The sequence below is a fragment of the Mus caroli genome, unplaced genomic scaffold (genome assembly GCF_978045245.1).
Source record: "Mus caroli unplaced genomic scaffold, Mus_caroli_1 scaffold_18, whole genome shotgun sequence".
Taxonomy (NCBI): Eukaryota; Metazoa; Chordata; class Mammalia; order Rodentia; family Muridae; genus Mus; species Mus caroli.
Window position 1 is genome coordinate 53,953,928 of NW_028227273.1, and position 144,179 is coordinate 54,098,106.

The 144,179-nt window shown below is 38.2% G+C and overlaps 3 protein-coding genes and 1 pseudogene across 4 annotated transcripts; 1 reads left to right on the forward strand and 3 right to left on the reverse strand.

Moving 5' to 3' along the window:
* Positions 1-8,577: 8,577 nt before the first annotated feature.
* On the forward strand, positions 8,578-43,340 carry LOC110283639 (cysteine-rich secretory protein 2). Of its 2 annotated transcripts, XM_021149045.1 has the most exons (11): positions 8,578-8,672; positions 9,398-9,480; positions 12,137-12,186; positions 13,360-13,437; positions 17,818-17,934; positions 18,991-19,078; positions 20,745-20,887; positions 21,319-21,416; positions 38,485-38,573; positions 42,082-42,147; positions 43,321-43,340. In XM_021149045.1, the coding sequence occupies exons 4-11, from the start codon at positions 13,369-13,371 to the stop codon at positions 43,323-43,325; spliced, it is 675 nt and encodes a 224-aa protein (XP_021004704.1). In that variant the 5' UTR covers positions 8,578-8,672; positions 9,398-9,480; positions 12,137-12,186; positions 13,360-13,368; the 3' UTR covers positions 43,326-43,340. The 2 variants fall into 2 exon arrangements, with proteins under 2 accessions (XP_021004704.1, XP_021004703.1); XM_021149044.2 differs by lacking the exons at positions 42,082-42,147; positions 43,321-43,340 and adding an exon at positions 40,580-41,173.
* Positions 43,341-57,788: 14,448 nt separating this feature from the next.
* LOC147000413 (exocrine gland-secreted peptide 1-like) lies at positions 57,789-69,116 on the reverse strand. The gene is made up of 3 exons (XM_085832659.1): positions 69,074-69,116; positions 67,594-67,664; positions 57,789-58,172 (listed from the first exon to the last, which is right to left on the reverse strand). The coding sequence occupies exons 2-3, from the start codon at positions 67,660-67,662 to the stop codon at positions 57,789-57,791; spliced, it is 453 nt and encodes a 150-aa protein (XP_085688785.1). The 5' UTR covers positions 67,663-67,664; positions 69,074-69,116.
* A 43,430-nt stretch (positions 69,117-112,546) lies between these two features.
* On the reverse strand, positions 112,547-113,206 carry LOC147000414 (high mobility group protein B1 pseudogene; annotated as a pseudogene).
* Positions 113,207-127,399: 14,193 nt separating this feature from the next.
* On the reverse strand, positions 127,400-131,639 carry LOC110288474 (exocrine gland-secreted peptide 1-like). The gene is made up of 3 exons (XM_021154812.1): positions 131,588-131,639; positions 130,183-130,259; positions 127,400-127,795 (listed from the first exon to the last, which is right to left on the reverse strand). Exons 1-3 carry the CDS (start codon positions 131,637-131,639, stop codon positions 127,400-127,402), a joined length of 525 nt encoding a protein of 174 aa, XP_021010471.1.
* Positions 131,640-144,179: the final 12,540 nt, after the last annotated feature.

The following is a 144,179-nucleotide window of genomic DNA, read 5'->3' on the forward strand; positions in this document are numbered from 1 at the left end:
ACTCTAGGGCAGACCTCATGCCCAAGAATAGTTGACCAACATAAACCAGACTACTTGGTGGTTTCTATTTTTATGAGCTTTTTGTTCTGTTTTTGTTTTGGTATTTTTATTTTACTTGTTTGTTGTTTTGATTTTTCATTTCCCTCTTTTTCTTTACTTTTGAAGAGAAAGGGAAAGATAGAGAAATATAGAGCAATACAGAGAGATGAGAGAGAACATGGCATTGAGGGAGGATAGGGAGGCAGGGAGAATCTAAGAGGAGTTGGGGGAGGGAAATGTAATTAAAATATATCGTATGATTTTTTTTTTTTTAAAGAACTTTAAAGAAAGGATACTGGAAAAACAACCAACCAACCAACCAAACATCTAACTGACCTGCTAGCTTCTGGGGACAAGATTCTGTCTCCTTTGCATGTTGCATGTCTAATATCAATACTGTATTTAACAGTATTAAAATGATCAGTATCATTAAGGAGAGCTGAACTGGGAAGGAATTGAAGAAGGGATTAGGAGCAGTCCAAATGGTAAGAATGAGGGAGGAGGGGTAGCTTAACTTTAATTAATTCAGCATTTCTGTATATGTGTATGTATATATGTTTATACAGTATGTACATATACTGCTATATGACCCATAATTTAATAAATCATAAATAAAATACTGTAGCATCTTAGCAGTAACTGGGATATTGTAGACTCTGTCACTGTTCCAACGACAAGGGCTTGCCATCACTATTTTCATGCCTGGAGCAAACTGATGACTAAGCCCAAATCAGGATGCTTGGAAGGACATGAAATCTGGGTGCAAGCAAAGAGGACAGGGTGAGTCAGGAAACACTAACTGCCTTTTTCAAAAGTCTCTCTCTGAAGTTGTAAAGAAAGCAAGCTGGAGGCCTGGGGTGTTCTTCAGTGCCACATCTTCTGAAACACAGGCTAGTTCTCTTCTGATGCTTTTTAAATAGTGAGGTAAAGTTGCCAAGTATTATAAATTAAGTAGCCAGGTTCCCAGCTAGGTAAAGACTAGCCTTCACCTGCTGTGTGGCTTTAGAAAAATGAAAGAATTACTTTGTCTCAATGGATGGAAACTGTATTAACAGCCACTGCTGGAAGATTAATTTTCTTTTGTATATTTGTATCAATAAATTATGTTGGAATTAGCATGACCACAGCCTTAGAACCCTCTCTTACTCTGCCTTCAGTGTCTAGAGTTTTCATTTTGTGTGACTGTAGGTTTGTAGAAGAGTTGAAACGACACCAGATAATTTCATGTCACCTTTCATTCAGCTTCTCCCACTAATCTCTAACAAGGCATTATAATTACACTAGTATAATTATATAAGAACAGGATTACACTCAGATAACACTTCTAGTAAACTCTAGATTTTTTCTACCACCTTTTTGTTCTTTTTTCTGCTCCAGAGTGAAAACCATAGTTTCATTTTTTTATCAATTCTTTGAGGATTTGATACAATGTATTTTATTGTATTTAATCAACCCACCTCCCACCCCTAATTTAATCCTCCTTGATATTCTTTTACTTTCTTTCCCCACCCACCTTTGGGTTCTCTTCTTTATCTGTGATTTATGTTCTGCCTGTTTTTCTGGGGGTGGGGCTGTCCAGTGGCTTGTGATCAGATTAGGAGGATCACAAACTCACAGAGGCGTCTGAGACTCCTCTCATGAAAACAGTTCTTCAGTCTCTGCTTGCCTTTGATCACACGAAACATTAAAATCCTAGACCTTCTGTAGGATATGCTCCCTGACCCCGAGTTGGGGCTTACCTTACATTTTCTCACAATTAGTGTAGGTTTATCGGTGTTTGGTTTGGGTGTCCCTGAGGCAAAGTGCCTTTTTCATCACATGACATCAGAAGGGACCTCACAACATTTGCATGGTCCTGCTGACATTTACTCAAATTACTTTGTTAAAGTAGAAAGTTTTGTTTTAAAAATAGTCTGACTTTACAACCCTTCTCAGAAAGGGTTATGTCTCAACAAATACATTCTTGAATAATAATGTACAAAGAATACTCACTATCTTAAATTAAACTAAAGAATAAGGGGGGAGGAAGAACTAGAGAATGAGAAGGTGGTGGAAGGCAGGCATGGACACTTGCTCCTGGCTTCCAGAGATAACCATTTGATTAGAAGCCTGGCCGTTGGCTCATGGGAGTACTCAGCTTATGTCGAAGGGACGTCATGTACTGCAGAGGTGGCCTTATACAAGCTGCTTTTCAAAGATAAGGGTGGAACTGAAGTGCTTCCTGGAAAACATCAGGTCTTTACTTTTGTTCCTTCTAAAAATTAGTTTCACTTTTTTACAACCGCATTTCTCAATGTGTCTCTGTTTGCAGAGCCTAGGCTTTGGAATGGTTTAGGTATTTGGTGACTTTGTTACCAGCTAATACTTGCCAGGCTCTTTGCTTTTGCTCATCCTGAAAGCAGTTGTGCAATCAGCTTCTGAAGTGTTGCTGTAGTCTAATGCCAGCTCAATGATTCCAGTACCTAACTTCAAAAGCAAATCATTCTCATTTTAAAACTTCAGTTTTTCTCTGGATAATTGAATTTGGCACTTTTCTATCAAGTGTTTCAGGTACTAGATCACAGAAACACCAATAATTGTGTGTGGCAATAGGTTGATGTTCATATTTCTGCTGTCCTGCTATATATTTACATACAAATATGTTTTCACATACATATGCCTTGTTTGAAAATATAAATCTAAAGCATTTTTCTATATCCATCAATTTTACTATTTTTTTCCCAGTCTGATCTTGACTCATAAGCTCTGATCATCCTGACTCAGCCTCTTCAGTAGCTCGGGTCACAGGCTTATATTATGACATCTAGCATTACATGTATATATGAATCAAACCCAGAAGGTATGGTAGGCAGTCACTTTCCCATTGTGCTGTATCACCCACGCAAGGCTTTATATGTTAACAAATTAGCCATACAGTTTAGAATTACAGACTTACCAAATTTAATTTTGAAAGATGATAAAATTGTACCTTAATGTGAATAAACACTATGTATTGATATTTTAGTAGAAAGCTGCCAAATGTGATAGGGACATAGATTAATTGATACAGGACTTGACTAGTATGCACAAAGACATGATTTTAAGCCCAGAATGATTAAACCTTATACCATGCCATCACCCAGTAATAATCCCAGCATATGGAAGTAGAGGCAGGAAGATCAATTCATCATCATCTTCAGCTGCTTACTGAGTTCAAACCAGCCTGATGTGCTCAATGGGCTTTCTCAGACAATGAGAAAAATTGAAAATGTTACTGTTTTATTCACTATATCAAGGGAACAGATCCAACCTAGTAGTCTCTCAACAGATGAATAGATAATGAAACTGGTATATGAACAAAGTGGAATACTATTCAGCTCTAAAAAAGGAAATAGACAGATTTTCAGGGGAAAGGGATAGGTTTAGAATGTATATTATTAAGTGAAGCTGTGCAATCTCAGAAAAATTTCCATGTACAGGTTTGAGACTATAACAATGTGTGCAAACAAATGTGCATGTGAGCAGTGTAACTTGTGGAAAGGAGAGGAAAGGACAACTGTTAGCTGCTAAGAGAAGACTAAATGAGAATGACAAACCCTTCAATTATGAGGGAGAGGAGAAGGGGTTTGCAGCCTCACAGGAGGAACAACATTCTGAACTAATCAGTACCCCCAGAGCTCCCTGGGACTAAACCTTCAATCAAAGAAAACACATAGTGGGACTCATGGCTCTAGCTGCATATGTAGCAGAGAATGACCTAGTAGGTCATCAATGGGAGGAGAGGCCCTTGGTCCTGTGAAAGTTCTCTGCCCCAGTATAGGGGAATGCCAGGGCCAGGAAGCAGAAGTGGGTGGCTTGGGGAGCAGGGGAGGGGGGAGGGGGATAAGGGATTTTTGGAAGGGAAACTAGGAAAGGGGATAACATTTGAAATACAAATAAAGAAAATATCTAAAAAAAAAAAACCTAAGAAAACATCTAAGAAAAAAAAAAAGAAAGCAAATTGTCTTGTTTTAACTGTCATGGAATTCCCCAGCCTGGTGAAATATAAATATATAAAATGTATATTTGGCAGTAAATGCATAAAATCCAATGTGAAGCTTCAGAATGGCTCACTGAATTTTGTAGAGATTCATAGATTTTGGATCTGGTTAAATTCATTGCATAATCATTTTTTGAAAGTTCTCACATGCACACACACAAAGATCCCCCACAAATAGCAAACAACTTTATATGTCACCGTAGATTTTTATGGGGAGATTATGAGTCAATGGATAAAAGTCACATTTTGAAGCTTTATGCATTCAAACCTAAAGGAAAGGCTACTTTGTTCAGTATAGAACAGGGTTGCATCCAGACAGCATAGCACAACTTCATGTGATAAGTGAACTTGGATGAATCCTAGTTTCTGTCCATGCAATTTTCTTCTAATAGTTGGAAATAACATTATTCTATAAAGTCAAAATTATTTACAGCAAACACGGCAATATTGGTATAATTCAAGTCTTGACGATATACTAGATACAGTCACTTTAATTATTAGTTTTACTTTTGTCATATTTATTTATTTACAGCCAAGACTATTTTGAAGAAATTTTAAATTTGCTTTCAGGTTGTGATCCACATTGCCTATTCTTTATTCACTTGGATTCTGTCTTGGTCAGGTGAATTCTTTGACCCACAGTGTGTAGAATTTAAGGAGTCTCTCTGCAAATGTTGTAGTGACATAACATTGCATGCTTTAGTGGAACTTCTCTTCCTGTTTTTGGCATTTGTTTGATTGTGTGAAATTTTTTTTCTGTATCCTTCCAAAAAATCCTACCTCTTCCTCAGAGAGGACATAGAGTCTGTAGTTAGTGACTGATGCTCTGATGTGATATCATCTTCCCTGCACCATTCTTTGACTTGCTATTTACCCACAGGATTGCTGAGAGATTCCCAGGTACTGACAGAAAGATCCATGAGCAGTTGTCTCTCCTGATACATTTGGAGAGATGCCCAGACTCAGTGCAGCACTTCTTACACTGAGAAGACTACCAGGGATTAGAGGACCTGACATTGAACTCAGAATGTTTTTCGTAAGTCAGAACCACGAGATTATATCCACACAGACATTATTTCTGGAGTAAAAAAGAAATTGCAATCATCCATCCTTTCTAGATCTTACACTCTTTCCATTTTCTAGAGTTCAAGACTGTGTAAATATAGGTTTCTAGCTCTATAATGGTGTCACGTGTGAATTTCGCCTTGTGAACAGACTTTAAATTCAATTAGAAAATACTTGATTTCTTCCTTGATGCTCATGCTGCTATTACACCAGTGGGCATATCTTGAGTTCAGTGGACACAGAAGGTTGGGAATGAATCTAGAAATAGTTGGAGAAGGGAGTGAATATGATCAAACTACAGTGAATGAACTCACAAAGAACTAACACAAGTTAAAAATAAATTGAAGATAAGCAACAGGTTTCTAAGTATAAACAACTTGGCAATTCCTATTCATGCTTGTGTTTCCTTTTGATCACTTGGGTCTCATTAGGCAGCCCAGACTTTGAACTCTAGATGATGATTCCACTTTTACCTGCCCAGACCTGGAATGCCAGGTGTGTATTAACATGAAAGGCTGCTGCTAGCTTTTTTAAGGAGATCCTTCTAAATTGTCACTGGATTATTATTATAGCTAAAGAAATCTTTCATTCATCATGGCTTAAGTTTGATGAAATGCATCTCTTTATTTTGTTCTGATCTAATTCAACTTCTCAATGCAGTGGTATTTGACTTTGCTTCTTTTGACTTCAATCTCCAGCTTTAAGGATCAGGACACAACATTCCACTATGATTAACTGATCCATCCAGTTAGGCACTTTGAGGCCTCTGATGAACAGCTTAAATTCTTGTGTTCTGATTTAGAAATGACTGCAGTTGAAAAGAGAGACTCTCTCCACACCCCTGTACAGTGCCCGCAGGCAGGAAGGAACATGCTAATAAACACATTCCAAGTAATTAAAATATATTATTATAGACACAACTTCATTGACTTTTTTGGCCTGGGTTGGATGATTAATTTAAACATACCAGTTAATTACTAAAAACTGACTATAGTAAACTGCATTAAGCAAACCAGATGAATGTTTCAACACAGGGTCATTGGTCTATGACTCACTTTTCTTGCCAGAGCCTATGTGGCAGATGAAAAGCAGCTTTGAGAAGCAGGGATTAGTGGAGAAGAGTTTAGCCTAATACCAGGTACAAGAAAAAAAGGCAAAGAGGAGAGATGCAGGGAGAGAGAAAGGGAAGGAAAAGAAAAACAAAAGTAAAAGAAAAACATGATATGAAACACAAACAAACAAACAAACAAACCCGAAAAAAGAGCCAAACAAAAACATAAGAAACTCATATAAATGCAGAGACACACACAGGAATCCCATAAAAAACAGAAATTTGGAAGCCATAATATACAGTCAAAAGACCTATAAGGTAAAGAAATGCTCAGCTACAGACAAAGCCACAATCTTTTATCTATCTATCTATCTATCTATCTATCTATCTATCTATCTATCTATCTATCTATCTTTATATGAGTACACTGCAGCTGTCTTCAGGCACACACCAGAAGAGGGCATCAGATCACATTACAGATGGTTGTGAGCCACCATGTAGTTGCTGGGAATTGAACTGAGGACCTCTGGAAGAGCAGTCAGTGCTCTTAACTGCTGAGCCATCTCTCCAGACCCAAAAATACAATCTTAAAAAATCTTTTATTTGTTACTTATTAAGCACTTAATATAGTAAAGGCCTCTAGCACGTCATGGATATCTTTTTGCAGTCTTTTAAACTTGGTTTCTGACCTTAGATTCTAAAGTTCAGATGCAAGGAAATGTTCACATTCCTGTGTCTTATGATTTTCTTTCAGTCAAAGCTCTTGACTTTTCAGGTCAGTAACAGATCTTGGTCTATTAAACAGACCCAGGTCCTTTTCTATACTTCCCTTGGGAACATGTCCTTGTAATTCATAGACAATTAGCTGTTCATTTCTAAGGTCTATTACTTGTCTTCAAAACACACTTTATACTATTATTAATAATTAATAACATGTCCATACCTTAGAACATACAAAAGTAGCAGTTCTCAACCTGTTGGTTGTGACTTCTTGAATGACCATTTTACAGGAGTCACCTATCAGAGGTCCTGCATACCAGATATTTACATTATGATTCATAACAGTAACAAAATTAAAGTTATGAAGTAGTAATGAAACAATTTTATGCTTGGGGGGGTCACCACAGCCTGTGATACTATTGTACAGTAGTATTACAGAAAACCACTGCTGTAAGGGCAGACACCATATTTTATTTGTTCTCATGACTTCCTAATACGTCACAGCATCTGCTTTGTAGTATGGGTTCAGTTGAAGTTTGATAACATTAAAGCCATAGTGAAGGAAGAACGAAAATGGAATCAAACTTGGGAGACAACACAATACCACATAATTATTATATCACCAGATCACAGGTTGAGAATATTTGTTTATATGTTAAAGAACCCTTTTGTTGGGTCTCAAATAGTAAAAAACCTCTAATAATCAAATGGCAGAGGGAAACATGTATACTGTGAGCAGCTGTAAACACACTAGCCAAGAAAAAAAATACATAAAAGGTTTCTTTGCCTAACTGTGCTCAGCGATGATTATGGTTTTGTGAAGTGGTCTGGGTGATTTGACACTGCTTGAAATAAGCTGTTTTCATCTTGCATTATGATTAGACTTTTATCACTATTGTCACATAACTATCATATTGATCTAGACGTCAACATTCCTCTATGGGTGAGGGAGCTTAATTGGAGATCTTCTAACTCTTCTTTTCAGCAATGAGCTAACCCTCCCGCTTTCTATCTACTAAATCTATCATTTATAGTCCAGTTGTGAAGACCACACAGTGTCCATTAATGAAGGAAAGCTAGTTTTTTGACCTGAGTATAGATATCTCTGGTCAGGAAATTCAGGTATTAAAAAGCTGACCCAGATATCGTTCTTGAATTTTCTGACCACCAAACTTATGTGAAACAAAGATAACCAGGGAGAGTTTATAAACAAACAAACAAACAAACAAACAAACAAACAAACAGAAAATCAGAATGCTAACTCTTTGGGACTGCATGCATTTTTGGCCACGATTCAGTTGGGACTGCCACGATTCTGAAAATGTAAGAAAGCCTTTAAGTAAGACTTTTCTGATTTTCGTTTTCAATTATGAAGCTCATTCACTCAGACATTCTGGATAGGGAGCGCTTGCTTCTCCATCCACGTCCCTGGGCTTTCAAACTCCTGAAATACTTCCTATCCTCTCTTCTTGGTTCTCTGTTGAGTAAACAGATACTGACTCCCGCACCCCTCACAAATGGCGAAAACAAATGATAACTTTACATTTTAAAGGGATAAATATAATAGAAGTTCTCCCGTGGCATCCTACATAGCGGTGACTGAGGGAGGGGTGGAGAGATTCTATGTAGAGGAACATTTACTTTGACAGAATAAAGCCTCGTGACACCGCCCCCACGTGGCGGCTGGAGGCGGTTATCGTTGCTCGCACAGGGGAGGGGCAGCAAGAGCCCTTTCTGGCTCCTTCCTGACAGCATGAAGACCTGTGCTGTGGAACCAGCGTAAATATTAGGGCGGGCTGGGAGAGTGGATGTGACCAGGGTGGAGAAAATGAGTGAAGTTAGTGCAGAGAAAGATGTGTGAGCTTAGGAACCATGAGCAGATCCCGGAACAACTGTTAGTTCACTTTTCCTAGCAAGAAATCACTAGAGATTCCCCTTGACCTTAAGAAATTGTCCTGTGTGTTTGATTTCTACTGAGTCACGGAAGAAGCTTGAAACCATTTCAAAGTCTGACTTGTCTGCAGTCAAATGAAAAATGTCAGTCTTTTATTGGGTGGGTGTGCACTTACAGGACTTCATCAATTAGATCTAGGGTCATTAGTTCTTCCAAACATCCTGTCATCGACTTCCAGAATAGAAAATGTGAAGTTATAGTGATCAAACACCAATGCACGTAGTCAACATTGTTGGAGTTAAAGACAATAGCTTTTGAAACACGTCTGAAGCACGAAGTGCTAGATCAAAGAGGGCATTTCACTACATGCTGAGGTTTTTTTTTAGAGTGGCAGCCAAACAGCGATTACTGAATTTGTTAACAAGCAGACTTTTTAGTTTACAGTGAAGGAAATGCTGAAGTACAATTAGTGCCCCAAAGCAGGTTATAGTGACATCAAAGATTGAAGAATTAAGAGGACATTAACTAACAGGTTGTAAGTCTGTGATAAAGTGTAGACAATATAAGGCTATCTTTACATCGTCGTCCAAAATTGTTTTCCATCTTCCAGGACAAAGAAGGGAAACACCATAGCCCTCACACTTTAGAAGAGGCATGCCCTCCTGATCCTAAAACATCGGAAGGAAGGACAAGGTATTGTTCTATTTATATGTAGTAAGGAGAGCATAATGGCCACTTTCTCATCTAAGTATAAATGTAGATTTCAAGAATAAAGATGAAAATGAGGGAATGGGTAAGATATTTTTCCTTGAACATATTTTCAGCAAAGGTGTCCTTTCTTGGACTCAACAAAGATGACGGCAGTTTGGATTGGAACAGTATGAGTGTGTCTTTGAATAAGGATGCCCTTGATTCATTTTCCTTAAGTTAAGGTGGACCACGCCTTCAGCACTTGATTCTTTTCTAGACTATACTGTCTTTTTCCCCACTGTGACACAATGAAGATTAAAAAAAAAAAAGGTTTAAAACGATTTGGAAATTAAGTTTCAACCAAATCACATTTTTTTTAAATGGAAATATCTGATGGGGTTAGCCAAATTTAAGTACTGCAATTGATAATAAAAATACCATTATTGAATATGTATGGTTATGTACATTATAGTGTATGTGTTAGGAGTTTTACAAAATGTTGTCTTTGTAAATTCTATACAAAATGAATATTCAAAGTAAAACTATAGAAATTCATTTTTTGTCTAAGAGAACATAGTGGCTATGGTAGATTTCCTGAGATTGATCATTTCAAAGACTGTATCTTAACAGTAAACTACAGATAGGAAGTAAAAGTCATAAAAAGTTGATTCAGGAATGCATTCAGCTATAAAATATGTTTTATTTATTTTCTGAGGAATTAAATAGTCATGGGTAGTCAATACAGAAACCCAAGGTTCCAAAGACATCGTCTAGAATCTAGACTCTAGATTGTAATATGCTTAAGAACTTTTTTCAAGTTTAAAAGTTTTATTATTTAAAATATTAATACTTTGTCTAGATGTTATTTGTTTGCTCTATTTTCTTTTTTTATTATGTATTTTCCTCAATTACATTTCCAATGCTATCCCAAAAGTCCCCCATACACCCTCCCCCCACACTTCCCTACCCACCCATTCCCATAATTTTGGCCATGGCATTCTCCTGTATTGGGGCATATAAAGTTTGCAAGTCCAGTGGGCCTCTCTTTCCAGTGATGGCCGACTAGGCCATCTTTCGATACAGGTGCAGCTAGAGACAAGAGCTCCGGGGTACTGGTTAGTTCATCATGTTGTTCCCCCTATAGGGTTGCAGATCCCTTTAACTCCTTGGGTACTTTCTCTAGCTTCTCCATTGGGAGCCCTGTGATCCATCCAATAGCTGACTGTGAGCATCCACTTCTGTGTTTGCTAGGCCCCGGCATAGTCTCACAAGAGACAGCTATATCTGGGTCCTTTCAGCAAAATCCAATGGTGTCAGCGTTTGGAAGCTGATTATGGAATGGATCCCTGGATATGGCAGTCTCTAGATGGTCCATCCTTTCATCACAGCTCCAAACTTTGTCTCTGTAACTCCTTCCATGGGTGTTTTGTTCCCAATTCTAAGAAGGGGCATAGTGTCCACACTTTGGTCTTCATTCTTCTTGAATTTCATGCGTTTAGCAAATTGTATCTTATATCTTGGGTATCCTAAGTTTTGGGCTAATATCCACTTATCAGTAAATACATATTGTGTGAGTTCCTTTGTGATTGTGTTACCTCACTCAAGATGATGCCCTCCAGGTCCATCCATTTGGCTAGGAATTTCATAAATTCATTCTTTTTAATAGCTGAATAGTACTCCATTGTGTAAATTTACCATAATTTCTGTATCCATTCCTCTGTTGAGGGGCATCTGGGTTCTTTCCAGCTTCTGGCTATTATAAATAAGGCTGCTATGAACATAGTGGAGCATGTGTCCTTCTTACCGGTTGGGACATCTTCTGGATATATGCCCAGGAGAGGTATTGCTGGATCCTCTGGTAGTACTATGTCCAATTTTCTGAGGAACCGCCAGACTGATTTCCAGAGTGGTTGTACAAGCTTGCAATCCCACCAACAATGGAGGAGTGTTCCTCTTTCTCCACATCCTCGTCTGCATCTGCTGTCACCTGAATTTTTGATCTTAGCCATTCTGACTGGTGTGAGGTGGAATCTCAGGGTTGTTTTGATTTGCATTTCCCTGATGATTAAGGATGTTGAACATTTTTTCAGGTGCTTCTCAGCCATTCGGTATTCCTCAGGTGAGAATTCTTTGTTAAGTTCTGAGCCTCATTTTTTAATGGGGTTATTTGATTTTCTGGAGTCTACCTTCTTGAGTTCTTTATATATGTTTCTAAAACATTATAATTGTTACAAATTTATTATTTTATTTTATGTAACAATATTTTATTGAAATAAAGAACAGTATTTAAATAAAATCCAGCTAATTCTTTTCTATCCTACTCACTGGTATGCAGTTCTTTCACTAAGGAACACCTCACAAAAGTTCAGGAAATTCTGGACTCCTTATAAATATTGTTTTCTTTCCAAGTCCCTACACCCACATATTTGTAAGCATTTCAGCAGCATGGAGGCATTATCTGGTAAGAAAGCAAAGGCCATAGTTTAGATAGGAACCAAATAATAAAGAACTGGTAGTGAAATTTGAGCCTGTTGGTGTGAAAAATACCATACCATTTCAAGGTAGATTTGATTGGGACTGACTTCAAGATGCAGAATATGTCCAGAGACAGTTGTGATGTATAATCTGTCATCTCTCTCCACCTTCTTTCTTGACACAGATAAGGCAGATATTCCAACTGTCAAATCAACAGTAAGCGACCATTCTAATGTGAGTATTTCATCCTGCCATGTTGCCATGAGTAAAAAGCTACTCTTAAAACATCTACCTGTGCTTAGAAAGCTGAGAAATTGTTCTTTGAATATTAACGAAGCTCTTTTTGCAATGCTATTAGAGAAACAATAATATCAATTTTATGTAAATGAACTTTTTACATATGTAAACATATAGCTTATTCTCATGTTTTTGTTATGTCCACAGTAGAGCTGTGTTTATTGGAAAAATGAAAACATGTTAATGATGTGTATCATTTAATATATGAGATTACCTGAGAAGTATTAAAAATGGAGTGGGTTCATGAAGCCCGATTAATGACTCCTCTTTCAAAAGTGAAACTGTTTTGTTGTTGTTTTTAACTATGCACAATGGATTTGAAGTCATTATTGGTGAGTAATGACAGGGAATCTGAGTATTCCTCAACTGAGCTGCTTTTAGTTTTATGCTAAGGACCCACAGGGTATTATCCAATTTAAAAGAAGTAATATGGGGAAGAACAGGAAGGATATTTAAAACACAATAAATATTAAACAGCCTTTGGACTAAGTCATGGCTTAGCCAGAACTGAGTTGAGAAGGCTTTTAATTCACTGACTATATTGTTGCTTGTCTATACCAGGACTTTTGACAATAATACAAGGATGAGAAAAAAAAATGATTTCTAATTTCTCTCTTATAGAAATAACCTCTTCTAAGGTGTTTGGTATTTTGTATTTACATAATCTCAACTCTGAAATCTTGACTAAATTCTGGTCCAGATAAATGAATAGTTCTTGCTCTCATTGAGAATAAGAAGTTGAGCTATGGGACACAGTGATAAATGAATCCTCTTTTTCACAATCAGATAAATGATCTTTTTTTTTTTCACATTTTGGCTAAAGAAAGGCCAATGGATGTTTGCAGGAAGGTGCTAGGAATTCCCAAGTCTCTGCATATGCAATTCCAAGGGCAAGCTACAAGTTTCTCAGTTCATGATCCTTTTAGAGACAAGGCTGTTTCATTGTGATTCTATTAACACTGCATAGTACCTCTTTAACTGTTACACTGTGAGTGAACTCTGATGTTACAGGTGCTTTGCAAACTCAGAACCCCCAATTCCCTCCATCCTGCGTTCCTGCTTTACTGACTTCAGTGGAGATGTTTTTGGTTTGTTTGTTTGTTTTGATAGTTTTCGGCCATGGCTTGGTTCCAGGTGATGCTGTTTGTCTTTGCGTTGGTGCTGCGATCGCCACTCACAGAAGGAAAGGTAAATCTAAAGCTGAAACATCTTCTTACAGCCGCCTGTCAGTTTTGGAAAAGTGCCAGGATACTGTGAGAACAGAAGAATCCAGAGTATCTCGACAGGTGGAAAAATGTCATGGGTGGCTCATAGCACTTCACAGGGAAATAGAGATAAGAGGCTAAGGTTATTTGCTCCATCACTCATGGCTGTGATAGCCAATTGATACATGTGCCTACTGCACACTGTAAAAGACAAAATGTATTTCAAATACAAGGTTAGCAGACAACAAAGATGTGCAGAAATTCAACAACAAAACCCACAAGTATTCTTTTAAACAGTGAGATAACAGTATTTTTGTATACTTGACTAAATAATATATTAAGTTCAGAGCACTGTGGTAAGAATTACCAAAGACTTTACTTGCTGCATACAGTAGAAATGCATTTCCTCTGGCTGTACAGGCTAGAAGTCTCTAATTAAGATCTCTCTGAAGGGACTCATTCCATTCTCTTTATGGTGACGTCTGTCAATTGTTCTCCTTTGCCAGAAGGCTGTGTCACCACAACTTCCTCCTGCTGCTGACACAATCTTCTCTCTATTTCTCCTGAAATCACTTGGCCTGACATTCAGGTTTCACTTTGATACTTTAGGATAATTTTGTGTCAAGATCTTCAACTTGATTATTTCTGTAAAGTCTTTTTCTTTCCCAATAAGACTATATTTACTGGTCCTTAGAATCATAATATGGAAATTTGTCTAGAGGGCAATCACTCAATTTATTACAAATAAATATATTGCAGAAATTAACTTATGACACATTTCAGTAGAGCCATCTCCAGTTAAAGTTGCATGTCACCTCAAAATTATATTTTAAAAAAGGTAACATTTTATATGGATTTAAAGAGCTAATTAATTACGGATCTTCTGCTCAAAGTGCATTTTCTGTGTTATCTCATCCCATTTCCATGTGTTTGGTACAGAAATTTAAGAATATGTAATCTCCACTTTGCATTTTCTTCACTTCAATCACTATATTTATCTCTTGTAGTTCTTGTAGATACTGTATACAAACAATTGAGCTGATTTCTAAATTAAAAAAAAATGGATTCTAAGGTCTTTCTACTGTGTTTATCAATGATCATGGAATTAGCATGTAAAATGTTGTTGCTGTGTGGAAATCCTGAGTTCAGACCCTCTACTTCACATATGCCTTTATGTTTTAATGATCCCAGAACAAGGCTGGTTACCCTTATCAGTGTGTGTAGGGCTCACACATGGCCTTCCCTTCCTGGCCTGGAAGCCTGTGGATATGAGGTATTATGGTCATTGTTGTCTGTTTTCACACTCTGCTCTGACTGCTAGCATTCAACATTAGCTAGAACTCAAGACTCTCATAGTTGTTTAGACTTCATTTGGCATTCATAGCTTTGATTAGTTCATCAAAATAGTCAATTTCTTAGACTGGAGAGAATGTTCTTATCCTTCTGGGGCTTTATTATAACAGTTTTTCATTTTTTCTCCCTTGATTGTTTTTTTTTTTTCCCCTTCTAGACCTTCACAATTCTCTTTTCACTTCCTGATCCAACTCTTGGCCGTCATTCATAAAGTCATTGCAAAGTGAGATGTCATTGGATTTGAGCACCATCAAATGCATATTGATTACCTCACTCAACATAACCTTATGTGCTTCTCAGAAGTCCAATGGACATTGTCCATCTTTTAAAATCCTAACCCAGAATCATCTTTTATGAACTCTTCCTTATCTTCAATAAATTGATCACTCCTCATAATGACTCCACCCACCAGAGCTATATTTTTTTAATGCAATATCAACTCTGTAAGGTAGATCCTGGTTTTTTGTTTTAGAGTTGATACATATTTTACATCCTTACATTCCCAATAAAAGCTCTACTAATACTCCTCTAAAATAAAAAAAAATTACACCTATAAGTAACATTTTCATGTACAAAACACAATGGCATAATAATCAGAAAATAAGTTCTAATCCTAAAAAAAACCCAACATTTGTGAGTTTTGAGATTACTTTGTGACATTTCGAGGAGAACATAGAGCAACATAGGAATGACTGATAATTCTGGGGTGGGTCATTGCTGGTGCTTGACTTGTGAATCCATTATAACTTAGAAATATGCAACTGTGCTAAATCTGTTGGTTCAAGGTAATACCTACTAGTCTCTGTTCTTAGGAACCCAAAGCAGGAGGTAGATACCGACAGAGAGTCAAAAATGGCAATGCTTTGTGGTTAGAAGTATGAGGACAAGTCTTGAGGGACCTCAGGATGGTAGGGGAGAGGTAGATAACAATTCCGAAGTATCAGAAAACCTACTGTGAGTAATGTGTCTATTAAACATTCTTCAAAATCTTGCTCAAACCCATGAATTATTGGAGAATTGTATGAACATAGGCTTAGAATTTGTCTAACAATCAAAAGTTCCATTCTGCTCTTAGAAATAGCTGTCATATGTACCTACTCATCAAGAGAAGCTGAAAATACAAACACTACCAATTTTATTACTAAACTGAGCAAAGTGAGGAATATTCCATTCAATAGATGAATTTGTTGCTTTCAAATTGTGTGGAAAACATTTAGAAAGTATGTATTGAGTCACTTTGGAATATTTGTGGTCTAATGGTTTTGCTATAATGCTGGATGGGACACAGGAATTTGGACTGAATTTGAATGTTCTGTCTCCAAGTGTAGATGTCACAGATAGCAATGTCTCCTATAAAGTCTACGATAATCATTGACTTAACTCACCACAACTTACTTGATCAATTGTGAATGGTTATGCTTACATGGACTACTATGAATAATTTATGAAAATTTTATTTATTTATTTATTTATTTATTTTTATTTATTTTCATACAATTTCTCTTGATTATAACTTCCCCTCCACCAACTCCCAAATTATTCCACCTCCCTACTCTCCCAATTCATATTCTCTATCATTGAAAAAAAAAACCCACCAAAACCCCCCCAAAACCCCCAAAACCCCCAAAACTCCCAAAACAGCAAAACAATCAAATAACAATACAAAAAAAGTCAAAACAAAACAAAAGGTCCACAACACAGTGAAACGAAACAAAATAAATCAAAACAGATAGAGTCTGTGTTGGCCAATTACCTCTTGGCATGCAGCCTGCCCTGGAGTGTGGTTAATATACTGACACTCCCTGCAACCCTATAGGAGGAACAACATGAACTAACCAGTACCCCCAGAGCTCGTGTCTCTAGATGCATATGTAGCAGAAGATGGCCTAGTCGGCCGTCACTGGGAGGAGAGGCCCTTGGTCTTGCAAAGATTCTATGCCCCAGTACAGGGGAATGCCAGGGCCAGGAAGCAGAAGTGGTTGGGTTGAGATGTAGGTGGGGGTGGGGGATTGTATAGGGGACTTTTGTGATAGCATTTGAAATGTAAATGAAGAAAATATCTAATAAAAAAAATAAAAAAAATATAGTGGCACTCCATTTGAAGAAGACTGATTTTTTCTTTGCCAGCAGTTATCATTCACAAATATTTTCTCAGTTAGGGGCAGGACCCCATGTCAAGTTTTCCCTCTCAGTATTGGGATTCTTATCTGATGACCTGTACAGGTCTTGTGTGTTCTGTTACTGTCTCTGTGAGTTGATATGTGTGTTTGTCTGCTGTCTGGAAGACATTCTTTTGTTGGAGTTATCTATCATCTTTGGTTATTAGCATCACTTTGCTCCTTTTTCTGCATAGATCCCTGAACCTTGAGGGCAGGACTTTGATGAGACATCTCACGTAGGACTGAGTGCTCTAAAGTCTGACATGCTGCACACAGGTCCAGTTGTAGGGCTCTATACTAATTCCCATCTACTACAAGAAGAAACTTGTAAGGTCTGAATGATGCATTGATCTGTGGGTTTAGCAATAATCTTGTTAACTACTTTAGCAGTGTTATGTATGAATTCCATCTTATGGAGTAGGCCTTAAATATATTAAAAAGTAGTTTGTTACTTCCATAAAATTGATGCCATATTGCACCAGTGTATCGGGTTTTGTAGATCACTGTTGTAAGTCTAAAGGTTTGTATCTGTCAGATAGTACCTTCTAACACCAGCTCACATAGGATTTAATAAAAATAATAATGATGAAAGTTGAATTAAAATCAAAATCTAGCATTTGTGGTCTCAGAGGAATTTTTATTTTGCATTAAATTACTTACCATTGCCAAGTCTTCTGTCTACTTATTCCTATTAAAATTAAGTGTTAACTTAGAATCATTGACATTGTCAAACTAATTCCTTTTCTATCTGTGTGATATTATGGAAAAACAGTTTTAAAGTGATTTTTGTTGAAGTAATTTCTTAGTTGCCTGAGATATTTAAAAAAATGTTAGAAGTCATTTTCTTTCAGGATCCAGACTTTACTTCTTTGATAACTAACCAAATACAAGTTCAAAGAGAGATCGTAAATAAACACAATGAACTGAGGAGATCAGTTAACCCTACTGGCAGCGACATACTAAAAATGGTAAGAGACTGTAATGGTGTGAGTCATCTGTGGAGGGAGGAGCCAGTTATGGGGGAGGAAATAGATGTAGAGAAGGGAGGAGCAGTTGATGATGGCTTCATATTGTCATATAAAATGTTCCTGTTTTGATTTTTTGCTATTTTATTTAAATTTTATTTGGGAAAGATTGTATTATTTTTGTTTTTAACATGGTTAAATTACTTGTCAGGTTTGGGGTTTAATAAGTTAGAATTAGAAGCTAAGTCTTTGAGCATCCAAAGTGCTTTAGGAAGAAGGACTTCGTCCATTGTCTTTTGTAAGTATGTGTCAAGCCAATGTCTTTCAGTATCTTACTTCTGGAAGAAGATTTATTTTTATCCCCTCCCCCTCTCTCTCTGTTTGTCTGTATGAAGAAGAGAGAGAGGTGGAGGAGACATGTAAGCATGTGCATAAGTGTATAGGTGGAGAGACCAGGGGCATCAGATTCTCCACGGGACTTGGTTATGGACAGCTGTGAGTCAATTGACTGGAGTGCTGAGAACCAAGTATGGGGCCTTTCCAAAAGAGGAGTAGGTTCTCCTAGCCACTAAGCTATCTCTTTATCTTCAATCCTATAGCCTTTTTGATGTAAGGCATTTCCCAGGGCAGTGTTAATAGCCTTTTAGCTTATTCAAGCGTATATCTCCCACATGAAAGCAATAGGAATCAAAAGTCTTTGGAATAGCCCAGATCAGCTTACAATATTAAAATATCCTTAGAATCATTCACATATGTCAACATTTAACATCATTCACACACATCCTGGATGTGGCTTTACAATTAGATATTTGCCCTTATCCCTATTAGATTTCTCTTCATGTGGAAACTGGTACACACTGGAATTAAAACAAAAGGGCTTGGTTTTAATTTTTATCATTAATTAATTAAATAATATATTGATTTTTTTATTAATTAATCTTAATATCAGTGATAATTACAAAATCTTTTACAGAAGTTTTATAGTTTTGCTAACTAATCAAGTTATATGCTTTCATTATGCTTGGGATCATTATGGTTTTCTTTTTCTTTGATATTTAGGAATGGAGCATACAAGCGACAACAAATGCTCAAAAGTGGGCTAATAAGTGTATTTTAGAACACAGTAGTAAAGATGACCGGAAGACCAGTATGTATTTACATGTGGCTGCTGAATAAATGAATAAATTGAACCCTAACAGTCCTTTGTGGGACATTGCATTAAGACTGTTCACATTGAGACAAAAGGATGGACCATCTAGAGACTGCCATATCCAGGGATCCATCGCATAATCAGCCTCCAAACGCTGACACCATTGCATACACTAGCAAGATTTTGCTGAAAGGACCCTGATATAGCTGTCTCTTGTGAGACTAGGCCGGGGCCTAGCAAACACAGAAGTGAATGCTCACAGTCAGCTATTGGATGGATCACAGGGCCCCCAATGGAGGAGCTAGAGAAAGTACCCAAGGAGCTAAAGGGGTCTGCAACCCTATAGGTGGAACAACATTATGAACTAACCAGTAACCCCCAGAGCTCTTGACTCTAGCTGCATATGTATCAAAAGATGGCCTAGTGGGCCATCACTGGAAAGAGAGGCCCATTGGACTTGCAAACTTTATATGCCCCAGTACAGGGGAACGCCAGGGCCAAAAAGGGGGAGTGGGGGGAGGGTATGGGGGACTTTTGGGATGGCATTGGACATGTAAATGAGGAAAATACCTAATAAAAATATAAAAAAATGCAATGAGCTGCACCATGAAAGATAGGTAGACAATGTCACCTGCAAGAAAAAAAAAAAAAAACTGTGCACATAAGTGTTATTCATGCTATCTTGCAAAAGTCTGGCCAGTGTGAGACAGTCTCTCCTGGCTACCTATGTGGAGACAGTTCTCTTCTGCTGCTTGCAGATTAAGATGTAGCACTCTTGGCTCCTCTAGTAACATGTCTGCCTGAATGCTTCCATGCTTCCTACCATTATGACAATGGTCTATTCCTCTAAACTTGTAATCCAACCACAGTTAAATGCTGTCCTTTATAAGAGCTGTCTTGGTAATCACAGTGTCTCTTCAAAGCAATGGGAATCCTAGCTAAGACAGTTAGCATTTTTGATATTTATTGTATGCAGTATAGACATGGCATTTCAAGCTTCCACAGATTAAATGAGGAAGTGGCTATCATTACACTTGTCCTGGCTGTATTTGGTTCTCCAAGGCGAAGGATTAAGACTGCAAAACTATCTTTCATCCTGCCTACAGTTGTCTCTTTAAAATACTGTCTCAAATGTCTTTCTGCCTTCATCATATAATAAAAACAACATGAACTTTTCCTTAGGGTTGTATGTGTGTGTGTGTGTGTGTGTGTGTGTGTTTGTGTGTGTATGTGTGTGTGTATGTGAAAATTAGTGAATGAGAGCAAAGGAGACAATCTTCAAGTTCTGGTCACTATCTTTACTAAGACTACATCACAAAGATGAGAGCATGCAAGGCATAACACATGAATTTGGTACCTAAATGACTGTTTTTGGCAATGCAAATACAGGCTTTAAAAAGAATTGGGTTTTCACAATCTATTGAAATATTTACATGCTTAAGTCTGTTGCTTGTGTCAGATAGCTTTTTTTTTCATCTGATTAATTAAATAACCAATCAATCAATCAATCAATCAATTAATCTAAGTAGCAGCCTGCTTCCACCTCAACCAACAGATACCCACCATAGGTCCCATGACTGAAGTACAGCATTTTGCATTTGTATAGTTAATTTATTTTGCCATTGAAAGTTTTAGTTTTGCTCATAAATACATTCCTTCCCAGATATAAGATGTGGTGAGAATCTCTATATGTCAACTGATCCTACCCTCTGGTCAACTGTAATTCAAAGCTGGTACAATGAAAGTGAAGATTTTGTTTATGGTGTAGGAGCTAAACCCAATTCAGCTGTCGGACATTACACTCAGGTGAGTAGAGCAGACAAAGATGCCGTAGTTACAAACATCCTATCAGGTAATGTAATGACCAACATATGACCTATTCCTAATTTCAGTTTGAGGGGACAGGCTGAGTAGGTACTATATAGTTCTGTTATTGAAGTGATACATTAAGAAATATTACTTTATGCCTAGAATCTGAAGAATTGCTGATAGGAAAGCATATAGTAGATCTTGCCATTATAAATGTATAAAAAGTGAACTCATATATTTAGGTATTTAAAAAGACCCTGAAAATGAAAATATACTACTGTAAATACAAAAGTTAATTATTTTGCAAGGTATAGGTTATAAACTGTAGCACCCACATATTTATGTGCTATACATGTTAATAGTTACTTTTGAGTATTTTACCAATTTTCTAATGAAAATCCATGAATTTATCTCCCATGGACATGTAGCTTATTTGGTATTCATCTTTCAAAGTTGGATGTGGAATTGCTTACTGTCCCAATCAAGAAATCCTGAAATATTTCTATGTTTGCCATTACTGTCCTATGTAAGTATGCACTTCAAAATGAAATGTGTGTAATTTTACCTGCAACCTAATTTATAAAATATCTTATATAAAGCAAACCAGAGTTGCAAAGGTAGCCCCACTAAGGGAGGGACAAATGTCAGGGTTCTCACTTTTAAGGTCTAGACAGCTTTAGTTTGTCAGAGGAGAAGTTCCACAGCTCTGAATGTAAAGATCTAAGATCTCCTTCAACATTTAGGAAATAACGTCCTCACTTTCCATTTTCCTTCCCTATGCTCAGGTTCAGTCATGGACCATTGATGCTGTGGATTTCTTTAAGATTTCATGTTATTTATTTTGCTAATTTCACACTCCAGGACTGCACAAGTTTGATGGTGGACCCACTGGTTTTTAAGCTGTTAGCTTGCATATGGGAGTGACAAACCTTCATTTCAGCTTTTTTTTCCTTATTCAAATATTCATTTCTCTTTGTTTCAAGACATTTTTTATTTTTAAAAATTAATTATTTTATTTATTTACATCTAAAATGTTGCCCCCTCCTAGAGTTCTTCACCTATCTTTCTCCCCTTCACCTCTGAAAGGATGCTCACCCCCTGCCCTCCTCATATCCCTCTTCTCTGGGTCATTAGGAGTCTACAGAATTAGGGGCATCCTTTCCCACTGTGGCCAGACAAGGCAGTCCTCTGCTACACATGTGCCAGGAGGCTCTGAGTCAACTGTATATACTCTTTTGTTGGTGGCATAGTCTCTGGAAACTCCCAGGGGTCTGGGTTAGTTGACCCTGTTGGTCTTCCTATGGGGTTGTAATACCCTTCAGCTTCTTCAATCCTTCTCTTAATCCTTCCATAGGGATTCCTGACCTTAGTCCAATGATTAGCTCTAAGTATCTGCATCTGTCTCAGACCACTGTTGGGAAAGCCTCTCAGAGGATAACTATGCTAGGCTCCTGTCTGCAAGCACAACATAGCATCAATGATAGTGTCAGGGTTTGATGCCCACCCATGGGATAGATCCCAAGTTGGGCCAGTCACTGGAATGCCTGCCCATCCATCTCTGCTCCGTTTTTGTCCTTGCATTTCTATTAGACAGGAACAATTCTGGGTCAAAAATTTTGAAGGTGGATCAGTGACCCAATGCCTCCACTGGGGGCCCTGTCTGTCTACTGTAGGTGGTCTCTTCAGATTCCATCTTACTACTGTTTGGCATTTCAGATAAGGTCACCTCCCCCATTTGAGTTCTGGGTGCTTCTCACATCCTAAGTCTCTGAGACTTTTTAGAAACTCCCCCGACCCCACTTCCAGAAATTGCATATTTTCATTCATTCTCCTGGCACACTTGGCTTCTCTCCTTTCTCCCCCCATACCTGATCCTGCCCCCAATTCCCCTCCACCTCCCCTCTCCCATCCAGATCTCTCCCTCCCATCTGCCTCTTGTGATTATTTTGTTCCCTTTTACAAGTGGAAATGAAGCATCTTCACTTGGGTCTTCTTGCTAAATTTTTTATGGTCTGTGAGTTGTATCATGAGTATTCTGTGAATTTTGGCTAATATCACGTATCAGTGAGAACAATCCATGCATGTGCTTTTGGGTCTTGGTTACCTCACACATGATAGTATTTTCTATTTACATCTCTTCATTTGCAAAATTCATGATGTCTTCATTTTTAATAGTTGAATAGTTTTCCATTGTATAAATGAACCACATTTTCTGTATTCATTCTTCACTTGACACCTTGATTACTTCTAGTTTCTGACTATTATGAACATAGTGGAGAATGTGGTTTGGTGGAACATCTTTTGAGTGTATGTTTAGGATCAGTATAGATGGGTCTTTAAAGAGAACTATTTCCAGTTTTCTCAGGAAACACCAGATTGATTTGCAGAGGGGTAGTACCAGTTTGCAATTCCATCAGCAATGGAAGAGTGTTTCTCTTTCTCCACATCCTTGCCAGCATGGGCTGTCACTCGAGTTTTTGATCTTAGCCATTCTGATTGTTGAACAGAGGAATCTCAGAGTTGTTTTGATTTGTAATTCCCTGATGACTAAAGACATTAAACATTTCTTTCAGTATTTCTTAACCATTTAAGAGATTCTTTGTTGAGAATTCTCTGTTTAGCCCTGTACCCCATTTTTAAAAAACTGGATATTGTATTTATTTACATTTCGAATGTTACCCCTTTTCCCAGTTTTCCCTCTGGAAATCTGCTATTCTCTACCCTTCCCCTGCTTCTATGAGGATGAACTCACACCCACCCACCCACCCACCCACTCCCAACTCCCGGCCCTGGCATTCCCCTACCCTGGGGCATCGTCCCTTCACAGGACCAAGGGCCTCTCCTCACATTGATGTCCAACAAGGCCATCCTCTGTATCTCATTTCTTCATTAGGTTATTTTTTTTGTAGTCTTACTTCTTGAGTCCTTTATATATTTTGAATAAATATCAGTCCTCTATCAGATGTAGAGGGAGTGGAGATCTTTTGCTAATCTTTAGGTTGCTGTTTTGTCCTATTGCATCTTTTGCCTTTCAAAAGCTTTTCTGTTTTATAAAATTCCATTTATCAGTTATTGATCTTAGAGCCTGAGACACTGGTGTTCTGCTCAAGAAAATTTCCCCAGTGCCAATGTATATGAGGCTATTTCCCACTCTCTGTTCTATTAGATAGAGTGAACCTGGTTTTATGTTGAGGTTCTTGATTTACTTGGACTGGAGGTTTGTGAGAGGTGATAAATATGGATCAATTTGCATTCTTCTACATGTAGACATCCAGTTAGACCAGCACTATTTGTTGAAGATGCTTTCTTTTTTGCACTCTATGATTACTTACTTTGTAGTCAAAGATCAAATGTCCATAGGTATGTGGGTTTATTTCTGGGTCTTTAATTCTGTTCTATTAATTGACCTGTTTGTCTCTGTATCAATATCTTTTTTTTTTCTTTAATCACTATTGCTCTGTAGTACCGCTTGAGATCAGGATTGGTGATTCTCCCAGTTCTTTTAATGGTGAGAAAGGTTTTGGCTATCCTGGGATTTTTGTTTTTCCATATGAAGTTGAGAGTTGCTCTTTCCATGTCTGTGAAGAATTGTGCTGGAATTTTGATGGGGATTGCATTGAATCTGTAGATTGCTTTTGGTAAGATGGATATTTTTACTATGTTAATCTTATCAATCCATGAGCATGGGAGATCTTTCCATCTTTTGAACTTTTCTTCATTTTCTTTCTTCAGGGACTTGAAGTTCTTGTCATACACATATGCCCCTAGCTTGGTTAGATACAAAAGGTATTTTATATTATTTGTGGCTATTGTAAAGGGTGTTAAGTCCCTAATTTCTTTCTCAGTCTGTTTATCCTATGAGTAGAAGAAGGCAACTGCTTTGTTTGAGTTAATTTTATATCCCACCACTTTGCTGAAATTGTTTATCAGCTGGAGGACTTCTCTGGGAGGTTTTTTTTTTTTTTTGGTTGTTTATGTATACTATCATATCATCCGCAAATTGTGATTGATACCTTGACTTCTTCCTTTCCAATTTGTAACCTCTTGATCTCCTTTTGTTCTCATTGCTCAAGCTAGAACTTCAAGTACTATATTGAATAGATAAGGAGAGAGTGCAGAGCCTTGTCTTGTCCCTGATTTTAATTGCTTCAAGTTTCTCTTCATTTAATTTGATGTTGGCTTTTGGTTTGCTATAAATTGCTTTTATTATGTTTAGGTATGTGCCTTGAATTCCTGATCTCTCAGAGATTTGTAACATGAAGGGCTGTTGGATTTTGTCAAAGGTTTTTTTCTTCTTTTCTTTCTTTTTTCTTTTTTTCTCAGTATCTAATGAGATGATCATGTGACTTTTTTCTTTGAGTTTGTTTATATGATGAATTACGTCGATGGATTTTTTTTATTTTTATTTTTTTTAATTTATTTTTTATTAGGTATTTTCCTCGTTTACATTTTCAATGCAATACCAAAAGTCCCCCATACCCACACCCCCAATCCCCTACCCACCCACTCCACCTTTTTGGCCCTGGGGTTCCCCTGTACTTTGGCATATAAAGTTTGTAAGTCCAATGGGCCTCTCTTTCCAGTGATGGCCCACTAGGCCATCTTTTGATACATATGCAGCTAGAGACAAGAGCTCCGGGGTACTGGTTAGTTCATAATGTTGTTCCACCTATAGGGTTGCAGTTCCCTTTAGCTCCTTGGGTAATTTCTCTAGCTCCTCCATTGGGGGCCGTGTGATCCATCCAATAGCTGACTGTGTTCATCCACTTCTGTGTTTGCTAGGCCCCGGCTTAGTCTCACAAGAGAGAGCTATATCTGGGTCCTTTCAGCAAAATCTTGCTAGTGTAAGCAATGGTGTCAGCGTTTGGAAGCTGATTATGGGATGGATCCCTGCATATGGCAATCACTAGATGGTCCATCCTCTAGTCACAGCTACGTCGATGGATTTTTGTATGTTGAATCTTTCCTGCATCCTGGTGATGAAGCCTACTTGTTTGTTATGAATGATGTTTTTCATGTGTTCTTGGATTTGGTTTGTGAGAATTTTATTGAGTATTTTTGCATTAATATTCACAAGCGATCTGGTCTGAAGTTTTCTTTCTTTTTCAAGTCTTTTGTAGTTTAGGTATCATAGTAACTGTGGTGTCACAGAATGAATAAGGTAGTGTTTCTTTTGTTTCTATTTTGTTGAATAGTTTGAGGAATCAATATTAGCTCTTCTTTGAAGTTCTAGTAGAATTCTGCACTAAAACCATCTGGCCCTGATTATGGGATGGATCCCTGCATATGGCAATCACTAGATGGTCCATCCTCTAGTCACAGCTACGTCGATGGATTTTTGTATGTTGAATCTTTCCTGCATCCTGGTGATGAAGCCTACTTGTTTGTTATGAATGATGTTTTTCATGTGTTCTTGGATTTGGTTTGTGAGAATTTTATTGAGTATTTTTGCATTAATATTCACAAGCGATCTGGTCTGAAGTTTTCTTTCTTTTTCAAGTCTTTTGTAGTTTAGGTATCATAGTAACTGTGGTGTCACAGAATGAATAAGGTAGTGTTTCTTTTGTTTCTATTTTGTTGAATAGTTTGAGGAATCAATATTAGCTCTTCTTTGAAGTTCTAGTAGAAGTCTGCACTAAAACCATCTGGCCCTGGGCTTTTGGGGGGTGGAGTGGGGTTGGGTTTTAATGACTGCTTCTATTTCCTTATGGGTTATAGGACTGTTTAGTTTACCTGATCGTCATTTAATTTTGGCCTGTGGTATCTGTCTAGAAAAATCATGCATTTCATCTAGATTTTCTTATTTTAATGACTATTGACTTTTGTAATAAGATTTGATGATTTTTTTAATTTCCTCAGTTTCTTTTGTCTCCTTTTTAAATTCTGATCTTGTTAATTTGGGTGCTATCTTTGTACCTTTTTTTTTTTTTTTTTGGTTTTTCGAGACAGGGTTTCTCTGTGTAGTTCTGGCTGTCCTGGAACTCACTCTGTAGACCAGGCTGGCCTTGAACTCAGAAATCCTCCTGCCTCTGCCTCCCAAGTGCTGGGATTAAAGGCGTGTGCCACCATGCCCAGCTGTACCTTTTAATTAGTTTGGCTAAGGGTCTATTTATTGATCTTGTTGATTTTCTCAAAGGACTAGCTCTTGATTTTGTTGATTCTTGTACTGTTCTCTCTCTTTTTTTTTTTAATTGATTGATCTCAAACCTGTTTGGCTATTTTCTGAAATCTACTGCTCTTGGGTGTGTTTACTTCTTTTTTGTTATAGAGCTTTCAGGTATGCTGTCAAGTTTAAGGTCTCTCCAATTTCTTTATTGAAGGCACTTAGCGCTATGCTATGGAGTTTTCTCTTAACACTGCTTTCATTGCACCATAAAGTTGGATATGTTGTGCCTTTGTTTTCATGTAGGGAGTTTTTTGGTTTCCATGAGTATGTGGGCTTTTGTTGTTTTTCTGTTGTCCAGACTTAATTCACAGTGATCTAATAGGATTAATGGGATCATTTCATTCTTCTTTTATTGGTTTAGACTTATTTTTTGTGTGATGATATGATCAGTTTTTGAGTAGGTTTCATGAACTGCTGAGTAGAAGGTATATTCTTTTGTTTTGTGGTGAAATGTTCTGTAGATATCTGTTAAATTCAATTTGGTTCATAAATCCTGTTAATTTCACTGTGCCTCTGTTTAGTTTCTGTATCAATGTCTTGACCATTGGCAAGAGTGGGATGTTTAAATCTTCCAATTATTGTGTGAGTTTCAGTTTGTGTTTTGAGGTTTTGTAAAGTTTCTTTTATGGATGTGGGTGCACTTCCATTTGGAGCATAGATGTTCAGAATTTTGACTTCATCTTGGTGGAGTTTTCCTTTGATTAGTATGAAATGTCCTTTTTTGTCTCTTTTGATTACTTTTAATTGAAAGTCTTTTTGATATTGAATATTACAGTGGCTACTCTAGCTTGTTTCTCGGGACCTCCTTCCTAGAAGACTTTTCCCCATCTTTACTCTTAGTTAGTGCTTGTCTTTCTTGCTGAGGTGTGTTTCTTGTATGCAATAGAATGATGGATCCTGTTTGGTATTCAGTCTGTTAGCCTGTGTCTTTTCATTGGAGAATTGAGTCCATTGATGTTGGGAGATATTAAATGATTGTTAGTCCCTGTTATTTTTGTTATTTGGAGGTGGTATTATGTTTTTGTGATTCTCTTCTCTTTGGGTTTGTGGTGAGATGATTAATTTTTTTGTGTTTACTACATGTAGTTACCCTTCTTGTGTTGGAGTTTCATTTTACTATCCTTTGTAGGGCTGGATTAATAGAAATATAGTTTTACATTTGGCTTTGTTATGAAATAACTTGGTTTCTCCATCTATGGTAATTGAGAGTTTTGCTTGATATTGTAGCGTGGGCTGACATGAGTGGTCTCTTAGAGTTTGCATGACATTTGTCCAGGATCTTCTGGCTTTTATAGTCTCTGGAGAAAAGTCTGGTGTAATTCTGCTAGGTCTGCCTTTATATGCTATTTGGCATTTTCCCCTTACAGCTTTTAATATTCTTTCTTTATTCTGTACATTTAGAGTTTTTATTATTATGTAGTGATAGAATTTTCTTTCCTGGTCCAGTCTATTTGTTGTTCTGTATGCTTCTTATATATGTATGGCCATCTCTTTCTTTAGGTTAGGGAAATTTTCTTCTATGATTTTTTTAAAAGATGTTTTCTGGCCCTTTGAACTGGCAATCTTCACCTTCATCTATTCCTATTAGTCTCAGGTTTTCATTGTGTCCTACGTTTCCTGGATGTTTTGGGTTAGGAACTTTTTACACATTGCATGTTCTTTGACCCATACATCAATTTCTTCTACAGTATCTTGTGTGCTTGAGGTTCTCCTTTCCATCTTTTGTATTCTATTGGTGATGCTTGCAACTTTAATTCCCGTTCTTTCTCCAAGGTTTTAATCTCCAGGGTTGTCTCCATTTGAAAATTCTTTAATGTTTCTATTTCCACTTTTAGGTCTTGGACCATTTGAAAAAAAAAAAAAACAATCCTTCAACTACTTGATTGAATTTTCCTCTACTTCTATAAGGGATTTGTTTTCTCTTTAAGGACTTCTACTTGTTTGCCTGTGTTTTTCTGTATTTCTTTAAGGGGGTTATTTATATCCCCCTCAAAGGCCTCTATCATCTTCACGAGGTGTTATTTTAAGACAGAATCTTGCTTTTCAGGTGTGTTAGAGTATCCAGGTAGAGAACTGGTATCTTATGGTTCCAGTATCCATTGGCTTTTTTTTTCATTGTCTTTTTTTTTCAATTTTTTTATTAGATATTTTCTTCATATACATTTCAAATGCTATCCTGAAAGTCCCCTGTACCCACCCCCCCACCCGCCCTGCTCCCCTACTCACCCACTCCTAATTCTTGGTCTTGACATTTCCCTGGACTGGGGCATATAAAGTTTGCAAGACCAAAGGGCCTCTCTTCCCAATGATGGCCAACTAGGCCATCTTCTGCTAAATATGCAGCTAGAGACACAAGCTCTGAGATATTGGTTAGTTCATATTGTTGTTCCACCTAAAGGGGTGCAGACCCCTAAGCTCCTTGGGTACTTTCTCTAGCTCCTCTATTGGGGGTCCTGTGTTCCATCCAATAGATGACTGTGAGCATCCACTTCTGTATTTGCCAGGCACTGGCATAGCCTCACATGAGACAGCTATATCAGGGTCCTTTCAGCAAAATCTTGCTGGCATATGCAATAGTGTCTGGGTTTGGTGGCTGATTATGGAAAGGATCCCCAGGTGGGGTAGTCTCTGGATGGTCCATCCTTTCATCTTAGATCCAAACTTTGTCTTTGTAACGTCTTCCATGGTTATTTTGCTCCCTATTCTAAGGAGGAATGAAGTATTCACACGTTGTTCTTCCTTCTTCTTGATTTTCTTGTGCTTTGCAAATTGTATCTTGAGTATTCTAAGTTTCTGGGCAAATGTCCACTTATCAGTGAGTGCATATCAAGTGACTTCTTGGTGACTGGGTTACCTTACTCAGGATAATATCCTCCAGATACATCCATTTGCCTAAGAATTTCATAAATTCTTTGTTTTTAATAGCTGAGTAGTACTCCATTGTGTAAATGTACCACATTTTCTGGATCCATTCCTTAGTTGAGGGACATCTGAGTTCTTTACAGCTTCTGGATATTATAAATAAGGCTGCTATGAACATAGTGGAGCAAGTGTCCTTATTACCAGTTAGAACATCTTCTGGGTATATGCCCAGGAGAGGTACTGCTGGATCCTTCGATAGTACTATGCCCAATTTTCTGAGGAACCACCAGACTGATTTCAAGAGTGGTTGTACCAGCTTGCAATCCCACCAGCAGTGGAAGAGTTTTCCCCTTTCTCCACATCCTTGCCAGCATCTACTGTCACATGAATTTTTGACCTTAGCCATTCTGTCTGGTGTGAGGTAGAATCCCAGGGTTGTTTTGATTTGCATTTCCCTGATGATTAAGGGTGTTGAACATTTTTTTTCACATGCTTTGCAGCCCTTGGGTATTCATTCCTCAGTTGAGAATTCTTTGTTTGGCTCTGTACCCCATTTTTAATGGGGTTATTTGAATTTCTGGAGTTCAGCTTCTTGAGCTCTTTGTATATATTGGATATTAGTCCCCTATCAGATTTAGGATTGGTAAAAATCCTTTCCCAATCTGTTGGTGGCCTTTTTGTCTTATTGATAGTATCTTTTGTCTTACAGAAGCTTTGCAATTTTATGAGGTCCCATTTGTCGATTCTTGATCTTACAGCAGAAACCATTGCTGTTCTGCTCAGGAATTTTCCCCCTGTGCCCATATCTTCGAGGCTTTTCCCCACATTCTCCTCTATAAATTTCAGTTTCTCTGGTTTTATGTGGATGTCTTTGATCCACTTAGAGCTTTGTACAAGGAGATAAAAATGGTTTGATTTCCAATCTTCTACATGATTACCACCAGTTGTGCCAGCCCCATTTGTTGAAAATGCTGTCATTTTTCCACTGGATGGTTTTAGCTCTCTTGTGAAAGATCAAGTGACCATAGGTGTATGAGTTCATTTCTGGGTCTTCAATTCTATTCTATTGATCTACCCGTCTGTCGTTGTACCAGTACTATACAGTGTTTATCACAATTGCTCAGTAGTACAGCTTGAGGTCAGGCATGGTGATTTCACCAGAGGTTCTTTTATTGTTGAGAATAGTTTTTGCTATCCTAGGTTTTTTGTTATTCCAGATGAATTTGCAAATTGCCTTTCTAACTCTGTGAAGAATTGAGTTGGAATTTTGATGGGGATTGCATTGAATCTGTAGATTGCTTTCAGCAGGATAGCCATTTTTACTATATTAATCGTGCTAATCCACAAGCATGGGAGATCTTTCCATGTTCTGAGATCTTCAGTTTCTTTTTTTAGAGACTTGAAGTTCTTGTCATATAGGTCTTTCACTTCCTTAGTTAGAGTCACACCAACGTATTTTATATTTTTGTGTCTATTGTGAACAGTATTGTTTCCCTAATTTCTTTCTCAGCCTGTTTATTCTTTGTATAGAGAAAGGCCATTGACTTGTTTGAGTTAATTTTATATCCAGCTGCTTCACCGAAGCTGTTTATCAGACTTAGGAGTTCTCTGGTTGAATTTTTAGGGTCACTTATATATACTATCATATCATCTGCAAAGAGTGAAATTTTGACTTCTTCCTTTCAAATTTGTATCCCCTTGATCTCTTTTTGTTGTTGAATTGCTCTGGCTAGGACTTCAAGTAGTATATTTAATAGGTAGGGAGAGAGTGGGCAGCCTTGTCTAGTCCCTGATTTTAGTGGGATTGCTTCGCATTTTTCTCCATTTAGTTTGTTGTTGGTTACTGGTCTTCTGTATGTTGCTTTTATTATCTTTAGGTACGGGCCTGGAATTACTGATCTTTCATGACTTTTATCATGAAGAGGTGTTGAATTTTGTCAAATTATTTCTCAGCATCTAATGAGATGACCATGTGATTTTTATCTTTGAGTTTGTTTATATACTGGATTATGTTGATGGATTTCTGTATATTAAACCATTCCTGCATACCTGGAATGAAGCCTACTTGGTCATGATGGATGATCCTTTTGATGTGTTCTTGGATTTCGTTTGCGAGGATTTCGAGTATTTTTGCATCGATAATTACAAGGGAAATTGTTCTGAAGTTCTCTTTCTTTGTTGGATCTTTGTGTGGTTTAGGTATCAGAGTAATTGTGGCTTCATAGAATGAATTGGGTAGAGTACCTTCTGTTTCTATTTTATGGAATAGTTTGAGGAGAGTTGGAATTGGGTCTTCTTTGAAGGTCTGGTAGAACTCTGCACTAAACCCATCAGGTCCTGGGCTTTTTTTGGTTGGGAGACTATTGATGACTGCTTCTATTTCTTTAGGGCATGGACTGTTAAGATCATTAATCTGATCCAGATTTAACTTTGGTTCCTGGTATTTGTCTAGGAAGTTGTCCATTTCCCAGATTTCCCAGTTTTGTTGAGTATAGTCTTTTGTAGTAGGATCTAATGATGTTTTAGATTTCCTCACGTTCTGTGGTTATGTCTCCTTTTTCATTTCTGATTTTGTTAATTAGCATACTGTCCCTGTACCCTCTAGTTAGTCTGGCTAAGGGTTTATCTATCTTGTTGATTTTCTCAAAGAACCAGCTCCTGGTTTGGTTGATTCTTTGAATAGTTCTTTTTGTTTCCACTTGGTTTATTTCGCCCCTGAGTTTGATATTTCCCACTGTTTACTCCTCTTGGGTGAATTTTCTTCCTTTCGTTCTAGAGCTTCTACGTGTGCTGTCAGGCTTCTAGTGTATGCTCTCTCTAGTTTCTTTTGGGAGGCACATAGGGCTATGAGTTTTCCTCTTAGTACTGCTTTTATTGTGTCCCATAAGTTTGTTTATGTTGGGCTTCATTTTCATTAAACTCTAAAAAGTCTTTAATTTATTTCTTTATTTCTTCCTTGACCATGGTGTTCAGCTTCTACCTGTATGTGGGGTTTCTACTGTTTATGTATCTGGGATGGATCTCCAGGTTGGGCAGTCTCTGTATGGTCATACCTTCATTCTCTGCTCCACACTTTGTCTATATATCCCCTCCCATGTGTATTTTGTTTCCCCTTCTAAGAAGAACCAAAGTATCCACACTTTGAACTTCCTATTTTTTGAGCTTCATGTAGTCTGTAAATTTTACCTTGGGTATTCTGAGCTTTTGGGTTAATAACCACTTATTAATGAGTGTATACCATTTGTGTTCTTTTGTGATTAGGTTACCTCCCCCCAGGATGATATTTTTTAGTTCCATCCATTTGCCTAAGAATTTCATGAAGTCATTGTATTTAATAGCTGAGTAGTTCTATATAGTGATATTTCTTTATAATACAGCTTGTGGTCAGGGATATTCATCCCCCCTGAAGTTCTTTTATTGTTGGGAATAGTTTTTGCTATCCTGGGTTTTATGTTAATCCAGATGGATTTGCAAATTGCTCTTTCTAACTCTATGAAGAATTGAATTGGAATTTTGATGAGATTGCATTGAATTTGTACATTGCTTTCAGCCAGATGGATGTTTTTACTATATTAATCTTGCCAATCCATGAGCATCATCTTTGAGATCTTCGATTTTTTTCTCCAGAAACTTGAAGTTCTTGTCATAAAAATCATAACCACATGCTTGGATAGAGTCACACCAAAGTATTTTACATTATTTGCGACTATTGTGAAGGGTGTTGTTTCCCTAATTTCTTTCTCAGCCTGTTTTTCCTTTAGGTAGAGGAAAGCCAGTGATTTGTTTGAGTTAATTTTATATCACACCACTTTCCTGAAGTTGTTTATCAGGTTTAGGAGTTCTCTGGTGGACTTTTGGGGGTCACTTAAGTATACTATCATATCATCTGCAAATAGTTGTATTTTGATTACTTCCTTTCCAATTTGTATCTCCTTGACCTCTTTTTGTTGTCTAATTGCTCTTGCTAGAACTTCAAGTACTACATTGAATAGGTAAGGAGAGAGTGTGCAGCATTGTCTAGTCCCTGATTTTAGTGGGGTTGTTTCAAGTTTCTCTCCATTTAGTTTGATGTTTGCTACTGGTTTGCTGTATATTGCTTTTACTATGTTCAGGTATGAGCCTTGCATTCCTGATCTTTCCAACACTTTTATCTTGAACAGGTGTTGGATTTTGTCAAATGCTTTCTCAGCATTTAATGAAATGATCATGTGGTGTTTTTTTTTTTTTTCCTTTGAGTTTGTTTATATAGTGGATTAAGTTCATGGACTTCCATATATTGAGCCATTCCTACGTCCCTAGGATGAAGCCTACTTGATCTTGATTGATGATCATTTTGATGTGTTCTTGGATTTGGTTTGCCAGAATTTTATTGAGTCTTTTTAAACCAATATTCATAAGGGAAATTGGTCTGAAAACTCTTTCTTTGTTGGGTATTTGTGTGGGTTAGGTATCAGAGTAATTGTGTCTTCATAGAAACAATTAGTAGGTAGTGTAGTGTAGGTAGTGTCCCTTTTGTTTTGATTTTGTGGAATAGTTTAAGAGTATTGGTATTAGGTCTTCTTTGATGGTCTGGTAGAACCCTGAACTAAACCCTTCTGATCCTGGACTGTTTTGTTTTGTTTTGTTTTTGGTTGGGAGACTATTAATGACTGCTTCTATTTCTTTAGGGGTTATGGGACTATTTAGATCATTTATCTGATCCTGATTTAAGTTTAGTACCTGATATCTGTCTAGAAAATTGCCCTTTTTATCCAGGTTTTCTAGTTTTGTTGAGTACAGGCTTTTGTTGTAGGATCTAATGATTTTTTGTATTTCCTCAGATTCTGTTGTTATGTCTCCCTTTTCATTTCTGATTTTGTTAATTTGGATATTGTCTCTGTACCCACAGGATAATTTAGCTAAGGGTTCATCTATCTTGTTGATTTTCTCAAAGAATCAGGACCTGGTTTTGTTGGTTCTTTGCTTAGTTCTTTTTGTTTCCACTTGGTTAATTTCAGCCTGGAGGTTAATTACTTTCTGCCATCTACTCCTCTTGGATTTATTTGCTTCTCCTTGTTCTAGAGCTTTCAGAGTGCTGTCAAGCTGCTTGAGTATGGTCTCTCCAGTTTCTTTTTTGGAGGCACTCAGAGCTGTGAGTTTTCCTCTTAGCACTGCTTTCATTGTGTCGCATATGTTTGGGTATGTTGTGGCATCATTTTCATTGAATTATAAGAAGTCTTTACTATTTCTTTCTTGACCAAGTTCTCATTGAGTAGAGTTTTGTTCAGCTTCCACATGCATGTGGTCATAACTTCTGTTAGTTTAACTGTGCCTCTGTTTAGTCTCTGTTTCCATGTTCAGTTCATTGTTGAGAGTGGGGTTTTTCCTTTAACTAGTATACAATTTCTTTCCATACTTTTTTTTTTTTTGACAACTTTGTGCATTAAGTCGATTTTATTCTACCTTAGAATGGCAATTCCAGCTTGTTTCTTAGGACCATTTGCTTGGAAAATTGTTTTCCAGCCTTTAACTCTGAGGTATTGTGTGTCTTTGTTACTGAAGTGTGTTTCCCATATGCAGCAAAATGTTGGGTCCTGTTTCTGTATCCAGTCTGTATATGTCTTTTTATTGGGGAATTGAGCCCATTGATATTAAGAGATGTTAAGGAAAAGTGATTGTTGCTTCCTGTTATTTTTGTTGTTAGAGGTGGAAATATGTTTATGTGACTATCTTCTTTTTGGTTTGTACTAAGAAGATTATTTTCCTGCTTTTCAAGGTTGTAGTTTCTCTCCTTGTTTTGGAGTTTTCCATTTATTATCCTTTGAATGGTGGTTAGATTTGTGGAAAGATATTGTGTAAATTTGCTTTTTTTTTTTTTATCATGGAATATCTTGGTTTCTCCATCTAGGTTAATTGAGATTTTGCTGGGTATAGTAGCCTGCATGGGTATTGTGTTCTCTTGGGGTCTGTATGACATCTGTCCAGGATCTTCTAGTTTTCACAGTCTATGGTAAGAAGTCTGGTGTTATTCTGATAGATCTGCCCTTATGTTACTTGACTTTTTTCCCTTACTGATTTTTAATATTCTTTTTTTTGTTTAGTGCACTTGGTGTTTTGATTATTATGTGATGGGAGGAATTTCTTTTCTGGTCCAATCTATTTGGAGTTTTGTAGGTTTCTTGTATGTTTATGGGCTTCTCTTTCCTTAGTTTAGGAAGTTTTCTTTTATAATTTTGTTGAAGATATTTACTGGCCCTTTAAGTTGGGAATATTCACTCTTTTCTATACCTATTATCCTTAGGTTTGGTCTTCACTATGTGTCCTGGATTTCTTGGATGTTTTTGGTTAGGAGTTTTCTTGTCTTTTGCATTTTCTTTAACAGTTGTGTAAATGTTTTCTATGATATCTTCTGTACTTGATATTCTCTTTTCCATCTCTTATATTCTGTTGATCATGTTTGCATCTATGACTTCCTGATCTGTTTCCTAGGTTTTCTATCTCCAGAATTGTCTCCCTTTGTGATTTCTTTATTCTTTCTATTTCCATTTTAGAACTTGGATGGTTTTGTTCAATTCCTTCACCTGTTTGGTTGTGTTTTCCTATAACTCTTTAAGGATTTTTTTTTTTTTTGTATTTCCTTTTTTAAGGGCTTCTGCCTGCTTACCTGTGTTCTCTTGTATTTCTTTAAGGGAGTTATTTATGTCCTTCTTAAAGTCCTCTATCTGCATCATGTGATATGATTTTAAATCCAAATCTTTCTTTTCTGGTGTTTTGGAGTATCCAATGCATTATATGGTGAGAGAAATGAGTTGTAATGATGCCATGTAGCCTTGGTTTCTGTTTGTAATTTTTTTGTGCTGTCCTCTTGCCATCTGGTTATTCGTGGAGTTAGTTGATCTTGCTGTCTCTGGCTGGAGCTTGTCCCTCCTGTGGGTCTGTAAGCATGTATCAGAACTCTTGGCAAGACCAGCTCTTTCCTGGGTAGAGTTTGGATTTGGAGGGTGTAGAACAGCCTTAGCTCCTGGGTGCAGATGGAGACTGGAAGGATCCTGTCCTAGGTGCTCCACTGTTTCTGTGCCCTGTGCACTACTGGCCAGTCCCCCTTTGTACTTTTTTTTTTTTTTTGGAGAGAAAGTAGCGATCTCACCTCTGAGCTTAGGAGTAAGAGTACTCCTGGGAGACCAGCTATCTCCTGGCTGGACTTGTTTATAGAGAGCTGTGGAACAGACTTAGCAAATCTATATTTACTTTTTAAGGGGGTAAGGGATCATAATTCTTGTCAGATTTGTTTAGAAATGGTTTCTCAGGTGACAGAAAACTGCAGTAGAATTGGTTTGAAATCAGAATTTTTTCTTCAGCACATCTTTTAGTGTTTAGTAGGTGGAATTCACAGATCATGGAGATAGATATGTAAATATATTGTGTTACTATAAAAGCATCACACAGGTAGGCATAGAACACAATATGTGGAATCAATAATAGGATTCTAGGGAAGGAGCCTACAGATAATTTCTAGAAAACCCATGGTTTCTCAAAGCACTCACCCAATATACCAAGACACAGTGGCATTGCCTTGTGCTCTTGTTTCCTGTGCACAGTGAATAGTTAGATTCCTATGCATGTTCAAGTTCATTAACTGGTCTATGGGGCAATGACCATCATGAGTCACACATCAATTCCCATATGACACTATACTTTGGATATTGGCAAAAGTCAAAACTTAGCAAATTGTCATTTTTTTCTTAGTAAATATGAAATTCCCACCCATGATATCTCTTTAATGACTAGCCAGATTTGCTTAAGCACATACTACTAACCATACACAAACAATATAAACTCACCCTCAGCTATAAGAGACAAATACTGAAACTTTATTTTTCCATGTTAGAGTAACTGTGGTATAACTCAGTTTTTCAAATAGAGAGTGCTTAGTAATGAATGGTTTTCCATTACCACTCCCATTTTGGAGATATTCTTTGTCTAGAATGATGTGTTCCCTGAACCCACATCTTGTAGGGTCTTAACTTAGTAATTGTTTCATCCATCTGGCAACAATATGGAAAATTCTAGATGTCAGTTAACCTCAATTTTCTTACTTAGTTTGGTGACATGTTCAGAGAGATGGTATGATAGCTAATCTTGGTTATCACCTAAACACAGGTGGGGGGAACCTCAAGTTGAGGAGTTTCCTATGTCAAATAGACTTGTGTCAGAGTCTATGGGGCATTTTCTTGGTTGCTATTTAGTGTAGGAGTGTCTGCCCCACTGTTGGACATGCCTCCATGTTACTCTCTTGGCTTTGTTTTTTGATAGACTATAACCTGTGAGCTAAAATATATCCTTTCTTCCCCCAAGTTGCTTTTAGTTATGCTTTATCTCAGCAACAGATAGCAAACTAGAAAGAAAGGGCTAATGTATGAAGTGTTTCCTTTATTTGGATAGTTGTCTGGGTTACACTGTGAAAATCTTAACTTTCAGTTTTGTTAAACAAAACTCAAAACTGTGTAACATGTATATATGTTAAGTCATGCCACAGTGTATAAAACAAGCAGCAAAGGTAAACACAACTGTATATTTCAAATTTCAGGGGTAACAATGTGATGAAAAAGAGCACCCCATATCAACAAGGAACACCTTGTGCTAGTTGTCCCAATAACTGTGAAAATGGGCTGTGCAGTAAGTGTGATATAATTCGCTGATAGTTTATCATAGAGGTAGCATTTTAGTTTATTCTGTGAACTTCAAAATTGACTAAATGATGCATTCTTGGGAGAGGAGTAAACCTACTAAAAAATGTCAAATATTTTATATGGATCAGAATCTTACATTTTATTTGTAATGAAAATAATTTTACATATGTTACATAATTGTACATTTACCTTACCCTCAGTGACTATGACATGTGGAGACTCTTCACTGTGTGTTTCATTATAAACCATTCTGTAAAATATCAATACACCCAAAGTGTATTTTAAAAAATCAAGAAATTGGGCCAGAGAGATGGTTCAGTGGTTAAGATTACTTGTTGATCTTGCAGAGGACCTATTTTCCACTCCAAGAACTAACTATTAGCTATTCACAACTGCCTATGACTTCAGTTTCAGGAAATCTGGTATCCTCTCTGCAGGTATACATATACACATAACTTAAAAAAACATTAAAAAATAAATCATGTATACCTAGAGGAGTTGAGACCATGTTTTACCTATCTTACCTCCTATAACGATAGTGTTTGAATTCACTGTTGATTTTAATATTTCTATAGTATACTCACTCATAAACATAGTGTTTACCTTTTAAATAATAATTTTTCCTATAAGTAGTTGATAGTTTTTGAAAATATTTAATTACAATATTTAAGTTCCATACAGTATTGGCTTATACAGAAGCCATGGCTGCAAATGAAAATATCAAATAAAAACCATGCATCTTATTTTTTTCATGAATAGAAGTAGGCATAACTATTGGGTTCCAGCACTTAAGATATTTTTGTTAAAATTACTATCAATGATAGAATTCCACCCCTCATTGAGATTTTTATCTTTCTAGTGTGTTCACTTTTACTTAGCATTATTCCTGACTCAATTGTGTATCTATAATTTAAAATATTAGTTTCAAAGCTACAAACTAATTAGAAAGTGTGTGGAATGACTATGCCTCTGCTGAATTATATTTGCTAAAACGTTTGGAATCTATCTAATTTTTAATGAGTATTCAACAGGGAATTTTCAACAAAAGTGAGTGTTAGTCAGGTTTCATAAAAAAAACAAAAAAACAAAAAACTTTTTTTTTGCCACCAGTATGCAGAAATCATAAGTGGCAACCATCTCAGAAGCAGTGGAGAAACATGCTTTAAATGTAGTGTGTATTACTGCAACATGAGCTGAGTATACAGCCAGTGTTTGAGTGCTGGGTACATCCTTATTAGAAGAAGAAGGATCAGAGTGCAGTTAGATTCCTGGTCCAGACTTAAATGCAGAATTGTTGGAGTTTCATATCCTTTTGTGGGAGTGCTGTGATTTGATTATGCCCATGAACAATCATCAATTTTGAGCATCTCAGGATTTCCAAGAAAAACATGGCACACCATTCTCGATTCAATCTATTAACAAAGGGTATTTAATTCTGAAAGTATAAAGTTGTGTTTCCAAACTGTGAGATAAGAGAAAGAGTTTCTATAATATGTGCCTTATAAGCTTAGCCACTAATGGATACCTGCCCTGTGGGAACTTGAGATGGGCTAGTTAGACTAAGAAGCTACTTTAATTTACCATACATTAAAATAGCTGTATTTGCCTAGTGGGTTTGCATTGGAAGTAGCAGATGGACATATGTTTATATCATGTTCCCCCTTTGGCTGTTAATAGACATAAGCAGGTCAATTTATTTTAGAAATATTCCATGGAGTTGAATATATATATATATATATATATATATATATATATATATATATTATATATGGAGAGAGAGAGAGAGAGAGAGAGAGAGAGAGAGAGAGAGAGAGAGAGAGAGAGAGAGAGAGACAGGCTAAGGTCTCTCCTGTGTCATTTGAGACTGATCAAATTTGCAATGATGCTGGTGTGTTTCTCCTTCCTACCTCTCTTTTGACATTTGATGAATGGATTTTTTTCCTGCTACTTCAGACAATGGCAATAAGATAACCACATCTGCTTTCATTTCAGCCAATAGCTGTGATTTTGAAGATTTACTTAGTAACTGTGAATCCTTGAAGACTTCAGCAGGCTGTAAACATGAGTTGCTCAAGGCAAAGTGCCAGGCTACTTGTTTGTGTGAAGACAAAATTCATTAACATGCCCAGTGTGTAGCATGACAGACTACATGAGGAAGGGGTGCAGATTTAGTTGAGACTGATGGGGAAAATCTATAGGAGATTAGTGACATGTCACATCCCAAATGACAAGGCTTCTTTCCTTCCTAGATTCATACATTAATCTCTTTCAAAACAGCCATTTAAAAAGGTTGTCATTTAGGATAACAACTTTGGAATTGGACCAACTTTGCTGCTTTAAATGTAGTGAACTGAATCAAGTGGAGAATTTTGAAAGTTGTACCGTATCAGGTCATTCACCTCTAGAACTTTGAAAAAAAGAAAAACTATTTGTGTCCTAAAGCAATGGAAGAATGGGCTGTAGTTACATCACCATCACCCTACTTTATAGTGCCTGCCAGGATGAAGCTTGACATCTACATCTGTCTTATGTCTTTGTCCTTAAACACAGATAATCACTTTTTTCAATAAAGAACTCAAGCTACCACATATGTGTGATTTTCATGTAATATTTTTATAGTATGTTGTTTCAACTGTGAAGAACTAAGCCCAGACAAATGATTATACAGAGAAAAGTCTGTGAAATGGATACCTTTACTTAAATTGAAACAGAAAATAGCAAATATATCTTGATTTTATTTAATAAATATCTAAGTAATCATGATATAGAGGATGCAGTTTAAGATAATATAAGCCTAGTCATCTGATGAAACAATTAGCCCTACCAGACCTGAGCTGCTGAGCATAATTAACCCCCTGACTGGCTTCCTGAGCAAAATTTTGAAAAACTGTACATATGTTTAAAAAAAAACTCTTAATAACATGTATCACAGTGGTTAGATTCAGATGAAACTTGGAGAGATTGCAGAAAATAAGAAAATAATTCCTTGCTTGGAATGCCAATATTCAGCTATTGTGTCTGTTTTATCAATGTTCACATCCTGCCCATCTACCCCTTGCAAGAAAGTCGGGTCCCTCATTTGACCAGTAATCCTGATTGCTTGGTTTTATACACAAGTACTCCATGCATATCCTGAGCCCAATAAAAGCTTTCATTTCATAATAGGAACATCCTTGAAGTTCTTGGGATAATAGTAGTTTGGCTTTTCTGTATGCATTTGATGGGCATGTAAATTTGTCTTTTCTGTCATATTCTGCCATATTCTGTTCCTGATAAACAAGGAGAGAAAAATATATGTTTGTCATTTCTCCAGTGATATGATCTGGAATGTTCACTGGCCCTTTATCATCCTCCTCATTAAAGCTTAGATCCACATTTGGTGCCACAAAGTTCCTAGTCAAACCCTCACCGATCACACTCGCCACTCCTTATCACTAGGTTGAGTGATATGGGCATGTCCCCTACTTACAATACACTCTGTCTTTCATTTTCAGAATCACCACTTTCACTTTCATCAATGCTTCCATGGTGTAATTGTCACTTGAATCAGAAAGAGAAAGGTAATATTTGCAAAGTTCCCCCTCATCAGACTCAGAATTCTGTAAAGTATCCACCACTTGCTGAACTGAGTAGTGACTTGGCCTCACCAGATTACCCATTAAAATGCTCCGTTAATTATTTTTTTGCTTCATGGTAAATTTTTTACCCCCAAATCACTTCAAAATACAACCAAAACAGACATTTGCAACAAACAGTCGTTTGCAATCACCTAACATCATGCTAGCACAAGACTGAACAGTGACTGGGTATTTTGTTTTGTTTTGTTTTGTTTTTTTAGCTATTGGTAATGAGACATCTGCTATCACTGCTATACCGGGATTTGGTATTATAGACATTTATGTCATTCTTGCTCCAGTGGGAAATTGGTACAGTAGGATGACGATGAGTAAATATTCTAGAGAAGTTAGCGTTCATAATTCTGTTCATTACATTCAAAACTGTCGATGACATGTAAATACGCTTATTTATTCATAAGACTAGGTATGCTAAACATCTCCAACATTGAAAAGATTACCAGAAATATTAAAAAAGTAGTTCTGCTCATATACATCATAACCTGTCATGAGCTAGCTCCCAATGTCCACAACATGAAAGAGATATCTGAATTTTTCTGCATCACTGGAGAAATGTATTCATAATTCTAAAACACGTTGAAGAAAATTTCTAGGCCTACCTAATTTTTCTATGAAATTCTGTCAAACACATAGAAAACATTTAGAATAGTTGTACACATTCCATTCTAGAAAACTGAGTGACAGGAAATACTGTCCAATTCATTCTTCGAGTCTATGTCATCCTCATACTGAAGAAAATTTAAGGCAGAAACCAGATGTATAAGTATCATACATGTGGAAAAACTGTAGAAAAAAACACTTAGCAAATTGTCCACTAGTAAATGTAAAGTGGACATTGCCTAGAATTTGGGGCAAGCCTCTAGAATAAATGGACTTATATTGTATATGGAGAGGATTCGGTGCTGCTGTCCAGCACATTCACTCTTGCCTAAGATTCCATGACTGCCTGTGGAAATTGTTGTTTTATTTTTTCCAAAGAAAGACTTTCTTTGTTGTAGCTTTGAGACATCACTTGTTCCATAACAATTTAATATATGGATATATTAGACATAATAAATGGATATGTATTAAAAGGAGGTTTCTTGGATTGGTTTATAGACTGAGTCTAGTTAATCCAGCAGTGGCTGTCTCCTGAAAGAAAGGCCAATAATCTGGTAAGTGTTCATTCCACACGTCTGGGTTTATCAGCTAATCTTTAGTCTACATTGGAACTCTTAAGAAGTAGGTTCTAATATCATTGAAGGACTGCCTCAGCAGCATTTATAGATGAACTTGTCAAGAAGAGAGTGAAGGCAAAAAGCAAAAGATTCATTCTTCCATGTCTTTTTATGGAGGCTGTCACCAGAATGTGTGGCCCAACTTTAGGGTGGAAGATCTTCTTAACTCAAATGATCTAGATTAATGTGAGTCTTCTAACCTCAAGTGATTAAGAAGATCCTTCATAGATGTGCTCAGCTGCTTAGGTTTTAGTTGATTCCAGATGTAGTCAAGTTGTCAACCAAGATTAGCTATCACAGATCACATTTAGAACTGTCTCCATACTTATTCCACAACCCAGTGGGAGTCATGTAAATAGTACGCATTGTCTTTAATTTGGTGGAAACCTTCAGTATGACAGACGGATGAACATGTTGCCAAGCATATAGTAGCTCTGTCTTAAGCAGAAAGCATCACTATCAGTTGTCTGGGAATCTCTTGGAGCCCCTCACCTCTCATATTCTCTCTACATGTTTTCCTGGAGGCGCTTCCTAGTCTGTATTATTGCATCACATGTATATACATGTATAGTATACTTTATTCTGAAGGCTTCTTGGGACTGAAATACTCTTGTGTTCTAGGACAAAAAATCTTACAAGGTGCTGCCTTGTAATTTCATTTGGGGACCTTCCCTTTCCCAGTTTCAGCACTTTCTGTCCATTTCCCACAACAAATTGAATCCCTCTGCTCTCTGGTTTCAACCCTAAGTTAAAACTATATATTTCCTGGTTTTTATTAATTTATTACTTTATTACTCTGTTCTTTACTAGTTGGGTGACAGGCCATTCCATTTAGTGTACTGTGGTCTAGTGTACTGATCTGTTCTGATTTGTTTTCCCATGTTGTGGGCCATGTGGTTACTTGGAAAATTAATTATTTTAAGTATAAGTGTAGTCAGTGGATTAATTCAGCAGCTGTATTTCTTTACCTCTGCTAGTCCTCCATAACAACACAAAGAAACCAAGATTTATTTAAAGCTGCACCTCCCTACTGGACAGCTAAATGATTTATAATAACCTTCTATGCTACTCTGGTTATATCCTAGCCCCAAACCATGATACTTGCATATTATTAATCTAGCTCTTTGGGCTTCAGATGTTGTTCTCACAGTGTCTTCTTGAACACTTTCCTTTTCATGTGGATCTGAAAACTCCCTCTATCTCTTCTTCCCTTGCCTGGCAGATTCCCACCCTATCCTTTCTTCTGTCTATCCATTGAGTGATCAGCATTTATTGACAAGACAGAGAATCAATGTTAGAATTTCTTACACAAGCTAGAGACAGGAGATTCTTGACCTAAGCCTTACAATGCTGTGTCTGGATTGAAACGAGATATGAGAGCAGAAAAGTCAGCATTTGAATAACACAAGAATAACCTTTACACATTGCATTATTCCTACAGTTTCTGGTCTAATACATTTATCTGTTCTGGCTGCTTGTCTTGTGCCTCAAGTGGCCTCAGATACATGGACTCCATCTGTTTGGCTTTTTGTTTCTGAGATGTGGCTGGTGGCTACTCTTTTCTAATTTATTTCACAGTTCTGACTGAGAATAAGAGACACAGCCTCCATTCCTGGCATCAGTTCTGAGTCAGGTTCTAGTAAGTTGGTCTACTTCTGCCTATGATGATATGAAAAAATGACTGTGCAATCTCTAAATGCTTTAGCAGAGCCGATTCCTTTCTAGATAAAACTCATATGGTTAATGGGTAAAGAACTTTAGAGTTATATTTTTTCTGTTTTAGTATGCTTATAAAGTTCAATGTTTTTGCTATTAAAGGTCTTAATATTTTTTTAAAAAGGGAAAATGGATCAGAAGCTGGACAGAGAAAATAGTTACAATGCTGTAAGTATAAAGCTATAGCAAATGAAAAAGACTAGATTATAAAAGATGTAAATACAACTATAAGTTAAACTAGATTGTACAATGGTTCTGAAAGTTGAAATAGAAAAAGTTGAAATTGATATAACTATATTGGCTATAATTATAGGATTTTTTAAATTTCTAACACACTGATGTACACCTAAAATATAGTTCGTGGATATCCATTAGATTGTCTTAAGATTGTGATCTGGGTTCTGGTTGGTGCCACTCCCCTGTCGCCATGCCATCTTGGGCACGATCTCGGTAGATGGTCCCAAGGTCCCCAGAGAAGTCTCCATGCTTCAGGCTCCCTAGCACACCTGGGATCTTGAGATCACTAGAGAGTGGAACACAACATCAGTTCCAAAAACCCAGAGGGTCTTGTGCTAGCAGCAACAGGGTCAAAAGACAAAGGCAGGCCCTAGCACAACCACTATCTTGGGATCACTGAGACCAGTCTACGCAGGAGAGCATATGGGTAGCAGAAGCAACAGAGCTTTTGGGCAGGGTCCCTTCGGGCCTTCATCCTCAGCCAGGAGACAGAGCTGAGACCCAGAACCCTAGACACCTTCCCAGCCAGAGGAGAGTTAGCCTTCAGGGAGGGCTCTGACCCCAGGAATCAGGAGGTGGATCTGAGCTCTAGACTTCTGTGCACCTTCCCTGCAAGAAGAGAGCTTGCCTACAGAGAGTAAATTTTATATCCAGCTAATTCACTGAGGTTTATCAGGTTTAGGAGTTCTCTGGTGGAGTTTTTGGGGTCACTTATGTACACTATCATATCATTTGCAATAGTGACATTTTGACTTCTTCCTTTCTAATTTGTATCCCTTTGATGATCTTTTGTTGTCTAATTGCTCTGGCTAGGACTTCAAGTACTATATTGAATAGGGAGAGTGGGCAGCCTTGTCTAGTCCCTGATTTTAGTGGGATTGTTTCAAGTTTCTCTCCATTTAGTTTGATGTTGGCTACTGATTTGCTGTATATTGCTTTTATTATGTTTAGGTATAGGCCTAGAATTCCTGATCTTTCCATGACTTTTATCATGAAGGGGTGTTGGATTTCGTCAAATGCTTTCTCAGCATTTAAAGTGATGATCATGTGGTTTTTGTCTTTGAGGTTGTTTATATAGTGGATTACATTGATGGATTTCCATATATTAAACCATCCCTGCATCACTAGGATGAAGCCTACTTGGTCATGATGGATAATCCTTTTGATGTGTTCTTAGATTAGGTTAGTGAGAATTTTATTGAGTAGTTTTGCATTGAATTCATAAGGGAAATTGATCTGAAGTACTCTTTCTTTGTTGGGTCTTTGTGTAGTTTAGGTATCAGAGTAATTGTGGCTTCATAGAATGAATTGGGTAGAGTACCGTCTGTTTCTTTTATATATATATTTTATTACGTATTTTCCTCAATTACATTTCCAATGCTATCCCAAAAGTCCCCCATACCCTCCCCCCCACTCCCCTATGCACCCATTCCCCCTTTTTGGCCCTGGCATTCCTCTGTACTGGGGCATATAAAGTTTGCATGTCCAATGGGCCTCTCTTTCCAGTGATGGCCTACTAGGCCATCTTTTGATACATATGCAGCTAGAGTCAAGAGCTTCAGGGTGCTGGTTAGTTCATAATGTTGTTGCACCTACAGGGTTGCAGATCCCTTTAGCTCCTTGGATACTTTCTCTAGCTCCTCCATTGGGGGGCCCTGTGATCCATCCAATAGCTGACTGTGAGCATCCACTTATGTGTTTGCTAGGCCCCGGCATAGTCTCACAAGAGACGGCTATTTCAGGGTCCTTTCAGCAAACGCTTGCTAGTGTATGCAATGGTGTCCTCGTTTGGAGGCTAATTATGGGATGGACCCCTGGATATGGCAGTCTCTAGATGGTCCATCCTTTCGTCTCAGCTCCAAAGTTTGTCTCTGTAACTCCTTCCATGGGTGGTTGTTTCCAATTCTAAGAGGGGGTAAAGTGTCCAGACTTTGGTCTTCGTTCTTCTTCAGTTTCATGTGTTTTACAAATTGTCTCTTATATCTCGGGTATACTAAGGTTCTGGGCTAATATCTACTTATCAGCGAGTACATATCATTTGAGTTCTTTTGTGATTGTGTTACCTCACTCAGGATGATGCCCTCCAGGACCAACCATTTGCCTAGGAATTTCATAAATTCATTCTTTTTAAAAGCTGAGTAGTACTCCATTGTGTAAATGTACCACATTTACTGTAACCATTCCTCTGTTGAGGGGCATCTGGGTTCTTTCCAGCTTCTGGCTATTATAAATAAGGCTGCTATGAACATAGTGAAGCATGTGTCCTTCTTACCGGTTGGAACATCTTCTGGATATATGCCCAGGAGAGGTATTGCGGGATCCTCTGATAGTATTATGTCCAATTTTCTGAGGAACTGCCAAACTGATTTCCAGAGTGGTTGTAAAAGCTTGCAATCCCAACAACAATGAAGGAGTGTTCCTCTTTCTCCACATCCTTGCCAGCATCTGCTGTCACCTGAATTTTTGATCTTAGCTATTCTGAGTGGTGTGAGATGGAATCTCAGGGTTGTTTTGATTTGCCTTTCTCTGATGATTAAGGATGCTGAGCATTTTCCCAGGTGCTTCTCAGCCATTCGGTTTTCCTCAGGTGAAAATTCTTTGTTTAGCTCTGAGCCCCATTTTTTTTATAATTTTTTTTATTAGGTATTTTCCTTGTTTACATTTTCAATGCTATCCCAAAAGTCCCCCATACCCACCCTCTAAATCCACTACCCACCCACTCCCCCTTTTTGGCCCTGGGGTACCCCTGTACTGGGGCACATAAAGTTTGCAAGTCCAATGGGCCCCTCTTTGCAGTGATGGCTGACTAGGCCATTTTTGATACATATGCAGCTAGAGACAAGAGCTCCGGGGTACTGGGTAGTTCATATTGTTCCACCTATAGGGTTGCAGTTCCCTTTAGCTCTTGGGTAATTTCTCTAGCTCCTCCCTTGGGGGCCCTGTGATCCATCCAATAGCTGACTGTGATCATCCACTTCTGTGTTTGCTAGGCCCCGGTATAGTCTCACAAGAGACAGATATATCTGGGTCCTTTCAGCAAAATCTTCCTAGTGTATGCAATGGTGTCAGCGTTTGGAAGCTGATTATGGGATGGATCCCTGCATATGGCAATCACTAGATGGTCCATCCTTTCTTCACAGTTCCAAATTTTGTCTCTAACTCCTTCCAGGGGTGTTTTGTTCCCATTTCTAAGAAGGGGCAAAGTGTCCACACTTTGGTCTTCGTTCTTCTTGAATTTCATGCGTTTAGCAAATTGTATCTTATATGTTGGGTATCCTAAGTTTCTGGGCTAATATCCACTTATCAGTGAGTACATATTGTGCGAGTTCCTTTGTGATTGGGTTACCTCACTCAGGATGATGCCCTCCAGGTCCATCAATTTGCCTAGGAATTTCATAAATTCATTTTTTAAATAGCTGAGTAGTACTCCATTGTGTAAATGTACCACATTTTCTGTATCCATTCCTCTGTTGAGGGGCATCTGGGTTCTTTCCAGCTTCTGGCTATTATAAATAAGGCTGCTATGAACATAATGGAGCATGTGTCCTTCTTACCGGTTGGGACATCTTCTAGATATATGCCCAGGAGAGGTATTGCTGGATCCTCCGGTAGTACTATGTCCAATTTCCTGAGGAACCGCCAGACTGATTTAAAGAGTGGTTCCATAAGCTTGCAATCCCACCAACAATGGAGAAGTGTTCCTCTTTCTTCACATCCTCGCCAGCATCTGCTGTCACCTGAATTTTTGATCTTAGCCATTCATACTTCAGTGAAGTGGAATCTCAGGGTTGTTTTGATTTGCATTTCTCTGATGATTAAGGATGTTGAACATTTTTTCAGGTGTTTCTCAGCCATTCGGTATTCCTCAAGTGAGAATTCTTTGTTCAGCTCTGAGCCCCATTTTTTAATGGGTCTATTTGATTTTCTGGAGTCCACCTTCTTGAGTTCTTTATATATATTGGATATTAGTCCCCTATCTGATTTAGGATAGGTAAAGATTCTTTCCCAAACTGTTGGTGGCCCTATTGTCTTATTGATGGTGTCTTTTGCCTTGCAGAAGCTTTGCAGTTTCATGAGGTCCCATTTGTCAATTCTCGATCTTACAGCACAAGCCATTGTTTTTCCATTCAGGAATTTTTCCCCTGTGCCCATATCTTCAAGGCTTTTCCCCACTTTCTCCTCTATAAGTTTCAGTGTCTCTGGTTTTATGTGAAGTTCCTTGATCCACTTAGATTTGACCTTAGTATGAGGAGGTAGGAAAGGATCAATTGGCATTCTTCTACATGATAATCACCAGTTGTGACAGCACCATTTGTTGAAAATGCTGTCTTTCTTCCACTGGATGGTTTTTGCTCCCTTGTCGAAGATCAAGTGACCATAGGTGTGTGGGTTCATTTCTGGGTCTTCAATTCTATTCCATTGGTCTACTTGTCTGTCGTTATAACAGTACCATGCAGTTTTTATCACAATTGCTCTGTAGTAAAGCTTTAGTTCAAGCATGGTGATTCCACCAGAGGTTCTTTTATCCTTTAGAAGAGTTTTTGCAATCCTAGGTTTTTTATTATTCCAGATGAATTTGCAGATTGCTATTTCTAATTCGTTGAAGAATTGAGTTGGAATTTTGATGGGAATTGCCTTGAATCTGTAGATTGCTTTTGGCAAGATAGCCATTTTTACAATGTTGATCCTGCCAATCCATGAGCATGGGAGATCTTTCCATCTTCTGAGATCTTTAATTTCTTTCTTAAGAGACTTGAAGTTCTTATCATACAGATCTTTCACTTCCTTAGAGTCATGCCAAGATATTTTATATTATTTGTGACTATTGAGAAGGGTGTTGTTTCCCTAATTTCTTTCTCAGCCTGTTTATTCATTGTGTAGAGAAAGGCCATTGATTTGTTTGAGTTAATTTTATATCCAGCTACTTCACCGAAGTTGTTTATCAGATTTAGGAGTTCTCTGGTGGAATTTTTAGGGTCACTTATATATACCATCATATCATCTGCAAAAAGTGATATTTTGACTTCATCTTTTCCAATTTGAATCCCCTTGATCTCCTTTTGTTGTCGAATTGCTCTGGCTAGGATTTCAAGTACTATGTTGAAGAGGTAGGGAGAAAGTGGGCAGCCTTGTCTAATCCCTGATTTTAGTGGGATTGCTTCCATCTTCTCACCATTTACATTGATGTTGGCTACTGGTTTGCTGTAGATTGCTTTTATCATGTTTAGGTATGGGCCTTGAATTCCTGATCTTTCCAAGACTTTTATCATGAGTGGGTGTTGGATCTTGTCAAATGCTTTCTCCACGTCTAAGGAGATGATCATGTGGTTTTTGTCTTTGAGTTTGTTTATTTAATGGATTACATTGATGGATTTCCGTATATTAAACCATCCCTCCATCCTTGGAAAAAAACCTACTTGGTCAGATGGATGATTGCTTTAATGTGTTCTTGGATTCGGTTAGCAAGAATTTTATTGAATATTTTGCATCGATATTCATAAGGGAAATTGGTCTGAAGTACTCTATCTTTGTTGGATCTTTCTGTGGTTTAGGTACCAGAGTAATTGTGGCTTCATAGAATGAGTTGGGTAGAGTTCCTTCTACTTCTATTTTGTGGAATAGTTTGTGCAGAACTGGAATTAGATCTTGTTTGAAGGTCTGATAGAACTCTGCACAAAACTCATCTGGTCCTGGGCTTTCTTTGGCTGGGAGACTATTAATGACTGCTTCTATTTCTTTAGGGGATATGGGAATGTTTGTATCGTTAACTTGATCCTGATTTAACTTTGGTACCTGGTATCTGTCTAGTAATTTGTCCATCTCATCCAGATTTTCCAGTTTTGTTGAGTATAGCCTTTTGTAGAAGGATCTGATGGTGTTTTGGATTTCTTCAGGATCTGTTGTTATGTCTCCATTTCCATTTCTGATTTTGTTAATTAGGATGTTGTCCCTGTGCCCTCTAGTGAGTCTAGCTAAGGATTTATCTGTCTTATTGATTTTCTCAAAGAACCAGGTCCTCTTTTGGTTAATTCTTTGAATAGTTCTTCTTGTTTCCACTTGGTTGATTTCGCCCCTGAGTTTGATTATTTCCTGCTATTTACTCCTCTTGGGTGAATTTTCTTCCTATTTTTCTAGAGCATTTAGATGTATTGTCAAGCTGCTAGTGTGTGCTCTCTCTAGTTTCTTTTTGGAGGCACTCAGAGTTATGAGTTTCCCTCTTAGAAATGCTTTCATTGTGTCCCATAGGTTTGGGTATGTTGTGGCTTCATTTTCATTCAACTCTAAAAAGTCTTTAATTTCTTTCTTTATTCCTTCCTTGACCAAGGTATCATTGAGAAGAGTGTTGTTCAGTTTCCATGCGAATGTTGGCTTTCCATTATTCATGTTGTTATTGAAGATCAGCCTTAGTCCCTGGTGGTGTGATAGGATGCATGGGACAATTTCAATATTTTTGTATCTGTTGAGGCCTGTTTTTTGACCAATTATATGGTCAATTTTGGAGAAGGTCCCGTGAGGTGCTGAGAAGAAGGTATATCCTTTTGTTTCAGTATAAAATGTTCTGTAGATATCTGTTAGGTCCATTTGTTTCATAACTTCTGTTTCACTGTGTCCCTGTTTAGTTTGTTTCCATGATCTGTCTATTGATGAAATTGGTATGTTGAAGTCTCCCACTATTATTGTGTGAGGTGCAATGTGTGCTTTGAGCTTTACTAAAGTGTCTTTAATGAATGTGGTTGCCCTTGCATTTGGAGCATAGATATTCAGAATTGAGAGTTCCTCTTGGAGGATTTTACCATTGATGCATATGAAGTGTCCCTGCTTGTCTTTTTTGAAAACTTTGGGTTGGAAGTCAATTTTATTCGATATTAGAATGGCTACTCCAGCTTGTTTCTTCAGAATTTTTTCCAGCCTTTAACTCTGAGATAGTGTCTGTCTTTTTCCCTGCGATATGTTTCCTGTAAGCAACAGAATGTTGGGTCCTGTTTGTGTAGCCAGTCTGTTAGTCTATGTCTTTTTTTGTGGGGGGAAATTGAGTCCATTGATAATAAGAGATATCAAGGAAAAATTATTGTTGCTTCCTTTTATTTTTGTTGTTAGAGTTGGCATTCTGTTCTTGTGGCTGTCTTCTTTTTGGTTTGTTGAAGGATTACTTTCTTGCTTTTTCTAGGGCGTGATTTCCATCCTTGTATTTTTTTTTTCTATTATCCTTTGAAGGGCTGGATTCGTGGTAAGATAATGTGAGAATCTGATTTTGTCGTGGAATACTTTGGTTTCTCCATCTATGGTAATTGAGATTTGGCTGGTTAGAGTAGCCTGGGCTGTCATTTGTGATTTCCTAATGTCTGTATAACATCTGTTCATGCTCTTCTGTCTTTCATAGTCTCTGTTGAAAAGTCTGGTGTAATTCTGATAGGCCTGCCTTTATATGTTACTTGACCTTTTTCCCTTACTGCTTTTAATATTCTATCTTTATTTAGTGCATTTGTTGTTCTGATTATTATGTGTCGATAGGAATTTCTTTTCAGGTCCAGTCCAGTCTATTTGGAGTGCTGTAGACTTCTTGTATGTTCATGGGCATCTCTTTCTTTAGGTTTGGGAAGTTTTTTTCTATAATTTTGTTGAAGATATTTGCTGACCCTTTAAGTTGAAAATCTCCATTCTCATCAACCCCTATTATCCTTAGGTTTGGTCTTCTCATTGTGTGCTACGCCCCGGTCGAGTCAACTGGACAAGCCAAAAGGCTTAAAGGTCACTCATGAGGCAAAGGGGTTTCAAGGAAACCTTCCTCCTGGAGTCTGGCATTCCCTACCCATACAGTAATTTTTCATTCTCGTGTTTCATTCCCGCGTTAGTCTAGTGTATGGATCCATGTGCTCTCTTCCAGTATTTTCCTATTATAAGTGCCTTCTAAGTTAGAATTCCGAAATGGCTAAACCCTTTCGCCAGTGTCCCAAAAGTCCAAGGGCATCCTTGACCAAGATCGAGGCCTTAGAATTCAGTAAGATTGTAAAAGCTAAGTCACTCCCTTACACAGGAATTTACCATCACTAGGAATAAGGAAGTTTCAGACCAAAGGAGAAACCAGAATAGACACTTAAAAATGTAACAGAGTTACACTCATACACAAGTATTTACAATGGTCTAAGGGGAAGGTGGACTATACAAGAGACTAAAATAGGAACTATGGCAAGGGCACGAAGCCCTTGACCCTGGCTGCTAAGATTAGTGAATCTTAGGTGGAGCCCTTATTGATCCCAGCTGTTATCAATGAATTTTATCTCAGGTGGTTCCTGTTAGACCTGTTGCGTTTTCATTCCTCTGTTCTGTGTAAGAATCATTAAGCATCCGGTTACCTCATTTGTACCTTGGGGGTATGTCACCCAACTTCTTTATTGTCTTTTGTATAAAAAGTCTGAAGCTCGAATTGTAAAATTACATTCAGATTCTACACACGAACTCTCCTGTGTGTGTCTGTTTGTCACTTGCTCATCCACGCTTTGCCCACCTGCGACGAGAGACCCCGTTCCATGCAGACACAGGGACCCAGAGGGTCTGCGGCAGCTGGCGCCCGTGCTACGCCCCGGTCGAGTCAACTGGACAAGCCAAAAGGCTTAAAGGTCACTCATGAGGCAAAGGGGTTTCAAGGAAACCTTCCTCCTGGAGTCTGGCATTCCCTACCCATACAGTAATTTTTCATTCCCGTGTTCCATTCCCGCGTTAGTCTAGTGTATGGATCCATGTGCTCTCTTCCAGTATTTTCCTATTATAAGTGCCTTCTAAGTTAGAATTCCGAAATGGCTAAACCCTTTCGCCAGTGTCCCAAAAGTCCAAGGGCATCCTTGACCAAGATCGAGGCCTTAGAATTCAGTAAGATTGTAAAAGCTAAGTCACTCCCTTACACAGGAATTTACCATCACTAGGAATAAGGAAGTTTCAGACCAAAGGAGAAACCAGAATAGACACTTAAAAATGTAACAGAGTTACACCCATACACAAGTATTTACAATGGTCTAAGGGGAAGGTGGACTATACAAGAGACTAAAATAGGAACTATGGCAAGGGCACGAAGCCCTTGCCCCTGGCTGCTAAGATTAGTGAATCTTAGGTGGAGCCCTTATTGATCCCAGCTGTTATCAATGAATTTTATCCCAGGTGGTTCCTGTTAGACCTGTTGCGTTTTCATTCCTCTGTTCTGTGTAAGAATCATTAAGCATCCGGTTACCTCATTTGTACCTTGGGGGTATGTCACCCAACTTCTTTATTGTCTTCTGTATAAAAAGTCTGAAGCTCGAATTGTAAAATTACATTCAGATTCTACACACGAACTCTCCTGTGTGTGTCTGTTTGTCACTCACTCATCCACGCTTTGCCCACCTGCGACGAGAGACCCCGTTCCATGCAGACACAGGGACCCAGAGGGTCTGCGGCAATTGTGTCCTGGCATTTCTGGATGTTTTGAGTTAGGATCTTTTGCATTTTGTATTTTCTTTGATTGTTGTGCGATGTTCTGTATGGAATCTTCTGCACCTGAAATTCTCTCTTCCATCTCTTGTATTCTGTTGCTGATGCTCGAATCTATGGTTCCAGATTTCTTTCCTAGGGTTTCTATCTCCAGCGTTGCCTCACTTTGGGTTTTCTTTATTGTGTCTACTTCCCTTTTTAGGTCTTGGATTGTTTTATTCAATTCCATCACCTGTTTGGTCGTGTTTTCCTGCAACTCTTTAAGGGATTTTTGTGTTTCCTCTTGAAGGTCTTCTACCTGTTTAGCAGTGTTCTCCTGTCTTTCTTTAAGTGAGTTATTAAGTCCTTCTTGATGTCTTCTACCATCATCATGAGATATGCTTTTAATTCCAGGTCTAGCTTTTCCAGTGTGTTGGGGTGCCCAGGACTGGGTGGGGTGGGAGTGCTTCGTTCTGATGATGGTGAGTTGTATTGGTTTCTGTTAGTAAGTTTCTTACCTTTGCCTTTTGCCATCTGGTATTCTCTGGGGTTAGTTGTTGTAGTTGTCTCTGGTTAGATCTTGTTCCTCAGGTGTTTATGTTAGCCTCTATCTGCAGACATGGGAGATTAGTTCTCTCCTGAGTTTCAGTGTTCAGAGTACTCTCTGCAGGTAAGCCCTCCTCCTGCAGGGAAGGTTCCCAGATATCTGCTATTCGAACCTGCCTCCTGGCAGAAGTTGTGATCCACTCACAGAGGTCTTAAGATCCCGTGGAGGGTCCTGTATATACCTTGCGAGTGTCCACAGACTCCATGCCCAAGGTACTCTTGTGCTGGAGTGGACCAGAATGGACTTGTGCCCCTGATCAGGCTGTGTTTTCTGCTTCCCTAATTAAAGCAATCTCAGGTCCCTTGCGATTGGACTGGACCAGCAGCTGTGTTCCACTCACCAGAGGTCTCAAGATTCTGTGGAGGGTCCTGTGGGTAGCCTGCAGGTGTCTGCAGACTCCACGCCCTAGCTATCCCAGTGTTGTTGGGGACAGGAAGCGACTTGTACCCCTGATCAGGCTGGGTTTTCTGCTTCCCTAATTAATGCAGTCTCAGGTCCTGCACAATTGGATTGGAGCAGACACTGTGTTCCACTCACCAGAGGTCTTAAGATCCTGTGGAGGGTCTTGTGGGTAGCCTGCGGGTGTCCGCAGATTGCATGCCCAAGCTACCCTGGTGCTGGTGGGGACCGGAAGGGCAATTTCTTTTCTTAATATGTGTATTTCTATGTTAAGAATTTTAAAAATGCATATGAAGTTACAATTTAAAGTAGACAATTATATCAGGTTTCATAGTTTTATTCTGTACAATAAATGCTTGGTAGCTGAGATTCTGCTTGCCAATTAGTAAAACCTCAGTCAAATTTTAAAAATCAAAACATCATGGCCAACTACTGCCTAAGAGCTGGACACAAGATACAGACAATAACAAATCCAAATGACAAGGTTTTACCATCCAAAGCTCCACGGGAAGCAGTTCTATCTATGAATCCTACACATGCTTTGAGTTCTTCCTGTGAAAAAAGTATCAATCAGAGAGTCATTCTCTGAGGAGACTTTCACAATTTTTTTTCTTTTTCTTTTCTTTTTTTTTTTTTTTCCTTTTTCTTTTTTTTTGGCTTTCTGAGACAGGGTTTCTTTGTACAGCCCTGGTTGTCATGGAACTCACTTTGTAGACCAGGCTGGCCTCAAACTCAGAAATCTGCCTGCCTCTGTGTCCCAAGTGCTTGAATTAAAGGTGTGCGCCACCACGCCTGGCTCACAATTTCACAGAACTTCTACTTCTTTTTTTAAAGAATTATTATTTTATCTATATGACTATTCTGTAGCTCTCTTCAGACACATCAGATCCCATTGCAGATGGTTATGAGCCACCATGTGGTTTCTGAGTCACCTCTCCATATCGATGTTCAAATTCTTTAATAGGTGTGCACATCAAAGACTTGCTGCAAGTATTATCCTACTACACCTTCAGGAGAAGTTGTTGTTGTTGTTGGTGCAGCCATTTGAAATATAAATGTGAAGGGTGTTCTATTTAAAGTTTCTTCAAGAAAAAGTTGTTTGGTATTCCTTTATCTGTGTAAGAGTTTAACTGACTTGACTGTATAGGAACAACCAGATCAGCCTTATTCTTCTTTTCCACATGGAGTATTAGACCCCTCTGTTTGCATGAACATACACTGCACAAGCCTGGTCATGTCAGCATTCAGTCATAGATGAAGGCAGTTTGTCTAAGACAAAGGCTATCTCTAAGGAGCCATTGGCAATGGAGAGCTATTGAGAGAGTGGAAGTCATTATCTTCAGTGGCTTAGCACTTGGTGACCTTCCTTGGCTCCAAGCATTGCTAAATATATATGACCATGTTACTGGTTACTCTTAATGAACTTCCAACAAACAAACAAACAAACAAATGTCTTGAAGCAGGAGAGTGACTTATTGGGAAGAGAGTTTGTGGTTTATAGGAGACAGAAATAAAAGAGTCTGAGATTGAAGTGTGATCGACATGTATCATATAATTTAATGAAATTATCCAAAAGAAGATAAAGAGAAAAACCATGATACTTAAGATTTTATGATTACAAAGCTAAATAATTGGAAGCATAAAACATTTCCATTCACATTTGCTCAGCCTGAATCTTGCAACAAAATTATACATACATTTAAGGATAGAAAGGTTATTCTATTAGTTCTGAAGAGATGTGAATTCCCAGCTGCCTGCTCAGACCACTTTTTGGCTCTGTCTGGCCACCTTTAGTATTTAACTTTATGGAGTAGATACTGGTGTTTTGTGTTTATTGACAGTCTACATTTTCCTTGTATTTGTGTGGTTAACTAAATAGGATGTAGGACTTGAAAGAAAGCCTAGTAAAAGGCACAGCAGTTCTGACACTAGGAGCCTTCTACTTAACTTTATTCAGAAGACAGCACACTTGTCAGTAAGTTTAAGTATTCTGAAGTGTAGAAGACTAGCCTTATATAATTGCCTTGTTGCTGCTTATCTCTTGTCTCTTGAAGCCTATGGGACATAATTCTGAAAATTTTTGTGTCCACTTGTTGTTTCTGAGCACCACATTTGCTCAGTGCAGCCAAGTATTTAGTGAGATTTAGCCAAGACTTGTTTTGGTTACCATTGGTCAGGTCTTCAAACAAAGTTTCTTCTTGATCGATGGCACAGAGCATCCTCTCAAAGGCCTCTTGGATGTTTGGTTCTCTTTGGGAGTCAACTGTGACAACCTTGGGATTTTTCTGGTGCTCAGCAGATATGGTGGATTCTTTTTGAGTCTGTGTCAGAATCTGAAGTAGAGGGATTTGTTTATCACAGATTTATTGTAAGAAAGAGAAGACCTATCCAAGGTTTTTATTTTATTTTGTTTTGTTTTTAAGTCTGTGCTCATAGGACCCAAGTAAGATATGGCTATTTTCTACTTTATGGCTACTCCTGTCTTCTGCTTTATGTTCTAGTAATGGAGACCATTATTGTATGTTTGAACAAATAGATTTTGGAAACTTACAAGTTCGTGGAAAAAAATACATATGATATACATTTTATCTAAGCCAAGGTTGTCATACCCACAGAATACCCTCTACACAAACAAATTCTAAAATTTCATTTCAAAATTCAGCTCAAAAATGAGTTCTCTGAGAGAAGATAGTAATTTTATAATTACTATCCTGTTTTGTATGTAAAAATTCTTCTGAAAAGTGTATTTTAGATTGAGTTTCAGGGGAGCTTTTGTTAGAAGGGCAGAAATTGTGAAATGTATTGATAATAATATATAATATATATAATATATAATAAATAATATATAATAAATAATATAATATATAATAAATGTGCCCCTTAAGGGCAGGCTGGGAGCCTGCCAAGTTCCCCTAGAATGAATTAGCATGTGATGGAGAGGTAGAAAATGTAGTAGTACAGAGCAGGAAATGAGTTAGGGAGAGAGATGGACTTAGAGATGTGATATGATGACAGGTGACAGAGAGACTGAGGTCTACATGCTGTCATTGCTGAGTAGGGTCAGCAAGATGGATACACAGGATGGCATAGAACAGCATGGATCTCATGACTATTGAGAAGGGTGTTTCCCTAATTTCTTTCTCAGCCTGTTTATACTTTGTGGACTCACTCTTAGTAGACATGCCAAATGAACTGGGGACAGGATGCTTCCAGTTTTTATCTGCGCCCTGGAGCTGACTTTATGCCAAGTGCTCCATATGCAAATCCCTCCAGCAGAGAGCTGGTTTCCCAGGATTGCTGACACACCTGAGAACACAGGTGAGAGCACCACTTCTGCTCAAATTACTGGCCCAAGAGGGAGAGACCTGAACAGAGCCCTTAGGACACAGGAAGCAAGGAACAGCAGAGGATAGGATCCTTCTGGTTTCCATCTGTGCCTCGAGCTGACTATGTGCCACAGCTCTCCATATGCAAACTCCTCCCTGAGAGAGCTGTTCTCCCAGGAGTACTGACACACAGGCAAGGAGTGACAAGTCACAGTCAGAGACAGCAAGACCAGTTAACATCACACATAACAAGATGGTAAGAGACAAGTGCAAAAACATAAGCAACAGAAACACAGACGACTTGGCATCATTAGAACTCACTTCCAACACAGCAAGCCCTAGATACCCCAATATACTTGAAAAGCAAGACTGATTTAAAATTACATCTCATGATGATGATAGTATATGAATATCTCCCTTAAAGAAATACAGGAGAACACAGGTAAACAGGCAAAAGCCCTTAAAGAGGAAACACAAAAATACCTTAATGAATTACAGAAAAACACAAGAAATAGGTGAAGGAATTGAACAAAACCATCCAGGATCTAAAAATGAAAATAAAAACAATAAAGAAATCACAAAGGAAGACAACCCTGGAGTTAAAAAACTAGAAAAAAGATCAGGAGTCAACAACAGCATACAAGATAGAAGAGAGAATCTCAGATGCTGAAGAAACCATAGAAAACATTGACACAATAGTCAAAGAACATTCAAAATGCAAAAAGCTCCTAATCCAAAACATGCAGGAAATACAGGACACATGAGAAGACAAACCTAAGGATAATATGTATAAGAGAGAATGAAGATTCCCAACTTAAAGGGCCAGTAAATATTTTCATCAAAATTATAAAAGAAAACTTCCCTAACCTAAAGAAAGAAGTGCTCATAAACATACAAGAAGCCTATAGAATTCTAAATATACTGGACAAGAAAAGAAATTCCTCCTGTCACATAATAATCAAAATGCCAAATGGACAAAACAAAGAATATTAAAAGCATTAAGGGTAAAGGATCAAGTAACATATCAACGCATAACTATCAGAATTATACCAGACTTCTCACTAGAGATCATGGAAGCTAGAAGATCCTGGACAGATGTCTTACAGACCCTAAGAGAACACAAATGCCAGCCCAGGCTACTATATCCAATGAAAATATCAATTACCATAGATGGAGAAAACAAGATTTTTCCATGACAAAACTATATTTACACAATATCTCTCCTCAAATACAGCCCTTTAAAGGATAATATCTGGAAAACTGGCATAAAGAGAGAACCTACAAACTAGAAAAAGCAAGAAAGCAATCTTGTTTAAACAAACACAAAAGAAGATAGCCACACAAACATAATTCCATCTCTAACCAAATATATATATATATATATATATATATATATATATATATATATATCAGGAAGCAACAAACACCTTTCCTTAAATATCTCTTAACATCAATGAATTCAATACCCCAATAAAAAGACATAGACTAACAGACTGGCAACATAAACAGGGTGCAACATTTTGCTACATACAGGAAACTCACTTCAGTAACAAAGACAGACACTACCTCAGAGTAAAAGGCTGGAAAACAATTTTCCAAAAAAATGGTCCCAAGAAACAAGCTGGAGTAGCCATTCTAATATTGAATAAAGTCAACTTTCGACCTAAACTTATCAAAAAAGACAAGGAGGGGCACTTCATGCTCATCAAAGGTAAAATCTACCAAGACTGAACTCTCAGTTCATCTTGAACAGTTCTCTGAACATCTATGCTCCAAATGCAAGGGCATTCACATTCATTAAAGAAACTTTATTAAAGCTCAAAGCACACGTTACAACACAGACTTCAATAGCCCACTCTCATCAATGGACAGATCATGGGAACAGAAACTAAACAGAGACATAGTGAAACTACAGAACTTATGAAACAAATGGATTTAACAGATATCTATAGAACATTTTATTCAAAAACAAAAGGATATACCTTCTCAGCATCTTGTGATCCATTCTCCAAAATTGACCATATAATCAGTCAAAAAACAGTCCTCAAGAGGTACAAGAAGATTAAAATAATCCCATGCATCCTATCAGATCACCACAGACTAAGGCTGATCTTCAATAACAACTTAAAAAATAAAAAGCCCACATACAGGTAAAAGCTGAACACCACTCTATTCAATGATAACTTGGTCAAAAAAGAAATAAAGAAAGAAATGAAAGACTTTTTAGAGTTTAATGAAAATGAAACCACAGCATATCCAAACTTATGGAACACAATGAAAGCATTCCTAAGAGGAAAACTCATAGCCCTGAGTGCCTCCAAAAAGAATCTGGATACAGCATACATCAGCAGCTTGATAACACAACATAAAGTTCTAGAAAAAAAGGAAGCAAATTTACCAAGAGGAATAGATGGCAGGAAATAATCAAACTCAGAGCAGAAATGAACCAAACAGAAACAAAAAGAATTATATAAAGAATCAACCAAACCAGGAGCTGGTTCTTTGAGTAATCAATGAAATAGATAAACTAATAGCCAGACTAACTAGAGGGACAGTATCCTAATTAACAAAATCAAAAATGAAAAGGGAGACATAAAAAGAGAGTCTGAAGAAATCCAAAAAATCTTCAGATCCTACTACAAAGGCCTATATTCAACACAACTGGAAAACCTGGATGAAATGGACAATTTTCTAGACAAATACCAGGTACCAAAGTTAAATAAGGATCAGATTAACAATCTAAACAGTCCATGCCCTAAAGAAATAGAAACAGTCATTAATAGTCTCCCAACCAAAATGGGCCAGGACTTGATGGGTTTAGTGCAGAGTTCTCTCAGACCTTCAGAAAAGACCTAATTCCAATACTACTCAAACTATTCCACAAAATAGAAACAGAAGGTACACAAGTCCCTTCCAGTCCACTCCAGCACTGGGGTGCCTTGCCCGCAGAGTCTCCGGACACCCGCAAGGACCTACACAGGATTCCCCCATGGGACCCTAAGACCTCTGGTGAGTAGAACACAGCGTCTGCTCCAATCCAATCTCACAGGACCTGAGACTGCATTAACTAGGGAAGCAGATAACCCAGCCTGATCAGGGGCACAAGTCCCTTCCGGTCCATTCCAGCACTGGGGTGCCTTGACCACAGAGTCTCCGGACACCCGCAAGGACCCACACAAGACCCCACTATTCTCACTAACCAAATCCAAGAACACATTAAAACAATCATCCATCCTGACCAAGTAGGTTTTATTCCAGGGATGCAGGGAATGTTTAATATACGGAAATCCATCAACGTAATTCATTATATAAACAAACTCAAAGACAAAAACCACATGATCATCTTGTTAGATGCAGAAAAAGCATTCGACAAAATCCAACACCCATTCATGACAAAAGTCTTGGAAAGATCAGGAATTCAAGGCACATACCTAAACATGATAAAAGCAATCTACAGCAAACCAGTAGCCAACATCAATGTAAATGGTGAGAAGCTGGAAGCAATCCCACTAAAATCAGGGACTAGACAAGGCTGTCCACTTTCTCCCTACCTATTTAACATTGTACTTGAAATCCTAGCCAGAGCAATTCGACAACAAAAGGAGATCAAGGGGATACAAATCGGAAAAGAAGAAGTCAAAATATCACTTTTTGCAGATGATATGATAGTATATTTAAGTGCCCCTAAAAATTCCACCAGAGAACTCCTAAGCCTGATAAACAGCTTCAATGAAGTAGCTGGATATAAAATTAACTCAAGCAAGTCAATGGCCTTTCTGTACACAAAGGATAAACAGGCTGAGAAAGAAATTAGGGAAACAACGCCCTTCTCAATAGTCACAAACAATATAAAATACCTTGGCGTGACTTCTAACTAAGGAAGTGAAAGATGATAAGAACTTCAAGTCTCTTAAGAAAGAAATTAAAGAAGAGCACAGAATATGGAAAGATCTCCCATGCTCATTGGTTGGCAGGATCAACATTGTAAAAATGGCTATCTTGCCAAAAGCAATCTACAGATTCAATGCAATCCCCATAAAAATTCCAACTCAATTCTTCATTGAATTAGAAAGAGCAATCTGCAAATTCATCTGGAATAACAAAAAACCTAGGATAGCAAAAACTCTTCTCAAGGATAAAAAAACCTCTGGTGGAATCACCATGTCTGACCTAAAGCTGTACTACAGAGCAATTGTGATAAAAACTGCATGGTACTGGTATAGCGATAGATACACCAATGGAACAAAATTGAAGACCCACAGTTGAACCCATACACCTATGGTCACTTGATCTTTGACAAGGGAGCTAAAACCATCCAGTGGAAAAAAGACAGCATTTTCAACAAATGGTGCTGGCACAACTGGCGGTTATCATGTAGAAAAATGTGAATTGATCCATTTCTATCTCCTTGTACTAAGGTCAAATCTAAGTGGAATAAGGAACTCCACATAAAACCAGAGACACTGAAACTTATAGAGGAGAAAGTAGGGAAAAGCCTCGAAGATATGGGTACAGGGGAAAAATTCCTGAATAGAACAGCAATGGCTTGTTCTGTAAGATCGAGAATCAACAAATGGGACCTCATAAAATTGCAAAGCTTCGGCAAGGCAAAAGACACCGTCAATAAGACAAAAAGGCCACCAACAGATTGGGAAAGGATCTTTACCTATCCCAAATCGGATAGGGGACTAATATCCAATATATATAAAGAACTCAGGAAGGTAGATTCCAGAAAATCAAATAACCCCATTAAAAAACGGGGCTCAGAGCTGAACAAAGAATTCTCACCTGAGGAATAACGAATGGCTGAGAAGCACCTGAAAAAATGTTCAACATTCTTAATCATCAGGGAAATGCAAATCAAAACAACCCTCAGATTTCACTTCTCTCCAGTCAGAATGGCTAAGATCTAAAATTCAGGTGACAGCAGATGCTGGCGAGGATGTGGAGAAAGAGGAACACTCCTCCATTGTTGGTGGGATTGCAAGCTTGTACAACAACTCTGGAAATCAGTCTGGCGGTTCCTCAGAAAATTGGACATAGTACTACCGGAGGATCCCGCAATACCTCTCCTGGGCATATATCCAGAAGATGTCCCAACCGGTAAGAAGGACACATACTTCACTATGTTCATAGCAGCCTTATTTATAATAGTCAGAAGCTGGAAAGAACCCAGATGCCCCTCAACAGAGGAATGGATAGAGAAAATGTGGTACATTTACACAATGGAGTACTACTCCGCTATTAAAAAGAATGAATTTATGAAATTCATAGCCAAATGGATGGACCTGGAGGGCATCATCCTGAGTGAGGTAACACAATCACAAAGGAACTCGCACAATATGTATTCACCGATAAGTGGATATTAGCCCAGAAACTTAGGATACCCAACATATAAGATACAGTTTGCTAAACACATGAAACTCAAGAAGAATGAAGACTGAAGTGTGGACACTTTGCCCCTTCTTAGAAATGGTAACAAAACACCCATGGAAGGAGGTACAGAGACAAAATTTGGAACTGTGAAGAAAGGATGGACCATCTAGTGATTGCCATATGCAGGGATCCATCCCATAATCAGCTTCCAAACGCTGACACCATTGCATACACTAGGAAGCTGAAAGGACCCAGATATACCTGTCTCTTGTGAGACTATACCGGGGCCTAGCAAACAGAAGTGGATGATCACAGTCAGCTATTGGATTGATCACAGGGTCCCCAATGTAGGAGCTAGAGAAATTACCTAAAGAGCTAAAGGGAACTGCAACCCTATAGGTGGAACAACAATATGAACTAACCAGTACCCCGGAGCTCTTGTCTCTAGCTGCATATGTATCAAAAGATGGCCTAGTCGGCCATCACTGCAAAGAGAGGCCCTTTGGACTTGCAAACTTTATATGTCCCAGTACAGGGGAACCCCAGGGCCAAAAAGGTGGAGTGGGTGGGTAGGGGATTGGGAGGGTGGGTATGGGGGACTTTTGGGATAGCATTGAAAATGTAAACAAGGAAAATGCCTAATTAAAAAAATTATTAAAAAAAAAGAAAAAAATCACTTTTTGCAGAGGATATGATAGTATATATAAGTGACCCTAAAAATTCCACCAGAGAACTCCTAAACCTGATAAACAGCCTCGGTGAATTAGCTGGATATAAAATTAACTCAAACAAGTCAATGGCCTTTCTCTACACAAAGAATAAACAGGCTGAGAAAGAAATTAGGGAAACAACACCCTTCTCAATATTCACAAATCATATAAAATATGATGACTCTAACTAAGGAAGTGAAAGATCTGTATGATAAAAACTTCAGGTCTCTGAAGAAAGAAATTAAAGAAGATCTCAGAAGATGGAAAGATCTCCCATGCATATGGATTGGCAGGATCAACATTGTAAAAATGGCTATCTTGCCAAAAGCAATCTACAGATTCAATGCAATCCCCATCAAAATTCCAACTCAATTCTTCAATTAATTAGAAAGAGCAATCTCCAAATTCATCTGGAATAACAAAAAACCTAGGATAGCAAAAACTCTTCTCAAGGATAAAAGTATCTCTGGTGGAATCACCATGTCTGACCTAAAGCTTTACTACAGAACAATTGTGATAAAAACTGCATGGTACTGGTATAGTAACAGACAAGAAGACCAATGGAATAGAATTGAAGACCTAGAAATGAACCCACACACCTACGGTCACTTGATCTTTGACAAGGGAGCTAAAACCATCCAGTGGAAGAAAGACAGCATTTTCAACAAATGGTGCTGGTACAACTGGTGGTTATCATGTAGAAGAATGCGAATAGATCCATTTCTATCTCCTTGTACTAAGGTCAAATCTAAGTGGATCAAGGAGCTTCACATAAAACCAGAGACACTGAAACTTATAGAGGAGAAAGTGGGGAAAAGCCTCGAAGATATGGGCACAGGGGAAAAATTCTTGAATAGAACAGCAATGGCTTGTGCTGTCATATCTAGGATTGACAAATGGGACCTCATGAAAATGCTAAGCTTCTGCAAGGCTAAAGACACCGTCAATAAGACAAAAAGGCCACCAACAGATTGGGAAAGGATCTTTACCTATCTTAAATCAGATAGGGGCCTAATATCCAATATATATAAAGAACTCAAGATGGTAGACTCCAGAAAATCAAATAACCCCATTAAAAAAATGGGGCTCAGAGCTAAATAAAGAATTCTCACCTGAGGAATACTGAATGGCTGAGAAACACCTGAAAAAATGTTCAACATCTTTAATTATCAGAGAAATGCAAATCAAAACAACCCTGAGATTCCATCTCACACTAGTCAGAATAGCTGGAGAAAGAGGAACACTCCTCCATTGTTAATGGGATTTCAAGCTTGTACAACCACTCTGGAAATCAGTCTGGCAGTTCCTCAGAAAATTGGACATAGTACTACCGGAGGATCCAGCAATACCTCTCCTGGGCATATATCCAGAAGATGTCCCAACCGCTAAGAAGGACACATGCTTCACTATGTTCATAGCAGCCTTATTTATAATAGCCAGAGCTGGAAAGAACCCAGATGCCCCTCAACAGAGGATTGGATACAAAAAATGTGGTACATTTACACAATGGAGTACTACTCAGTTATTAAAAAGAATGAATTTATGAAATTCCTAGGCAAATGGTTGGACCTGGAAGGCATCATCTTGAGTGAAGTAACACAATCACAAAAGAACTCAAATGATATGTACTCACTAATAAGTGGATATTAGCCCAGAAACTTAGTATACCCGAGATATAAGAGAATGCATATTTGGGCTTACTGGGGGTTAGTGTGATGGGTGTATGATATGAGATTCCCAAATAATTAATAATTATTCAATCATTGATTAAAAGCTGAAAGTATTATAAAAAAGTTTATTACAAACACTATGCCCTCAAACTTGATTGGGAAATATGTGCATACTACAGAGGAATAAGGAGTTATCTCTTCCAATTGAGGCCAACTTCACATGCTATACAGATTAGCAAAGATATTTGGCTCTTGGTCCTCATATTAGACTATATTTGAGATAAGGTCCTTTGTTCAGTGCTGGAGTCTTCTGCCCCTGTCTCACATTTCGCCATGGTCTAATTTCAAGCTTTATATCTGAACTCAACTTTTAATGTTTTACTCAGATACTCAAGCCCTTTAATATGCATCTTTGACAGCTGGTAAGTGGCATATATTTGGAGCACATCTCCCTCTTTAAGTGTCCAGTTCCTACATGTCACTAGTGGGTACTATAGCAGCCAGAGGTAGGGAGCTCAACCTTAGTCTCTATCTTCATATTCTTCTTAAGTTCTCTGCAAACCCAATGAGAAGATTGTTACTCATATCATTAGGATTTTTTAATTTATATTTATTAAACCAATTTAAAGTGTAATCAGTTATATCTCAGATAATTATCCATGTAACACTCACCCTTCCTTCAGTGATCATGGATGGCAGCAGTAGAATTATGAGAAATAACATCACTGGTAAAGATGTCATGACTGAAAGTAAACAGAGAATAACCCTTTGTTGAATTAAGTAGCGCAGGGGACACAGATATAAACAACATATTGATAGAATATAAGCAATTCTGGCTGCCAAATTCATTCACACAATAAAGAAAGTGATGCACTAAGGAGTTTCTATAGTTTTACTGTGTCAACCATGGTTTTAACTGGAAGGATATTTAACCAAAATAGTCGACTGATATCCTTGATGTGTACCTGCAAAGATAAGACAATTCCTAGCTTCATTCTACCCAGGTCTAATCCTCTGCCCTCAATGGCAAATGTGGGGGGAAAAATCCAGCTTCTCCTTCCTTTTGCTATGTACCATATTTTATTTTGCTATTCTTTGTATAGCTTTGATGTATACTGGACAAGTATCAGGCTGCCAGGGTTGATTGTACAGATGTAATTGCACAAACCCCTTAGAAGTGGCATTTTGTGAAGAGTAGTCTCAAGTTATGTCAAATCAATTTCTCTTTTTTTCTTCAATAAGAAATACAAACACAATTAATGAATTGCATATTTCAGCTCATTCAAACCTTCTTTTAATAGATGGGCTCTTTCATATTTCCTTTACATTTTAAACAAACTCTGCTCATTGCATACAGTTTCCAGTCTGAGAATTTATGAAGTCCTGCCTGCTTTCGGTGCTTCTAATGACCATCTAATGTGGTGTCCACTCACTTTCCTTCTGGAACTCATATAATAGGATTGCATTACAAACTAAAGGAGAGAAGTCTCATTTTCTACATCATGTGAACATTCATAATCTTCAAAATAATTTTTATAATTATATAGTTTCTTCAAATTTTTAACTGGCTGAATGACAGTAGAGAGTCATGATACATCTAGTACATTTTACATATTTAATTACCATTTCCTCTTGATTTTTTCAAGCACTGTCACTTACTCTGTGATGTGCTGACAAATGAACTGCCTAGGTCTCATTGCAATTTTAAACTAAAATTTGAGTCAAAATATTCCTGCATAGATCTGTAACTTTTTTCTGTCCTCCTTCATGGCCACTATCATTGTCCAGGATCTAGAAAACATTTCTGTTCACTATGATTTTCATACTTAGTGCCCATACCTTCTAGAGTAACAGTCATTATTCTTATACAGAAAGAGAAAATAACAAGTAATTTTCCTCTCTATAGCATTTACCTTAGGCCCAAAAGTTTAGACAAAATTAGACTCACTTATAATCATGGGCAGATGAGGAAATGCATTAGATTTCAGATTTCTTGTGTTCTGGGTTGTGAATTGCTGTGTAGTACATCTCTTCTGACCATTTTTTTGAGATTGAGTAGTCTTTAAATTTCCCAGTTGTATATTTCAAAGACAGAGTCTCTAATATTTCACTAGCCTCTGTAATCTTAACCACGTAAGCACTGTTATCTTACCGTAAAACTTTTCACAGTCCTTGGACTGAGCAGGAGTTACTTGTTTCAATGGTCAGTTCAGGTCAGCTTCTGCTGCAGGTCAGCTTCTGCTTTAGGTTCCTGGGATTCTCTGGTTCCAGTGACTCCTCCTTTAAATGTGTAGAGGGCAGGTATTTGGTGTATTGAGACCGGAAGTGTTTGTGCTTTATTGGCTGCTGTTCCTTGAAGAGTGGATTGATTTCATGATTTCCCATGGGTTGTGATTCTTGTTCTTCAGTATATTTAAGAGAATTACATGAAAGAGTAGCTCTGATTCAGTTCTCTGCATCTGTTTTGTGGGTCGATAATCTACTATCTTGTCTTTGCTCCTAGAGATATTTCTTTGCTTTTGTTTTTCAGGAAAGAGATGGTGAGAGGAGACTGATATTCTTTTTCACTCTTTTGGTCTATAACTTGTGGGCTTGGTTTGTTGTTTCTATTATAACTATATTAGTCCACATTTCTCATTTTGTACAGCCTTCCTTATTGATTGCGTGTTGCCATCCTTTTCTGTGCTTCTCACAGTTTCAGTGACATGGATCTTATGTTTTGTTTCTATTTTTCCTAGATTTTTGAGCAAATAGTCGAATATCACTTGCTTCAACCCTGCTTTTTCATACTTACAAATAGTTGTTGAAGAAAAAACGTGTTTATTCTTGATAATATTGGAGAATCTTGAAACTCAATACACATGATTTACATTTGACAATTTATTATCGTAATATTTAAGGCTTGTGAATAATATAAAAAATAAATCGATAATCCATATAACCTAATAAAATAATCCATTTGAAGCACTGCAGTATGTGGGAAAATATCTTGAAATTATAAAATGCTTTGTACACAAAATGAAATGTTTGAGAATTTTTTTATTTTTGTTTTATTTCAAAATACCATTTCATTCTATGAAATTCTTAGATTTCAGGGAATTTGCCAGCATATTCCATCACAAGCTCATGTTCTCTATCAGCTTTTGGTTTTATGATCATATTTTATATTGGTATGTCTGTTAGGAATGAGTAGCCAGCATTAGAGCACAGAGTATATTACATCACAATCTCAAGTGCTCTGTCAGTTTCTTTGGTAATGTGATAATATTTTTACTTGGTATGTCTCTAAAAACGGCAAACAAAATGCATAGCATATAAAAGGTATTTACAAATGATTTCCTCCTTTTTGTTTTTATTCCTCTGAACAAGAACAAAGAAAAACTATAACTAAATGGTCATTTTGTGATTGGGTATTTAGTGATTAGTAGTATCCATTGTTTCCCAAGTTAGAGAATGTTAAGTTTTCACAGCATCATATGCAAACATATCATTTAATATATGTAAAATGATAAATGTTTTAAAAACTTCAAAAATTAGAATAGCTTTTCAAGAGTGAGTACTTTGAACCTTAATGGAGGAGTTAACTGGTCAATATGGAAAGGTTTGAAAACATCATAGGATATAGTTGATTAAATTCAAAGATGAATTTAATCTTTATGACGAAAATTATTCCTTTTGGCTTGATGCAAACTATGCAGTTATATAAATAAGGAATGCTATGATGACTGTCATCAACACACAATTGGATAATTACAAATTTGATTTCCTTTTGCATGGTTGGAAACATCACAATACCACTCCACCTCAATTATTTTTGAGCCAGAGAGATTAAAGTAAAGGAATATATAAAATATCTCTACATGGTGATCTACAATATGCCATGTTCTATGAATCTTTTTTTTTTGATTTTTAATATTTTTATTACATATTTTCCTCAATTACATTTCCAATGCTATCCCAAAAGTCCCCCATAGCGCCCCCCACTTCCCTACCCACCCCTTCCCATTCTATTGGCCCTGGCATTCCCCTATATTGGAGCATATAAAGTTTGCAAGTCCAATGGGCCTCTCTTTCCATTGATGGCCGACTAGGCCATCTTTCGATACATATGCAGCCAGAGACAAGAGCTCCGGGGTTCTGGTTAGACATCATGTTGTTCCAACAATAGGGTTGCAGATCCCTTTAACTCCTTGGGTACTTTCTCTAGCTTCTCCATTGGGAGCCCTGTGATACATCCAATAGCTGACTGTGAACATCCACTCCTGTGTTTGCTAGGCCCCGGCATCGTCTCACAAGAGACAGCTATATTTGGGTCCTTTCAGCAAAATCTTGCTAGTGTATGCAATGGTGTCAGCGTTTAGAAGCTGATTATGGGACGGATCCCTGGATACAGCAGTCTCTAAATGGTCCATCCTTTCATCACAGCTACGAACTTTGTCTCTGTAACTCCTTCCCTGGGTGTTTTGTTCCCAATTCTAAGAAGGTGCACAGTGTCCACACTTTGGTCTTCATTCTTCTTGAGTTTCATGCGTTTATCAAATTGTATCTTATATCTTGGGTATCCTAAGTTTTGGGCTAATATCCACTTATCAATGAATACATATTGTGTGAGTTCTTTTGTGATTGTGTTACTTCACTCAAGATGATGCCCTCCAGGTCCATCCATTTGGCTAGGAATTTCATAAATTCATTCTTTTTAATAGCTGAGTAGTACTCCATTGTGTAAATGTACCATAATTTCTGTATCCATTCCTCTGTTGAGGGACATCTGGGTTCTTTCCAGCTTCTGGCTATTATAAATAGGGCTGCTATGAACATAGTGGAGCATGTGTCCTTTTTACCGGTTGGGACATCTTCTGGATATATGCCCAGGAGAGGTATTGCTGGATCCTTCGGTAGTACTATGTCCAATTTTCTGAGGAACCGCCAGACTGATTTCCAGAGTGGTTGTACAAGCTTGCAATCCCACCAACAATGGAGGAGTGTTCCTCTTTCTCCACATCCTCGCCAGCATCTGCTGTCACCTGAATTTTTGATCTTAGCCATTCTGACTGGTGTGAGGTGGAATCTCAGGGTTGTTTTGATTTGCATTTCCCTGATGATTAAGGATGTTGAACATTTTTTCAGGTGTTTCTCTGCCATTCGGTATTCCTCAGGTGAGAATTCTTTGTTCAGTTCTGAGCCCCATTTTTTAATGGGGTTATTTGACTTTCTGGAGTCCACCTTCTTGAGTTCTTTATATATATATTGGATATTAGTCCCTTATCTGGTTTAGGATAGGTGAAGATCCTTTCCCAATCTGTTGGTGGTTTTTTTGTCTTATTGATGTTGTCTTTAGCCTTGCAGAAGCTTTGTAGTTTCATGAGGTCCCACTTGTCAATTCTCGATCTTACCGCACAAGCCATTACTGTTCTATTCAGGAATTTTTCCCCTGTGCCCATATCTTCAAGGCTTTTCCCCACTTTCTCCTCTATAAGTTTCAGTGTCTCTGGTTTTATGTGAAGTTCCTTGATCCACTTAGACTTGACCTTAGTACAAGGAGATAGGAATGGATCGATTCGCATTCTTCTACATGTTAACAACCAGTTGTGCCAGCACCATTTGTTGAAAATGCTGTCTTTCTTCCACTGGATGTTTTTAGCTCCCTTGTCGAAGATCAAGTGACCATAGGTGTGTGGGTTCATTTCTGGGTCTTCAATTCTATTCCATTGGTCTATTTGTCTGTCACTATACCAGTACCATGCAGTCTTTATCACAATTGCTCTGTAGTAGAGCTTTAGGTCTGGCATGGTGATTCCACCAGAGGTTCTTTTATCCTTGAGAAGAGTTTTTGCTATCCTAGGTTTTTTGTTATTCCAGATGAATTTGCAGATTGCACTTTCTAATTCGTTGAAGAATTGATTTGGAATTTTGATGGGGATTGCATTGAATCTGTAGATTGCTTTTGGCAAGATAGCCATTTTTACAATGTTGATCCTGCCAATCCATGAGCATGGGAGATCTTTCCATCTTCTGAGATCTTCTATAATTTCTTTCTTCAGAGACTTGAAGTTTTTATTATACAGATCTTTCACTTCCTTAGTTAGAGTCACGCCAAGATATTTTATATTATTTGTGACTATTGAGAAGGGTGTTGTTTCCCTAATTTCTTTCTCAGCCTGTTTATTCTTTGTGTAGAGAAAGGCCATTGATTTGTTTGAGTTAATTTTATATCCACTACTTCACCGAAGCTGTTTATCAGGCTTAGGAGTTCTCTGGTGGAATTTTTAGGGTCACTTATATATACTATCATATCATCTGCAAAAAGTGATATTTTGACTTCATCTTTTCCAATTTGTATCCCTTTGATCTCCTTTTGTTGTCGAATTGCTCTGGCTAGGACTTCAAGTACAATGTTGAATAGGTATGGAAAAAGTGGACAGCCTTGTCTAGTCCCTGATTTTAGAGGGATTGCTTCAAGCTTCTCACCATTTACTTTGATGTTGGCTACTGGTTTGCTGTAGATTGCCTTTATCCTGTTTAGGTATGGGCCTTGAATTCCTGATCTTTCCAAGACTTTTATCATGAATGGGTGTTGGATCTTGTCAAATGCTTTTAACGCATCTAACGAGATGACCATGTAGTTTTTGTCTTTGAGTTTGTTTATATACTGGATTACGTTGATGGATTTCCGTATATTGAACCATCCCTGCATCCCTGGGATGAAACCTACTTGGTCAGGATGGATGATTGTTTTGATGTGTTCTTGGATTCGGTTAGCAAGAACTTTATTGAGGATTTTTGCATCAATATTCATAAGGGATATTGGTCTGAAGTTTTCTATCTTTGTTGGGTCTTTTTGTGGTTTAGGTATCAGAGTAATTGTGGCTTCATAGAATGAGTTGGGTAGAGTACCTTCTGTTTCTATTTTGTGGAATAGTTTGTGAAGAACTGGGATTAGATCTTCTTTGAAGGTCTGATAGAACTCTGCACTAAACCCATCTGGTCCTGGGCTTTTTTTAGTTGGGAGACTATTAATGACTGCTTCTATTTCTTTGGGGGATATAGGGCTGTTTAGATCATTAACCTGATCTTGATTCAACTTTGGTACCTGGTATCTGTCTAGGAACTTCTCCATTTCATCCAGGTTCTCCAGTTTTGTTGAGTATAGCCTTTGGTAGAAGGATCTGATGGTGTTTTGGATGTCTTCAGGATCTGTTGTTATGTCTCCTTTTTCATTTCTGATTTTGTTAATTAGGATGCTTTCCCTGTGCCCTCTAGTGAGTCTGGCTAAGGGTTTATCTATCTTGTTGATTTTCTCAAAGAACCAGCTCCTTGATTGGTTGATTCTTTGAATAGATTTTCTTGTTTCCACTTGGTTGATTTCACCCTTGAGTTTGATTATTTCCTGCCGTCTACTCCTCTTGGGTGAATTTGCTTCCTTTTGTTCTAGTGCTTTTAGGTGTGTTGTCAAGCTGCTAATGTGTGCTCTCTCTAGTTTCCTTTTGGAGGCACTCAGAGCTATGAGTTTTCCTCTTAGAAATGCTTTCATTGCGTCCCATAAGTTTGGGTATGTTGTGGCTTCATTTTCATTGAACTCTAAAAAGTCCTTAATTTCTTTCTTTATTCCTTCCTTGACCAAGGTATCATTGAGAAGAGTGTTGTTCAGTTTCCACGTGAAGGTTGGCTTTCTATTATTTATTTTGTTATTGAAGATCAGCCTTAGTCCATGGTGATCTGATAGGATGCATGGGACAATTTCAATATTTTTGTATCTGTTGAGGCCTGTTTTGTGACCAATTATATGTTCAATTTTGGAGAAGGTACCATGAGGTGCTGAGAAGAAGGTATATCCTTTTGTTTTATGATTGAATGTTCTGTAGATTTCTGCCAGATCCATTTGATTCATAATTTCTCTTAGTTTCTCTGTGTCCCTGTTTAGTTTCTGTTTCCATGATCTGTCCATTGGTGAAAGTGGTGTGTTGAAGTCTCCCACTATTATTGTATGAGGTGCAATGTGTGCTTTGAGATTTACTAAAGTTTCTTTAATGAATGTGGCTGCCTTTGTATTTGGAGCATAGATATTCAGGAATGATAGTTCCTCTTGGAGGATTTTACCTTTGATGAGTATGAAGTGTCCCTCCCTGTCTTTTTTAATGACTTTGGGTTGGAAGTCAATCTTATCAGATATTAGAATGGCTACTCCAGCTTGTTTCTTCATACCATTTGCTTGGAAAATTGTTTTCCAGCCTTTCATTCTGAGGTAGTGTCTATCTTTTTCTCTGAGATGAGTTTCCTGTAAGCAGCAAAATGTTGGGTCTTGTTTGTGTAGCCAGTTTGTTAGTCTATGTCTTTTTATCGGGGAGTTGCGTCCATTGATATTAAGAGAAATTAAGGAAAAGTAATTGTTGTTTCCTGTTATTTTTGTTGTTGAAGTTGGCATTCTCTTTTTGTGGCTGTCTTCTTTCAGGTTTGTTGAGGGATTACCTTCTTGTTGTTTCTAGGGCATGGATCCTGTCCTTGTATTGTTTTTTTTCTGTTATTATCCTTTGAAGGGCTGGATTCGTGGAGAGATAATGTGTGAATTTGGTTTTGTCGTGGAATACTTTGGTTTCTCCATCTATGTTAATTGAGAGTTTGGCTGGGTATAGTAGCCTGGGCTGGAATTTGTGTTCTTTTAGTGTCTGTATAACATCCGTCCAGGATCTTCTGGCTTTCATAGTCTCTGGTGAAAAATCTGGTGTAATTCTGATAGGCTTGCCTTTATATGTTACTTGGCCTTTTTCTCTTACTGCTTTTAGTATTCTATCTTTATTTAGAGCATTTGTTGTTCTGATTATTATGTGTCGGGAGGTATTTCTTTTCTGTCCAGTCTATTTGGAGTTCTGTAGGCTTCTTGTATGTTCATGGGCATCTCTTTCTTTAGATTTGGGAAGTTTTCTTCTATAATTTTGTTGAAGATGTTTGCTGGTCCTTTGAGTTGAAAATCTTCATTCTCATCCACTCCTATTATCCGTAGGTTTGATCTTCTCATTGTGTCCTGTATTTCTTGGATGTTTTGAGTTAGGATCTTTTTGCATTTTACATTTTCCTTGATTGTTGTGCCGATGTTCTCTATGGAATCTTCTGCACCTGAGATTCTCTCTTCCATCTCTTGTATTCTGTTGCTGATGCTCGTATCTATGGTTCCAGATTTCTTTCCTAGGGTTTCTATCTCCAGTGTTGCCTCATTTTGGGTTTTCTTTATTGTGTCTACTTCCCTTTTTAGGTCTAGTATGGTTTTGTTCATTTCCATCATCTGTTTGGATGTGTTTTCCTGTTTTTCATTAAGGACTTCTACCTGTTTGATTATGTTATCCTGTTTTTCTTTAAGGATTTGTAACTCTTTAGCAGTGTTCTCCTGCAATTCTTTAAGGGATTTTTGTGCTTCCTCTTTAGTGTCCTCTGCCTGTTTAGCAGTGTTCTCCTGTATTTCTTTAAGTGTGTTATTAAAGTCCTTCTTGAAGTCCTCTACCATCATCAGGAGATATGCTTTTAGATCCGTGTCTAGCTTTTCCGGTGTGTTGGGGTGCCCTGGACTGGGCGAAGTGGGGCTGCTGGGTTCTGATGATGGTGAGTGGTCTTGGTTTCTGTTAGTAAGATTATTACGTTTACCTTTCGCCATCTGGTAATCTCTGGGGTTAGTTGTTATCGTTGTCACTGTTTAAAGATTGGAGCAGAAGCTGTGTTCCACTCACCAGCAGTTTCTAAATCCTGCGGCGGGGGTCATGGGTAGCTGACGGTACCCTGGTGCTGGTCCAGCCGGAAGAGGCCTGTGGTCCTACTCAGGCCGGTTTTCTGCTTCCCTAACTAATGCAGTCTCTGGTCCCGAGCACAATTGGATTGGAGCAGAAGCTGTGTTCCACTCACCAGAAGTCTTAAGACCCTGTGGCGGGTGTTGTGGGTAGCTGGCGAGTGTCAGCCAACCCTGCGCCCCAGCTGCCCAGGTGCTTTTCTGACCGGAAGAGGCTTGTGGCCCTATGTAGGCCGGGTTTCTCTCTCCCCAACCAGAGCAGTCTCAGGTCCCGCGTGATTGGACTGGAGCAGAAGCTGTGTTCCACTCACCAGCAGTCCCAAAATCCTGCGGCGGGGGTCGTGGGTAGCTGGCGGGTGTCAGGCAACCCTGCGCTCCAGCTACCCCCGCGCTGATCTGGCCGGATGAGGCCTGTGGCCCTACTCAGACCGGTTTCTGCTTCCCTAACTAATGCAGTCTCAGGTCCCGCGCGCAATTGGATTGGAGCAGAAGCTGTGCTCCACTCACCAGAAGTCTTAAGATCCTGTGTAGGGTGTTGTGGGTAGCTGGCGAGTGTCAGCCGACCCTGCGACCCAGCTGCCCCGGTGCTTTTCTCATGTTCTATGAATCTTAAAGACACTATATGGTATGGGGTAAAGGAAGGTATTTAGATTGAATTTTATTTAGAAAATGAGTCAAATGTACGGTTTCATTTGCATTTGCAATTCCAAATTTTAGTTTGCATTTACAGAAAACATTAAAAAATTAACTGAGTGTAACAGTTCTCATAACTGTAAAATGTTTTGAATGTATAATAAAATTATGTTTATTTCCTACTACTCTGCAATCCTGTGATTGAGACTGTCTTGTATTTTTGTTAATTTCTCTCTTTCCACTGAAGTATTATGGATTGTTATACATACATTTAATGTGACAAATAACCATAGTTGGGCAAACGACTTCATTGAGACACACCCAGTCAACACATAAAGCATACATTTGTGTGTGTCTATGGATTTCCTGGGAATAAATTGCTTCTGGGCTCTAAGTGGGAAGGAAACACTTTTGTTGGTGTATTATGCTAGCAAAAAGATGGATCTATCTTCGTCTTTCTTCTTTATAAGAATGTATTAGTGAGGAGCAAACTTCCAAATTATTTAATGCCCCTCAACCAAAGAATGGATAAAGAAAATGTGGTACATCTACACAATGGAATATTATCCAGCTATTAAAAGCAAAGACATCCTGAATTTTGCAGGAAAATGGATGAAACTTGAGAATATCATCTTGAGTGAGGTAACCCAATGCTCAAAGGACATGCATAGTGTGTACTCACTTATAAGTGAGTACCATGTTACACTCCACAGACCCAAAGAAGCAAACAAGAAGGAGGTCCCAAGCAAGAAAGTTTAATCTCACTTAGAAGCAGTAATAAATTAGTCATTTAAGGCAAATGAATGGGGGGAACTGGGAGAGATCCAGGATGGGGAAGGGGGTGAGAGGTTCAGTAACAGGTGCAGGGAAGGACAGGAGAGATGGCTAAATGGCCATGAAAATGAATGGAAATCTGCAATGGATGTGTGTGTGTGTGTGTGTGTGTGTGTGTGTGTGTGTGTGTGTGTATGAGTAGGTGGTGATCATGTCCAGGATGAGACAGGCCTAGGATAAGGGAGATATCCAGGAATCAATAGGGGTGAACTTAGCTGTGAGTCAGTACACTGGGGATATGGAACTTGAAGAGATCACCTCCTGTGGGTAGGCTGGAACCTCAGTGGAGGCAATATAGGGCCCAACCTACACAAAAAATTTTGACCCCCAAATGTATCCTGTATAGAAGAAATGCAAGATGAAGATGGAGCAGAGACTGCAGGAAAAACTTCAGACATATCCTGTGGGAAAGTACCAATCCCTATCACAATGATATGTTGTTATGATTTCAGACAGGAGGATGTCGGCCTCTGAGAGGTTCACCCAGCTACTCATACAGACACATACAGATACCCATAGTCAAACAGTGGATGGAGCTTGGTGACTTTTTTGGAAAATAGGAAGAAGGGTCCTAAAGGGGGTAGGAAATCCACAGGAAAACCAACAGAATCAGCTAACCTGGGCCCTTGGGCCTCTCAGAATCTGAACTACCAAGCAAAAGACATACATGGGCTGGACCTAGGCTTCCAAGCACATATGTAGCAGATGTCAGCTTGGCCATCTAGTGGCTCCCTAACCATTGAAATAGAGGCTGCCAAAACATTTGCCTGCATGTAGGATGCATATATTTTCATCTAGTGGATGATTGACACCTTTATTAGGTCATGTCAGCAGTAGAGACTAAAGTGGGCAAGAATAAAACAGGTGGACTGAAACTTCACAACCACTCAGCACAAAAGGGATGTTTTATTTCCTCTAAGCTACATTTGAGCCTTTATGGTAGTGAAAAATTATGACTAATACACTTTATTTTTTATTACATGTTTTCTTCACTTACATTTCAAATGCCATCCCCTTACTAGTTACCTCTCTGAAAATCCCATATAACTTCCCCAACCCCTGCTCCCCAGCTCACCTACTCCTACTTCCTGGCCCTGGCATTCCGCTATACTGGGGCATAGAATCTTCACAAGACCAAGGACCTCTTCTCCCATTGATGACCGACTAGGCGATCCTCTGCATATGCAGCTAGAGACATGAGCTCTGGGGGTACCTGTTAGTTTATATTGTTGTTCCTCCTATAGGGTTGCAGACGCCTTCAACTCCTTGAGTGCTTTCTCAAGCTCCTCCATTGGGGCCTGTGTTCCATCCAATAGATGGCATCATCCTGAGTGAGGTAACTCAATCACAAAGGAACTTACACAATACGTACTCACTGATAAGTGGATATTAGCCCAGAAATTTAGGATACCCAAGATATAAGATACAATTCGCTAAACGCATGAAACTGAAGAAGAATGAAGACCAAAGTGTGGACACTATGCCCCTTCTTAGAATTGGGAACAAAACACCAAGGAGTTACAGAGACAAAGTTTGGAGCTGTGACGAAAGGATGGACCATCTAGACACTGCCATATCCAGGGATCCATCCCATAATCCGCTTCCAAACGCTGACACCATGGCATACACTAGCAAGATTTTGCTGAAAGGACCCAGATATAGCTGTCTTTTGTGAGACTATGCCGGGGCCTAACAAACACAGAAGTGGATGCTCACAGTCGGCTATTGGATGGAACATAGGTCCCCCAATGCAGGAGCTAGAGATATTACCCAAGGAGCTAAAGGGATCTGCAATCTTATAGGTGGAACAAAATTATGTACTAACCAGTACCCCGGAGCTCTTAACTCTAGCTGCATATATATCAAAAGATGGCCTAGTCGGCCATCACTGGAAAGAGAGGCCTATTGGACTTGCAAACTTTATATGCCCCAGTACAGGGGAATGCCAGGGCCAAAAAGTGGGAGTGGGTGGGTAGGGGAGTGGTGGGGGAAGGGTATGGGGGATTTTTGGGATAGCATTGGAAATGTAAATGAAGAAAATACCCAATTAAAAAAAAAAGAAGAAGTTATGGACTAAATGGATTTAACAGATATCTATTGAACATTTCATCCTAAATCAAAACAATATAGTTTCTTCTCAGCACCTCATGGTTCCTTCTCCAAAATTGACCATATAATTGTTCAAACATCAGACCTCAACAGATATAAGATTGAAATAATCCCATGGCTCTTATCAGATCACTACAGATTAAGACTGGTCTCCATTAGCAACAAAAACAAGAGAAATCACACACACACACACACACACACACACACGGAAGCTAAACAACCCTCTACTCAAAGATATCTTAGTCAAGGAAGAAATAAAGAAATTAAAAACGTCTTAGAATTAAATGAAAATGAAGGTTCAACATGCCCAAACTTATGGGACACAATGAAAGCAGTGACAAAAGGAAAACATAGCTCTGAGTGCTTCCAAAAGGAAACTGGAGAGAGCATACACTAGCATCTTAAAAGCACAACTTGTCAACGCTCTAGAACAAAAAGAAGCAAATGTACCCAAGAGGATTAGAAGTCAGGAAATAATCAAACTCAGGGCTTAAATCAACCAAGAAGAAACAAAATGAACTACACAAAGAATCAACAAAACCAGAAACTGGTTCTTTGAGAAAATCAACAATAGATAAACCTTTTGCCAGACTAACCTGAGTGCACAGGGACAGTATTCAAATTAACACAATCTGAAATGAAAAGGGGGACATAAAAACAGAAACTGAAGAAGTCTAAAACATTTTTCAGATCCTGCTACAAAAGCCTATATTCAACAAAACTGGAAAAAGCATTTGACAAAATTCAATATCCCTTCATGTTAAAAATCTTGGACAATTCAGGAATTCAAGGCCCAGACCCAAACATAGTAAAAGCAATACACAGAAAACCACTAGCCAACATTAATCTAAAGGGAGAGAAACTTGAAGAAATCCCAATAGAATCAGGGCTAGACCTCTCTCTCCCTATATTCCATAGAGTACTTGAATTTCTAGCTATAGCAATAAGACAGAAAAGGAGGTCAAAGAGATACAAAATGGAAATCGATACAAAATGGATTTAGTGAAAAAGACCTTGGTTTCCCATTAAATTTAACTACAAATCTCCTGGTGTCCAACATGGTTTGGCTCTTAGTAGTGTCTTTTTAAAAGTCCTATTACCTTTTTTGTTAACCACCCAAACAAATGAGTTTAGAGACTGTAAATGAACACAATAAACTTTCTCCTCCCTCCAATTAAATACTAAAAACGACCAGAAGCAGCAAAGAAAGGGTTCTGAACTAGCAGTGGAGGAGCAGGCAAATAGGAATTATCATGACATTAGAACTAAGAGACTAGAGGTCCTTTTTTTAAGTGCACGTTACTTCATGGCAAGATACCTAGTAAAGTCACCATGGGCTCCTTACTTTTCCTCACTGTAGTCTGATCAGATGGGAATGAAAATATCATATGCTTTGAAGTATAAAGCTTTGAAGTTATAAAGTACTAAGTATATTGATTTTTCCCATTGCTCACAGTCGCATTTCACTCTCCATTGCCTCTTTCTCCTGTGAACTGTAAGTCATCTTCTCAATAAATCTCTCTCCCGCCTTTATTGTTTTGTTTCCTTGTTTGTTCGATTGTTTGCTTTGTTGTTGTTGTTGTTGGGGAGTTCACTAGGTATAACACATGGTTGTTGTGGATAGCCCTGGGGCTAATTATATTTGATGTTAATTCTGTTCTCCTGTGATTGGCTGTGAACAAGGAATGAGTCAGCACTCAGGTGATTTCCTGTAAAACTGCTTCCCACCTTAATTTGCAAAATAAATGAGAGCTGAAGATTGGGCAGATAAAAGGAAAGGTGGAGTGGAAGGTGAGGAAGAGAGAGAGAGAAAGGTGGAATGGAAGAGGGACAAAAGCAGAGCAGAAGCACATGGCCTGGAGAAACAGCAAGTTCTAAGGGGTCTCATAAGCTGTGGAAGATGGTAGTATAGTGGTAGCTCTGCCCAATCTAGGTGTGTAGCATGTAATCATACTAACTGTGTTGTGTTTTCATTGCTGGGGCATATTTGGGAAGAGATTTTTTTTTATGTTTTTTTTTTATTAGGTATTTTCCTCAATTACATTTCCAATGCTATCCAAAAAGTCCCCAATACACTCCCCCCCAGTCCCCCCACCCCCACCCCTTGGCCCTGGCATTCCCCTGTACTGGGGCATATAAAGTTGGCAAGTCCAATGGGCCTTTCTTTCCAGTGATGGCCGACTAGGCCATCTTTTGATACAAATGCAGCTAGAGTCAAGAGCTCCGGGGTACTGGTTAGTTCATAATAATGTTCCACCTATGGGGTTGCAGTTCCCTTTAGCTCCTTGGGTACTTTCTCTAGCTCCTCCATTGGGGGCCCTGTGATCAATCCAATAGCTGACTGTGAGCATCCACTTCTGTGTTTGCTAGGCCCCGGCATTGTCTCACAAGAGACAGCTATATCTGGGTCCTTTCAGCAAAATCTTGCTAGTGTATGCAATGGTGTCAGGGTTTGGAAGCTGCTTATGGGATGGATCCCTGGATATGGCAGTCTTTAGATGGTCCATCCTTTCTTCACAGCTCCAAACTTTATCTCTGTAACTCTTTCCATGGGTGTTTTGTTTTGGGAAGAGATTTACCTCAACACAAGGTCATTTATATGAAGTGATCAGAGGAACAAGACAAATAACCCGTGGATAAACCTTTGAAGAAAACGACTATCCCTGCTCCAGTAGCTATCCAATGTCAATGTACAGAGAGCCGTTGTTTTATAAGACCCTCTCTCATCTATGACTGAATGGAAACAAACTCAGTCTTGCAAACTTATGTTCATTTCTTCACATGGAAAAGAATAGCAAGGCTGAGCTGAGTGTTCATATTCATTCAAGTCAGTTAAGTTCTTAAAACATCAGATAAAGGGCTGCTAAAACACTTCTTTTTGGAGATAGGCCTTTGTAAATAGAACAGCCTTCACATTTAAATTTCAAATGGCTGCTCCTTCAGCAGCAACAACTACTTCTGGAGCCCTGGTAATCTAATTCTGCTTCTAAAACTTCACTAGGCATATCTTTTAGAGCAGTTGAATGTCAGGTTTGAAAGTGTGACAGTCTCTTCAGAGACTGACTCGCTTTGATATTTTTATCCTGGAAATTCCTCAAATCAAATGTAGGATTCATAGTCTAATACTGTATCTCTTAGAGCCATTGATGGTGAAGCCATGCTATTTGAATTTGTTATTCTTGGTATCATGTGGCCCATTTGTAGACAAAAATTGACTATGATGTTTTGACTTTTTAAGTTGATGGATATTTTTGTACTTGGCCAACCTAAGTACTATCTACCAAGCTTCATTATACAGGAGAAGACTTTGAACTCTGATTTCTCTACTTTAAATAGTAACTTGTTGTGCATATATATATATATGTGCATATATATATATATATATGTGCATATATATGTGCATATATATATATATATATATGTTGTACTGGCTATTTTTGTGTCAACTTGACACAGCTGAGTTATCACAAAGAAAGGAGCTTCAGTTGAGGAAATGCCTCCATGAGATCCAACTGTAAGGCATTTTCTCAATTAGTGATCAAGGGGGAAAGGCCCCTTGTGGGTGGGACCATCCCTGGGCTGGTAGTCTTGGGTTCTATAAGAGAGTAGGCTGAGCAAGCCAGGGGAGGCAAGCCAGTAAACAACATCCCTCCATGGCTTCTGCATCAGCTCCTGCTTTCTGACCTGTTTGAGTTCCAGTCCTGACTTCCTTTGGTGATGAACAGCAGCATGGAAGTGTAAGCTGAATAAACCCTTTCCTCCCCAACTTGCTTCTTGGTCATGATGTTTGTGCAGGAATAGAAACCCTGACTAAGACATAATTATATATATACATAATTACATATTTTCCTCAATGACGTTTCCAATGCTATCACAAAAGTCCCCCATACTCCCCCCCCCACTTCCCTACCCACCCATTCCCATTATTTTGGCTCTGGCGTTCCCCTGTACTGGGGCATATAAAGTTTGCATGTCCAATGGGTCTCTCTTTCCAGTGATGGCCGATTAGCCCATCGTTTGATACATATGTAGTTAAAGTCAAGAGCTCCAGGGTACTGGTTAGTTCATAATGTTGCACCTACAGGGTTGCAGGTCTCTTTAGCTCCTTGGATACTTTCTCTAGCTCCTCCATTGGGGGCCCTGTGATCTATCCAATAGCTGGCTGTGAGCATCCACTTATGTATTTGCTAGGCCCTGGCCTAGTATTACAAGAGACAGCTATATCAGGGTTCTTGCAGCAAATGCTTGCTAGTGTATGCAATGCTGTCATTGTTTGGAGGCTAATTATGGGATGGATTCCTGGATATGGCAGTCTCTAGATGGTTCATCCTTTTGGCTCAGCTCCAAACTCTGTCTCTGTAATCCTTTCATGGGTGATTGTTTCCAATTCTAAGAAGGGGGAAAGTGTTCACACTTTGGTCTTCGCTCTTCTTCAGTTTCATGTGTTTTGCAAATTGTATCTAATATCTAGCTATACTAAGTTTCTGGGCAAATATCCACTTATCAGTGAGTACATATCATTTGAGTTCTTTTGTGATTGAGTTACCTCACTCAGGATGATGCCCTCTGGTCCAAGCATTTGTCTAGGAATTTCATAAATTCATTTTTTTAATAGCTGGGTAGTACTCCATTGTGTAAATCTACCACACTTTTTGTATCCATTCCTCTGTTGAGGGGCATCTGGGTTCTTTCCAGCTTCTGGCTATTATCAATAAGGCTGCTATGAACATAGTGGAGCATGTGTCCTTCTTACCGGTTGGGACATCTTCTGGATATTTGCCCAGGAGAGGTATTGCAGGATCCTTCCGTAGTACTATGTCCAATTTTCTGAGGAACCACCAGACTGATTTCCAGAGTGGTTGTACAAGCTTGCAATCCCACCAACAATGGAGGAGTGTTCCTCTTTCTTCACATCCTCGCCAGCATCTGTCGTCACCTGAATTTTTCATCTTAGGCATTCTGACTGGTGTGAGATGGAATGTATGGGTTGTTTTGATTTGTATTTCTCTGATGATTAAGGATGTTGAACATTTTTTCAGGTGCTTCTCAGCCATTCGGTATTCCTCAGGTGAGAATTCTTTGTTTAGCTCTGAGCCCCACTGAGAGTGGACAGCCTTGTCTAGTCCCTGATGTTAGTGGGATTGCTTCAAGCTTCTCACCATTTATTTTGATGTTGGCTACTGGTTTTCTGTATATTGCTTTTATCATGTATAGGAATGGGCCTTGAATTCCTGATCTTTCCAAGACTTTTATCATGAATGGGTGTTGGATTTGTCAAATGCTTTGTCAGCATCTAACGAGATGATCATGTGTTTTTTGTCTTTGAGTTTGTTTATATACTGGATTACGTTGATGGATTTCTGTATATTGAGCCATCCCTGCATCCCTGGGATGAAACCTACTTGGTCAGGATGGATGATTGTTTTGATGTGTTCTTGGATTCTGTTAGCAAGAACTTTATTGAGGATTTTTGCATCGATATTCATAAGGGATATTGGTCTGAAATTCTCTATCTTTGTTGGATCTGTTTGTGGTTTAGATATCAGGGTAATTGTGGCTTCATAGAATGAGTTGGATATAGTACCTTCTGTTTCTATTTTGTGGAATAGTTTGTGAAGTACTGAGATTAGATCTTCTTTGAAGGTCTGATAGAACTCTGCACTAAAGCCATCTGGTCCTGGGCTTTTTTTGGTTGGGAGTATTAATGACTGCTTCTATTTTTTGGGGGGATATAGGGCTGTTTAGATCATTAACCTGATCTTGATTCAACTTTGGTATCTGGTATCTGTCTAGAAACTTGTCCATTTCATCCAGGTTCTCCAGTTTTGTTGATTATAGCCTTTTGTAGAAGGATCTGATGGTGTTATGGATTTTTTCAGGATCTGTTGTTATGTCTCCCTTTTCATTTCTAATTTTGTTAATTAGAATGCTTTCCCTGTGCCCTCTAGTGAGTCTGGCTAAGGGTTTATCTATATTGTTGATTTTCTCAAAGAACCAGCTCCTTGTTTGGTTGATTGTATGAAGAGCTCTTGTTTCCACTTGGTTGATTTCGTCCCTGAGTTTGATTATTTCCTGCTGTCTACTCCTCTTGGGTGATTTTGCTTCCTTTTGTTCTAGAGCTTTTAGGTGTGTTGTCAGGCTGGTAATGTGTGCTCTCTCTAGTTTCTTTTTGGAGGCACTCAGAGCTATGAGTTTTCCTCTTAGAAATGTTTTCATTGTGTCCCATAAGTTTGGGTATGTTGTGGCTTCATTTTCATTGAACTCTAAAAAGTCCTTAATTTCTTTCTTTATTCCTTCCTTGACCAAGGTATCATTGAGAAGAGTGTTGTTCAGTTTCCATGTGAAGGTTGGCTTTCTATTATTTATTTTGTTCTTGAAGATCAGCCTTAGTCCATGGTGATCTGATAGGATGCATTGGACAATTTCAATATTTTTGTATCTGTTGAGGCTTGTTTTGTGACCAATATGTGGTCAGTTTTGGAGAAGGTACTATGAGGTGCTGAGAAGAAGGTATATCCCTTTTTTTAGGATAAAATGTTCTGTAGATATCTGTCAGATCCATTTGTTTCATAACTTCCGTTTGTTTCACTGTGTCCCTGTTTAGTTTCTCTTTCCATGTTCTGTCCATTGGTGAAAGTGATGTGTTGAATTCTCTCACTATTATTGTGTGAGGTGCAATGTGTGCTTTGAGCTTTACTAAAGTTTCTTTAATGAATGTGGCTGCCCTTGTATTTGGAGCATAGATATTCAGAATTGAGAGTTCCTTTTGGAGGATTTTTCCTTTGATGGATATGAAGTGCCCCTCCTTGTCTTTTTTGATGACTTTGGGTTGGAAGTCAATCTTATTAGATATTAGAATGGCTACTCCAGCTTATTTCTTCATACTGTTTGCTTGGAAAATTGTTTTCCAGCCTTTCATTCTGAGGTAGTGTCTGTCTTTTTCTCTGAGATGAGTTTCCTGTAAGCAGCAAAATGTTGGGTCTTGTTTGTTTAGCCAGTTTGTTAGTGTATGTCTTTTTATTGGGGAGTTGAGTCCATTGATTTTAAGAGATATTCAGGAAAAGTAATTGTTTCTTCCTGTTATTTTTGTTGTCTCCCCTCCCCCAGCCTGAAACCTGCTTGCTCAGTGGTGGAGCTTCCTGCTCATTCGTTCTTCCACGCTCACTGCTGGACTGTGCCACTTTGCTGTTTGGAGCCACACTAGTGCTTACCCTGCTACTGGACCCCGAGATTATTTGGCGGGAATCGGGTCCCCTCCCCCTTCCTTCATAACTGAGTGTAGGAACAAGTAAAATTGAGCTTTGATCAGGGTGATTTTGACTTGGCTCCATTCTTTCTTCCGCCTGTCTAGTTCCTCTCTTGTAGCCTGAGTTGCCATCTCACATGAACCTTTCGTTGCGAGCTGCTGGCCGGCCGCAACATTACTTGAACTTTTTCCCTTACTGCTTTTAGTATTCTATCTTTATTTAGTGCATTTGATATTCTGATTATTATGTGTTGGGAGGAATTTCTTTTCTGGTCCAGTCTATTTGGATTTCTGTAGGCTTCTTGTATGTTCATGGGCATCTCTTTCTTTAGATTTGGGAAGTTTTCTTCTATAATTTTGTTGAAGATATTTGCTGGTCCTTTGAGTTGAAAATCTTCATTCTCATCCACTCCTATTATCTGTAGGTTTGGTCTTCTCATTGTGTCCTGGATTTCCTGGATGTTTTGAGTTAGGATCTTTTTGCATTTTCCATTTTCTTTGATTGTTGTGCCGATGTTCTCTATGGAATCTTCTTCACCTGAGATACTCTCTTCCATCTCTTGTATTCTGTTGCTGATGCTCGCATCTGTGGTTCCAGATTTCTTTCCTTGGGTTTCTATCTCCAGCGATGCCTCACTTGGGGTTTTCTTTATTGTGTCTACTTCCCTTTTAAGTGTAGTATGGTTTTGTTCATTTCCATCACCTGTTTCGATGTGTTTTCCTGTTTTTCTTTAAGGACTTCTACCTGTTTGTTTGTGTTTTCCTGTTTTTCTTTAAGGACTTATAACTCTTTAGCAGTGTTCTCCTGTATTTCTTTAAGTGAGTTTTTAAGGTCCTTCTTGATGTCCTCTACCATCATCATGAGATATGCTTTTAAATCCGGGTCTAGCTTTTGGAGTGTGTTGGGCTGCCCTGGACTGGACGAAGTGGGAGTGCTGCGTTCTGATGATGGTGAGTGGTCTTTGTTCCTGTTAGTAAGATTCTTTTTTTTTTAATTTTTAATATTTTTATTACATATTTTCCTCAATTACATTTCCAATGCTATCCCAAAAGTCACCCATAGCGCCCCCCGCTTCCCTACCCACCCATTGCCATTCTTTTGGCCCTGGCATTCCCCTATATTGGGGTATATAAAGTTTGCAAGTCCAATGGGCCTCTATTTCCATTGATGGCCGACTAGGTCATCTTTCGATACATATGCAGCTAGAGACAAGAGCTCCGGGTTTCTGGTTAGTACATCATGTTGTTCCAACAATAGGGTTGCAGATCCCTTTAGCTCCTTGGGTACTTTCTCTAGCTTCTCCATTGGGAGCCCTGTGATACATCCAATAGCTGACTGTGAACATCCACTCCTGTGTTTGCTAGGCCCCGGCATCGTCTCACAAGAGACAGCTATATTTGGGTCCTTTCAGCAAAATCTTGCTAGTGTATGCAATGGTGTCAGCGTTTAGAAGCTGATTATGGGATGGATCCCTGGATACGGCAGTCTCTAAATGGTCCATCCTTTCATCACAGCTACGAACTTTGTCTCTGTAACTCCTTCCCTGGGTGTTTTGTTCCCAATTCTGAGAAGGTACACAGTGTCCACACTTTGGTCTTCATTCTTCTTGAGTTTCATGCGTTTATCAAATTGTATCTTATATCTTGGGTATCCTAAGTTTTGGGCTAATATCCACTTATCAGTGAATACATATTGTGTGAGTTCTTTTGTGATTGTGTTACTTCACTCAAGATGATGCCCTCCAGGTCCATCCATTTGGCTAGGAATTTCATAAATTCATTCTTTTTAATAGCTGAGTAGTACTCCATTGTGTAAATGTACCATAATTTCTGTATCCATTCCTCTGTTGAGGGACATCTGGGTTCTTTCCAGCTTCTGGCTATTATAAATAGGGCTGCTATGAACATAGTGGAGCATGTGTCCTTTTTACCGGTTGGGACATCTTCTGGATATATGCCCAGGAGAGGTATTGCTGGATCCTCCGGTAGTACTATGTCCAATTTTCTGAGGAACCGCCAGACTGATTTCCAGAGTGGTTGTACAAGCTTGCAATCCCACCAACAATGGAGGAGTGTTCCTCTTTCTCCACATCCTCGCCAGCATCTGCTGTCACCTGAATTTTTGATCTTAGCCATTCTGACTGGTGTGAGGTGGAATCTCAGGGTTGTTTTGATTTGCATTTCCCTGATGATTAAGTATGTTGAACATTTTTTCAGGTGCTTCTCTGCCATTCAGTATTCCTCAGGTGAGAATTCTTTGTTCAGTTCTGAGCCCCATTTTTTAATGGGGTTATTTGATTTTCTGGAGTCCACCTTCTTGAGTTCTTTATATATATTGGATATTAGTCCCTTATCTGATTTAGGATAGGTGAAGATCATTTCCCAATCTGTTGGTGGTTTTTTTGTCTTATTGTTGGTGTCTTTAGCCTTGCAGAAGCTTTGTAGTTTCATGAAGTCCCATTTGTCAATTCTTGATCTTACAGCACAAGCCATTACTGTTCTATTCAGGAATTTTTCCCCTGTGCCCATATCTTCAAGGCTTTTCCCCACTTTCTCCTTTATAAGTTTTAGTGTCTCTGGTTTTATGTGAAGTTCCTTGATCCACTTAGACTTGACCTTAGTACAAGGAGATAGGAATGGATCGATTCACATTCTTCTACATGATAACAACCAGTTGTGCCAGCACCATTTGTTGAAAATGCTGTCTTTCTTCCACTGGATGTTTTTAGCTCCCTTGTCGAAGATCAAGTGACCATAGGTGTGTGGGTTCATTTCTGGGTCTTCAATTCTATTCCATTGGTCTATTTGTCTGTCACTATACCAGTACCATGCAGTCTTTATCACAATTGCTCTGTAGTAGAGCTTTAGGTCCGGCATGGTGATTCCACCAGAGGTTCTTTTATCCTTGAGAAGAGTTTTTGCTATCCTAGGTTTTTTGTTATTCCAGATGAATTTGCAGATTGCACTTTCTAATTCGTTGAAGAATTGATTTGGAATTTTGATGGGGATTGCATTGAATCTGTAGATTGCTTTTGGCAAAATAGCCATTTTTACAATGTTGATCCTGCCAATCTATGAGCATGGGAGATCTTTCCATCTTCTGAGATCTATAATTTCTTTCTTCAGAGACTTGAAGTTTTTATTATACAGATCTTTCACTTCCTTAGTTAGAGTCACGCAAAGATATTTTATATTATTTGTGACTATTGAGAAGGGTGTTGTTTCCCTAATTTCTTTCTCAGCCTGTTTATTCTTTGTGTAGAGAAAGGCCATTGATTTGTTTGAGTTAATTTTATATCCAGCTACTTCACCGAAGCTGTTTATCAGGCTTAGGAGTTCTCTGGTGGAATTTTTAGGGTCACTTATATATACTATCATATCATCTGCAAAAAGTGATATTTTGACTTCATCTTTTCCAATTTGTATCCCTTTGATCTCCTTTTGTTGTCGAATTGCTCTGGCTAGGACTTCAAGTACAATGTTGAATAGGTATGGAGAAAGTGGACAGCCTTGTCTAGTCCCTGATTTTAGAGGGATTGCTTCAAGCTTCTCACCATTTACTTTGATGTTGGCTACTGGTTTGCTGTAGATTGCCTTTATCATGTTTAGGTATGGGCCTTGAATGCCTGATCTTTCCAAGACTTTTATCATGAATGGGTGTTGGATCTTGTCAAATGCTTTTAACGCATCTAACGAGATGACCATGTGGTTTTTGTCTTTGAGTTTGTTTATATACTGGATTACGTTGATGGATTTCCGTATATTGAACCATCCCTGCATCCCTGGGATGAAACCTACTTGGTCAGGATGGATGATTGTTTTGATGTGTTCTTGGATTCGGTTAGCAAGAACTTTATTGAGGATTTTTGCATCAATATTCATAAGGGATATTGGTCTGAAGTTTTCTATCTTTGTTGGGTCTTTTTGTGGTTTAGGTATCAGAGTAATTGTGGCTTCATAGAATGAGTTGGGTAGAGTACCTTCTGTTTCTATTTTGTGGAATAGTTTGTGAAGAACTGGGATTAGATCTTCTTTGAAGGTCTGATAGAACTCTGCACTAAACCCATCTGGTCCTGGGCTTTTTTTAGTTGGGAGACTATTAATGACTGCTTCTATTACTTTGGGGGATATAGGGCTGTTTAGATCATTAACCTGATCTTGATTCAACTTTGGTACCTGGTATCTGTCTAGGAACTTCTCCATTTCATCCACGTTCTCCTGTTTTGTTGAGTATAGCCTTTGGTAGAAGGATCTGATGGTGTTTTGGATGTCTTCAGGATCTGTTGTTATGTCTCCTTTTTCATTTCTGATTTTGTTAATTAGGATTCTTTCCCTGTGCCCTCTAGTGAGTCTGGCTAAGGGTTTATCTATCTTGTTGATTTTCTCAAAGAACCAGCTCCTTGATTGGTTGATTCTTTGAATAGTTTTTCTTGTTTCCTTTTGGTTGATTTCACCCTTGAGTTTGATTATTTCCTGCCGTCTACTCCTCTTGGGTGAATTTGCTTCCTTTTGTTCTAGTGCTTTTAGGTATGTTGTCAAGCTGCTAATGTGTGCTCTCTCTAGTTCCTTTTGGAGGCACTCAGAGCTATGAGTTTTCCTCTTAGAAATGCTTTCATTGCGTCCCATAAGTTTGGGTATGTTGTGGCTTCATTTTCATTGAACTCTAAAAAGTCCTTAATTTCTTTCTTTATTCCTTCCTTGACCAAGGTATCATTGAGAAGAGTGTTGTTCAGTTTCCACGTGAAGGTTGGCTTTCTATTATTTATTTTGTTATTGAAGATCAGCCTTAGTCCATGGTGATCTGATAGGATGCATGGGACAATTTCAATATTTTTGTATCTGTTGAGGCCTGTTTTGTGACCAATTATGTGGTCAATATTGGAGAAGGTACCATGAGGTGCTGAGAAGAAGATATATCCTTTTGTTTTAGGATAGAATGTTCTGTAGATATCTGCCAGATCCATTTGATTCATAATTTCTGTTAGTTTCTCTGTGTCCCTGTTTAGTTTCTGTTTCCATGATCTGTCCATTGGTGAAAGTGGTGTGTTGAAGTCTCCCACTATTATTGTATGAGGTGCAATGTGTGCTTTGAGATTTACTAAAGTTTCTTTAATGAATGTGGCTGCCTTTGTATTTGGAGCATAGATATTCAGGAATGATAGTTCCTCTTGGAGGATTTTACCTTTGATGAGTATGAAGTGTCCCTCCCTGTCTTTTTTAATGACTTTGGGTTGGAAGTCAATCTTATCAGATATTAGAATGGCTACTCCAGCTTGTTTCTTCATACCATTTGCTTGGAAAATTGTTTTCCAGCCTTTCATTCTGAGGTAGTGTCTATCTTTTTCTCTGAGATGAGTTTCCTGTAAGCAGCAAAATGTTGGGTCTTGTTTGTGTAGCCAGTTTGTTAGTCTATGTCATTTTATTGGGGAGTTGCGTCCATTGATATTAAGAGAAATTAAGGAAAAGTAATTGTTGTTTCCTGTTATTTTTGTTGTTAAAGTTGGCATTCTCTTTTTGTGGCTGTCTTCTTTCAGGTTTGTTGAGGGATTACCTTCTTGTTGTTTCTAGGGCATGGATCCTGTCCTTGTATTGTTTTTTTTCTGTTATTATCCTTTGAAGGGCTGGATTCGTGGAGAGATAATGTGTGAATTTGGTTTTGTCGTGGAATACTTTGGTTTCTCCATCTATGTTAATTGAGAGTTTGGCTGGGTATAGTAGCCTGGGCTGGAATTTGTGTTCTTTTAGTGTCTGTATAACATCCGTCCAGGATCTTCTGGCTTTCATAGTCTCTGGTGAAAAATCTGGTGTAATTCTGATAGGCTTGCCTTTATATGTTACTTGGCCTTTTTCTCTTACTGCTTTTAGTATTCTATCTTTATTTAGAGCATTTGTTGTTCTGATTATTATGTGTCGGGAGGTATTTCTTTTCTGGTCCAGTCTATTTGGAGTTCTGTAGGCTTCTTGTATGTTCATGGGCATCTCTTTCTTTAGATTTGGGAAGTTTTCTTCTATAATTTTGTTGAAGATGTTTGCTGGTCCTTTGAGTTGAAAATCTTCATTCTCATCCACTCCTATTATCCGTAGGTTTGATCTTCTCATTGTGTCCTGTATTTCTTGGATGTTTTGAGTTAGGATCTTTTTGCATTTTACATTTTCCTTGATTGTTGTGCCGATGTTCTCTATGGAATCTTCTGCACCTGAGATTCTCTCTTCCATCTCTTGTATTCTGTTGCTGATGCTCGTATCTATGGTTCCAGATTTCTTTCCTAGGGTTTCTATCTCCAGTGTTGCCTCATTTTGGGTTTTCTTTATTGTGTCTACTTCCCTTTTTAGGTCTAGTATGGTTTTGTTCATTTCCATCATCTGTTTGGATGTGTTTTCCTGTTTTTCATTAAGGACTTCTACCTGTTTGATTATGTTATCCTGTTTTTCTTTAAGGATTTGTAACTCTTTAGCAGTGTTCTCCTGCAATTCTTTAAGGGATTTTTGTGCTTCCTCTTTAATGTCTTCTACCTGTTTAGCAGTGTTCTCCTGTATTTCTTTAAGTGTGTTATTAAAGTCCTTCTTGAAGTCCTCTACCATCATCAGGAGATATGCTTTTAGATCCGTGTCTAGCTTTTCCGGTGTGTTGGGGTGCCCTGGACTGGGTGAAGTGTGAGTGCTGGGTTCTGATGATGGTGAGTGGTCTTGGTTTCTGTTAGTAAGATTATTATGTTTACCTTTCGCCATCTGGTAATCTCTGGGGTTAGTTGTTGTCGTTGTCACTGTTTAGAGATTGGAGTAGAAGCTGTGTTCCACTCACCAGCAGTCTCAAAATCCTGTGGCGGGGGTCGTGGGTAGTTGGCAGTACCCCGGTGCTGGTCCAGCCGGAAGAGGCCTGTGGTCCTACTCAGGCCAGTTTTCTGCTTCCCTAACTAATGCAGTCTCAGGTCCCGCATGCAATTGGATTGGAGTAGAAGCTGTTTTCCACTCTCCAGAAGTCTTAAGATCCTGTGGTGGGTGTTGTGGGTAGCTGGCAAGTGTCAGCCGAACCTGCGCCCTAGCTACCCTGGTGCTTTTCTGACCGGAAGAAGAGGCTTGTGGCCCTACGTAGGCCGGATTTCTGCCTCCCCAACCAAAGCAGTCTCAGGTCCCGCGTGATTGGACTGGAGCAGAAGCTGTGTTCCACTCACCAGCAGTCTCAAAATCCTGTGGTGGGGGTCATGGGTAGCTGGCGGGTGTCAGCTGACCCTGCGCTCTAGCTACCCCGGTGCTGATCCGGCCGGATGAGGCCTGTGGCCCTACTCTGGCCGGTTTCTGCTTCCCTAACTAATGCAGTCTCAGGTCCAGCGCGCAATTGGATTGGAACAGAAGCTGTGTTCCACTCACCAGAAGTCTTAAGATCCTGTGGCGGGTGTTGTGGGTAGTTGGTGAGTGTCAGCCGACCCTGCGCCCTAGCTACCCCGGTGCTTTTCTGACCGGAAGAGCAGTAAGATTCTTAAGTTTACCTTTCGCCATCTGGCAATCTCTGGAGTTAGTTGTTATAGTTGTCTCTGTTTAGAGATTGTTCTGGTGATTCTGTTACCGTCTATCAGCAGACCTGGGAGACAGGCTCTCTCCTCCTTGTTTCAGTGTTCAGACCAGTCTCTGCTGGACAGCTCTCCTCTTACAAGGAAGGTGCTCAGATATCTGGCTGAAGATCAAGGCTCAAAACAGGAACTTTCCCAGAAGCTGTGTTGCTTTGGCAGGTCACAGAAGCTGTCAGCTTCTGTGGTGCACACTCTCACCTGTGCAGACTAAGTTCCTCAGATTGCTCTTTCTAATTCGTTGAAGAATTGAGTTTGAATTTTGATGGGTATTTCCTTGAATCTGTAGATTGCTTTTGGCAAGATAACCATTTTGCAATGTTGATTCTGCAAATCCATGAGCATGGGAGATCTTTCCATCTTCTGAGATCTTCTTTAATTTCTTTCTTCAGAGACTTGAAGTTTTTATCATACTGGTCTTTCACTTCCTTAGTTAGAGTCACGCCAAGATATTTTATATGATTTGTGAATATTGAGAAGGGTGTTGTTTCCCTAATTTCTTTCTCAGCCTGTTTATTCATTGTGTAGAAAAAGGCCATTGACTTGTTTGAGTTATTTTTATATCCAGCTACTTCACTGAAGCTGTTTATCAGGTTTAGGCGTTCTCTGGTGGAATTTTTAGGGTCACTTATATATACTATCATATCATCTGCAAAAAGTGATATTTTGACTTCATCTTTTCTAATTTGTATCCACTTGATCTTTTTTTTGTCGTTGAATTGCTCCCGCTAGGATTTCAAGTACAATGTTGAATACATATGGAGAGAGTGGATACCTTTTCTAGTCCCTGATTTTAGTGGGATTGCTTCAAGCTTCTCACCATTTACTTTGATGTTGGCTACTGGTTTGCTGTAGATTGCTTTTATCATGTTTAGGTATGGGCCTTGAATTCCTGATCTTTCCAAGACTTTTATCATGAATGGGTGTTGGGTCTTGTCGAATGCTTTTTCTGCATCTAATGAGATGATCATGTCGTTTTTGTCTTTGAGTTATATAATGGATTACATTGATGAATTTCCATATATTAAACCATCTCTGCATCCCTGGAATAAAACATACTTGGTCAGAATGGATGATTACTTTAATGTGTTCTTGGATTCTGTTAGCAAGAATTTTATTGAGTATTTTTGCATCTATATTCATAAGGGAAATTGTTCTGAAGTTCTCTATCTTTGTTGTATCTTCCTGTGGTTTAGGTATCAGAGTAATTGTGGCTTCATCGAATGAGTTGGGTAGAGTTCCCTCTACTTCTATTTTGTGTAATAGTTTGTGCAGAACTGGGATTAGATCTTTTTTCAAAGTCGAGTAGAACTCTGCACTAAACCCATCTGGTCCTGGGCTTTTTTTGGTTGGGAGACTATTAATGATTGCTTTATTTCTTTAGGTGATATGGGAATGTTTAGATCGTTAACTTGATCCTGATTTAACTTTGGTACCTGGTATCTGTCTAGAAATCGGTCCATTTCGTCTAGGTTTTCCAGTTTTGTTGAGTATAGCCTTTTATAGAAGGTTCTGGTGGTGTTTGGATTTCTTCAGGATCTGTTGTTATGTCTCCCTTTTTTTTTCTGATTTTGTTAATTCGGATGTTGTCCCTGTGCCCTCTAGTGAGTCTAGCTAAGGGTTTATCTATCTTGTTGATTTTCTCAAAGAACCAGCTCCTCGTTTGGTTAATTCTTTAAATAGTTCTTGTTTCCACTTGGTTGATTTTACCCCTCAGGTTGATTATTTCCTGCTGTCTACTCCTCTTGGGTGGATTTTCTTCCTTTTTTTCTAGAGCTTTTAGATGTGTTGTCAAGCTTCTAGTGTGTGCTCTCGCCAGTTTCTTCTTGGAGGCACTCAAGCTATGAGTTTCCCTCTTAGAAATGCTTCCATTGTGTCCCATAGGTTTGGGTATGTTGTGGCTTCATTTTCATTCAACTCTAAAAAGTCTTTAATTTCTTTCTTTATTCCTTCCTTGACCAAGGTATCATTGAGAAGAGTGTTGTTCATTTTCCACATGAATGTTGGCTTTCCATTATTTATGTTGTTATTGAAGATCAGACTTAGGCCATGGTGGTCTGATAGGATGCATGGGACAATTTCAATATTTTTGTATCTGTTGAGGCCTGTTTTTTGACCAATTATATGTTCAATTTTGGAGAAGGTACCATGAGGTGCTGAGAAGAAGGTATATCCTTTTGTTTTAGGATAAAATGTTCTGTAGATATCTGTTAAGCCCATTTGTTTCATAACTTCTGTTAGTTTCACTGTGTCCCTGTTTAGTTTCTGTTTCCACGATCTATCCATTGATGAAAGTGGTATGTTGAAGTCTCCCACTATTATTGTGTGAAGTGCAATGTGTGTTTTGAGCTTTACTAAAGTGTCTTTAATGAATGTGGCTGCCCTTGCATTTGGAGCATAGATATTTATAATTGAGAGTTCCTCTTGGAGGATTTTATCTTTGATGTGAATGAAGTTTCCCTCCTTTTCTTTTTTGATAACTTTCGGTTGGAAGTCGATTTTACTCGATAGTAGAATGGCTACTCCAGCTTGTTTCTTCACACCATTTGCTTGTAAATTTTTTTTCCAGCCTTTCACTCTGAGGTAGTGTCTGTCTTTTTCCTTGAGATGGGTTTCCTGTAAGCAGCAGAATGTTGGGTCCTGTTTGTGTTAGTGTATGTCTTTTTATTGAGGAATTGAGTCCATTGATATTAAGAGATATTAAGGAAAATTAGTTGTTGCTTCATTTTATTTTTGTTGCTAGAGTTGGCATTCTCTTCTTGTGGCTGTATTCTTTTTGGTTTGATGAGGGATTACTTTCTTGCTTTTTCTAGGGTGTGATGTCGATCCTTGTATTGGTTTTCTTCTGTTATTATCCTTTGAAGGTCTGGATTCGTGGTAAGAAAATGTGTGAATTTGGTTTTGTCATGGAATACTTTTGTTTCTCCATCTATGGTAATTGAGAGTTTGGCTGGGTATAGTAGCCTGGGCTGGCATTTGTGTTCTCTTAGTGTCTGTATATTATCTCTCCAGGCTCTTCTGGCTTTCATAATCTCTGGTGAAAAGTCTAGTCTAATTCTCATAGGCCTGCCTTCATATGTTACTTGACCTCTCTCCCTTACTGCTTTTAATATTCTATCTTTATCTAGTGGATTTGTTGTTCTGATTATTATGTGTTGGGAGGAACTTCTTTTCTGGTCCAGTCTATTTGGAGTTCTGTAGGCTTCTTGTATGATCATGGGCATGTCTTTCTTTAGGTTTGGGAAGTTTTCTTCTATTATTTTGTTGAAGATATTTGCTGGTCCTTTGAGTTGAAAATGTTCATTCTCATCCACTCCTATTATCTGTAGGTTTGGTCTTCTCATTGTGTCCTGTATTTCCTGGATGTTTTGAGTTAGGATCCTTTTTCTTTTTGTATTTTCTTTGATTGTTTTGCCGATGTTCTCTATGGAATCTTCTGCACCTGAGAATCTCTCTTCCATCTCTTGTATTCTGTTGCTGATGCTTGCATCTATGGTTCCAGATTTCTTTCCTAGGGTTTTATCTCCAGCGTTGCCTCACTTTGGGTTTTCTTTATTGTTTCTACTTCCCTTTTTAGGTGTAGTATGATTTTGTTCATTTCCATCACCTGTTTGGATGTGTTTTCCTGTTTTTCTTTAAGGACTTCTATCTGTTTGGTTGTGTTTTTCTGTTTTTCTCTAAGGACTTATAACTCTTTAGCAGTGTTCTCCTGTATTTCTTTAAGTGAGTTATTTAGGTCCTTCTTGATGTCCTCTACCATCATCATGAGAAATGCTTTTAAATCTGGGTCTAGCTTTTCGGTGTGTTGGGGTGCCCAGGAGTAGGTGGGGTTGGAGTGCTGCGTTCTGATGATGGTGAGTGGTCTTGATTTCTGTTAGTAGGATTCTTGTGTTTGCCTTTCACCATCTGGTAATCTCTGGGGCTGTGCAGAATACACTTGGAGGGGTCTCAGAACCAAGATGTCTGCTGCTGATGCTCAGGCAAAGAGTTCCAGGACTTGTCGGATCCCTATCCTCTGGTCGGGAAAGTGCCCAGCTGTCTGGGGCCCAAAAAGGGGGCTGCCTTAGAAGATCTGTGGTTCCCCCCTGTCCCAGATGCTTTTAGCTTTTGTATTCTGTACTCTCACCTTTGCAGAATACACTTGGCGGGGTCCTGGAACCAAGATGTCTGCTGCCAATGCTTAGGCAAAGCGCTCCCTCTCAGCTAGGACCCCTTTCCTCTGGCCAGGAAGGTGGCCGGATGTCTGGGGCCTGTGCAGAATCAACAATTTTCTATATGTCATAAACACAGACATAAAATTGTCTCCCCCGACATTAACAACCAAAGTGAGTGAAGGGGAAAGAAGAAAGACCAGGTGCCCTGAAAGTCTGATATATTTTATTTGAAGATGTTCTTATGTAACCCAATAATATATCTAGAAATTAGAAATAGGTAGATTATAAAGATTTAATATTGCTAAAGATATATCAGTTTGATACATTGTCAGAGATTACAAAAATGTTCAAAGTAATTATTCTTTGGAATTAAGCCATTGTGTTTCCATAGGAACAGAAAATTCTGCGTTGCAGTGAAACACAACCATTTTTTCCCTTATTTTATCATTTCATTTGATTGTTTTGCTCTTAACTACTATTTGATATAAAATACTCAACAATTTAAAATTTATTATTTATTTTTTTTACTTATTCACTTTAAATTCTGCTCACTCCCCCACTCCTAATAACCCCTCTCATAATCCTTCCTCCCTCCTCTTCTCTTCTGAGCTGGTGGGGATACCTCCTGGGTATCCTCACCCTCCCCGACCCTACCTGACCCTGGCACATCAAGTCTCTGCAGATGCTAGGCACATCTCCCCCTGAAACCAGGCATGGCAGCCCAGCTAGAAGAACATGTTCCACAAACAGGCAACCGTTTTAGGGATAGCTCCCACTCCAGCTGTTCAGGACTCACATGAAGACCAAGATGCACATGTGCTTTGTATGTGCAGGGAAGCATAGGTCTAGTCCAAAAACATAACTATTATTAACATATAAAGTGTGGAATCTAAGTAAAGTTACCTTCACATGTTCTTTGATATTGTGCTTTGATATTGCACTCAAAGCGCAAAGATGTGCTCAAAACCAAGGCTTCAGTGAAATCCCACCTTGCACTACATGATTAAGTGATGCCCCAAACCTTTTCAGTTTGCAACTGATTTTCAACTGATTTTTGGACATTGCAAATCCAGAAACCTTCTACAGTTGCTAAACATTTCAAAATTCCACGTGCAGTTATGCAACAGGATAAGAGGTCACAAACTATAACTGTGGAGAAGGAGGGACTGGCAGCAGGGGCACGGGGTGGGGAGGGGGAAGCTGAGTTGTGCTGTTTTACAATGAAAGGCTTCCCTGAAAGAAGTAAGTAGAGAGAAGCTCCTCAGTCCAGCTTTCATTGCAGGTGTCCAGGTATCTCCGGGTTCCAGCACTTTTCTCTGTATGGCTTCCTTCAGAGGGTTTCCCCAGGAGGGAAAAAGAAATAAACAAAAATAATTCCCCTCCTGGCATCTGCAGCCTCTGACCATTAGAACAAATGGAGAAAGTATGCCTGGTATTTCTGACTGCTGGCAAGGCTATAGCTGCTATAAGAACCGAAAGAACTGCAGTTTGTAGCCAAGAGACTTCAATCTTCTTGGAGCTATTTTATTCTAAACTGACTAGTCAGTTTTTACTTCCTGTCGTGGGAGTCTGCACTTTCTGATATTTTTAAATAATCAAGGATGTAATTAAAATATAATTACATCATATCCTCCTTTCTTCCCTTTCCTACCTCAAATCCTTTTCATGAACCCCCATTGTACCCCCTCTCAAATTCATGGCTTCTATTTCTCTAACAATTGTCTATGTGTGTACATATGTGTCTATGTGTAAAAAAATTATATATATATATAGCCTTATGGAGTCTCTTCCCTGAGGAAGACCTCTGCTCTTGGCCTCCCCTTATTACCTTTAGACATTATTTCTCATGCCTCCTCACTTGTGACAATGGCTTGCAATGGACCTTCAATTGAATGATCTCACATGTAGTCATCCTTTCTCTTATTCTTCAGTTTTATTTGCTTGAAGAGTATTTTCTTCTGTACCATGCTACCTTATTAGATTGTTTGGTGACTTACTTCACTTCTGAGCTCTGATGCTGATTTTGGATGCAGCAAATTTTCACATTCTTTAAATACACGTAACAGCCCAACCATGACTGTAGGATGCTCCATCAGGCAGGAAAGAGATCCATGGCTTTTGTCGAAGAAATTGCCTCCTTCTTGGTTATTGGATTTGAGAGGTGTGGTTATCAGCCTCCAGTTTTCTGTACATTTCTGTCAAAATGGAAGCAATCCCTCTCATTTGTTCTATGTCTATTTGATCAATGCCAAGTCATAGAATATATCTGATATTAGTCTCCTAAGCCACAAGAGATGTTTGAAACCCAACACGAATAAAAAACATATATCCTGTTTAAATTCCTGCTTTGAATTTTTTCTTATATCCATTTCCTGAAAAACTGATTATTGAAGTAGAAAAAAAGATCCTCTGACTGACACATTATTCTTTTGATGACTATGTCACAGCAACAATTATCCTTGATAGGAGATGTATAGCCCCGTTTAGATAATATTAGTTTTCCCATATATCAGAAAAAAACCCCACAAACTCTTTACTATTTGGAACTGTCCTGTTTCCTTAGCAACTCACACATAGTAATTTTAAGTAGTAGATGAAATTATTACAACGTTCTACATATAGAATTATTCCTCAATTTTGTCTCCCCAGCTGTAGGCAATCATCAAACTGAGTTGTCTAAAGGGATGTGGAAGAGGAACAGATGCCATTCAATTACTGTAAACTCAATATAGCAAGGAATCTGGTACAGACAGGCTGGAAATGTTTTTATTAGACTGGGGAGAAAAAAAAATCTACCATTTGAGTGAACTTTTTGATGATTTTGCCTGTCAGAGAAGAAATTAAAATCTGTACTCTGAAAAACTGTTCAAAAACAATCCTTTGTTTTGCAAACATGTTCCTAGTTATTATTTGGGGAAACTTTCATGTGCATTGTAAGCCCATGCATAGATTCCTGAAGAGGAGTTTAAGAAAAGTGATATGAAAGACTATGACATAACCCCTGCATGTGTGAGAATTATGAAGTGGGTTTTATTATTTTTTCCAAACATGGATGACTTCAAATGACCTTAAAATTATTTCTGGCACCAGATACCACCTATTTTCATCCCAGATAATAATTACCAACAAAAGACCAGGGATAGAGATACTGGGGAGAAGCATAAGACGAACTGACAGGGCTTCACGTTGGAGAGTCTAATTGCAATATTGTCACTAAGGGCTGAGTTAACAGAATGGTGAAATGTACAACAGTGATTATTCTGTCTGGGTCATCAGAATCTATCTCTTAATGATGGATGGAGTTTGGGTTTCTCTGCAGAAGAACTGGCACTTAGCTGTCAATCAACGTAAGAAAGTTTAATTGGGAGACAGAAAGTGTAGTCACTTGCACTAAGGAAGAATATAATTTTCTTTAAAAAAAATTTGAGCATGATCATGTTAGCTAATATTCTCAGGTATGTAGAAGTTAAAAGAGTTTACCCTTCATCCTAAAGCAAACTCATATCCGTAAGGAATGTAAATTTCAACATGGGGCCAGGTTTGGCCTCAGATTAATGTCCATGTACCTTGACTGAGTTTGTCAGGTTTCTTCCTGACTTTAAGGTTCTCCTTTGTTTTTATAGGAATGACTATCTCAACATTTTCTCTCTGTTTCTTTTGGTATAAATATTTTTCCTTGACTCACCATTTTTAACAATCCGGGATATCCTCTTCCAGTATTCTAAGCCACCCTTTGAAATCTAGTCATCGAGGAAGAACTGGGCTTTCTTGCTCCTTTCGACCTCTATCTCTTGACTCCACAAAAGGTCTTTGGACTGAGGCTCCAGCTGGAGACCCACTTGTGACTGAAGATTTGCTGCCTTAGCTTTCTGTTCTGAACTGATTGGTTTTCTTTCTGAAATCTTCTATCTCTGTTCTAACTATCATGTAAAATAAGTAGTACAGTGACCTCAGATACCACAATGCTCATTGGGTTTAAGTAGCCAAAGTAGAGAGCAACTGCTATAGTTCATAGACTATCCTTAGACAGGACTATTCATCACATGCAAGCATCAATGGTTTGAATGTCAAGTTCATGAAACCAGATACTTAAATGTGCCCCTGCTTTCTACTCTTCTCCCTAAGTATCTCTTCCCGTTTCAGTTCTTTCCTCCTCCTTCATGATCCCTGATTTTATGTTTCAGAAATGTAATCTTAATCTCAAGAAAAAGGGACATTTCTTCCACATCTATCACTAGCAAATATTGTATTTGTTTGCTACCCTCAATATTTTCTTCATGATATTTACATTGTTCTTTTTCTAAGATGTTTTCTTAAAATACATCAGTTTTATAAAGCAATGGATTTCACAGTGACCCTTGGTTCAAATATACTACTGATTCTCCTAAATTACTCTCTTCTGTAGTTACTTTCCTTCTCACTACCCTCACAGCTTCAAGATATAGTTGCTATTTTATTTTGATGTCATATATATTTATATGTAGACATACAGATATATGCATTTAACATTTATACTCATATATATGTGTGTGTACATATACACACTATATACACGTATACATATGTGTATATACATATATGTATATAAACACTATATATACATACATACTTGCATACGTGTATGTTTCATATATGAGAGAAAGAATGACACTTTTCTGAATTACTTCACTTAATTTTCATGACTCAATGCACCATCCATTGTTAGGTAAATGTCATAAGTTTATCCTTTTCCAGTCTACAAAACACTCTATCTTATTTGTGTCATTTACCCATTTGTCATCTGGTAGACACCTAGGCTTGTTCTCTGTTGGTTCAGCTATGAACAAAGCTCTGAAAAGGATAGAAGCAAAAGTGTCTCAGATTCCTACAGGTGTATTCTCAAGAGTAGAATAACCAAAACTATGGCATATATTTTTAGTGTTTTGCAGGTTTTCCACAATGATTTCCAAAGCAATCACACTAATTTACATTCCAGGCAGCAGTGACTAAGTGTTCCTAACTACGTCATCTTCCTCTCCCTTGCCTTGATATATACATGGATTATAATGACATAAGATCACATCTACTTTCCATATCCCCCAACACTACTTTGATTTACCAAGTTCAAATTCATAGGCAGTAAAGATTCTGTAGTCTGTCTTTTTAGAACTGTGTGTGTGTGTATGCACATATGTATTGTGGTGTTCAAATTAGCATGTATGTATGCACGGTTGGGTGCACATCTGTGTATGTGTGTATGAGCATGGAGGCCAGAGACCAACACTGGATTTCTTCCTTCATTGCTCTGTCTTTGTTTATTGAGAGTGATTCTTCCGCTGAACTTAGAGCTTGCTGACTCAGTAGACTAGCTAGCCTGCAAGCCCCATGAACTAACTCTCCTGTCTCTGTTACAGCAGAGCTGTGATTACAGGCTCCTGCTTTTTACACGATTTGTAGGGTTCTGAGCTCAGTCACTCATACTTTTATGACAAGCACCTTACCAGCCAACATATTTTCCAAACACATTTTTTAAATTTCTTGCAAACACATTTTTTTCAGTATTACTTCCTGAGCTGTTTCAGACTGTTTCACAGTGTTGGAATATGCTTATATCTTGAATTATTTTCCCTGTGTTGCATTCTGGATGATGCAGAGATTTTGGTAATATACACTCCTGTTTTGATAGACATTGAATTGATTTTAGCACATGCTGAGAGGGGTCTAATTTTATTCTTTTACAGCTGGTTTTTCTATTTTTTAGGAAGCTTCTTTTCCTGGAATATTTTCACACTTTTGTCTAAATTCAAAACACTATAGCCACATAGGGTAATTTTTAGGGCCTCTCTTCTATTCCATTATTTTATATGTTTACTGTGCCTATACCACACTGATTTTTTTCTATGATTACAGTATTACATAAAATACAACAATGTTATTTCCAACATAATTCTATTTGTTCAAGATTGATTTGGCCTGTTATGGTCTTTTCTGCTTCCATGTAATTTAACAATTTATTACATTCCTTTGAACAATAACATTGTATATTTTTTATCTGGAGTTCATTAAATTATAGATTTCATTTATTAGGATAGCTATTTTCATACTATTAATTCTGCCAATCCATAATTATAGGTGTTCCTTCCAACTTTCAGTGCCTTCTCTAATGTCTTTCATCAGGACTACAAAGTTTCCACTGGAAAGATCTCTCATGCCCATATTTATGTTTTTTCTAAGATAATTTCATTTTTTTTACTTTTTATTGAACAAAATTTAATTTATTTATTCAGTTTACATCCCTATCCCTGTCCCCCTCTCAATTCCCACCTCCCAAAGTTCCCTCCTCCCATCTCCATGATCCTTCTCATCTGAGAGAGTAGAGGGCCCTCTTGGTTATTCCCCAACTCGGGTACATCAAATATCTTCAGGGCTAGGAGCTTCTTCTCAAGTTGAGGCTAGAAAAGGCAGCCGAGTTAGGGAAAAATATTCCATAGACAGGCAACAGCTTTGTGAGTCCCCTGTTGCAGTTGTTTGGGATGCACATGAAAACCAAGCTGCTTATCTGCTACACATGTCTTGAGGGCGTAGGCACAGACCGCAGCCTTTGGTTGGTGGTTCACTTTCTAAGAACCCCCAAAGTTCCAAGTTAGTTGATTCTGTTAGTCTTCCTATGGAGTTCTTATCGCCTTCAGGGTTCTCATTCCTTCGCTAACTCTTCCATAAGAGTCTCCAAGCTCCATCCAGTGTTTGACTGTGGGTCTCTAGATCTGTCTGAGACAACTGCTTGGTGGATCCTCTCAGGACAGCCATGATAGGCTTCTGTCCGCAAACATAAAAGTATACCCTTAACAGTGTTAATTATTGGTGCTTGCTATGGGATTGGTCTCTATTTAAGATGGTTATTAGCTGGACATTCCCTCAGTCTCTGCGCCATTATCTGTGCATTCATATTTTTTGTAGGCAGTTTAAATTTTAGGTCAAAAGTTTTGCAGGTGAGTTTGTGTCCCTATAACTCCTCTTGGGCTCTTGCCTGGCTACAGGAAATGGCATCTTCAGGTTCCATATCCTCACTGCTCTTGGGAATCTCTCCTATCCCAGGCTTCTGGCACTTTCTTGAGATACTCCCAACCCAAACAGGCATCAGCTGCAGATACCTATTCATTCTCATGGATATCTGACTATCTCTGATAGCTCTCTCCACACCTGATCCTAGAACCCAGTTCCGTTCTTTCATTTACATTCTGGGACTATTTTATTCCCACTTCTAACTGATAATCAAGCATCCTCACCTGGGCCTTCCTTTTGTTTATCTTCTTCAGTAAGTGGAAAATAGTGTAGGTATTCTGTATTTTATGGCTGATATCTACTTTTAAGTGAGTACATTTCATGCATTTTCTTTTGGGTCTGGGTTACCTCACTCAGGATGGTATTTGCAAGTTCCACCTATTTGCTGAAAAATTCATGATGTATTTATTTTTAAAAGCTGAATGGTATTCCACTGTGTAGATGTACATTTTATTTATCCCTTCTTCATTGAGGAAAATCTAGTTTGTGTCTAGTTAATGGCTATTACAAATAAAGTTGCTATGAACATAGTTGATCAGGTGTCCCACTGGTATAGTGGACCATGTATTGGGTATATTCCAAGGAGTAGTTGTCTTAGTCAGGGTTTCTATTCCTGCACAAACATCATGATCAAGAAGCAAGTTAGGGAGGAAAGGGTTTATTTGGCTTACACTTCCATACTGCTGTTCATCACCAAGGAAGTCAGGACTGGAACTTAAACAGGTCAGGAAGCAGGATCTCATGGAGGCATTTCCTTAACTGGACCTCCTTTTTCTGTGATAACTCCAGATGTGTCAAGTTGACACAAAACTAGCCAGTACAGTATAGCTAGGTCTTGCAATAGAACTGGTCCCAGTTTTCTGAGCAACTGCCAGATTGATTCCCAGAATGGTTGTACAAGTTTGCACTCCCACCAGCAGCGAAGTAGTATTCCCCTTGTTCCACATCCTCACCAACATGCACTGTGTTCCACTCACCAGAGGTCTTAGGTTCCTGTGGGGGAACCTGTGTGGGTCCCTGAGGGTGTCCGGGGACTCCCTGGGACAGGAAACCCTGTGATGCAGTGGACCGGAAGGGACTTGTGCCCTGATCAGGTTGGGTTATCTGCTTCCTTAATTAATGCAGTCTTAGGTCCCCCACAATTGGATTGGATGGAGCAGGCACTGTGTTCCATTCACCAGAGGTCTTAGTATCCCGTGGGGGATCCTGTGTGGGTCCTTGCGTGTGTCCGGGGACTCCCCGGGCCAGAAATCCTGGTGCTGCAGTGGACCAGAAAGGCCATGTGCATTTTTAAATTATTATTTTTTAAATATTTTTTTATTAGGTATTTTCCTCATTTACATTGCCAATGCCATCCCAAAAGTCCCCATCCCCTCCCCCCACACTCCTATCCAACCACTCCCACTTTTTGGCCCTGGAGTTCCCCTATATTGGGGCACATAAAGTTTGCAAGTCCAATGGGCCTCTCTTTCTAGTGATGGCCAACTAAGCCATCTTTTGATACATATGCAGCTAGAGTCAAGAGATCCACGGTACTGGTTAGTTCATAATTTTGTTCCACCTATAGGGTTGCAGATCCCTTTAGCTCCTTGGTTAATTTCTCTAGCTCCTCCATTGGGGGCCCTGTGATCCATCCAATAGCTGACTGTGAGCATCCACTTCTGTGTTGGCTAGACCCCGGCATAGTCTCACAAGAGACAGCTATATCTGGGTCCTTTCAGCAAAATCTTGCTAGTGTATGCAATGGTATCAGCGTTTGGAAGCTGATTATGGGATGGATCCCCGGATATGGCTGTCTCTTGATGGTCCATTCTTTCATCACAGCTCCAAACTTTGTCTCTATAACTCCTTCCATAGGTGTTTTGTTCCCAATACTAAGACGGGGCAAAGTGTCCACACTTTGGTCTTCATTCTTCTTGAGTTTCATGCGTTTAGCAAATTGTATCTTATATCTTGGGTATCCTAAGTTTCTGGGCTAATATCCACTTATCAGTGAGTACATATTGTATGAGTTCCTTTGTGATTGGGTTACTTCACTCAGGATGATGCCATCCAGGTCCATCCATTTGACTAGGAATTTCATAAATTCATTCTTTTTAATAGCTGAGTAGTACTCCATTGTGTAAATGTACCACATTTTCTCTATCCATTCCTCTGTTGAGGGGCATCTGGGTTCTTTCCAGCTTCTGGCTATTATAAATAAGGCTGCTGTGAAAATAGTGGAGCATGTGTCCTTCTTACTGGTTGGGACAACTTCTGGATATATGCCCAGGAGAGGTATTGCAGGATCCTCCGGTAGTACTATGTCCAATTTTCTGAGGAACCGCCAGACTGATTTCCAGAGTGGTTGTACAAGCTTGCAATCCCACCAAAAATGGAGGAGTGTTCCTCTTTCTCCACATCCTCACCAGCATCTGCTGTCACCTGAATTTTTGATCTTAGCCATTCTGACTGGTGTGAGGAAGAATCTCTGGGTTGATTTGATTTACATTTCCCAGATGATTAAGGATGTTGGATAATTTTTTCAGGTGCTTCTCTGCCTTTCGGTATTCCTCAGGTGAGAATTCTTTGTTCAGTTCTGAGCCCCATTTTTTAATGGGGTTATTTGATTTTCTGGAGTCCACCTTCTTGAGTTCTTTATATATATTGGATATTATTCCCCTATCTGAATAAGATAGGTAACGATCCTTTCCCAATGTGTTGGTGGTCTTTTTGTCTTATTGCCTGTGTCTTTTGCCTTGCAGAAGCTTTGTAACTTTATGACTTCCCATTTATCGATTCTTGATATTACAGCACAAGCCATTGCTGTTCTATTCAGGAATTTTTCCCCTGTACCCATATCTTTGAGGCTTTTACCTACTTTCTCCTCTATACGTTTCAGTGTCTCTAGTTTTATGTGGAGTTCCTAAATCCAATTAGATTTGACCTTAGTACAAGGAGATAGAAATGGATCAATTTGCAGTCTGCTACATGATAACTGCCAGTTGTGCCTGTACCATTTGTTGAAAATGCTGTCTTTTTTCCACTGGATGATTTTAGCTCCCTTGTCAAAGATCAAGTGACCATAAGTTCATCTCTGGGTCTTCAATTCTGTTCCATTGGTCTACTTGTCTGTCGCTATACCAGTACCATGCAGTTTTTTTCACAATTGCTCTGTAGTACAGCTTTAGGTCAGGCATGGTGATTCCACCAGAGGTCCTTTTATCCTTGAGAAGAGTTTTTGCTACCCTAGATTTTTTGTTATTCCAGATGAATCTGCTGCTTTCCTTTTCTAATTCATTGAAGAATTGATTTGGAATTTTGATGGGGATTGCATTGAACTTGTAGATTGCTTTTGGCAAGATAGCCATTTTTACTATATTGATCCTGCCAATCTATGAGCATGTGAGATCTTTCCATCTTCTGAGATCTTCTTTAATTTCTTTCTTCAGAGACTTGAAGTTCTCATCCTACAGATCTTTCCCTTCCGTAGTTAGAGCCATGCCAAGGTATTTTATAATATTTGTGACTATTGAGAATGGTGTTGTTTCCCTAATTTCTTTCTCAGTCTCTTTATCCTTTCTGTACAGAAAGGCCATTGACTTGTTTGAGTTAATTTTATATCCAGCTACTTCACCGAAGCTGTTTATCAGACTTAGGAGTTCTCTGGTGGAATTTTTAGGGTCACTTATATATACTATCATATCATCTGCAAAAAGTGATATTTTCTCTTCTTCCTTTCCAATTTGTATCCCCTTGATCTCCTTTTGTTGTCTAATTGCTCCCACTAGGACTTCAAGTACAATGTTGAATAGGTAGGGAGAGAGTGGGCAACCTTGTCTAGTCCCTGATTTTAGTGGGATTGCTTCAAGCTTCTCACCATTTACTTTGATGTTGGCTACTGGTTTGCTGTAGTTTTCTTTTATCATGTTTAGGTATGGGCCTTGAATTCCTGATCTTTCCAAGACTTTTATCACGAGTGAGTGTTGGATTTTGTCAAATGCTTTCTCCGCATCTAACGAGATGATCATATGTTTTTTGTCTTTGAGTTTGTTCATATACTTGATTACGTTGATGGATTTCCATATATTAAACCATTCCTGTGTCCCTGGGATGAAACCTACTTGGTCAGGATGGGTAATTGTTTTGATGTGTTCTTGGATTCGGTTAGTGAGTACTTTATTGAGTATTTTTACATCTATATTCATACGGGAAATTGGTCTGAAGTTCTCTATCTTTGTTGGGTCTTTTTGTGGTTTAGGTATCAGAGTAATTGTGGCTTAATAGAATGAGTTGGGTAGAGGACCTTCTGTTTCTATTTTGTGGAATGTTTTTTTCTGGCCAGCAGATCACAGCCTGGGTTCTAACCTGGAAAGACATTTTGGAAACCTGGAAGAGAAGGGGGGCTAGGTGGCGAGAGAAAGAAATGTAGCTAAGACAACATTCTGATCAAAGCTCAATTTTACTTTTTTCAGACACTCAGTTATAAAGGAAGGGGGAGGGAACCCGATTTCCCGCCAAGTAATCTCGGGATCCAGTAGCAGGAATGAACACGTGTGTCTCCAAGTAGCAAAGCGACAGGGTCCAGCAGTAGGCGTAGCAGAACAAATGAGCAGGAAGCTCCACCCTTGAGCAAGCAGGTTCCATGCTGGAGAAAGGGAGACCGCAGTGGAATAGTTTGTGAAGAACTGGGATTAGATCTTCTTTGAAGGTCTGATAGAACTCTGTACTAAACCCATCTGGTCTTGGGCTTATTTTTGTTGCGAGACTATTAACAACTGCTTCTCTTTCTTTAGGGGATATAGGACTGTTTAGATCATTAACCTGATCTTGATTTAACTTTGGTACCTGGTATCTGTCTAGAAACTTGTCCATTTCATCCAGGTTCTCCAGTTTTGTTGAGTATAGCCTTTTGTAGAAGGATCTGATCTTGTTTTGGATTTCTTCAGCATCTGTTGTTATGTCTCCCTTTTCATTTCTGTTTTTGTTAATTAGGATGCTTTCCCTGTGCCCTCTAGTGAGTCCGGCTAAGGGTTTATATATATTGTTGATTTTCTCAAATAACCAGCTTCTTGTTTGGTTGATTCTTTGAATAATTCTTGTTTCCACTTGGTTGATTTCTCCCCTGAGTTTGATTATTTTCTGCAGTCTACCCTCTTGGGTGAATTTTCTTCCTTTTGTTCTAGAGCTTTTAGATGTGTTGTAAAACTGCTAGTGTGTGCTCTCTCTAGTTTCTTTTTGGAGGCACTCAGAGCTATGAGTTTTCCTCTTAGAAATGCTTTCATCATGTCCCATAAGTTTGGGTATGTTGTGGCTTCATTTTCATTGAGCTCTAAAAAGTCCTTAATTTCTTTCTTTATTCCTTCCTTGACCAAGGTATCATTAAGAAGAGTGTTGTTTAGTTTCCACGTGAAAGTTGGCTTTTTATTATTTATTTTGTTTTTGAAGATCTGCCTTAGTCCATGGTGGTCTGATAGGATGCATGGAACAATTTCAATATTTTTGTATATGTTGAGGCTTGTTTTGTGACCAATTATGTGGTCTATTTTGGAGAAGGTACCATGAGGTGCTGAGAAGAAGTTATTTCCTTTTGTTTTAGGATAAAATGTTCTGTAAAAAATAAAACCCAAAAATAAAACCAAAAGAAAAACAAAACAAAACTACTGTCCCCATATAACTAATTTGTGCTGTGCACCACCAACAACCTGCTTTAAATTTCCATGCCAATTTACAAGTCCCAGACTGTACCAGGCAAGGTTACTGGCTATTGAAAATACCACCAGGACAGGTCTATCTAAAGACACATTGGGTAGTGTGTTAAGTATACAAAAAAAAGACACTGTACAGTTTAAATACAAATCTTTTTTTTTAAATATTTTTTTATTACATATTTTCCTCTAATTACATTTCCAATGCTGTCCCAAAAGTCCTCCATACCCCCCCCCCCCCACTTACCTACCCACCCATTCCCATTTTTTGGCCCTGGCATTCCCCTGTACTGGGGCATATAAAGTTTGCGTGTCCAATGGGCCTCTCTTTCCAGTGATGGCCGACTAGGCCATCTTTTGATACATATGCAGCTAGAGTCAAGAGCTCCGGGGTACTGGTTAGTTCATAATGTTGTTGCACCTACAGGATTGCAGATCTCTTTAGCTCCTTGGATACTTTCTCTAGCTTCTTAAATCTTACATAGCCTTACATTTCAATTTTTTTTTTCTTTAAAAGGAGTGAGTTGTGTACAGGAGGATTATATGCTTTATAGACAAGAAAAAAAAACTGCGCTAGAACCAACTTATTCATCATCATCTTCTTCTTCATCTTTGTCTTCCTGTTCTTCCTCCTCTTCCTCATCTTCTTCATCCTCCTCATCATCTTCCTCTGCCTTCTTTTTCTTGCTCTTTTCAGCCTTGACCACCCCCTTTTTTGCTGCATCAGGTTTTCCTTTAGCTCTGTAGGCAGCAATATCCTTCTTGTACTTCTCCTTCAGCTTGGTAGCTTTCTTCTCATAGGGCTGCTTGTCGTCTGCTGCAGTGTTGTTCCACATCTCTCCTAGTTTCTTTTCAACATCACTAATGGATAAGCCAGGATGCTCGCCTTTGATTTTGGGGCGGTACTCAGAACAGAACAAGAAGAAGGCCTAAGGAGGCCTCTTGAGTACATTGGGGTCCTTGAACTTCTTTTTGGTCTCCCCTTTGAGGGAGATGTAGGTATTCCTTTCTCTTTCATAACGAGCCTTGTCAGCCTTTGCCATATCTTCAATTTCCCCCTTTTCTTTAGCAGACATGATCTTCCACCTCTCTGAGCACTTCTTGGAGAACTCTGAGAAGTTGTCAGAAGCATCTGGGTGCTTCTTCTTGTGCTCCTCCCGGAAAGTTTGCACAAAGAATGCATATGAGGACATTTGGTCTCTCGGCTTCTTAGGATCTTATTTGCCCATGTTTAGTTGATTTTCCTCCTAGAGGCACAGAGTCGTCCAGTGACCGTCTGGCTCGCGCTTGCCCCGGCGCTGTCTCTATGGAGCTCAATGTACTTCAATCAGTCCATAACTTATAATTCTTTCACTATGTCGCTATAAACTTTGTGGTCTATTGTTCATCTGGTTATTAAAGATAACTCTAAATATATAATAAGGAAATATAGAGTGTGGGAGTGTCCCTCAGCTGTCTCTCTGAGGTTGAATTTGGGACAGTGTTGTTGAAGACACCTCAGATTTAGGATATAGGATTCAGATAATTCAAGTAGGAACCAAACTGAAAGCCTTCCTATAGTATAGCTTTCATGGTTCCAGAAAACCCTGTACAAGCTTCTAAGGGAGGTTAAGCACCCAAGAGTGATCCACTGCTATAATAGCACAAATAATTATCAGGAGGGCAAAATGTCCAAAAAGGTCCCATGATGGTCATTCACATGTTGGTGGTGACCAACAGCTGTCTATTTGGACTTAAGACTCTCTTAACATGAGGGAAATCATGCCTATTCTTAGCAACTATACAACTTCCTAGAATTAGTTTGATTGGCATGCTAAGATAATAGCCTGTATCTTATTGCTACCCCTGAAACCAGCATAAAGTACTTACAGAATGGCCTTTCAAGAATGAGACCATGGAACTCCTGGTGAGGAGTTATTTAGATAATCAATATGGAAAGGTTTGAAGCCTTTCAAGGTTATAGTTAATTCAATTCACAAATGGTTTTAATCTTTAGGAGGAAAATTATTCTATTTGGCTTGTCAAAAATAATAGTGTTGCTATATAAACAAGGAAGAAGATGATGACAGCCAGTAATACACAGTTTGATAGTTTTGAATTTGATTTCCTTCTGTATGGTGGCAAACATGAAACTACCACCTCATCCCTATTATTTTTGAGCCAGAGAGATCAGACTAAAGGAACATATAAAATATCTCTGCAGGGTGATCTACAATGTGCTTTGTTTTATGAATCTTAACTATACTATAAGGTTTGAAGTAAAGGAAGATGTTTGGTGTTAAAATTTAATGTAGAAAATAGTCAAATGCATGGTTTCTTCATTTACACTTCCAAGTTTTAGTTAGTGTACACCAAAAATATTAAATAATCAACTAAGAGTAACAGTTCTCATACATGTAAAATAGTTTCAATGAGTAATACTAGTAATTTTTTAAAATTTGTAATCCTTTGAATGAGCCTGTTTTGTGTGTTATTACTTCCCAACTTCCAATACAGTATTAAGTATTGATTATGAGTTTAATGTGATAAATAATCTTTATTAACTCAATGACTTTATTAAGACATATCCAGTTGAATATAAACCAGTTGAATGTGAACAATACTTTTGTGTGTGTCTACTATGAATTTACTGGGAACAATTTGTTTATGGGTGTATTATGCCACAATCAAAATAGGTATATTTTTTGTATTTTGACTATACCAGACTGGATTCTGGTAAATTGGTTTTATTGGCAACAGTGGCAAGCTGTCTCAATTTTAAACATAGGTGATTTCTTCATTGTAGTTTATGTTGCTTTGTGAAACATGATGAAAAAAGAAAGAAAGAAAATTAGGGAGAAAATAGTGTATTTTATTTTATTATTTTACTTTCCTACTGCTATGCTTCTCTGTACGCTGTCAAGACAGAGACCCACACAATGTAGGAACTTGGAGGAAGGATCTGAAGTTGAAGCAATGTAGGGATGATCCTGTCTGGCTTGTATCCCTTGACTTTTCAGCCTGTTCTCTTATAGATCTCAGGAAGACTAGACAGTGGATGGAACTAGCCACCTGTGCCAGGCCATTTCCCATCAGTAACTAATTAGAAAAAAATTATTCACAGATGTATCTTTTGGAAACATTTTTAGGTTCCCTATTTTCAGAAATCTCTAGTTTGTGTGGCACATTGAAGATAAGTTAGGGGATCCCTGGTAAAAAGAAGTCTTTTAATTCAAGTTTAATTACTAACCTAGCTTCTGGACAAGATATTTATATAATCTCACAGCAATTCTTTCCATCCTGTATTAATGCTACACATGTAGGTTAAACAATGGCTACAAAAAGGTTAAAGAGATAAGATGCTCAAGGAAGCTGATGTCCCTATGAATGATATTTGATTTGGATGAAAATACAGTGTCCCTCTGATGTTTATTATTAGTTATTATTTAATGTACTCCACTGAAGAGCTAAGTCACAAGGACAATGTCTGAATCTGGCCTCCAGATTTCATCAGAGTCAGGGACAAGACCTTGGATCAGTTCTTAAGAGGTGTGGCATCTGTGAATGTAGACAAGTTCTTGGGAAATAGTTGGCAATACAACCAGGCATTAGCACCAGTGTCTACTATGAAACTGGATGTGATCCCTTGGGTAGTTAGAAGATCTTTGCCTCTTGGTATGCTAATGAATATACTAGGTATTTAGATATTGATTGGTGGGGACACAGCCTTGCAATGTAACATGTTCTTTCCTTAAAGTGTACATGGTAAGCTTTAATCGAGTTCTGTTGGGTCTGTTGTGTTAATAAATTCTCAGTGTTAGATTTACACAATATTTTCATGTGCATATATACCCTCAATCTTCATTGATACATTTATTTTATGATACATTTCAACTTTAAACAAAAAGTTTTTATTAATCTGTTGTTTTTTAGGTACACAGTATGATTCATGATCATTTTTCTTTGTATTTTATTTCTGGATGAAGTTAAGTATTTTTAACATGGTTAGAAAGAATAAAAAAAGTATTCACTTTCTTCACTACCATTCATAGTAGGAAAAAAGTCTTAGAATTGTATGGCAAAATCTGAAAAGTATTGAAATAGGAAGAGATGAATTTACATGATGGCTAAATGCAGATATTACTCTCTAGAAAGGAGACCTAAAGACATAAATACTCCACATGGGACTCTTTGGTTGGGTTTTTTTGTTTGTTTGTTTGTTTTGATTTTAGAGACAGGGTTTCTCTGTGTAGTCCTGGCTGTCCTGGAACTCATTCAGTAGACCAGGCTGGCCTCGAACTCATAAATCCACCTGCCTCTCCCTCCCAAATGCTGGGATTAAAGGCATGTGCCACCACTACCAGGCACCACATGGGACTCTTAAAGTAGGTAAGTATTTTTACCAAGTTGGTGGAACAAAATTCTACTTCTCTCCAAATCCGAAGATTTCTTATATACTTTAGACAAATAATGAGGAATACAATCTCATTTAACATAGCCACAAAAGAAACTGCAAAGGAATTTCACCATGTAAATGAAATCAACTCTGGGGAAAACCCCAGCCACTGAAAAAGGAATTTGAATTCAGTAGATGAGGCAAATGCCTTTCCTTCTCACAGAATGGGAGATTGTTTTTATGCAGGTGGTTATTCTAGAAAATACAATACACAGCTTCAGTACAAATAAAATCAAACACCATATCCTGTCTTCACAAAAATGTCTCTAACTTGACATGAAATCATAAAAGCTAAAGGACAGCCAAAAGCAACCATGAAAAAAATCATCATTATAGAAAATATAAATCTCCAAACATCCTATCATGGTATACAACAGAACCATAACCTGATATTGCTAGAAAAATAGTCTTATACATCAATGAAATAGAATTGAATACTGTTATATGAGTCCACAGATCTATAGTTCCTTGAGTTTTGAGAAAATTACCAAAAGTATGTATTTAAGAAAAGACAACATGTTTAAAATGGTATCAGTTATGGAGACCATCAACTAATGAAAATTGAAACTTTGGGTTTATCATTCATTTTGTACAAAATTCTAACGCAAATGGCCAAAGCCTTCAATATGACACTTGATACTCTTAAATTGTAAAAACAAACAAACAAACAAAAACGGAGAAAGGTAACATAAAAAAAAGTAAGTTCTTTCATTATAAGACTCCAAAGCACAAGAAATGAGCTCAAAAATTGACAAATGGATGTTATGATACCACAATGATCCTTACAGTACAGTGAGCTCTTAATGAACTTAAGGGATAGTCCACAGAATAGGACTAAAATATTTCCTAGGTATTTGTCTAATAGATGATTAGAGTCTAGATTATACAAATAACTCAATAAACAAAACATCAATAACATAAGCTGTGTCCAGTATAGAATTTCCTGTTTGTAGATCAAGATGTGGAACTGTCAGTTCCTTCAGCACCATGTCTGCTTGAATGCAGCTGTGCTTCTTGCCATGATGAAAATGGACTAAACCTCTGAAAGTATAGGACAGTGCCAAATCAAATATTTTCCTTTGTAAGAATTGCCTTCTTGGGCTCTTTGTATATATTGGATATTAGTCCCATATCAGCGTTAGGATTGGTAAAAATCCTTTCCCAATTTGTTGGTGGCCTTTTTGTCTTATTGACAGTGTCTTTTGCCTGAAAGAAGCTTTGCAATTTTATGAGGTCCCATTTGTCACTTTTTTATCTTACAGCACAAGCCATTGCTGTTCTGTTTAGATATTTTTCCTTTGTGCGCATATCTTCGAGGCTTTTCCCTACTTTCTTTTCTATTAATTTCAGTGTCTCTAGTCTAATGTGGAGATCTTTGATCCACTTAGACTTGAACTTTGTACAAGGAGATATGAATGGATCAATTCAAATTCTTCTACATGATAACTGCCAGTTGTGCCAGAACCATTTGTTGAAAATGCTGTCTTTTTTTCTACTGGATGGTTTTAGCTCTTTTGTCAAAGATTAAGTGACCATAGGTGTATGAATTCATTTCTGGGTCTTCAATTCTATTCCATTGATCTACCAGTCTGTCACTGAACCAGTACAATGCAGTTTTTATCACAATTGCTCTGTAGTACAGCTTAATGTCAGGCATGGTGATTCCACCAGAGGTTCTTTTATTTTTGAGAAAAATTTTTTGCTATCATAGGTTTTTTATTATTCCAGATGAATTTGGAAATTGCTCTTTCTACCTCAGTGAAGAATTGTGTTGGAATTTAGATGGGGATTGCAATGAATCTGTAGATTGCTTTCAGCAGGATATCCATTTTTACTATATTAATCCTGCCAATCCATGAGCGTGGGAGATCTTTCCATCTTCTGATATCTTCTTCAATTTCTTTCTTCAGAGACTTGAAGTTCTTATCATATAGACCTTTCACTTCCTTAGTTAAGAGTCTCACCAAGGTATTTTATATTATTTGTGACTATTGTGAAGGGTGTTGTTTCCCTTATTTCTTTTTCAGTTACTTTATCCTTTGTGTAGAGAAAGGCCATTGATTTACTTGAGTTAATTTTATATCAAGCAACTGCACTGAAGCTGTTTATAAGGTTTAGGGGTTCTCTGCTGAATTTTTGGGGGATCACTTATATCTACAATCGTATCATCTGCAAATAGTGACATTTTGACTTCTTCCTTTCCAATTTGTATCCCCTTCAAATAACCTCATTAAAAATGGGGTTCAGAGCTAAACAAAGAATTCTCAACTGAGGAATACCGAATGGCTGAGAAGCACCTGAAAAAATGTTCAACAACCTCAGTCATCAGGGAAATGCAAATCAAAACATACCAGTCAGAATGGCTAAGATCAAAAATTCAGGTGACAGCAGATGCTGGTGAGAATGTGGAGAAAGAGGAACACTCCTCCATTGCTGGTGGGATTGCAAGCTTGTACAACCACTCTGGAAGTCAGTCTGGAGGTTCCTCAGAAAATTGGGCAAAATACTACCAGAAGATCCAGCAATACTTCTCCTGGGCATCCAACTGGTAATAAGAACACATGCTCCACTATGTTCATAGCAACCTTATTTGTAATAGCCAGAAGCTGGAAAGAACCCAGATTTCCCTCAAAAGAAGAATGGATACAGAAAATGTAGACAATTTACACAATGGAGTACTACTCAGCTATTAAAAACCATGGATTTATGAAATTCTTGGACAAATGGATGTATCTGGAGGATAACGTCATTAGTGAGATAACCCAATCACAAAAGAAGTCATTAGATATGCACTCACTGATAAGTGGATATTAGCCCAGAAACATAGAACACCCAAGATACAATTTGCAAAACACAAGAAAATCAAGAAGAGGGAAGACCAATGGGTGGATACTTCATTCCTCCTTAGAATAGGGAACAAAATACCCATTAAAGGAGTTACAGAGACAAAGTTTGGAGCTAAGATGAAAGGATGGACTATCCAGACTACCCCAACTGGGGATCCATCCCATAATCAGCCACCAAACTCAGACACTCTTGCATATGCCAGAAAGATTTTGCTGAAGGGATCCTGTTATAGCTGTCTCATATGAGGCTATGCCAGTGCCTGGCAAATACAGAAGTGGATGCTCACAATCATCTATAAGTTGGAACACAGGACACCCAATGGAGGAGCTAGAGAAAGCAGCCAAGGAGCTGAAGGGGTCTGCAATCCTGTAAGTGGAACAACAATATGAACTAACCAGTAACCCCAGAGCTCATATCTCTAGCTGCATATGTAGCAGAAGATGGCCTAGTCGGCCATCACTGGGAAGGGACGACCATTGGTATTGCAAACTTTATATGCTCTAGTACAGGGGAAGGCCAAGGGCCAAGAGGTGGGCGTGGGTGGGAAGGGGAGCAGGATGGAGGGAGGGTATAGAGAACTTTCGGGATAGCAATTGAAATGTATATAAAGAAAACATCGAATAATAAATAAATAAATAAATAAATAAATAAATAAAATATAATAAAATAGAAAATAGAAAAGCAAGATACCATGTTCTGTTACACTGTAGTGGTTTAATAAAAAGAAAGAAAGAAGGAATAAATGAAAGAAAGAGAGAGAGAGAGAGAGAGAGAGAGAGAGAGAGAGAGAGAGAGAGAGAGAGAAAGGAAAGGCAGAAAGAAAGAAAGTAAAAAGAGAGAGAGAAAAACAAAAGGAAAGGAAAGGAAAGGAAAGGAAAGGAAAGGAAAGGAAAGGAAAGGAAAGAAAAGGAAAGGAAAGAAAAGAAAATGCTGTCTTTTTTTTCCACTGGATTGTTTTAACTCCTTTGTCAAAGATCAAGTGACTGTAGTTGTTTGGGTTCACTTCTGGGTCTTGAATTCTATTCCATTGTTCCACCTGCCTGTCATTGTACCAGTACTATGCAGTTATTATCACTATTGCTATGCATTACAGCTTGAGGTCTGGGATGCCGATTCCCCCAGAAGTTATTTTCTTGTTAAGAATACTGTTCACTGTCCTGGGATTTTTGTTATTCCAGATGAATTTGAGAGTTACTCTTTCCATCATTCTTTTCCTTCCCTTCCCTTCCCTTCCCTTCCCTTCCCTTCCCTTCCCTTCCCTTCCCTTCCCTTCCCTTCCCTTCCCTTCCCTTCCCTTCCCTTCCCTTCCCTTCCCTTCCCTTCCCTTCCCTTCCCTTTCTCTTTTCTTTCTCTTTTCTTTCCTTTCTCTTTTCATTTCTTTCCTTTCTCTTTTCTTTCTTTCTTTCTTTCTTTCTTTCTTTCTTTCTTTCTTTCTTTCTTTCTTTCTTTCTTTCTTTCTTTTCTTTTCTTTTTCTTTATTGTTTTTTTTTTTTTTGAGGAAAATTGCTTTCTAACACTATCAAGAATTGTATTGGAATTTTGATGGGGATTGCATTCAATATGTAGATTGCTTTCAGCAAGATGGCCATTTTTACCATTTTCATCCTGCCAATCCATGATCATAAGAGATCATTCCATCTTCTGAGGTCTTATTCGATTTCTTACTTCAGAGACTTGAAGTTCTTGTAATACAGATCTTTCACTTGTTTGATTATGGTCACACCAAGACCTTATGTTGTTTGTGACTATTATGAATGGTATCATTTCCCTAATTTCTTTGTCAGCCAGTTTGTCCTTTGAAAATAAGTAGGCTATTGATTTGATGAGTGAATTTTATATTTGGCCACTTTGCTGAAGTTGTTTATCAGCTGTAGGTGTTCTCTGGTGAAGTTTTTGGGGTCACTTAATTATACTATCATATCATCTGCAAATAGTGATAGTTTCACTTCTTCCTTTCCATTTTGTTTCTCTTTGACCTCCTTTTTTGTCTTATTTCTATAGCTAGAAATTCAAGTACTATATTGAATATATATAGAGAGAGGACTAGCCCTGATTCTATTGGGATTTCTTCAAGTTACTCTCCTTTTGGTTTAATGTTGGCTACTGGTTTTCTGTGTATTGCTTTTACTATGTTTGGGTTTGGGCCTTGAATTCCTGAATTGTCCAAGATTTTTAACATGAATGGATATTGAATTTTGTCAAATGCTTTTTCCAGTTTTGTTGAATGTAGCCTTTTGTAGTAGGCTCTGAAAATAATTATCAGGAGGGTAAAATGTCCACAATGGTCCCATGATGGTTACTCACATGTTGGTGCTATAGTAGCACAAATAATTATCAGGAGGGCAAAATATCCAAAATGTTCCCATGATGGTCACTCACATGTTGGTGGTGACCAACAGCTGTCTATTTGGACTTAAGACTCTCTTAACAGGAGGAAAAGCATGCCTGCTCTTAGTGACTTCTACAACTTCCCAGGACTGGTGTGATTGGCACGCTAAGATAATAGCCTGTATCTTATTGCTACCCCTGAAACCAGCATAAAGTACTTACAGAATGGCCTTTCAAGAATGAACCATGGAACTCTGGGTGAGGAGTTATATAGATAATCAATATGGAATGTTTGAAGCCATCCAAGGATATAGTTAATTCAATTCACAAATGGTTTTAATCTTTAGAAGGAAAATTATTCCGTTAGGGTTGACTAAAATTACAGTGTTGCTATATAAACAAGGAAGAAGATGATGACAGCTAGTAATACACAGTTTAATAGTTTTGAATTTGATTTCCTTCTGTATTGTGGCAAACACCAAACTACCACCTCATCCCTATTATTTTTGAGCCAGAGAGATCAGACTAAAGGAACATATAAAATATCTCTGCAGGGTGATCTACAATGTGCTTTGTTTTATGAATCTTAACTATACTATAAGGTTTGAAGTAAAGGAAGATGTTTGGTGTTAAAATTTAATGCAGAAAATAGTCAAATGGATGGTTTCTTCATTTACACTTCCAAGTTTTAGTTAGTGTACACCAAAAATATTAAATAATCAACTAAGAGTAACAGTTCTCATACATGTAAAATAGTTTCATTGACTAATACAAATGGTTTTTTATATTTGTAATCCTTTGAATGAACCTGTTTTGTATGTTAGTACTTCCCCACTTCCAATACAGCATTAAGTATTGATTTTGAGTTTAATGTGATAAATAATATTAATTAACACAATGATTTTATTAAACATATCCAGTTGGATGTAAAGCATACTTTTGAGTGTGTCTACTATGCATTTACTGGGAACAATTTGTTTATGGGTGTATTATGCTATGAACAAAATAGATATATTTTTGTATTTTGACTATACCAGAATGGATTCTGGTAAATTGGTTTCATTGGCAATAGTGCCAAGCTGTCTCAATTTTACACATAGGTAATTTCTTCATTCTAGTTTATGTTGCTTTGAGAAACATGATGAAAAAGAATAAAGAAAATTAGGGAGGACATAATGTATTTTATTTTATTTATTTACCTTCCTACTGCTATGCATCTCTGAAGGCTGTCAAGACAAAACCCCACACAATGTAGGAACTTGGAAGAAGGAATTGAAGTTGGAGCAATGTAGGGATGATGCTGACTGGCTTGTATCCCTTGACTTTTCAGGCTGTTCTCTTATAGATATCAGGAAGACTAGACAATGTATTGAAATAGCCACCTGTGCTAGGCCCTTTCCCATCAGTAAGTAATTTTAAGAAAATGATTCACAGAGGTAACTTTTGGAAACATTTTTAGGTTCCCTATTTTCAGAAAACTCTAGTTTGTGTGGCACATTAAAGATAACTTAGGCGATCCCTGGTGAAAAGAATTCTTTTATTCCAAGTTTAATTACTAAGCTAGCTTCTGGACAAGACATTAAAAAAATCCCACAACAATTCTTTTCATCTTGTATTAATGCTACACATGTAGGTTAAACAATGGCTACAAAAAGATTAAAGAGATAAGATGCTCAAGGAAGCTGATGTCCCTATGAATGATATTTGATTTGGATGAAAATACAGTGTCCCTCTGATGTTTATTATTAGTTATTATTTAATGTATTCCACTGAAGAGCTAAGTCACAAGGACAATGTCTGAATCTGGCCTCCAGATTTCATCAGAGTCAGGGACAAGACCTTGGAGCAGTTCTTAAGAGGTGTGGCATCTGTGCATGTAGACAAGTTCTTGGGAAATAGTTGGCAATACAATCAGGCATTAGCACCAGTGGGTACTATGAAACTGGATGTGATCCCTTGGATAGTTAAAAGATCTTTGCCTCTTGGCATGCTAATGAATATACTAGGTATTTAGATGTTGATTGGTGGGGACACAGCCTTGCAGTGTAACATATTCTTTCCTTAAAGTGTACATGGTAGGCCTTCATCTGGTTCCGTTGGGTCTGGTGTGTTAATAAATTCTCAGTCTTAGGTTTACACAATATTTTCATGTGCACATATACACTCAATCTTCATTGATACATTTATTTCATGATACATTTCAATTTTAAACAAAAAGTTTTTATTAATCTGCTGTTTTTTAGGTACACAGTAAGATTCATGATCATTTCTCTTTGTATTTAAATTCTGGATGAAGTTTAGTATTTTTACCGTGGTCAGAAACAATAAAAAATATTCACTTTCTTCACTACTATTCCTAGTAGGAAAAAAGTCTTAGAATTGTATGGCAAAAACCTGAAAGGCATGCAAATAGGAAGAGAGGAGTTTAGATGATGCCTACATGCAGATGTTACTCTCTAGAAAAGAGACCATAAGACTCTACATGGGACTCTTTAAGTTGGTAACTATTTTTACCAAGTTGGTGAAAAAAATTATTATGCCCTTCAAGAAGATGGCCTATTTACTTTAGACAAATAATGACGAATACAGTCTCATTTAACATAGCCATAAATGAAACTGCAAAGGAATCTAACCAAGTAAATGAAAGTCAACTCTCAGGAAAACTCCCAGACAGTGAAAAATGAATTTGAATTCAGCAGATGAGGCAAATACTTCTCCTTCTCATAGAATGGAAATATTGTTTTTATGCAGATGGTTATTTTAGCAAATACAATACACAGCTTCAATACAAATAAAATCAAACACCATATCCTGTCTTCACAAAAATGTCTCTAACTTGACATGATTCTATAAAAGCTAAATGATAGCCAAAAGCAACCATGAACAAAATCACCATTACAGAGAATATAAATCTCCATATCTCATATGAAGGTATACAACAGAACCATAACCTGATATTGCTAGAAAAATAGTCTTATACATCAATGAAATAGAATTGAATACTGAGATATAAGTCCACACAACTAGCCAGTATAGTGCTTTTTCTTTGTTGTTGCCTTAAAATATTTTTTTTCTCTCTTCACGCCTGAGTACTGTAACTACACCCCCTTAGACTGCCCCTATTTCCAATGTCTTCCTTCATATTCATACCCTCTTCTTCTTCATTGAATTTGCAACTTACAAATACCACATAGTATTGATTCTATGAACTTGCATTTATGGATGACCACATGAAAGTGCATAACCTCAGCAGGATTTCCTTTTTGGGGTGCACTGATTTTCTCTCAGTAGGCATCTACCACATCATCTTTTCATCTGGGTGATGATTGACACCTCCATTATTTCATGTCAACAGTAGGGACTTACTTGGGCAAGAGGTCAATAATTGGAATGAAGCTTCTCTACATTTAGCCCAAATAGAGATGCATTATTTCATCTAAAGTACTTTTGGGACTTTGTCCTAGTTAAAAAAAATGACAAATACTCCTTTATTACCCAATATAATACAACATAAAAACTATAAACACAATGATGACAAACAAAACCAGTGGTTTAAAATTCTACATAAATATAAGCTTTAACAGGGAATTTATACTACAATAGATAATGATGTATTTTCAAGTGAGAAAACTGATGTAGTTCATGCCCCAAGAGAAGACAGGGATATTACAGCGCTTCTGTAACAAAGTGCTACAGATTAGCCTGCTGCTAATGAATTGGTAAATTGTGATGTTGAGCTGCATTTAAGTAAAAGGTGAGAGTTTTTTCTTCTGAATAGAATGTAAGATAAACTTTCGAATGAGACTTATCTCCTATGTAATATATTTCAATTGAAAACTTTGTATTGCTCCATAGTTATTTGAAGACATATTCAAAATCTTTGGTATTTAATTTCACAACTCATTTCTTAATTTGTGTATTTCTATGTTAAGAATTTAAAAAATGCATATGAAGTTACAATTTAAAGTCGATAATTGAATCAGCGTTCATAGTTTTATTCTGGTAGTGATATTCTGCTTGGCACATTAGAAAAACCTCAATCAAATTTTAAAAATCAAAACATCATGGCCAATTACTGCCTAAGAGCCGGTCACAAGATACAGACAATAACAAATCCAAATGACCAAGTTTTACCATCCAAAGCTCCATGGGATTTAGTTTTATCTATGAATTCTTCACTTGATTTGAGTTCTTCCTGTGAAAAAAGTATCAGTGAGAGAGTCATTCTCTAAGGAGACTTTCACAATTTCTCCGTTCTCTTTCTTCTCTTCTCTTCTCTTCTCTTCTCTTCTCTTCTCTTCTCTTCTCTTCTCTTCTCTTCTCTTCTCTTCTCTTCTCTTCTCTTCTCTTCTCTTCTCTCTCTTCTCTTTTCTCTTTTCTTTCTTTTTTAATTTTTTTTTATTTTTATTTTTTCAAGGCAGGGTTACTTTTACAGCCCTGGCTGTCCTGGAACTCACTTTGTAGACCAGGCTGGACTTGAACTCAGAAATCTGTCAAGTTCTTGGGTTTAAGGTGTGTGCCACCACGCCCTGCTCACAATTTCACAGAGTTTCAACTTCCTTTGTTTAAAAGAATTATTTATTTTATCTATATGAATATACTGTAGATCTCTTCAGACACATCAAAAGAGGACATCAGATCCCATGGCAGATGGTTGTGAGCCACCTTGTGGTTGCTGAGTCACCTCTCCATATCGATGTTCAACTTCTTTAATAGGTGTGCACATCAAAACTTACTGGAAGTATTATCCTACTACACCTTCAGGAGAAGTTGTTGTTGTTGTTGGTGGTGGTAGAGCAGCCATTTGAAATACAATTGTGAAGGGTGTTCTATTTAATGTTTCTTCAAGAAAAAGTTATTTGGTATTCCCTTATCTGTGCAAGAGTTTAACTGACTTGAATGTATAGGAACACCCAGATCAACCTTATTCTTCTTTTCCATAGGTAGTATTAGACCTCTGTTTGCATGAACATACACTGCACAAGCCTGGTCATGTCAGCATTCAGTCATAGATGAAGGAGGTTTGTCTAAGACAAGGGCTATCTTTAAGGAGCCATTGGCAATGGAGAGCTATTGAGAGAGGGGAAGTCATTATCTTTAGTGGTTTAGCACTTGGTGACTTTCCTTGGCTCCAAGCATTGCTAAATATATATGACCATGTATGTATTCCTGGTTAAACTTAATGAACTTCCAAAAACCAACCAACCAACCACCCACCCACCCACCCACCCACCCACCCACCCAAACAAACAAACAAACAAACACATAAACAAACAATCAAACAAACAAACAAGCATCTTGAAGCAGTAGAGTGACTTATTGGGAAAAGAGTTTTTAATTTGTAGGAGATAGACAGATATAAAAGAGTCTGAGATGGAAGTGTGATCGACATGTATCATATAATTTAATGAAATTATCCAAAAGAAGATAAAGAGAAAAATCATGATACTTAACATTTTATAACTACAAAGCTAAATAATTGGAAGCATATAATATTTCCATTCACAGTTTCTCAGACTTCAGTGTGGAAGAGTTATTGTCTCACTATGAATATACCCTGAATCTTGCCACAAAATTACATGTACATTTAAGGATAGAAACGTTAGGCTATTAGTTCTGAAGAGATATGAATTCCCAGCTGCCTGCTTCGACCACTTTTTAGCTCTCTCTGGCCACCTTTAGTAATTAACTTTATGGAGTAGATACTGGTGTTTTGTGTTTATTGACAGTCTACATTTTCCTTGTATTTGTGTGGTTAACTAAATAGGATGTAGGACTTGAAAGAAAGCCTAGTAAAAGGCATAGCAGTTCTGACACCAGAAGCCTTCTACTTAACCTTGGTTGAAGACAGCACCCTTGTCAGTACGTTAACGTAGTCTTCAAAGGAGTAAAAGACTAGCATTAAATCATTGCCTTCTTGGTCCATAACACTTGCCTCTTGAAGCCTAAGGGACATATTACTGAAATTTACTGTGTCCACTTGTTGATTCTGAGCACCACATTTGCTCAGAGTATCCAAGAATTTAGTGAGATTTAGCCAAGACTTCTTTTGGTTACCATTGGTCAGGTCTTCAAACAAAGTTTCTTCTTGATCAATGGCACAGAGCATCCTCTCAAAGGCCTCTAGGAAGTTTGGTTCTCTTCGGGAATCAACTGTGACAGCCTTGGGATTTTTCGGGTGATCAGCAGATATGGTGGGTTCTTTTCGAGTCTGTGGCAGAATCTGAAGTAGAGTGATTTGTTAATAACAGGTTTATTGTAAGAAACACAAGACGTATCCAATAATTTTATTTTATTTTGTTTTGTTTTTAAATCTGTGCTCATAGAACCCAAGTAAGGTATGGCAATTGTCTACTTTATGGCTACTCCTGTCTTCTGCTTTATGTTCTAGTAATGGAGACCATTATTGTATGTTTGAACAAATAGATCTAGGAAACTTACAAATTCTTAGAAAAAATATATATGATATACATTTTATTTAAGCCTAGGTTGTCATACCCATAGAATACCCTCTATACAAACAAATTCTAAAAATTCATTTCAAAATTCAGCTCAAAAATGAGTTCTCTGAGAGAAGATAGTAATTTTATAATTACTATCCTGTTTTGTATGTAAAAATTCTTCTGAAAAGATGTATTTTTGATTTTCAGGGGAGCTTTTGTTAGAAGGGCAGAAATTGTGAAATGTATTGATAATAATATATAATGTGTAACAATTTACTATTTCCATTTAAGGGCAGGCTAGAAGCCTGCCAAGTTCCCCTAGAATGAATTAGCATGTGATGGAGAGGTAGAAAAGATCTTAGTACAGAGCAGGAAATGAGTAAGGGAGAGAGATGGACTTGGAGATGTGATATGATTACAGGTGACAGAGAGTCTGAGGTCTACATGCTGTCATTGCTGTGTAGGGTCAGCAATATGGATCCACAGGATGGTAGAGCAGCAGGGATCTCATGCAGACAGCGACTCAATCCCAGAACCTGCCTTCCAGTTTTGGAATTCCTCTGGATCTGAGCAAAGAGGAAAGTTTCATTTTTCTGGATTGGATCACCTCAAAGGACTACTGCGGTTCAAGATGCCACTCAGGTCCATGCTGTTTTCAGTGATCTATGCTTCTTCCCTAGACCTCAATTAAGCCTGAGATTCATGTGAAGGTTTGCTGTCTGTCTAGCTACCTTATATGTCCGTGATATGTCAGGCTTTGCTGCATAGTAGAGCCATAGTGATTTAGTGGCACATGTAACCATCTTAAACCCTGTTGAGGTTGATGATCTGTTCACCTCTGGGTGCCAAATTTGGGTCAGTGGTCCTGATGTGGCCAAGGACCCTATTTATGTCTGCAGTCTGTTTTACCACCAAATCCCATGTGGATTCCTCTGGTAAAGGCTGCTGTCTGAAGAGACATTAATGCTTATGGGAGATTTGGTCTACCACTCAATAGCCCAGAGCAGTAAGTTTCAGGCAGAACTGCAGGTAAGGATGATCTGCCTCTACACTGCTCAGAGAAGTTCACAATTCTCCATAACTGATGGCTTCTGGATGGAGTGTTGGGAGAGAAAGACTCATCCTCCATTGTGGTCCTGTCCATAGGAATATGACCATGTACCAGTGAATACCATACTAAATGGACCTTTTTTTCTCTTACATCTTTTCTTTTCTTTTCTTTTCTTTTCTTTTCTTTTCTTTTCTTTTCTTTTCTTTTCTTTTCTTTTCTTTTCTTTTCTTTTCTTTTCTTTTCTTTTCCTTTCCTTTCCTTTCCTCTCTTCTCTTCTCTTCTCTTCTCTTCTCTTCTCTTCTCTTCTCTTCTCTTCTCTTCTCTTCTCTTCTCTTCTCTTCTCTTCTCTTCTCTCTCTCTCTTCTTCCTTCCTTCCTTCCTTCCTTCCTTCCTTCCTTCCTTCCTTCCTTCCTTTCTTCCTGTCTGTCTGTCTGTCTGTCTCTCATTCACTGGTTATGGGTGGTAGATCAAGAGAAAAAGGAGCATATATATGAGAGTGGTAGTTGAGTGTGATTGGGGGTATGATGTGAGATTCCCAAATTATTGTCAATCAATCATCAAAAACAGAAAGGAAAATAAAAATGTTCATTAAGAATCAATAATTTATGAGCAAATTTGAATTGGAAACATGTTAATGATACAGAGGAATGATATTGAGGCCAACTTCACATGCTACACAGATTAGGAGAGATTACATACTGAACTGTATTTGGGATAAGATCCTTTGTTCATTGCTAGATTCTTCTGCCTCTGTATCATATTTCCCAGTGGTATAACTGCAAGCTTTATATCTCATCTCACTATTAATATTGTACTCACTGATATGGATCCGAATCCCCTTAATGTGCATCTTTGACAAATAGTAAGTATCATATATTTTTAGGAAATTTCCCTCTTCAAGTGTCCAGTTTCCACATGTCACTAGTGGCTACTGTAGCTGCTATAGGTGGAGACTTTAAACTTTGTCTCTATCAATATTTCTCTGTTAAGTTCTTCAAGAACCCAATGAGAATGCTGTATTCCACCATACCATCAGGATTTCTGTGTTCATCTTTATTATACTATTTTGCAAAACTGTCAGGTAGAGCTGAGAAAAATTATTCATGTAACACTCACCCTTCCTTCAGTGAGTATGGACGGTAACAGCAGAATTATGAAGAATAACATCACTGGTAAAGAAGCCATGGCTGAAACTGAAGAGAAAAAACCCTTGGTTGAATTAAGCAGTGGAGGTGACACTGAGATGAGCAACATATTGAGAGAACATAAGCAAAAGCAACTCTGGCTGACAAATTCATTAACAAAATAAGGAGGAGCTGCATCATGGGCACTGCTGCTGCTTGTAATTTGCAGGATATCTAAGCAAAAGTGTCCACTGATACTTAAAATGTACTTGCAATGATTAGAAGATTCCTAGCTTCATTCTACACAGGTCTATTTGTCTGTCCTCAAAGGCAAAAATGGGGATAAGAACCTAGTTTCAATTTACCATCTTTTATTTTGCCATTCCCTTAGAATAACACATTGGAAGTGGCATGTTTTGAAGAGCAATTCAAGTTATATCTAATAAATTCCCTTTTTATCTTCAAGCAGAATTACCAACACAATGAATTATATATCTACTCCATTTAATCTCACTCAAACCATCTTCTGTTAGATGGGCTGTTTCAATTTTCTTTAAATTTGAATCAACCTCTGCTCATTGCATACAATTTCCTGTCATAGGAATTATGAAGTCCTACATTCCTTATGTGCTGCCAATAATCACCTAGTGTGATATACAGGCACTTTCTTTCTGGAACTCATATAAAAAGATTACACTGTATAGTAAAGGTGTGCCATCTTATTTTATATATCATGTAAACATTCAGAATCCTCAAAATCTTTTTTATAAGCATATAATTGCTTCATATTTTTAACTGGCTAGATGATAATGGTGTCATGATCAGCAAAGATCTAGTATATTTTTAAAATATAAATACCATTTCCCCTCAATTTTCATTCTTCAAGCACTCCTTCATATACTCTAATGTTCACTGTCAAAAGCATTGCCTGGTTTTCATTGCAATTTAACAATAAATTTTAGTGAAAATGTTCCTGAATAGGTCTGTATTTTTTTCTCTCTTCCCTCAAGGCCACTATCATTGTTCAGAATCTAGAAAACATTCCTGTTCACCATTGATTTTCACACTCTGCCCATAATTTCTAGAGTGACAGGCATTTTTTTCTTTTTCATGAAGAGTAAATAACTATTTTCCTTTCCCTATGATACCTACTTAATTTAGGGCTGAAAGTTTAGACAAAATTTAGACTCCTAATCATGGGCAAATGAGGAAATGCATTTGAATTGAATTTTCTTTTGTTCACAGTGATATGTTACTCTTTAGTACACATCATTTGACCAGTTTCATTTTATGAGATTGAGTAGCCCTTCAATTTCTCTGCTGTATATTTCAAAGACTGAGTCTCTAATAGCTCACCAGCCCTTGTAATCTTAACCTTGTAAATACTGTTATCTTACCATGGAACTTGCTTTCTTGATCCATAATCTTAGCAGGAGTTCCTTGTTCCATATGTTCAGTTCAGGTGAGCTTCTGCTGCAAGCCCTGTGCTTCTCCTGTTCTCAGTGACTCCTCCTTTAAATGGGTACTGTGTGGGTATTTGGTGTATTGAGACCGGAGGTGGTTTTGCTTCATTGATTGATGTTTCCCGAAAAGTGGATTGAACACTCTTAGCAGTTTCTCTTGGGTTATGATGCTTGCTCATCAGAATAGATAACAGGGTGATATGGCACAGCTGTCCTGTGTAATTTTCCAACATTGGCTTGGTGGGTCAATAATCTACTATTTTTCCTTTGCACTTACATATTTTTCTTTACTTTTGTTTTTCAGGCAAGAAATGAGGAGAGGAGATTCATGCTCCTTGCCACTCTTTTTGTCTAGCACTTTGGGCAGGGATTTTTGTTTCCATTATAGCTGCATTACTCAACATTTCTGAATTTTATACAGCCTTTCTTATTGATTGCCATGTTGCCTTGCTTTTCTGTGGTTCTCACATTTTTGATGGCATGGAATTTATAAACATAATCGCTTTGCATCTTTTTCCAGATCTGTGAGCACCCACTAAATTATTGCTTGACTGAGGACTATTCTGTTATAACAACAGAAATCTGTTGAAGAAAAAATTGTTTATCCTAGACACTATTAAAAATCTTGATACTTCATATACATGTTTCACATAATGAGAGTTTATCATCATAGTATGAAATGTCTGTGAAAAAAATAATGAAATAAAACTAATCCATATAGCAGAATAAAACAATAATTCAACTGAAGCATTTATGGGAATATGTTTTGAAATTATAAAATATTTTGTACACAAAAGGAAGTGTTTGCAAAATAATCTTATTTTTCAATAATCATATTAAAAATGGGGTACGTAGCAAAACAAATAATTCTCAACTGAGGAACACCAAATCGCTGAGAAGCTCCTGAAAAATGTTCAACATCCATAATCATCAGGGAAATGCAAATTAAAACAACCCTGTTGTCAAAGACCATCCCGTGAGAAAGCAAGCCCTTCACAATCTCCCTGACAGGCCAAATGGTTTTGTGGTAGGAGCTGGTTACCACTCAGTCATCCCTATTTTCTTCCTGGCACCTGAAGCTGTAAAAGCTGAATTATAGTCCCCTCTTCCCTATCTCTTCCTGAACTCCATCCAAGGACATGCGTTATCCCTGAGCCCAGCCTGACACCCAAGGCTGTCAAGGAGGATCTATGTTCCAGAGATAAGATGCAGAGTGCCCGCTGCCTGGAGCCTGACTTCAGCCTCAATATCAGCAGATTCCTGCTTCTTTGTTCTTTATAAAATTCCCCCTCGATCCCTCCCCTACTCCTCACGATGTATGCTTTAAAAACAAGGCACCTCAGCCTAATAAATGAGACCTTGACAACATTGCTTGGTCTCCTGCCTCTCCTTCCCTTCCTCCCATTTCCTTCCAGATTTGAGGTCCCCCTTGAACCCACGAATAACTGAATCCCGCAGGATGGGATACCCTGTTATTCTACCTCACACCAGTCAGAATGGCTAAGATAAAAAACTAAGGAGACAGCAGATGCCAGTGAGGATGTGGAGAAAGAGGAATACTCCACCATTGCTGGTGGGATTGCAAGCTGGTACAACAACTCTGGAAATCAGTTTGGCGGTTCCTCAGATAATTGGACATAGTACTACAGGAAGATCCAGCAATACCTCTCCTGGGTATATACCCGGAAGATTTTCCAACTTGTAATAAGGACACATGCTCCACTATGTTTACAGCAGCCTTATTTATAATATAAAGAAGCTGAAAAGAACCCAGATGTCCCTCAACAAAGGAATAGATACAGAAAATATGGTACACTTACACAATTGAGTACTACTCAGCAATTAAAAACATTGAATTTATGAAATTCTTAGCAAATGGATGGATCTGGAGGATATCATCCTGTGTGAGGTAACCAAATCACAAAAGAACTCACAGATATTAACTCAGTAACTTATACTACCCAAGATACAATTTGCAAAACACATATAACTCAAGAAGAAGGAAGACCAAAGTGTGGATACTTCATTCCTTCTTAGAGTGGGGAACAAAATACCCATGGAAGGAGTTACAGAGACAAAGTTTGGAGCAGAGCCTGAAGGAGCAACCATCCAGAGACTGCCTCACTTGGGGATCCATCCCATAAACAACCACAATTCCCAGACACTAGATAGATGCCTACAAGAGCCTGCTGATCGGAGCCTGATATACCTGTCTCCTGTGAGGTTCTGCCAGTCCCTGGCAAATACTGAAGTGGATGCTCATAGTCATCCTTTGGAAGGAGCACAAGGTCCCCAATGAAAGAGTCAGAGAAAGTACCCAGGGAGCTGAAGGGGTCTGAAGACCCATAGGAGGAACCTCAATATGAACTAACAATTACCCCCAGAAGTCCTTGGAGCTATACCACCAATCAAAGCAAATATATGGTGGAATTTGTGGCTCTAGCTATGTATGTAGCAGAGGATGGCCTAGTTGTCATCAATGGGAGGAGAAGCCCTTGGTCCCGTGAAGGATCGGTGTTCCATAATAGAGGAATGCCAGGACCAGGAATGGGATTGGGTGGGTTGGCAAGCAGGGTGGGTAGTGGAGGGATATGGAACTTTTGGAGGGGAAACTAGGAAATAGGATAACATTTGAAATGTAAATAAAGAAAGAATAAATGAAAGAAAGATAGAGAGAAAAAAGAAAAGAACAGAACAGAAAAGAAAAAAATTAAAAGAAAAAAAAAAAAAAAGGAAATGCAGTCCATTTCCACTGGATTGCTTTAACTCCTTTGTCAAAGATCAAGTGTCTGTTGTTGTATGGGTTCCTTTCTGGGTCTTGAATTCTATTCCATTGTTCGACCTACCTGTCATTGTACCAGTACCATGCAGTTTTTATTGCTATTGGTATGCATTACAGATTGAGGTCTGGGAGGCTGATTCCCCCAGAAGTTCTTTTCTTGTAAAAATATTTTTTGCTGACCTGGGGATTTTGTTTTCCAGATGAATTTGAGAATTACTCTTCCCTTCTTTCCCTTCCTTTCCTTTCCTTTCCTTTCCTTTCCTTTCCTTTCCTTTCCTTTCCTTTCCTTTCCTTTCCTTTCCTTTCCTTTCCTTTCCTTTCCTTTCCTTTCCTTTCCTTTCCTTTCCTTTCCTTCTTTCCTTTCTTTTCTTTTCTTTTCTTTTCCTCTCTCCTCTCCTCTCCTCTCCTCTCCTCTCCTCTCCTCTCCTCTCCTCTCCTCTCCTCTCCTCTCCTCTCCTCTCCTCTCCTCTCCTCTCCTCTCCTCTCCTCTCCTCTCCTCTCCTCTCCTCTCCCCTCCCCTCCCCTCCCCTCCCCTCCCCTCCCCTCCCCTCCCCTCCCCTCCCCTCCCCTCCCCTCCCCTCCCCTCCCCTCCCCTCTCCTTTTTCTTTTCTTTTCTTTTCTTTTCTTTTCTTTTCTTTTCTTTTCTTTTCTTTTCTTTTCTTTTTCTTTATTATTCTTCCCCCCCCCCGAGGAGAATTTATTGAATATGTAGATTGCTTTCAGCATGATGGCCATTTTTACTATATTAATCCTGCCAATCCGTGAGCATAGGGGATCATTCTATCTTGTGAGGCCTTATTCGATTTCTTACTTCAGAGACTTGAAGTCCTTTTTTTTTTCGATTGTGTGACATTTATTGATACATAATTGGGAGAACGGTTGACAAGACATAGGGCTATCAGATGCCAGTTGGGTCAATTGCTGGGAAATCAACAGGGCAGGTTTTCTATGGCTGGCAGGTACTTGGCTCTTTTTTTTTATTATTACATCTTTTCCTCAATTACATTTCCAATGCTATCCCAAAAGTCCCCTATACCTTCCCCCCTACTTCCCTACCCACCCATTCCCATTTTTTTGGCCCTGGCGTTCCCCTGTACTGGGGCATATAAAGTTTGCATGTCCAATGGGCCTCTTTCCAGTGATGTCCGACTAGGCCATCTTTTGATACATATGCAGCTAGAGTCAAGAGCTCCGGGGTACTGGTTAGTTCATAATGTTGTTCCACCCATAGGATTGCAGATCCCTTCAGCTCCTTCGGTACTTTCTCCAGCTCCTCCATTGGGGGCCCTGTGATCCGTTCACTAGCTGACTGTGAGCATCCACTTCTGTGTTTGCCAGGCCCTGGCATAGTATCACAAGAGACAGCTATATCTGGGTCCTTTCAGCAAAATCTTGCTAGTGAATGCAATGGTGTCAGCATTTGGATGCTGATCATGGGATGGATCTCTGGATATGGTAGTCTCTAGATGGTCCATCCTTTCGTCACAGCTCCGGTCTACCCGAGTATCGGGGTGCCTTGCCAGAGGAGTCTCTGGACACCCGCAAGGACCTGCACAGGACTCCCCACGGGATCCTAAGACCTCTGGTGAGTGGAACACAGCTTCTGCTCCAATCCAATCGTGCGGAACCTGAGACTGCATTGAAGTTCTTGTAATACAGATCTTTCACTTGTTTGATTAGAGTTATACCAAGATACTTTATTTTGTTTGTGACTATTATGAATGGTATCATTTCCCTAATTTCTTTGTCAGCCAGTTTGTCCTTTGAGAATAAGAAGGCTATTGATTTGACGAGTGAATTTTATATCTGGCCACATTGCTGAAGTTGTTTTTCAGCTGTGGGAGGTCTCTGGTGAAGTTTTTTGGGTCACTTAATTATACTATCATATCATCTGCAAATAGTGATAGTTTCACTTCTTCCTTTCCATTTTGTTTCTCTTTGACCTCCTTTTTTGTCTTATTGCTATAGCTAGAAATTCAAGTACTATATTGAATATATATAGAGAGAGGACTAGCCCTGATTCTATTGGGATTTCTTCAAGTTACTCTCCTTTTGGTTTAATGTTGGCTACTGGTTTTCTGTGTTTTGCTTTTACTATGTTTGGGTCTGGGCCTTAAATTCTTGAGTTGTCCAAGATTTTTAACATGGAGGGATATAGAATTTTGTCAAATGCTTTTTCCAGTTTTGTTGAATATAGCCTTTTGTAGTAGGATCTGAAAATGTTTTGGACTTGCTCAGTTTCTGTTTTTATGTCCCACTTTTCATTTCAGATTGTGTTAATTTGAATACTGTCTCTGTGCACTCATATTAGTCTGGCAAAAGGGTTATCTATCTTGTTGATTTTCTCAAAGAACCAGTTTCTGGTTTTGTTGATTCTTTGTATAGTTCATTTTGTTTCTTCTTGGTTGATTTAAGCCCTGAGTTTGATTATTTCCTGACTTCTAATCCTCTTGGGAGCATTTGCTTCTTTTTGTTCTAGAGCGTTCAGGTGTGCTGTTAAGTTGCAAGTGTAAGCTCTCTCCAGTTTCCTTTTGGAGGCACTCAGAGCTGTATGTTTTCCTTTTGGCACGGCTTTCATTGTGTCCCATAAGTTTGGGCATGTTGAACCTGCATTTTCATTTAATTCTAAGAAGTTTTTAAATTCTTTATTTCTTCCTTGACTAAGATATCTTTGAGTAGAGGGTTGTTTAGCTTCCATGTGTGTGTGGGATTTCTCTTGTTTTTGTTGCTATTGGAGACCAGTCTTAATCTGTAGTGATCTGATAAGAGCCATGGGATTATTTCAATCTTATATCTGTTGAGGTCTGATGTTTGAACAATTATATGGTCAGTTTTGGAGAAGGAACCATGAGGTGCTGAGAAGAAACTATATCATTTCCATTTAGGATGAAATGTTCTAAAGATATCTGTTAAATCCATTTAGACCATAACTTTAATTCTTTCACTATGTCGCTATAAACTTTGTGGTTCTACTGTTCATCTAGTTATTAAAGATAACTCTCAATATATAAAAAGGAAAAATAGAGTGTTGAAGTGTCCCTCAGTTGTCTCTCTGAGGTTGAATTTGTGACAGTGTTGTTGAAGACACCTCAGAATTAGGACATAGGATTCAGATAATTCAAGTAGGAACCAACCTGAAAGTCTTCCTATCGTATAGCTTCCATGGTTCCAGAAAACACTGTACAAGCTTCTAAGGGAGGTTAAGCAACCAAGAGTGCTCCACTGTTATAATAGCACAAATAATTTCCAGGAGGGCAAAATGTCCCACGATGATCACTCACATGTTGGTGGTGACCAACAGCTGTTTATTTGGACTTAAGACTCTCTTAACAGGAGGGAAATCATGCCTGTTCTTAGCAACTTCTACAACTTCCCAGAACTAGTGTGATTGGCAGGCTAAGATAATAGCCTGTGTCTTATTGCTACCCCTGAAATCAGAATAAAGTTCTTACAGAGTGGCCTTTCAAGAATGAGACCATGGAACTCTAGATGAGGAGTTATTTAGATAATCAATATGAAAAGGTTTGATGCTATGAAAGGACATAGTTATTTCAATTCACAAACAGTTTTAATTTTAGGAGGAAAATTATTCCATTTGGCTTGTCTAAAATAACAGTGTTGCTATATAAACAAGGAAGAAGATGATGACAGCCAGGAATACACAGTTTGATAGTTTTGAATTTGGTTTCCTTCCATATGGAGGAAAACACCAAACTACCACCTCACCCCTATTATTTTTGAGCCAGAGAGATCAAACTAAAGGAGCATATAAAATATCTCTGCATGGTGATCTAAAATGTGCCATGTTTTATGAATATTAACTATCCTATAAGGTTTGAGGTAAAGGAAGATATTTGGTGTTAAAATGTAATGTAGAAAATAGTCAAATTCATGGTTTCTTCATTTATACTTCCAAATTTTTGTTTGTGTTCACAAAAACATTAAATTATCAACTGAGAGTAACAGTTCTCATATATGTAAAATAGTTTCAATGACTAATACAAGTGGTTCTTTTAATTTGTAATCCTTTGAATGAGCTTGTATTGTGTTTTATTACATCCCCACTTCTAATACACCATTAAGTATTGATTATGAGTTTAATGTGATAAATAATGTTAATTAACACAATGATTTTATTAAGACATATCCAGTTGAATGTAAACTAGTTGAATGTAAACAATACTTTTGTGTTTGTGTAGTATGAATTTACTGGGAACAATTTGTTTATGGGTGTATTATGCCACAAACAAAATAGATATATTTTTGTATTTTGACTATACCAGACTGGATTCTGGTAATTGGTTTTTTTGGCAACAGTGGCAAGCTTTCTCAATTTTAAACATAGGTGATTTCTTCGTTATCGTTTATGTTGCTTTGAGAAACATGATGAAAAAAGAAAGAAAGAAAATTAGGGAGAAAATAATGTATTTTATTTATTTTTTTTACTTTCCTACTGCTATGCATCTCTGAAGGCTGTCAAGATAGAAACCTACACAATTTAGGAACTTGGAGGGAGGATCTGAAGTCGAAGCAATATAGGGATCATGCTGACTGGCTTGTATCCCTTGACTTTTCAGCCTGTTCTCTTATAGATCTCATGAAGACTACACAATGGATGGAACTAGCCATCTGTGCTAGGCCCTTTCCCATCAATAACTAATTAGAAGAAAATTATTCACAGAGGTATCTTTTGGAAACATTTTTAGGTACCTTATTTTCAGAAAACTCTAGTTTGTGTGGCATATTGAAGACACGATAGGGGATCCCTGGTGAAAAGAAGTGTTTTAATCCAAGTTTTATTACTAACCTAGTTTCTGGACAAGATATTAAAAAAATTTACAGTTCAATTCTTTCCATCCTGTATTAATGCTACACATGTAGGTTAAACAATGGCTACATTCTTCACTTTATCAGTATAAATCTGCTCAAGAAAGCTGATGTACCTATGAATGATATTTGAATTAGATGACAATACAGTGTCACTCTGATGTTTATTATTAGGTATTATTTGATGTACTCCACTGAAGAGCTAAGTCACAAGGACAATGTCTGAAGCTGGCCTCCAGATTGCATCAGAGTCAGGGACAAGACCTTGGAGCATTTGTTAAGATGTGTGGCTTCTGTGCATGTAGACAAATGCTTGGGAAATAGTTGGCAATACAATCAGTCATTAGCACCAGTGGGTATTATGAAACTGGATGTAATCCCTTGGATAGTTAGAAGATCTTTGCCTCTTGGTATGCTAATGAATATAATAGGTATTTAGATGTTGATTGGAGGGGACACGGCCTTGCAGTGCAACATATTCTTTCCTTAAAGTGTACTTGGTAGGCCTTAATTTGGTTCTGTTGGGTCTGGTGTGTTAATAAATTCTCAGTCTTAGATTTACACAATATTTTCATGTGCACATATACCCTCAGTCTTCATTGATACATTTATTTTATGATACGTTTCAACTTTAAACAAAAAGTTTTTATTAATCTGTTGTGTTTTAGGTACACAGTAAGATTCATGATCATTTTTCTTTGTATTTTAATTCTGGATGAAGTTAAGTATTTTTAATGTCGTCAGAAAGAATAAAAAGGTATTCACTTTCTTCACTACCATTCATAGTAGGAAAAAAGTCTTAGAATTGTATGTCAAAAATCTGAAAGTTATCGAAATAGGAAGACATGAATTTACATGATGGCTAAATGCAGATTTTACTCTCTAGAAAAGAGACCTAAAGACATAAAGACTCGCCGGGCAGTGGTGGCGCATGCCTTTAATCCCAGCACTTGGGAGGCAGAGGCAGGCGAATTTCTAAGTTTGAGGCCAGCCTGGTCTACAAAATGAGTTCCAGGACAGCCAGGGCTATACAGAGAAACCCTGTCTCAAAAAACCAAAAAAAAAAAAAAAAAAAAAAAAAAGACATAAAGACTCCACATGGGACTCTTTGTTTGGTTGGTTTGATATGTTTGTTTGTTTTGTTTTTAGAGATAGGGTTTCTCTGTGTATTCCTGGCTGTTCTGGAACTCATTCTGTAGACCAGGCTGTCCTGGAACTCATAAATCCACCTGCCTCTGACACCCAAATGCTAGGATTAATGCATGTGCCACCACTACCAGGCACCACATGGGACTCTTAAAGTAGGTAAGTATTTTAACCAAGTTGGTGGAACAATATTCTATTCCTCTTCAAATCTGATGATTTGTTATATACTTTAGACAAATAATGAGGAATACAATCTCATTTAACATAGCCACAAAAGAAACTGCAAAGGAATCTAACCAAGTAAATGAAAGTCAACTCTGGGGAAAACCCCCAGACACTGAAAAAGGAATTTGAATTCAGTAGATGAGTCAAATACTTCTCCTTCTCATAGAATGGAAAAGTGTTTTTATACAGATGGTTATTCTAGCAAATACAATACACAGCTTCAATGCAAACAAAGTCATGCACCATATCCTGTCTTCACAAAAATGTCTCTAACTTGACATGAAATCATAAAAGCTAAAGGACAGCCAAAAGCAAACATGAACAAAATCACCATTACAGAGAATATAAATCTCTAAACCTCCTATAAAGGTATACAACAGAAGCATAACCTGATATTGCTAGAAAAATAGTCTTATACATCAATGAAATAGAATTGAATACTGTAATATAAATCCACACATCTCTAGCTCCGTGAGTTTTGAGAAAATTACCAAAAGTATGTATTTAAAAAAAAGACAACATGTTTAAAATGGTACCAGTTATGGAGGTCATCAACTAATGAAAATTGAAACTTTGGGTTTATCATTCATTTTGTACAAAATTCTGACACAAATGATCAAAGCCTTCAATATGACACTTGATAATCTTAAATTGTAAAAACAAACAAACAAAAATGGAGAAAGGTAACATTAAAAAAAACCATAAGTTCTTTCATTATAAGACTCCAATAGCACAAGAAATGAGACCAAAAATTGACAAATGGATGTCATGATACCACAATGATCCTTACAGTACTGTGAGCTCTTAATGAACTTAAGGGATAGTTCACAGAATGGGACTAAAATATTTCCTAGGTATTTGTCTAATAGATGATTAGAGTCTAGATTATATAAATAACTCAATAAACAAAACATCAATAACATAAGCTGTGTCCAGTGTAGAATTTCCTGTTTGCAGATCAAGATGTGGAACTGTCAGTTCCTTCAGCACCATGTCTGCTTGAATGCAGCTGTGCTTCTTGCCATGATGAAAATGGACTAAACCTCTGAAAGTATAGGACAGTGCCAAATCAAATATTTTTCTTTATAAGAATTGCCTTCTTGGGCTCTTCTTATATATTGGGTATTAGTCATATCAGCTTTAGGATTGGTAAAAATCCTTTCCCAATTTGTTGGTGGCCTTTTTGTCTTATTCACAGTGTCTTTTGCCTTAAAGAAGCTTTGCAATTTTATGAGGTTCCATTTGTCAATTTTTTATCTTACAGCACAAGCCATTGCTGTTCTGTTTAGAAATTTTTCCTTTGTGTGCATATCTTTGAGGCTTTTCCCTACTTTCTTTTCTATAAATTTCAGTGTCTCTAGTCTTATGTGGAGATCTTTGATCCACTTAGACTTGAGCTTTGTACAAGGAGATATGAATGGATCAATTCCCATTCTTTTACAGGATAACCACCAGTTGTGCCAGCACCATTTGTTGAAAATGCTATCTTTTTTTCCACTGGATGATTTTAGCTACTTTGTCAAAGATTAAATGACCATAGGTGTATGAATTCATTTCTGGGTCTTCAATTCTATTCCATTGATCTACCAGTCTATCACTGAACCAGTACAATGCAGTTTTTATTGCAATTGCTCTGTAGTACAGCTTAATGTCAGGCATTGTGATTCCGCCAGAGGTGCTTTTATTGTTGAGAATAGTTTTTGCTATCATAGGTTTTTTATTATTCCAGATGAATTTGCAAATTGCCCTTTCTGCCTCAGTGAAGAATTGGGTTGGAATTTTGATGGGGATTGCATTGAATCTGTAGATTGCTTTTGGCAGGATATCCATTTTTACTATATTAATCCTGCCAATCCATGAGCGTGGGAGATCTTTCCATCTTCTGAGATCTTCTTCAATTTCTTTCTTCAGAGACTTATCATACAGACCTTTCACTTTCTTAGAGTCTCACCAAGTTATTTTATATTATTTATGACTATTGTGAAGGGTGTTGTTTCCCTAATTTCTTTTTCAGTCCGTTTATCCTTTGTGTAGAGAAAGGCCATTGATTTATTTGAGTTAATTTCATATCAAGCAACTTCAGTGAAGCTGTTTATCAGGTTTAGGGGTTCTCTGCTGAATTTTGGGGGTCACTTATATCTACTATCATATCATCTGCAAATAGTGATATTTTGGCTTTTTCTTTTCCAATTTGTATCCCCTTCAAATAACCTTATTAATAGTGGGGTTCAGAGCTAAACAAAGAATTCTCAACTGAGGAATACCGAATGGCAGAGAAGCTCCTGAAAAAATGTTCAACAACCTCAGTCATCAGGGAAATGCAAATCAAAACATACCAGTCAGAATGGCTAAGATCAAAGATTCAGGTGACAGCAGATACTGGTGAGCATGTGGAGAAAGAGGAACACTCCTCCATTGCTGGTGGGATTGCAAGCTTGTACAACCACACTGGAAGTCAGTCTGGAGGTTCCTTAGAAAATTGGGCATAATACTACCAGAAGATCCAGCAATACTTCTCCTGGGCATTAAACTGGTAATAAGAACATATGCTCCACTATGTTCATAGCAGCCTTATTTATAATAGCCAGAAGCTGGAAAGAACCCAGATGTCCCTCAAAAGAAGAATAGATATAGAAAATGTGGACCATTTACACAATGGAGTACTACTCAGCTATTAAAAACCATGGATTTATGAAATTCTTGGACAAATGGATGTATCTGGAGGATATCATCATTAGTGAGGTAACCCAATCAAAAAATTAATTAGATATGCACTCACTGATAAGTGGGTATTAGCCCAGAAACATAGAACACCCAAGATACAATTTGCAAAACACAAGAAAATCAAGAAGAGGGATGACCAATGGGTGGATACTTCAGTCCTCCTTAGAATAGGGAACAAAATACCCATGAAAGGAGTTACAGAGACAAAGTTTGGAACTAAGATGAAAGGATTGACTATCCAGACTTCCCTACCTAGGGATCCATCATATAATCAGCCACCAAAATCAGACACTATTGCATATGCAAGAAAGATTTTGCTGAAGTGATCCAGTTATAGCTGTCTCATATGAGGCTATGCCAGTGCCTGGCAAATACAGAAGTGGATGCTTACAATCATCTATAAGTTGGAACTCAGGACACCGAAAGGAGGAGCTAGAGAAAGCAGCCAAGGAGCTGAAGGGGTCTGCAATCCTGTAAGTGTAACAACAATATGAACTAACCAGTACCCCCCAGAGCTCATATCTCTAGCTGCATATGTAGCAGAAGATGGCCGAGTCGGCCATCACTGGGAAGGGACGACCATTGGAATTGCAAACTTTATATGCTCCTTTATATACAGGGGAATGCCAAGAGCCATGAGGTGGGAGTGGGTGGGTAGGGGAGCAGAATGGATGGAGGGTATAGGGAACTTTCGGGATAGCAATTAAAATGTATATAAAGAAAACATCGAATAATAAATAAATAAATAAATAATAGAAAAACCACTGTTACACTACAGTGGTTTAATAGAAAGAAAGAAAGAAAGAAAGAAAGAAAGAAAGA

What these genes read in the sequence shown, in the direction of transcription:
- LOC110283639 (XM_021149044.2), top strand. Translation starts at nt 13,369, where the DNA reads ATGGCTTGGTTCCAGGTGATGCTGTTTGTCTTTGCGTTGGTGCTGCGA. An exon ending in CGCCACTCACAGAAGGAAAG is followed by an intron (nt 13,438 to 17,817) that starts GTAAATCTAAAG and finishes ATTTTCTTTCAG; the next exon opens with GATCCAGACTTTACTTCTTT. An exon ending in GTTTGCCATTACTGTCCTAT is followed by an intron (nt 21,417 to 38,484) that starts GTAAGTATGCAC and finishes TTCAAATTTCAG; the next exon opens with GGGTAACAATGTGATGAAAA.
- LOC147000413 (XM_085832659.1), bottom strand. Translation starts at nt 67,662, where the DNA reads ATGACATCTTTACCAGTGATGTTATTTCTCATAATTCTACTGCTGCCA. An exon ending in CCATGATCACTGAAGGAAGG is followed by an intron (nt 58,173 to 67,593) that starts GTGAGTGTTACA and finishes CCTCTACTTCAG; the next exon opens with ATTCTGACACAGACTCAAAA.
- LOC110288474 (XM_021154812.1), bottom strand. Translation starts at nt 131,639, where the DNA reads ATGGAACAAGGAACTCCTGCTAAGATTATGGATCAAGAAAGCAAGTTC. An exon ending in TCAAGAAAGCAAGTTCCATG is followed by an intron (nt 130,260 to 131,587) that starts GTAAGATAACAG and finishes TTTTCTCTTCAG; the next exon opens with TTTCAGCCATGGCTTCTTTA. An exon ending in CCATACTCACTGAAGGAAGG is followed by an intron (nt 127,796 to 130,182) that starts GTGAGTGTTACA and finishes ACTCTACTTCAG; the next exon opens with ATTCTGCCACAGACTCGAAA.